We start from the raw sequence: 144,179 nt of genomic DNA, 5'->3' as shown, positions 1-144,179 counted from the left end.
GTAATAACATTTTTTGAATCCCACCACTGGCAGGGTAAAAATACGAAAAAGGGAGGAAATACAGGTCGCCTTCAAGTTACGACCACATTAGAGCCCCAAATTTAAGTTGCTAAGTGAAACATTTGTTAGTGAATTTTGCCCCATTTTAGGACCTTTCTTGCCATGGTTCTTAACTGAATCACTGCAGCGCTTACATTAGTAACACAGTTAACACAGTTATTAAGTGACTCGGACTTCTCCATTGGCTTCGCTTGCAGGAGGTCACACGGCCCCAGGGCACTGCAACCATCATAAATAGGAGCCAGTCGCCAAGCCTCTGAATTTTGATCCTGGGACCATGAGGATGCTGCAACAGTCGCAAGTGTGAAAAATGGCCATAAATCACCTTTTTTTCAACGCCGTTGTAACTTTGAACGGTCACTAAATGAACAGTTGCAAATCAAGTACTACCTATATAACTTGCAGTGGTGTCGGGCACTCTAATGCTCACAAAAAACTATCTGCATTTTATCAAAACTGGCTGAAAGTTAAAGTAAGGCATGAAACAAATATGCTAAAGCCGGACTGGATTATTTTGCTGCCTGAAACGAGGAATCCAATGTTGCCGTTTGATACCCTGTTGAAAAGCTGCACGAGAGCTGAATCTTTCCTTGAAACAGAGGACAGATAACAGATAACAGATAATCAGAGTGGGAAGCGACCTTGTAGGTCATCTAGTCCAACCCCCCGCCCAAGCGGGAGACCCTACACCATTTGTGACAGATGGGAGTCCAATCTCTTCTTGAAGGTCTCAAGTGATGAAGCTCCCACAACTTCTGAGGGCAAAGCTGTTCAATGGGTTGATTGTTCTCACTGTCAGAAAGTTTCTCCTTATTTCCAGGTTAAATCTCTCCTTGTTCAGTTTCCCCTCCTCTCTGTGGCAGCCCCTCAAATATTGGAAGACTGCTATCATGTCTCCCCTGGTCCTTCTCTTCACTAGACTAGCCAAGCCCAGCTCCTGCAACCATTCGTTGTATGTTTTACCCAGTCTCCTCATCATCCTGGTTGCTCTTCTCTGTATTTTTTCTAGAGTCTCCACATCTAGTCCAACTCCAGCAGGAGACATCTCAGCAGTGCCATTGGGGCTGGGTCTCCCTCCTTACCCCCCACCCCCCACCCCAAAAGGCAGTACAGATCTGACTGACCAGCACATAGTTCCCTTCCCTCCTCCAGCACCTGTGAAGGGGACAGGCTTGCCAAACACTTTCCATAAATTCTCTAGAGTAATATGGTGCAACATGATCCCTGTATATTTCTGAATCGCCAAGGCGCCATAGATAGTTTTCTGCCCTTCCTACATGCTCACAAAGTGGCTGGGGGAGATATTTGTGAAGAAGGCAGGGCCCAAGCATGACGTCAAAATATCATTTTTTGTTTTGTTTTACATGAACAGCTGCCTTCTCTAGGGTGGAAAATACCAGGTACTGTCCCTGGAGTTTGAAAATCTAAGTTGACAGAAGAGGGCATTGGAGGGAGAGAACCAAGAAAATCAATGGGGGTACTTGGGGGAAAAAAAGTCAGTCCATCTGATTTGCAAATTACTAAGTAAAAAAACTCCATTGAAAATGCACAAGTAATCCTCGATTTAACAACTGTTCGTTTAGTGACCATTCCAAGTTACAATGGCCTTGGGGGAAAAAAAAAGTGACATAGGAGGAAGTTATTATGAAAATAATGGAATGGGCTGAAATTAGTAAATTGACATTTGAAATTAGAGAACAAAAAGATAAACAATATTATAAGATATGGGATTTATTTTAGCAGTGATTAGACAAAAAAAATATGGAAATGAAATATTTTTGAGAATTTTACAATATAAGGATAATAAAATATAGAGAATATAACATAGAGATGTCTTATGGATTTATGATGATGTAATGAAAGTTATAACATAATTTAACTTAAAATGTTGAATATCTCGCTTAAAATGATGGAATAATAGTTACAGTCAAATAAATGATTAACAATGATAATAACACACACACGCACATACATTAGATGGATAATATGAGAAGTTATATAAACTATAAGTAAGGACTATGGAGATGATGCACAAAAGACTTGTAACCAACCGACACACAGTGTGTAACTGGAAGATGGTTTTATGTTTTGTCTGTGTATGTTCGTTCAAAAAATAAAAAATTCTTTAAAAAAAATAAATGCAATTGTTGGGCACATAAAAAGAAAGAAAAAAAGTGACATGACTGGGTTTTTTTTTCCCCCACACTTATGTCTGTTGCATCATCCCTGTGGTCACATGACCAGAATTTGGATGCTTGGCAACTGGCTTCTATTCATGACCCTCGCAGGATCCTGAAAATGTGGGATCCCCTCCTGACAAGCAAAATCAAGGCAAAAGCCAGAAACATTTTACAGCCATGTTACTAACATAACAACTGAATTGGTTTCACTTAACGACTGCGGCAAGAAAGGTCGTAAAGTGGGGGCGAAATTCACTTAACTGTCTCACTTAGCAACAGGAACATTGGGCTCAACTGTGCTCATAAGTTGAGGACTACCCGTATTGTTTGCTCTTCCTCCTTCATATTTCTCTGTCCTTGGGAGGTTTCCCAAGGACTGGACACGGCCCAACATAGAAGGTAATGGCACACAATGCTTTATTGCAGCGCACACACTTTTCCTGTTGCCCTGGGTTAAACTCCACCCTCCTAGGTTTCGCAAATTGATGTATCCAACCCTATTTGATGGTTAGTCCACAGGACAAGTAGAAAGCTTAAAGGCTTGCCATTAACATTTTTATTGAGTTATAAAGTAATACAAAATACAAAGTAAATAATGTCAATAATTTTCTATCTACCTAACTCATTCGGACAGTTTCAAAACTCTCTGTTACCTTGAATGTTGGAAATATGAATTCTCCATATCTTAGTTCCAGGTTACTTATTTAATCAAATATTTCCAAGCAATCCTATATCATGCATCGCAGGGTCAAAAGTAAATTTGGGGGGTTGTTTCAGATAGCAGCCTAACATCATACATTCTGCACAAGCTGTGGCCCTCATACCACTCTTAAAGGTATAGAGTGAATTGCAAAATGATCTAGATGAGATACTCTCAGAACATGAAGTACTATCACTGTCCAGGAAGATTCATAGCTGTTAGTTATCCAAAGTCAGCCAAAATTATTTAGGGCCACCAAACTTACTTTGCTCAGGTAATAAAGACGAATCAGACCATTCTCATGCTACATATTGGCTCCTTCAATGAGGGTGCGCTACAGTTCTATTCAGAATAAATTTCACCTACTATTTGGAGCTGGGAGCTGCCAATCTTTGGGCTTTGAGGGAATCTGCTTCTATTCTTTGGGGCAAATCTTGGCAAGTAGGATACCACAGCACCGATGGCAGGTAGAAATAGGGCTAAGCTTCATCTGTATATTGTATATTGATGATTTCTGAAGGCTTTTGCAGTTTCAAATAGATAAAAAGCAGAAATGGGATGGAATGGGACTTAACCCTAACCCTAAAATGAATGGTAGCTAGTGTGTCTTAGAAGACACTGATGATCTTGGTGAGCCCACAATCTGGTGGGCTTAACAATTTAATGGGGGTGGAAATTAAGCCAATGATCCCATAGGATTTTTCCATCATTCCTCCATGATGTCTTCAGAACATCTAATTTCTAATATTACGAGTTGCAAATTGGAGTTGTAGGACAGAGATATCTGTACTTAGATAGCTCTAGAAGATGACATCTGTTCAGTTTAAGAACTATTAAGAATTGCCAGGCATTGCTGACTTTTCCAGAGTATTCCAAAAGAAACATCGCCATAATAATAATAATTTACAAAAATAAAAACCTTGTATTTACCTCACTAAACATTGAAACCTGAATAACTAGAGTATTACTAACATGATGAAGGAGAAAGATGATACCCTGAAGACTTTTGTAGGGAGTGCCAGAAAGTAAAGCACTTATGGGACAAGGGGAAAGTTTAGCAGAACAAATATAACCAAATGACTCTTAACCAAGGAGTCAAGGGACATGCTGACAAGGAGGCAAAATTATAGGACAACCTAGGACATGGTGAAATTCCTTTATAAAAATAATCTATAGAGAAGGATCGGTCTTGCTAAAAAAAATATCATGCCCTCTTACATAGTTCCTATCCCACATTCTAGACTTTTTTTAAAAATCTCTATTTTAATATAGAGCAATAAATAGAAATATATAGTTGACTTATCCTAACAAGGAAACAACTAGAGAGAATGAGAGTTTTTCATTTTGTGCTCTAAGGCATGTAGGAAGTGCCAACAGATCATTGTTCTTTCTTAACTATGCACATAAAACTTAAGAAAACTCAAGAATGAGGGAGTTTTTTCTTAAGTGTTATTTAGGTAGTTTTGTCCAGATCATTCTTTTAAAAGCATTTTTAAATATGGTAAGCCACCCAGAGTCTTTCTGATTTCAAAATCTAATTGATAAATAAAGAAGCCAGACAGACAGATAGCGGAATGGGACAACTTGGCACTGCCAATTCGCCATGGCCAACTCACCGTGGGACAACTCAACAATTCAATTGAAGTATTTAAAATTGTTTTAAAAGTATTTTAATTTTTGTCATTCACATTTCCTTTTGCCCCTCCTTTTGCTTCCCTTCTTTAATTATTCTATCCCACTGTTTCTTCGATATTAGTGTAACTCTTGTCCTGTGGTGGGTTGTCCAACAGCAAATTGGCTGTGGCAAATAGTCTCACAGTGAGTTGGCTGCACCGAGTTGTTCTAGACCCAGCCACCCAGCCAGCACACAAACAAATAATACTCGCTGTGAGATCAGAAGTGATTAAAATCCTGCTTTTCTTTTCCTCTACTCTAATAGTTATCTGAATCTCTTAGCATTCATGCCCAACTGAATGTCTTAGTGATTATTTGAGAAATCACGTATGTATTGGATCAGGAATAACCAAATGTCTCATTCAGAGACTGATTCAGCCTCATGGGAAACATAGAAGCAAAATGGGCTAAAATTGAACCTTGGAGTGTATAATGGATCATCTTTTGCAAAACTTATGCTCTGTGAGACAGCGGGTTTTGGGGTTGTTTTTGTTTTTTGACAGTAGGACTATCTTAAGTTAGGAATATTCTGACTCAGCATAGCATTCAAGAGTGCTTCAAAGGTTTTAAGTTATAATTGCCATTCCTCTCAGCCAGCAAGGAACAGGGGATGGTCAGTTCGAAGCTTATTCATCTTTTAATGTTTTAGTGTTGTCATGGGATTACTTAGAGAGTGAATATTATAGAGTGAATATTTTTCAAAGAGGAAGGGTAAATCAGAGCAGGATGCTACAAATGGGAACTGGAACATTGACCCAATGATTGCTGTTATAAATCAGCCTACGAACATCATTACAACTCCCAGTTGGTCCTTGTTATTCCAGTCTTCTCCATGGCTCAGAAGTGTGGCATACTCCCTGGGAATTCTGGGAATTGCATTTTCAACTCCCTCTCCGTGGTGGTGACAAACACAATCATGTAAGCCACTTAATCAGCTGCAAATCAACCTGGGATCCCCAGGTCCCCTGGCAGAACTACAGTTTGTCCTTGACTTATGACCACAATGGCTCAATGTTTCCATTGCTAAGTGAGACAGTTGTTAAGTGAGTTTCACCCCATTTGTTAAAAGAAAGGAAAAAGTGTTAGTGATTGGGGACAAACCCCCAAACAGAATGTGCAGCAGCAGTCAAGCCAGGCAGCCAAATGAGAGAGGAAGGGCCCTAGAGTTTACACACACTGATGACAAACACTGTTTTTGTAGTTTAAATAGTTGTTTAATCCAATTAGAGTTTAAACATTGTCAATCAGTCCATATGTCATTCACAAATATATCCATTCAGTAACTTAGTCCATTCACTAGTCAGTTCTATATCCTTATCTGCTTGTAAAGATATCTTCTCCTCTGATACCTTTCCTTTTGAAGACAACGCTGAGTATTCACAGGATATCAGCACATCAATGAAATAGTCCTTTCGTTCAGGTATTCAAACAGTTGTAGCAAACAGTAGCAAACAAACAGTAGCAATCAGACAAAACAAGCAGAGAGAGGTTACGTTTCTCTTACTGCCTTTTATTGCCGTTTGTAACCGCACCCTTAATTAGTTAATTACAAGCAGTTTGGTGCTTAAAGCTACAAGTTACAAACACCCAAACCTTGGTTTTATATATTTATTCACCCAAACTTAGTTGGTGTATCAATGTTATACCCAACAAAAAGGCTGTATACATCTGCTCCATTTTGTTAAATGGACGTAGGAGTTGGGCAGCTCAGGAAAAACATAAAAGTTGAAATAATTAGGAAGGAGGGAACTAAATCTGTGGTAAAACCAGAATGTAGATGAAGACTGTAAGATTGCAGAATGAATGAGGGAAGCACAGATCTTCACAACCACTAGATGGCAGCCTAGAGATGCAAAAAAATTTAACTCATTATTGCCACCCAGTGGGGAATAGATCAATCAGTCAGTTGGCCAACAGGCTCATAAACAATTAATAGAAATTATGTGGAAAGAGTGGAGCTGGCGTCACAGCAGTACAGCATAAGATCTTTAAGCTCTAAAATCACTGCTGATATCTCCATTGCAGGACGGTCCCAACGGATCTAAACCGTCCCATAGAGACGGTGACAGAGGACGGCACATCTTGTCGATCCCAGGAACATCACAAAGTCCCTGGTAAATCTAGGAGAAGCCCTTTTTTCCCCACAGTGGAGGCAGCCATTAAAGCTGCTGAAGCTGGGACAGCAAGAAAGCTGGAAAGAAAGTGTGTCAGTTTGGTGAGATAATTTTCTACTTATTTTTTTCTGAACACCCTAAAAGACTAAAAATTAAATTTAAAAGTGAAGATAAAAGTGCTTAAGTGGCGAGATTAAGCACAAATTAAACCTGAAAGTTTTTTCTTTCTTTTTATTGGAACTTTGGATTTTGTTAATAACTTTTCAACTTTTCAACTGGACTGGTCTTTCCTTTTTAATTTTAATTTTTTCCTTTCAAAATAACTCTTTGGAAAAGCTTTTTTTTCTCTTGTTTTTTCTTTTTAATAATTTTAGATTTTTTTTTATTTATTATTCCTGGTTTTAATATTAGAGGAGAAGGGAAAGGAAAGGGAAATAAGTAGCGCTGCCACCTGGAGGCTTGGATACATTGTTTTCCTTTCTTTCTTTCTTGTTGATACATTTGGTGTTACATTTCAAGAACTCTGTGCTTTTCATTGAAAAGATAGTGGGAAGAGCATGTAGATTGTTTGCAGGTGCTCTTCTGTGGAACTACTGATAGCTGGAGTCTGGATTTGAAATTGAAGAAAGAAGATTGAAGTGACCTTGAAAAGAGAACTGGACATTTTGTTTTTTGATTTAGTAAAGAGCCTCAAACATATAGTGGCAGTACTTTGCTTATTGACAGAATTGCATTTTCTCTTTCCTTTTTTTTCTATTCTCCCCCCATTTGGATTTTTATATTTGGACTTGAGTCCTTTGATGCAAGAATAAGACTACTTTTTTTCCCCCTCCCTCCTCCCTTTGTTTTACCTTTTTAGCAAGGGGAATATACAGGTTTCTGTCTTTTTAAATTTTTTCCTATTTTTTTTATTTTTCATCCTTTTTCCATTTTATATTTTTTTCTTTTTTTCCCCTTTTTCCTTCATAATTGGAACCAATTGGATTAAGGTATTCAAGTGCCTGAAGATTTTTTCTCTTCCCTTTTTTATTTTTATCTTTTGCTTTTTTTTTTTTTTTTACTGGAGTGGCAATTGGCTGCTCTTGCTTTTTCTTTTAAATTTTTCTATTAAGTACTCTAAGATGAGCAGAAAAATACCAGCCTCAGCTTCTTCAATCCTGACTTCTTCCTCACCATCTGGAGGACAACAATCAATACAGGTGATGTTACAACAAGAGAAGGACAAAGAAGTGACACTGCAGATGATTATGCAAGGAATTCAGAAAGATACGAGTAAAAACAGATAATATTGAAAAGAGAACAGAGAATATTGAGCAAAGAACGGAAAAGACAGATGAAAAAATTGAAAATATTCAACAGATGATGATCCAATATGAGGACAGAATTAAAAAAATTGAAGAACAAGATGTACAGAGATAAGAAGATTGAAGATATGGATACCCGATTGAGTGAAGTGGAAAGAGATAAGGGCAGATCTCTGCAATCACTGGGGTGGGAAATTGATAGATCAGAATTCTATCTTAGATTTCAAAATGTAGAAGAAGAAAAGGGTGAAAACCTTGCTGAAATGATGACAGAAATCCTGGCAGAAACATTAAAGGTAACTAAAGAGAAGATGATGGATGGAATGGATGAGATTTCTTGTGTCTATACAAGATATGCGATGAGAAATAAACTGCCAAGAGAAGTTCATATCAGATTTACTAAGAAAATAATTAAATCGCAAATACTGCAGGCAGCAAGAGAAAAAACACTGAAGTACAAAGATAAAGAAATAGTGGTACTGAAACAGGTACTGAGAAGAGTGAGAGAGATAAGAAGAGAATATTTATTCTTGACCAAAGAGTTACTTAAGAGAGGAATAAATTACAGATGGCTGATACCCGAAGGTCTCATGTTTACCTGGCAGGAACAAAGACACAGAATTGATACAGTTGAAAAAGCTGAGTTATTCTATCTGGAATATCTTAGAGGAAGGGAGGAAGATACAAGAAAAGAAGAGTCATTAATTGAATTTCAAGAGGAATGTACAGCAGTAATTGAAAAAGAAGAAGGAGCCATAGGCGGTATACCCAGAGAACAACGAGAATCAAGATCTACTAGAGCAATAAATCCTTTTTATAAAGTCTAAAATGGATGAAAAAAAACTGATTACAATTAATATAAATGGGCTTAATTCAACTATTAAAAGAAGAAAAGTATTTCATAAGTTAGAGAAATTAAAATTTGATATAATCTGCCTACAATACGTACATATTAAAAAACAACATGATTATATATTGAAACAACAAAAATTAGGGAAATTATTTACAGCATTTACACACTGTAAAAAGAGAGGAGTGGTGTTATACATTAGAGATACAATCCCTGTGGAACAAATATACACAGATGATGATGGAAGGATTTTGATGGTGGAGATAACAAACAATAATCTAAAGACACTTTTAATAGCAATGTATGCCCCAAATAATAATCAAGAAGATTTTTACAGGAAATTACATAAGAAAATAATTGAACTGGACTATGCTAATATCTGTCTGATGGGAGATTTTAATGGAATAATAAATGACAAATTGGATTATAAAACACAAAAAACAGCAAAGAAAACTAGAAAAACATTGCCAAAATCCTTCTTTCGAACGGTAGATGAGATAAACTTAAAAGATGCATGGAGAGAGAGAAATACTGAAAATAAACAATATACCTTTTATTCAAATAGACATGCATCATGGTCTAGAATAGATATGATATGGATGTCAACAGAATTGCTTTCTAACATACAAGACATTGAAATAGAAGCAAGCACCTGGGCAGATCACAATCCAATAACACTTGTATGGAAAGGACAAAAAAGGAGATCTAGATGGACTTTAAATAATACGATATTAAAGGAAAAAGACTTTAAACAGAAAATTGAGAGAGAATTGACTTTTTTCTTTAAAGAAAATGCAAAAGAGGATACATCATTACAGAACCTCTGGGACATGATGAAGGCTTATACAAGAGGTTTGATAATGGACTATACAAGGAAAAGAAACAAAAAACAGAAAATTTTTTGCCCTAGATACCCAAAGATATTGAAATAATGTTAGAAAGTAATATAACAATGATGGAATTAACAAAAGCTTTAAAAAAGCAAAACATTGGGAAAGCACCAGGTCTGGATGGTTTGCCAGTGGAATTTTATAAGACATTCCAGGAAACATTGAATCTTCACTTATTAGAAATTATGAATGAAGTTATGACAAAGAAGAGAATACCCAAAACATGGTCAGAAGCATATATCACACTTGTACCCAAGGAGGACACAGATCCACAGCAAGTTAAAAATTACAGACCTATATAGCTATTAAATTCAGATTATAAAATTTTTGCTTCAATTCTGGCAGAAAGACTGAAAAACAATTAAACAGACTTAAACAATTTTATTCATTCTGATCAAAATGGATTTCTGCCAAAGAGACAGATTAAAGATAATATGAGAATAATTTTAGATACAATGGAATACTATGAGGCACATCCTGAAAAACAAATGGCTCTGATGTTTATAGATGCACAAAAAGCCTTTGATAATGTGAATTGGTATTTTATGCTGTTAAAATTGGACCAAATGGGCTTTGGTAAAAATTTACTCAAGCCATAGAAATGATATATCATAAACAAACTGCACAGGTTATGATAAATGGAGAGTTAACAGACTTTATAGATGTAAGAAAAGGGACCAGACAAGGCTGTCCACTGTCGCCTCTGTTGTTTGTGTTAACACTGGAAGTGCTGAATAGGAACATCAGAGAAGAAAAAGAAATAAAAGGAATGAAAATTTAAAAAGAAGTGTATAAATTACAAGCTTTTGCAGATGACCTGGTATTTATATTAGAGGATCCATTGGAGTCTGCACCTAAACTGATAGAAAAGATAGAAGAATATGGGAAAGTAGCAGGTTTGAAAATAAATAAAGATAAAACAAAGATTTTAGCAAAGAACATGTTAGTAAGATGAAAGAAAAAAATTAGAGGAAGTTTTGGGGATCCAGGTCACAAACAAGGTTAAGTATTTAGGGATACATATAACACCAAGACGTAGTACACTTAAGGAGGACAATTATCTCAAACTTAAACAACAGATTGCGACAGACTTGATAAAATGGGAAAATTTACAATTATTACTGATCGGGAGAATATCTACAATTAAGATGAATGTATTGCCTAGAATCTTATACCTATTCCAGACAATTCCAATCAGATTAGGGAAAGAATTTTTTGAAGATTTAAACAAAATAGTGCTAAAATACATTTGGCAGGGAAGAAAGCGAGAATAAAACTTACACTGCTACAAGACGCAAGAATAAGAGGAGGATTTGCTTTGCCCAATTGGGAATTATACTACCAAGTGACGAGTCTGATGTGGGTAAAGGAGGAATGCCAGACTTCTGAATTTAGAAGGACATGACCTGCTGTTAGGGTGGCATGCCTTCCTCTGGTATAAGGGAACTAAAACCCAGGCGTATTTTAGAAGAAGGAGAAGCATTCGAGAAGCATTGTTTCTAAACTGGGAGAAGATAAAAAAGCAATATTATTTAAAATTTCCGCTATGGTTATTTACTATTGAAGCTTTTTCCTATCCAATAATATATAAAAAGGAACAAACAGTTAGATATGGTGAGAGATTGAATGAAAAGGGTGAACTTAAATCTATGCAAGCGTGGAAGAACAAGGTGTAAAAATGAATTGGTTTTCATATTTGCAAATACAATCTAGATTTGATAAAGATGTTAAAACAGAAGGTATCTATGATAAGTTGACTGATTTAGATAAAATTTTGACAGGTACTGATGAAAAAGTAACAAAAAAACTTTATGGACATTTGCTAGAGTTTAAATTACAGGAAGAACAAGTAAAAGAAACAATGATTGCATGGGGGGAAAATTTCAGATATGGGATTGATTTAGATAAATGGCAAAAATTGTGGTCTCAAAATTATAAAATGACAATGTCAACTGCATGTAAAGAAAATTTGTATTAGATGTTTTACAGGTGGCATTTACCCCCGACGAAAATTGCAAGGATGTTCAAGAATAAATCGGATAAATGTTGGAAATGTCATCAGATACCTGGTTCATATTACCACATGTGGTGGACATGCTCAGATGCAAAAAGATATTGGACTATAATCCACACATGGTTAGAAAAAATGACAAAACAACACATAGACTTTAAACCTGAGATATTTTTATTGGGAATTATACCAGAAATATATTATAAAGAATTGAAATATTTGATTGTAAATATTTTAACAGCAGCTAGAATTGTATTTGCTAAGAATTGGAAAAATGAAAAAATACCTATGCAGAAGGAAATTATTAAGAAAATCATGGACTGTGCCGAAATGAGTAAATTGACATTTGAAATTAGAGAACAAGAGGATAAACAATTTTATATGATATGGGATTTATTTTATCAATGGTTAGATAAAAAGACATGGTAAAGAAATAGATTAGTAAGCCTTACAATAAAAGTTAATAGACTGATAAAGAATACAATATAAAATATATAACCATTGGATGAATGTATAAGATTAAATCATGATGAAAATTAGAATATCTCGTATAAAATGATGGAAAAATAGTTAAATGAATGTTTAATAATTGATATTATATAAGCACATGCTAGACCGATAAGGTGAGAATTTATATAACTTGTGAGTAATGGTAAAAAAAGGATAGTACAAAAGATTGTAACCAACTGACACACTGTATGTATATAATTGAAAGAGGTTTTTATGTTTTTATGTTTTGTTCGTATGTTTGTTGTAAAAAATAAAAACTTTGGGAAAAAAAAGAAATTATGTGGCTATCCCTTTGGAGAAAGGGTTGAGCCCAGTAGTGGTATTCAGCCAGTTTGCACCGGATCGGGCGAAAAAGTAGCAAGGATTTGGCGTGGGTCGCTGAACCGGTAGTAAGTTCTGGCTGGCCAAGCTCCCAACCCAGTTGCCTGGTCACCGTTTGTCCCGCCTGCCCGATGCTCACTCACCCCACCCACCTGACGCTCGCCCCTTAAGGTATTTCTTTCTTTTTTCCCCTCCCGACAATCAGCTGTTCATATGATCAGCTGTGCTGGGATTCTCCTTGCTGAGGCCCAGGAAGGCAAAAAAATGGAAGGAGGGGCTCATCCCCCCTCCATTTTTTGCTTTCCTGATCCCCAGAGGAGCTGATACTGTGCTGCTGTAATTTAACAGGTGTGTAATGTTCAAGTGTAATGGGAGAAAAGATGGAAGTGAACTTTGGTGGAAACCCCTATCAGATTTAAATGAACAAGAGGAAACAAAGGTGTAATAAACCTACATTAAGAAGTACCTTGGTATCTATCCTCTTCTATGACAGAATTTGGAAAAGTATTCACGAAAGCAGGCAAATGGAATTTCAGGTGTGGCCAGTTTGATCCTGGCCAGAAACCAGGACACCGTGACTTCTAGTCCCACCTTAGCCATGAAAGCCAGCTGGGTGACTTTGGATCGGTCATGCTCTCTCAGCCCAGTTCACTCACAGGGTAATTGTTGCGGGGAAAACAGGAGAAGGAAGGAGTATTAGGGATGTTCGCTGCCTTGAGTTATGTATAAAGTGGTACAGTGATAAATAAAAGTCTGATACATAAATAAAAATAAATAAAAGAAATGCAACTGAGACTAATCTTTCCCTTCTGGGTGAGGATAGTCAAGTTCTGTCAATAAGGAATAAAAGAAGAGCTAGGAAAGTAAACTTCATCTTAATATTCTTGATATGACATACTGAAATTAGATTTGTTCCGGACAGTCCTGCTGGCTGGAACAGATCAGATAACGGTGAAGGTTATTATAGAGTAAAAATCAATTTCTTACAGGATCCTGTAAAAACTTGAAAGAGGGAAAACTATTAGCACTGCTGATGGCAAAAAAAACCCGGTATAGCATTATTCAGATTTATGGAATGCCACGTCTTTAGCATTGCTGATTAGATAAACATGCATCCAAACATACATTTTGAATTTTTTTTATTTTTTGATTATACAGAGAAACCAGAAGCACATTTAAAACACAGAGACTTGGAGAAGAGAAGAATGAACCCTTCGCCATAATGCAGATACTGTAGTCCTCAATTTACAATCACAATCGGAGCTGGGACTGTCATCACAAGTCAATGCAGTTGTAAAGCAAGAGGCCACCCCGACTGCACCAATTTATTGCAGCAATCTTAACATTCCCCACTGCAGGATTTAACTAAGATTTGTGGGACATTCTCAATTACTGAATGTACAGAGAAGGAAATTTTGACACTGCCCACTCAGGAGCAATGGCTGGAGAAGTTGACAAATTTTGCTGAAATTGATAAATTGACTTCTTTGATTAGAGAAAAGATATTACTGTAATATTTATTGGTGACTGGAAACCTCTTATGGGCTTTTTGTGTAAAAAAAAAATGAACTTGTGATTTAAGGTTTTGATTATTGGACAGATTATTGAAAGAAGAGCAATATGATATCGCTTTAGAAAAAGAGAGAGAGATTAAATGGATTTGTAATTATAACTGCTGTGAAGAATACCAGAAGCTACTTCTTTATATTTTCTTTTCTATTTTTTTCTATTATTTTCTATTTTACTTTTCTTGCACTTTTTGCCTTTCAAAAGTTTCTTTTTTCCTTCCTTCCTTTCTATTAGTTTGTGTTAGTTTTCATCTTCTTGTTTAAAAGTTTTGAAATAGGAATAAACTTAAACTTAAAATCCACATAATGCAAATGTAATACATTTAAGATGATCAAAGTACATGATGCTCATCCAATCCCCATTTCAATCTCACAAATCTATGAGGTTGGTGAGATTTCAGAAATAGTGACCCATCCATACATAATCCTATGAGTTGTAGGGCTGGAGATTTTATTTATTTATTTATTTATATTTATTTTTATTTGTCAATTGCTTACAAGATAATAGGTATAAGTAAAAACATAGTTATGAATACATGGATACATATATATAAAAAAAGAAACAATAGGACAGGGAAGGTAGGCATGTTGGTGCGCTTATGCACGCCCCCTACAGACCTCTTAGGAAAGGGGTGAGGTCAATAGTAAACAGTCTAAGGTTAAAGTTTTTGGGGTTTTGGGAAAAAAACACAGAGTCAGGTAGAGTATTCCAGACACTGACTACTCTGTTGCTGAAGTCGTATTTCCTGCAATCAAGTTTGGTGCGATTAACCTTGAGTTTGTATCTATTGTTTGCTCTGGTTGAAGCTGAAGTATTAATTGACAGGTAGGACATTGCAATGTATGATTTTATATACTATACTTCGATTGGACCAAAGGCAGCATAGTTCTAGGTTTTCTAGGTCTAGAATTTCAAGTGTGGTGGCATAAGGTATTCTGCAACAAGTAGAAGAGTGGAGAATTCTTCTCATGAAATATTTCTGGACTTTCTCACCTGTGTTAATTTCAGATACATAATGTGGGTTCCAGACTGATGAGCTGTATTTGATTATTGGTCTAGCAAATGTTTTGTATGCTCTAGTTATTAGTGTAATATTACCAGAGAAAAAGCTACGTAAGATTAGGTTAACAACTCTTAATGCATTTTTGGCTATGTAGTTACAGTGGGGGCACTTAGGTCATTTGAGATGAGTACTCCAAGATCTATGACAGAGTTTGGATCATCAATAAGGTCTTGACTATTCAGCTTGTATTTTATTTTCTGATTTTTTTTGCCAATATGTAGGACAGAGCATTTATTTGTTGAGATTTGAAGTTGCCATTTGTTTGACCATTCCGATACATAGTCAAGGTCTTTTTGAAGGGTTGCAGTATTGTCTGTGGTGTTGAATAGCTTTACATCACCATTGAAGAGAACGCAGTTGCTCTTAATATGATCACAGAGGTCATTTATGTAGAGTATGACGAGAGTTGGTCCTAGAACACTGCCTTGGGGGACACCACTGTTGACAGGTACAGAATTTGATAGGACGCTCTCAATTTTGACCATTTGTTGTCTGTTTGACAGGAATGCTTCTATCCAGTTATGCAGGTGTCCAGAGATACCATAAGATTTTAGTTTTAGGAGTAGTTTGTTGTGTACCACTGAATCAAAGGCTTTACAGAAGTCTATGTAGATTGCGTCTATTGCTTTGCCCTGATTGAGTTGTGTAGTCCATATGTTTTTGCAGTGCAAGAGTTGCAGATTACATGATAGTTTTTTCCTAAAACCAAATTGTTTATCAGAGAGTAGGTTGTTTGTTTCTAAGTGGAGGATGATGGATTGGTTAATAATTGATTCCATGACTTTACAGGTGACACAGCATAAAGAGATTGGTCTGTAATTTTCAACTAGGCTGGGGTCTCCCTCTTTGAAGATGGGGATGACCGTGGCTTGTGACCATAGTTTTGGCAAGGAGCTGGTCCTGAAAGATTTTTCAAAGATTATGCTTAGAGGTTCAGCTATGGCAGTGGATAGCTTTTTTAAGAAGTAGGCACATATTCTGTCCGGTCCAATAGATAGAGATGGTTTTAGATTGTGCAGTGCTTTTGCAACAATGTCTTCTGTAAAATCGATATGTATTAGATCATTGTAGTTGTCTGTGGTTTGACTAGGAAATACTGGGCATGATCCATTGCTGTTTACAAATACTGAGCCAAAGAGTGTGTTAAAGAGATTGGCTTTAATAGTGTCATCGTTGCAGTCTTTACCATTAGATCCTTTCAGGGGTGGGATGGACCTTGAGTCTTTTAGTTTGTTGTTTATAAAATTGTAGAAAGCACGGGTGGAGTTGGTGTATAGAACGTTTTCTTCTTGTTTAATGTGATAATTGGTGCATTCAGTTTTTATCTGGCAGCATACATTTTTGTATCGGCTTTTGAAGTTGGCAACATGACCAGATTTGTTTTTCTGCCAAAGTGATTTCTTTTTGGATTGAAGCTTCCTTATTGTTTTGGGTAATTTGTTTTTTTCTGGTTTTGGGAGTTGTTAATGGTACATATAGTTTGATGACTCTTTTGACTTCAAGTAAAAATATGTTGTAATGGTCTTCTATAGTATTGCATCCAGAGAATAGAAATTGCCAATCAATGGATGAGAGATCGTTGTTTATAAGATCATAGTTGCCTTTTTTGAAGGTATAATTTGGGATTCCGCCATTATGATGATTTTTGTGTGCACGTATGTTGAGACAAAAGTCAATCACTGTTGGAAAAGTGTTCCTTAATTTGTATTCCATAAACTGAATTCAAACTATTGCAGAAGATGAGATCGAGGCAGTTGTTAAGTTTAGTGTTGTTGGTTACTAGTTGTTCTAGTCCCAGATTTGTTACTGCATTGTAGAAGGTTGCATGTGTGGGTTCAGTTGTTCATTCATTAAGGGTCCAGTTAATATGAGGTAGATTGTAGTCACCAAGAAAGATAAAAGTGTGTGGGCAGGATGCTGCCCATGTTAGTAGTGTATTTAGCTTGTTTGCATGTTCAATGTCATAATCAGGGGCTCTGTAACATAGTAAGAACCGAAATGTGATATTTAAGGACAGTTCACAGACGATGGTCTCAGGAATAGCAAGCTCTTGGGTAACTTGGATGTTTTTTAGATGTAGGGACTTTTTATAGAAGATAGCAACACCCCCTCCACTACAGATTTCACAATCTGATCGGTAAACATGATAGTCTCTTACTGTGGTAATGGAGTCAGGGAGAGATGCATTGAGCCATGTTTTACAAAAAAATATAATGTTGAATTTAGCCGTATTTAGTAAGAGGAGAAATTCAGGTATTTTATTTACAAGGCTTCTTGCATTGAGTAGCTTGCATTTAAGGCCAGTTGTGGTTGGAATAGAGGTAGTTAGGGACATGCATGCCTAGTTTTGAATGATGTTGGATTGGATAGGGTGGGGTTGGATGCGAAGTTGTGGGTTGTGTGACTTTCTTTTGATACAATCAGCTCTGTAGTCAATGTATAGGTCCTTTTCTCCATTGTCATTATCCAACTCCTATTTAGCTTTTAGAATCACCCTTCCTCAACTGCATGCTTTCTAAATGCATTGGAGAACTGGATACATCCTGCCAACATATCTTCACTGAAGAAGACTGTGCTAACCATCACAATTGCAAACATATATAACTATGATTAACTTACTAGAACCAAGACAAACATGTGAAATATTTTTCTTTCATATTCTGATTAGCTAGACAGAGAGTAGGTGACTGAGTCCTAAACTTATAACCCTGAATACATATACTGTACATTATAGCCGATATTAAAATTGTCACCATGATTAACAATAATTAACAATTATTTCTAAAGCACATAAAGTGTGCCGGACGTTTTACGTAGCATTTTTCATCCCCCCAAATTCAACACTCATTCTATCTGTGCCTTAAATGCACAAAATTAAAACAAAAACTACACCAATTAGTAATATTACAAACAATTGCAAAGTTTTAGCCTCCAATCCTAAATGTGGACTAAATATAGCTATTATAGCCCCAAGGAGTATATCAGTACATTTCTAACGTACTTTTTAATAGTAATTTTATTAAATATTACAATTTAAAACTACCACAATAGAAAGTATTACAATAGAAACTACTACAAACTAAGAAAAATGAATAGAAAGTGCAAAAAAGAGAAGAAAATAGACAAATAAGAATAAAGAAAGAAAAAGCATATAATGACAAGGAAAAAACAATTGTAATAATTTATTATCTTAAAATAAAACAATTATGTATTCATCCCATATCTCATCCCTTTTATAAACAAATCCTTAAAACCTCATTATTGTGTCCTGATCATCAAAAGTTTATAGAGATAATACCATTTCTATTTTAATGTTGATAAATTAAACCAACTTTATACTCTTTCCTTTTACTTCTAACAATCTTGATCTTTAATCTCTTCAAATAGTGCCCTAGAATTTGATTTGTTTTCATTTTTTTCTTTGTCCCTTCCCACAAAATTCTTCAAAACGTTAACAAGCCTTTAACATATTTATTTATTTATAAAATTTATTGGCTGCCCATCTTACCACAGGGTAACCCTGGAAAATAGGAAAATAATCTAAATCATTCTTTTGGTTCATTATCTATATATCCCTTTTAGTTATTAAGATATCTGCCAGTTTCATTTGTTTTTCCATATAAAATTCTAGTAGGCTGTCATTTATAAACCCACTTCAATACTCAATCAAAGTATTGTCTGGTAAAACTTGTTCTTTTTTCATAACATCTTTTAAAAACAATATACCTCTAATGGCAGACATTCCTAATGTCTGGGTCCATTGTTCACAAATATCCCTCAACAAGTCTAGTGTTAAAATATTTTGCTGCATTCTATATTAGTAAGTCAAATTTAAGTCTTTTTCTCCTTAATTGAAACTTTTAGGTTCTTCTGGTTCACTCTGGTGTTTAATCTTCAAAATCCCATCCTATCATTTAAAAAAATTAGGAATTGAAAGCAATAGCATTTTCCATAGGAAAGATTCTTATAATTAATTTCAAAATCTTATTTCAAATCTATCTGGACCCCTAGTCCATTTGTAACTTTCCAAAATCAATGTTCTAGCCACCTTTTTACATTGTAAAGGTCCTTAAGCTTGCATTTAAAACTTCTTTAGCTAATGATTGAGGGAAACCCACCTGGTGTGAAATGTTATCATTTCGAAGGTTCCTAATATCTGAAAAGTAGTTAACAGGCATTGACAGGGAAGAAATGGCAAACTGAAGACAGCTTCGGGGGACTTCTCTCTGGACAATGTGAGGGCTTGAGATTGCCCACAAGGGCTCCAGACAATTGCTCATCATGAGGAGACAAGATAGTGCTTGTTTAAAGCACAAGTTCAAACCACTGGGAATTGAGGGAACGTCATTCGTGTTTCTTTAACACTCTTGAAATCATATGGCTATATCGTCTTTTCATGAAATGGATAGGAACCGGGATCAACTTTTCAGTGTAGAGTTAAGCGGGGGGAGGGACACAGACTCATTATTATGAAATGGGCTGAAACATTGTTCACCCACTGAAGAGAAGTTGTCATTACACGTAGTAGTTCTCATATAGTTTTCTTTCACTTTAAAGCTTATACATACATGCATACAATAGAAGAGAAGTCATACATCTGAACATACTTGGAACTGCTCACCAAATTCCCTTTCTTTACAAGCTCTTAGAATATGAGAAAAGTTTTGAATTTATTTTATTTCTCCCCACATTCCCTAACAGAAATGTGAAAAGGATATTGCAATATACTTATACAGGTAATCCTTAAAACCGTTTGTCAGTGACTGTCAAAAGTTAAAATGGCAATGGAAAAAGTGACTTATGACTATTTTTCACAAAACTGTTGCAGCATCCCTATATGATCAGGTGATCAAAATTCAAACACTTGGCATGTAGTCATGACAGTTGCAGCATCCCAGGGTCACATGACCCCCTTTTGTGACTTTCTCGAAAAAGGCAATGTGGAAGTCAGATTCCCTTAACAACCATGGTACTAACTCAACCACTGCAGTGATTCACTTAACAATTCTGGCAAGAAAGATCATATGATATAATGGGGACAAAATTCACTTAACAACTGTCTTGCTCAGCAATGGAAATGTTGGGCTCCATTGTGGTTGTAAGACGAGGATTACTTGTAAAACCGCTTTATGGAATTGTTAAATTTCGTCTACCAGGCAGCCTTCTGTTTCTCTTCTTGTATACATATCTGGTGGTTCTTTTTCTTTCATAAAAAAAAAGTATTACACAACATATGAAGTGAGGAAAAGGGAATCACTCCGAAAAGATGATCAGTTATACATTTAAGCTCAAAGAGATTTCACTGAAGAGAAACAGTGCTTCCTGCATGTTTAAAGAGGAAAAATAGCAGTTTCAGATATGCATAATATTATACAGGAAAAGAGAAAAAATACTGCACAGTATTTTTTCCCAAAAACCAAGTGTAACATCATTAATCTTCTTTCGAGTGTCATAATAATCTCAGTAGCTAAAATGTCTGGTGCTGCTGAAGAGTTACAATATTCAGTGGATGATCGGTCATCAGACCAAAGCCTTCAGGAGCAACACCCTTATTCCTTGAGAATTATTTCCTGGCATGGGCAGCTTCCAAACAGAGCAACAGGCCAAAATATATTCCAAGGGCTTACAATTTTCAGTTACTTGATCACAATTAGAGATTCCATCAAATAGATACATATAAATGATGCAACTGGAAATTCTACAGTTGGGCTTCAGGGCACATCTGCAGGCATGTCTATCCAAATTAGGGAAGCAATCGATCCAAGTTAAACTAAGATTTCAATTTTCTTCTTTCACCCTTGGTTAATTGTTCCTGGCCTCACACTGAGAGAATCCTGGAGTTCTTCAACAATACACCATTTAAACTGTTTTGTACAAGGTAATCATGTATACCAATTTATCTTGTCAATTGAAGTTTGCCCCGTTTTACATGCTGTGACATTCCCTGGAAGGAAAAATTAATAACCAGGAAGCTTCTTTAGAATAGAAAAGGGCCTGGCTGCTTTCAGGTTGGTAAATTGAATTAGGACTTCAACTTGCTCACAAGTTAAGTAGCAATCTCCTTTTCTTTCTGACTATTTTAGGACTTAGTTGATTAGCAGAGACATTTTTCTCTGTAAAATTTTGACTCGTGATGTCTCTCACCTAAATTTATGATATGTTCAAAGCTAAGAAGCAAAAGAAAACAGGAATTTCTCTTCGTTTCTGGAACAGCTATTAAACAGAGTTTCTGCTTTCAAAGCCTTGATAGGCTTTTAACTTAATTTTATGCAGATTAAAAAAAAACTTATACAGGTAGTCCTCAACTTACCACTGTTCATTCAGTGACCATGCAAAATTACGCTGGTGCTGAAAAAAAAATGGACTTACAACCTGTGCATGAAGTAATGACTGTTGCAGTGCGCCCTTGATCACACGATCAAAATTTGGGCATACACTTATAACCACAGGAGTGCTGCCAGCCTCCTCACCTGCCTATCTATCCCTTCTCAATCTTTAACCTTTTAGCTGACCTGCACAGCAGCACTGAGCAGTAGCACCAGGGCTGGGCTGAAGGAGAGGCCCAGAACATTCAGTAATCTCAACCAGCTGCCACTTCCTCCAGACCTCTTCTGTATCTGTCACTGAGAAATGCCACCTCAAGTTCCACCCTGCACTATGCTGGCACAATTCAGCATAGCCTCAATTGCTCCTGCCCCCTGGTCTCCACAGGATCTACAAAGCTTCCAGTTAGTTTTGCTGTTTTTTTTTCCAGCTGCTGACTGGTATGTCCAGCTTATGTGAGGCAGTTGCTGGATTCACCAAGCTTTCTTACTGAGGCTTCCTCACAATATTGCCCAAGCAGGCATCACTGTTGTGACTCCGGGATTTGAATCTGGTCTGTCAGCAGATGTGAGCTCGAGTGAAGAGGATCTGGCACTGAGATTTGAGCCTGCATTGTTGAGTTATTTTGAAGGTAGCCAGTATGAGGAAGTGGACTTAGCTATGAGAGATGAACCTAATTTATTGAAGGGGTCAGAGTCCTCCCCTGGAGATCCCTCTTTGATTACACAGCAGCCGGGAACAGATAATCAGGAAAACGTGCGAGAGGTTTCAAGTCAGGAAGAGGGCTTTGAGGGATCTTGGCTTGACGTGAGAAATAGACAGAGATTGAGACGTCAATCTCAATTGGGAAAGAAGCGTCAAGCCAGTGATTAATGAGACTAACACGCCCTCTTTAGGGGATAAAAGGAAACGGATTGGCTTGAGAAATTTGCCAGAAGCAAAGTGTATTGTTGGAGCAAAAATACTGTGAAGATTCTTTGAGGCTTTGTGATTTATAGGCACTTCAGGATTGCCAAACAGATTTTGGAATTACTGCTGAGGACTGGAAAAACCTCAGCAGTTATCTTTGTTGGGGTTTGCTTTCGGCTGCTTGTATTCTTGGAACACTGGAGTTTTGATTGCTCACCTGTAGATACACGTGAGACATAACACATCACATTCTCTTGATCCTTCCAAAGCTTCATTTCACAAATAATGTGATATTTTTGCACCATTTCCCCAAATCACATGGTTTGGGAAATGAAGCTTCCGGATGTTCTGACCCAGCTCCCCAAACACGACAAACCCTCTCAAGTTAAATCAATGAGTCCTTTATTAGGAGGGCCAGCAGCCCTGGCAAAATGTTTCTCTCTCACCTCAGGCTAACAAGTCTATCTGACAGGGAGATGAATCGTTGTCTGCCATATCTATTCATCTCCGCCCACTGCCTTTTATCCCCAGAGCTAGGGTGGGGTTTTGTTAGCAGCAGTGGCTCTTCCTTCCCTAGGATCAGCCCACAAATTTCCACTGCTCTCCTCTCCTCTGCCTTCTGCACATCCTCGCGTCAGGCATTGAACCCAGCTACTACTCCTCTCCTTCATCAACCACCTCCAGACCTGGGAGCTGTTGACTCTCCATCTGAGGGCTGACAGACGGCCCAGGCTCCACCTCTCTCTCTCTGCCAGCTCCATTCCCTTTTCTCCCTCAGAGTTCTCAAGTTGCCTTGATGCTGACCCTGATTCCCGTGCCTCCTCGTCATCTGATTCAGCTGCTGACAGGCCACAACACCAGTTTCATGAGAATGAAGCCTACTGTTGTAGTGCTTCAGAAGCCTCATCCCCCAAATCACCCTTATAGATCAGGAGGGATAGGGGTGTGTGTGTGTGTGTGTGTGTGTGGTAGTGGGGGAGTTATAGCCCCCCTGCATTTTTAAGTGCTGCTGGCCTGGACTAAAGCTTCTAGAAGTGGCTGCAGCTTTGCGTTGCATTGCATCCCCCCAAATCTTTTGTGGCCTGCAGCGGGCCTTCCCCATCCCACAAAGGCACCCTTGTACTCCTGACCTGTGATGCTATCTGCTTTACAACCCGTGATTCTCCTTTTAACGACTGCAACCTGGACTATTGGGATTGTGGTTGTAGAGCAAACTGGCCATGTGAAATCTCAGTTTACTGCTTTGCTTAACAACTGAGATTCCCAACTGTGATCATAATATGAGGAGTGTCTAAAACTGGACAGAGTGGAATACGAACTATTGCATGCCAATGCTATCTTATTGATGGTCAAATATTTTATACACCAAAATGTGTTGATATTGCGCATTAAATTATTCACAATTTAATGGGTCATTCAGTTTATTGGAGAAAATCTCATATTTCCTATAGATTCCTATGTTTCCTTAGTAATTTGTCAAAATAGAGGTTTACTTGTCTCCTCAGTTCTTTTAAAAATAACTTCTCACTTACTAATAATTATTTGAAAGAAACTTTCTTTCATTTGCGGACATAAATATATCATTTTTTTAAAAAATTCAGTTAAAATCTACATAATTAAATGTTTCAAAATCCCATTGTGTATATGGGAAAACCATGGTTAGAAAAGTTAATATTGCCTCAAGACTGATGTATTTATTTAAAGGCACTCTTATGCTAATACCTTTAATTTACTTTAAGCAGATTAATATGAATACATTTTCTATGGAAAAGATAATCTTTTGGATTCTTTTTAGCTAAATCTCACCTGTCATATGAACATAGGTCACATATTTTATAAAAATATAATTTCAGGATGGAATACAAAGGATCCATTCCAAAAACTAATGTGGTGCAGTAAGAAAGATGTGACTCACCCCAACATCATGGAGGCATACCTTTTTAGCCATCTCTCTCTTGCAATGTTTCTCAACTTTGGCAAGTAAGGGTATTTAGTTGAGTTTCCTGCAATCAGGTTTTTAAGCCGTTTGAGGTTTTTTTTTCCCCTGAGGAATTTGAATTGGCTTCAAATGAAATGTTACCTTTTACATCAGATTTTGGTCCATATGCATTAACAGAAAGTAAAGTTCCCATCAGTTTTGCTGGATTTTCCCAAGCTTGAAATAATCTTTAAAAAAAAAGAAAGAGTATTCCTAAGACAGCATTGGTTATTTGCAAGAATTTTGAAATAAAAAGTTGGCACGTCCCATATGAACAAATCAACAGCTGAGACTCCTAGAGAACATCATGTGTGCTGCTTATATTCTGAACATCACTCCGGATGCAATTCAAGGTGCTGGTTGTCACCTTTAAAGCCCTTCATGGCTTGGGACCAGATTAGCTGAGGGACTGTCTCTTGCCGGTCACATCTACCCAACCCACCAGAACGGGGAGGCAAGGAATGTGGTGGGTCCCATCCCCTAGGGAGACACACCTGGTGAGACCCAGAAGGTGGCTTCTCTGTGGTGGCTCCCTCTCTCTGGAACATCATTCCTCCCGAGATTAAAATGGCCTCCACTCTAACACTCATCCGGAAGGTGCTGAAAACCTGGTTCTGCTAGTGGGCCTGGGGAACCCGGAGTGAGATGGAGCTCATTAAATGGCTTATGTGATGTGTTGTTACCGGGGTGGTGAGTCGGGGGTTATTTTAATAAATTATTTTATTAAATTATTATATGATTCTCTCATTTTTATATTCTTGCAAGCCGCCTTAAGTCACCATGTGCAAATAGGCAGCAATAAAAATTTCTTAAATAAATAAATACATTTAAAGAAATATATTGCTGCCTCCTCCTTCAATTACTGGGTAATTTAAAAATTCTGTTTAAACAGGGCTGGCTGTCCATCTCACTATATTGGAAATTTAAGGACAAAGAGTTATGGCTATGTCATTCTATTGTTGTTTTGATATAATGTGCATGTGTTTATATGGAGTTACAAAAATCAATATAACCTAAAGGTGTGAATGTATTCTTGAATTATAGACCAAAAGCTTTGATCATATAAAATTATGAATTTATGAAATATTAGGAGCTTCAAAAGAAATTATTCTTCCGTTAGAAAATTGTTCTGTCCTAGGCCTCCCCAAAAAGCACGAAGTCAATTCTGAAGCCTGGCCAAAAAAAACCTCTTTTAGTACATTAATGGAATTTATTTCATTCACAGTCAGCCAACTGCTTGGCAAACAGTCTTGTGAAGGTATACTAATGAGTTCAGACCTTTATCAATCCTCAAACGCTGCCTGATAAATAGTTCCACACTCATTGCTGGCAAGGAAGGGCTGGGTTATACAGAGAAATCTCCATAAGGCTGGAACAAATGATCGAATTAGAGAGTTGTTTCCTGAAGAAGCCCCCTCCCATTTTGCTTCTCTTTTAATCCTGATGGGAGGGGCCATTCATCATCCACCTGTGGACTTACTCCCACATCTACCCTGAGTTATTTGTGCCTTCCTTTTGGCAGCTCTGCACATGCACAGGCTAGGAACCAGTTCCAGAAGCTCCCCCATTTCACTGCTGTCCGAGCCCAAAGGCAGCTGATGACTGCCAACCTGCCCTGGCCCCATCTCTGCCTCTGATGCAGAGCCCTCATCCGAGCCTTCTTCAGCCTCCAGGAATGGCCCAGGTTCCTCCCCAACCTCCTCACTACTGTCCGATTGGTTCCGTCAGTTGCTGGTGGGCCACAACAGAAAATTGTGAATCCAGATTTACCTAATAAATGCTTTATAAATAGGAAGTTTATTGGCTGTCTATCCCAAAAAAGAGTGATTAGTATTATTCCATGTAATCAAGGTTTAATGGTTTATTTAAAAATTGAACTAAATCATATCCTGTACAGTATAACAAAAGAAAAAGAAAGCAGAAAGGGCCATTAACTAAAAGAAAGTAGAAAGTTCCATAAGCCTCCCTTATAACATATGATTATCCTCAGTCCCTTATAAGTAACTATTCATGTATAATTTTCCCACTTTTAAAATGCTAGTAATTCTTTCTTTCATTTTATAATAACCTTGATGGAGTGTTTTTAAATACAGTCTTTTTTAAAATCACTATTACTGTTTGCATGCAACTTTCAATAATTCTTTCTTCTGGAAGATGATTGCACATTTTTGATTGAAAAGGTTTTCTTCAGTAATAACATCTACCCCACTGTGAAGTCAGATAGAATGACCAACTTCATTTCCTAAGGAATTTATACAGTAGTCTTTCATATCCCTACGTGAGGCAATTTTATACTAGTTATTTCTCTGATTTATGGCAACCCAATGAACATATTTTTAAAAAGTAGATCGTTGACCGAACTGGTTTGTCCTCAATAATTTTTATTTTATGGACCAAATTAGAATTAACTGTTGCTAATATCTCTTAAAGAGTTAAGACTGTTCATTTTCCTCTTGGGCAGATATGTTGCACACATAACTTCAATGTCTTTGAATTTTTCAAAAGAATACTGTATGGAGAAAAATGTGTGTTCTTTGCAAACCTCTGGGGACTTTCCCTTCCTCCTCTCCTCTTCCCAGTTTTTGAGCTAGGAAATCGTGCTTTGTAGTCAAAGATTAAGAACTAAGCACTTGAGCTCAAGCTTGTAAAATTTTCAGAATAATCAATGAACACTGCATTTAATTAAGTTTGTAATAAGCTATTTTGAAGGCTTGCTTTTAGCTGACAATCCAGGGCCAAATATTACAGATTGGAAAAACTGCCATTTTACACTCAATTATCTAAGAGTAAGTCCAGCTGAATTCAAAACAGCGTAGTTCTGGACAGACACACATCAATTTGTATTGGAAGAGAGGAAATAGCCCATATATTTAAAAAAAAGATGTATGGCAGTATTCCTTGTTTTGCTGGCTAAGTTTGTATGACATTTAAGTAATTCTGGGGATTAATTTTTTAAAAAAAATTAGCAATAAGATAAACAAACATTCGGGTTTTTTTTACTTCCCATGTATAATACAAAGTAGCATAGTACCAGGTAATATCAGTGCACAAAACATGATACAAATATCTATCTATCTATCATCTATCTATCTATCTATCTATCTATCTATCTATCTATCTATCTATCTATCTATCTATCTATCTATCATCTATCTATCTGTGTGTGTGTGTGTGTGTGTGTAATGGTGCAGGAGCTAGTCAACTATCAACAAAAACATAGCCACTGAAAGAATATAGTCAATTTTACAATGCAACAAATACCTAATCTTAATGCAGAAAATTCTTAGACAGTGCCATCCCACAATCTTCAAAGTGTGTGTGTGTGATAATTTTGTTGGATATCTAATTAGAGCAAATACACATGAGGAATAAATTCTACCTGTTAGTTTATTAACACAATAGGAAAACATAATTGAGAGAAATCACACTTGAATATACAGCAATGAAAGAGATATAAGCACTTAATAATGACACAGACACAAACTGCTTCTTTATGTACTCTTATCATAGCTTTATACTACTCCTATCAACACTTTAAGACATCTCAAAGAAATAACTTATCATTTGTAAGAACATGAACAGGTATACAGACACAAGTAACCTCTCTATCGTTTTAAAGTAAATCTTGAAACAAATGTAACCTTCGTGCAGACTCTTTTGTCACATAAAAGGGGTTAATGGGACATTAGCATCAATCTTACATAAAATGTAGTTGCATCTAGTTGTTTAGGTGGTTTTGCAAAAGGCCTACAAAGGTAGGCTCATGTGTGGCCTGCCAGGTGTTGCTGAACTGCATTCCCCTTGTGCCTTACATCATTAAGTGTGTTGGAAAGGCCTTTGATATTTGGTTGGCATTCATTGCTGATCCCTGAACTTGTCAGAATCATGGTGGATTCATCAATGGCCATTAAAATCTAAATGAAGCCTTAGTTGCTTTAAAGTAAGGAGGCCATTGGTTTGCTAGGCTTTGGTCTTGGCCAGTGTTGGTTGAAGACTGAATGCTGGAAACAGTGGAGTTTGATTGATTTGGAAAAGATGCTTTACAGTCTTAAAATACACCACCTTCCAGCCTTCATTTCAGTTGCTTTTTTCCTCTCTTTTAAAAAGATCTTTTTGAACTATCAAAGTAGCTTTTCCTATAAAAAAGTTTTATCTCTACAAATATCTCTAAAATTGGCTCACATCAGCTCAGCTTGTATTATGAAGTAGGTAAAAACTGAATGCAATGCAAAAGGATTCTGCGGTGATATTAAGAAAACTTAAGGCTTTGCAAGAGAACAGATAAATTTGAATTGGCATTAAATATAAACCTAGGAAATCTGAGGTGGGGAATCTCCAATTAGAGGGTGAGAGAGGTAGATCTTCCATTTAATTCCATTCCTTCCCTCTATTAGTAATTTTGGGAAGTTCCTTTGCCCCTTAGACATTTCCAGCAACCTCTTGCATGTCTTTCCAAGAATAGGAGAGATTTTTCCCTACTAAAAGCAGCAAGGGTGCACATGCTTGATTCTGCAATCGCCCTCTCAAGCAAGAGTTGTAGTATTCAACAAATGCCCCAGCAGTCTTTTTCTAGGCATTAGATAATTATATTTTTCAAATGCTGCTCTTTGTTAAAAAAAAAAAAGTAAGAATCTATAATGCAATTAATTTGTATTCAAACATGAAACTACATTAATAGCTTGTTGTTCCTGTTTGGAATCAATAGCCCTTCATAGAAAAAAATATATATCTGCAATTCCTGCCATTAATACAGTCAAACTGCTACTTCCTAACTTTGTTCTAAGCCTCTGGTCAATATTTAAAACATGTAAGAAGGGATGGAACTACACTTTTAACATGCTAGAACAAGTGTCATGTGTATTTCATAGCAGCTCAAGTTAAGGATTACTTTCTGACGAAGTGCCTAGAAAATTATGGCTGCAAATAATTGGTTTAGTAAAGGCCCCAATCGCTAACACAGGTCTATTCAAGTTATGAGTTCTGGATTTATTTATTTTTATTTTTTGATACAAATATTTGAAATCTAGAATGTGGGGTTAGCTAAACTTACCTCTGACACCTGTTTGGGAAACTTGCTTTACAGGTATATAGCATCAGTTCATATCATCTCATCCCCAAATTGTTGCATTTGACTTTGCAAATTCACATTTTTCCAATCCTTTGGGGATGGTTATTCATTTATATACAGTAATAAAGGATGGGCAGGTTTCGAAGGAACTGATATTCTTCATCCAATCACAGTCTTTACTTAAGAGTGCACAGAATAAAAAAGGCAAAAGCAAATGACTACTGGACAATCCAGTAAACAAGGAAGAGAGGGCATTTGGAGTCTTACATCTACATTCTTATAGTGTGTTTAAAGTCAGAAACCATTTTTTTTTCCCAAGGATGCCTAAGGCTCAGAGTAGAACTCTGGTTTCAATGGTTCCCCTTCACTAGTCTTCAAAAGTTTGAACCAACCACACGCTTCCTCCCCACACCCATTTTTTGACTTTTGCTCTAAAAGTGGGGTGTCCAACCTTGGCCCTCGGTGGACTTCAACTCCCAGAATTCCCTAGCCCGCCATTCTCATTCATGCCTTTTTCTTCTGCTCTAAAGAAACATAAACATTAGGCAGCACTGATGATGAATTTCAGATTGTACCAAAGGGCCGGGTTATACAAAAAAGTCCACATTGAAAATTTAAAAATCTATTTCCACTAAAATATTTTCCAGGACATGAGTTACACAATACATACTACAAAAGTGCAGGGATTGGAACGGCTGATTTTAATTTCTGTATGTATTTCTTAAACATTATTTTCTTAATCAAATTTTGAAAGAGCTTATAAAAATCAGCTAAAAAGGTATTGTTCCATCTCTCCAGGTCGTTGTGTTATGCTAATGTCTCTGTCTGCAACTTCATTCTGGGATTTTTATTCCTGAAGTATGCAAGAGCATTTTCAAAAGACATGCTTTTCACCTACAATATAAAGGATCTGGATTTTGCTTCCTTTGCTTTGTTTCAGAAAAAAAAAGACACCACCAACAAATCCCTTCAAACAGGTGTTGTTCTCCTGTTGACCATATTGATATGAAGTCCCTCTTTAAATTCCTTTTGAAGGAAATTGTGGACTTGAAGAAAGCCAGCATCTTGTTCTATATTGTAACTTGCTGCTGTGGTGACCTTGAGAGGTTCCCTGGAGAGCGTGTACATGGAGATTTCATTCATCGGAAGAGAACCTGCCATCTTCAATCCAACTGGAGAAATGTCCCTGGATGGAGAAGGTTCTGTGGATCGAGAACTGGATCTGGACCTTCTTCTTCTATATCTGTAGCTTGGCATCCTCGCGTAAGGGGAAGCAGAAGTCTTAAGGAACTGCTTCTTGGTCTTAAACCTCAGCTCTTTGTTTTTATCAATATAAATGTTCACAGCCAGCACACCAACTGTTTCTGCCACAATGAAAGACAAGGCTCCAAAATAAAAAGACCAGCCGTAACTGTACTGGTTCTTCTTATCCTCATCCCGCTTGTCACTAGGATCACCTGCGTTGCTGGAGATGTAGACAATAATTCCTATTATGTTACTTAATCCTGGAAAGAAAATAGCGGGGAGAAACCTGGTTAGGAGAAAAGCTCCAGGAGACAATTATCACGATAACTTTCTTGCCACATCAACTTGCACCTTACTCTTAATTAGTCCATGGGCTAATATATTTTCAGGCAGTTCTGAGCATGATTTTATCTGCTTTACATTGTTGGGCCATAACCTTAATTATACAGCATGTATAAAATGAATAGTTGTCTAGACTTGAAGTACAAAACACTTGGAGGGCATCAAGAGCTTTTAATTCTGCTTATGTTATCTATGTGGTTTAAGGCAACACTTTCCAATGAACTCTAGCAATGTTCAAGAATAAAATCAATAGTGTAAGTCACAGATAACAACAGTTACTCAAGTATGTTCAGTATGTTCGAAGGCTTGTCTTAATTAAGGTAGATAAAAAAGGTGAAGCCATTGGAAGTGCCTCAGGGGAGTCATGGGAAGTGCCTCGTGTTATTTTAATTGTTTTTGGATCCAGTAGAATATACTGTAGCTTACACTGTATAGGATACGGTGTACCATCTGCTTAGTTTGGAAAGAATATTGTGGCAAATCTCAAGAGAAGAACAAAATAGGGTACACCTACTTTATGATGATGAGGGATAGCATTCTTTTTTACGTGTCAATAACTGCTATGAAGGAGCTGGGTATCCTGTGACCCCCAGGGAGGTTTCACAAGACCCTGGCAGCTGGAGGAGAGGCTACACAGTGTGCTCGCGGTGCGCACGCACACACACAAAAATCTCTGCCTAAAAAAGTCCGTTATAAGTTTGAGCCTGAATAAGGTAAGATTTAATTTTCAGGCTTTCACTTGTTACAACAAAAGCTTATTGCTCTGAGATTCAAATGTAAAATCTCAGGTCTCTTTGGGATTCACATTATAATAGCAGTAATAATGGAGGTTGTCTTCATATTTATTATTGGTCTACTCCCTAGTTCTCCATCCCTGTTGATTAAAAAAACAACAACAACCCTGTAATATTTTTGCCCTTCCTTTTGAATGAGAGATGACTGAAAACAGTCCATGGAAGAGGCTGAGTTAACACTTGGAAGAGTTACAGGATTGGGGTTATCTAATAAAATTTCATTAACTTCTGAACAGGAGGCTAGTTAGAAAGATAAGAACAACAAATGACACCATAAAGGTACTAACTCTGTTCTGTTTATCTCCAGTTTTGCAAGCTTTAGCTTCCACACAGAGTCAATATCATCCAGATACTTCTGGAACTGGGGAATCACTGCATGCTCAATCACCTTTCCTAAAGTGGAATATTTGTGACTGGACGGTCTGTAATTTTAAAAAGTTTTCTAGAAGAAAGGAGGATTCCTCTCAGTAGAGGTTCTTAGCATTGCCTTTTCGACAGTGGGAAATGAAATCCTGCCACAAGACAGAACTGATAACTTGAATCATGGCCTGCATGTTCCCACGCTGGCCAATTTAATTAACTACAGGGCCTACTGAGATAGTAGTTCTCATTTCTCCATACGTACAATCTATATTTTTGAGATCTTCAAATAGAAAAGATTCCTCTATGTGTAAAGTAAGTGATGGCCAAACCTATATCCCTATGATGTGCACTAACATTTCTGGTCTGTAAAAACAGAACTAGTTGAATTTAACCATAAAGAATAATGTAAGCTGCTCTAAGCAAATCTAACTATTTTGTATTGTTTCCCCTGCAAATCCTGGATTCAGAGTAAGATACAAGTAAGTTTGGTCTATTCTCTGTGAATGTAATGAAAATAGATTTACCTGCTATAGTTGCTTGTAATGCTCTGGGTTCCTCTAGAGCAGGGGTGTCAAACTCAAGGCCCACTAGCTGGATCCACCCCGTGGGATGCTTAAATCTGGCTAGAGAGGCCCGTCTGGATATAGCAAAGGACCGGCCTGTGGTGCCTCTGGCAGCCAATGCCCCCCCTCCCGTGCCCCATTTTCAGCCTGGATGGCCTCCTGCAGCACTCTTCTGACCAAAATGGGGTATGGGGGGAGCGCCCCCCCACCCTGATTTGGCCTGCAGGGTGCTGCAGGAGGCATCCATCCCATCTCCCCGCCCCGCGGCTGCCTGCAGAGAAATACAATGCTGATCCAGCCCTCAAAGAAATCCAGTTTGAAACCCCTGCTCTAGAGTTATCCTTTCAGTGAAGACCTACCAGCATTCCTGTAAAAATGCAGTCCCAAGAAACAACATAATCCTGAATAGCTCCTCTTTCTTGGCAGTGCTCAAATAGTTGTTCTCTATGTAGCTATAAGGTGGAACACACCTTACTTCTGACACCTTTGATTTATATCCTGTTTTTCTACCCAGAAGACAAAGTATCTCCCAGTGAAACTAAGAGCCTTAGAAGCCTCATTGTTAATCATTATTTGATTTCAATATAACCTTAGTATTACTAATTCTAGTCTAATTCTGCTACATTTAAATGGAACATTCCAAATGTCCAGTGCAAACTAGATAGAATCCACAATTACATCCTAAGAGTGGATAAGAAGTGGAAATATGAGGCATTTACTGTGTGAGATGTCAGAATTAAACTAAGGGAATATAACAACCATGTCAAGGATTAGCAATCTGGTACCAAATGGACTTCAGTTCCCATCAGCTGTAGCCAGTTGATGCCAAGGGCTTTTTAGGAGCCAAAAGATATCAGACTATCTACCACTGAACCATCGATATACTGCAAAACTGATCATTTGCCATCTTACTTTTCAAAAGGTGTCTTTTTAGAAGGTGTTGATAGAGAAAAATAGCAGCAGAGAGAAGTAACTGACTGTGATTAGTTCTTGAGTTTTTAGAGGAAGACCATGATAGAAATATTACTGAGGAAACAAACTTCTAATTTGTCTCTAGAAACCTAAGGCCTCCTCCCATTTCATTCAAAAAGCTGTGTCAAAATTTGGAGGAGTGGTTTCCATCAAGGTGTTTAGAAAGTGTGCAGAAACCTACTTTGGTTGTCTCCAGGCTGTTTGAATTTTTTTTAAATTTTTTATGTAAAGTGAAGTATCAATTATATATATCATTGCCTTCATTTTCAAGGATGATTCTTGATATCCTGATTTGCTCCATGAGCCAGATGGATGGTTTAACCTAAGGGTGGTTTGGAAATGTGTCCACCTGCTTCCCAGGAAGGGTAAAAGCAACCAGGGCTCCTAAAAAGTGCTTGGGGAATGGGGACTCAGCATGGCGATAGGTAGTATTCTGTTAAATCCATGCTTTGTAATTCATTCCATTACTCCAACACTCCTATTTACAGCCATGTTGGAAAAGAAAGAGGTTTGCAAAGCATGAATTGTGCCTCCCAGCCTGAAGTCTGCTGACTTTATATGGTGGCAGTTGGAGCTGTGGAAGGGGAAGGGCTGAAGAAATAACATTTTTATTCTCTTTCAAATCCAGCAGAATTGGCTCAGTGAAGGTCTGATCTCAACCAGTAAATCGTAAGATCCCTTTGCTGATATTATTTGGAGGACGTGACCTTTTCCATTCCCAATGCCCACTGAAAAATTAAAGAAGAAGCCTATAAAAGAAAGATGAAGTTACCTGCTGCTACAAAAAGAATTCCAGCACTAAGAATAATGTTGTTTTTGCTGCTGTAAATCCTCCCAGCTCCAATGCAGAGCCCTCCCAGTAATAGCAAGATTGTGCTTAGGATGGGGAACACGCTGGAGGCACGTACTATACCTGAGAAAGAAAGGGGACAGGAGAGAGAGAGGGGGGGGGGGACCATAACAGAGCAAGATTGTTTTGCTATCATTTTTAAAAAATAAATATAGCAATTAAAAACCATATTCATATGTTCAGTGACAGTTTATTAATCAAATGGTATTTACACTCAGCACTTTGAGCATTATGTTACTGAAGCTGCTTCCAAATAACTACATTATTGTCATCAACATCAGGCATTCGTAGACACTGTAAAATCAGCAATATTTTACAGTTGCTCCCTAGTCACTTCCTGTCTTGACTATTGCAACGCGCTCTACATGGGCTGCCCTTGAAGAGCATCCAGAAGCTCCAGTTGGTGCAAAATGCAGTGGCCCTCATGGTTTTGCACAGATCCCGGTATGCACATGTTTCACCTCTCCTGCGGGAGCTGCATTGGTTTCCGATTTGCTTCCAGGTGCAATTCAAGATGCTGGTTGTCACCTTTAAAGCCCTTCATGGCTTGGGACCAGATTATCTGAGGGACATCTCTTGCCGGTCACATCTATCTGACCCATCAGAGCGGAGAGGCAGGGAATGTTGAATGTTCCATTCCTGAGGGAGATATACCTGGTGGGACCCAGAAGGAGGGCCTTCTCTGTGGTGGCTCCCTCTCTCTGGAACATCATTCCCCCAGAGATTAGAATGGCCCTTGCTCTGATACTCTCCCAGAGGCGTTAAAGAAATGATTCTGCCAGCAGGCCCAGGGAACCTAGAGCGGGATGGAGCCCATTAAATGGCTCGTGTGATCTGCTGTCGTCAGGGTACGGGGCTGATTTTGTTACATTGTACTTTATTAATTTATTTGATTCTTTTCGTTAGTTTTTATTGTTTAAAATGTGGTTTTATATTCTGTAAGCTGCTCGAGTTGCCATGGCCGAACAGGCAGCAATATAAATTCAATAAATAAATAAATATAAAAGTGACATCAACAGAATATCAGAAAATTGCAGGAAACACTCTCAAGAAAGGTGAAAGAAAGCCAAATAGTTATCAACATCTTTGAATCTGCAGTGAACCAGGTAATTTATCCAGCAGTGGCAGAATCGCCCTACCCAATATAATGATAGGGAGTGATGGGAGCAGTAATGCAATTGGACTACCAGTTATCAGAACAAGGAATGTTTTGTATTTGGGAAAAATGTTTGCCTCTGGAATGGGAAGCCTCCCCCAAAACACTGTAAATTTATGAGGTTATTACCATAATCAGCTTTCTAGAGTCACAATATGGGGAAACATCTTCTGACAAGCTACCAGCTAAAGGGGTTATAAAGAATAACCCAGAAATTAATGCATGGAAGAGTAATGAAAAATGCATGAGCAGATGATGGCATAATGCCAGAGAGACAATATTATGAACAGCCACTTGTAGGCATGTGGATTTGGATAATTAAGACTGTACGGGAGCTGTCTTGACGCATCCAGCCTTCTCTGGGGCTGAAGCAGAAAAGAAGAAACGCATATACTTTAAGGGGGAGTTTGCTTAGAAGAGGGCAGAAGGGGCATTGGACGGTCACTGCCTTCTGAGTCTAAGCAATAATCAGCCTTCTTTGTTACCCATTCAAGATCTGGGTTGACTGATCAACTTGCATGGTGTTGGCTTTTTTCTTTGGTTCTACAGTTCCTTTACTTCATGTTTGCTGATTTATTTATTTATTGCTTTGAAAGTCAGCCTCTTTTCTGCCTCAGCAAATTCTCCAACAGCACTGGGTGAAAGGGGCACAAACCATAAAAGTAAAAAGAATCAGAGAAGCTAGGGAAGAAAAAAGGGAAGGGAAGAAGGGTAGTGCTGAGGAAGATTGACAGAGAGGCTTTAGAAGTAGAGGAAAAATTAGGTTTCCAGCATGTTGGAAATTGGCTCTGTCAGGAAAGATCAATACATGAGCTTGTTTCACAATGTCTCTTTTGCAGATTTTACCATTAAGTAATCACCACTTTTTTATTCTACACTAAGGGTAAATTGCAATCACAGTGAGGTGCTTACTGATTTGCAAGAGAATTACCTCAGGCAAGAGCTTCAGAACAGGCTCACAATTACCTAGAGACAGAGAAAGAAGAACAGTGGTGCTCATAACTTGGTTTGGCATCCTAGGACAGAATGGATTGAGGACACAAGGGCTGGGTTTATTTAGTATGATAGAACTTGACCTGGGCTTGTTTGTCAAAGGAAGTATTTTAGTATGATCTTATAGTATGATCCAGTTTAGTGAAGGGGGGAAAGTCATGATATGTTACATGACGCCGCCATGACAACACGAGTTTGACACCTCTGTGCTAGGAGAATGAGTGTTCTGGATTAAACATATTCAGATGCAAAGAATCAGGGAAGCTGCAGACTAGTAGAATCTAGAGGACAATATATTATTTATTCTTGTTGCAACACCAAACAATCCAGTGTTATTCTTTCACATTACATTGGATTGCTGACCAAACCTGACAAAAAGCTAAGTACGGTACATTCCTGTGATTCTTGCCACTTACATAAATATTCTCAATAATAGAGATTCTGTCAATTGAAATAAGAACAAAGGCAGGGGTGGGATTCAAATATCTTAACAACGGGTTCTGTGGGTGTGGCTTGGTGGTCACGTGACTGGCTGGGCGTGGCTTGTATGTAAATATTGTAAATATTTATGTAAATATTGAATTTTTTTATTAAAAAAGAGCAACTTTTACTCAAAATCAGGCAAAGCAGGCAGGCAGATTGAGTTGCTCACAGAATCACAGATTCACTCAGCGATCTACCTTTCTGCAATCTATTGCCTGAGTCTGCACTGAAAAATAGAAGCTAGGAAGGTTCAGTTCTGCTTTTAGATTAGCTAGAAAGCAAGAAACCCAACGATTTCCTGCTTTCTAGCTAATCTAATATCCCATCACAGCTGATAGTTGAACAGCTGATGGTTGGAGAAAAAGGAAAAATAGGAATTTACCCAAAATCAGATGAAGGCACAAGGCAGGCAAGTTGGATGGTGTGCATGCCAGATAAGGAGTGAATGGGTGGGGAGGGGAGGGGTGGGGCCAGCCAGTGGCGCGCAATTTGCCGGTTTTCCGAACTGCGCAGAATCATAACAACGAGTTCTATAGAACTGATCTGACCAGGTAAAATCCCACCCCTGAATAAAGGAAATTTAAGTTCTGTCATCAACAGCATTGTCATGAAAATCTTAATAATATTGTGTTAGCCTCTAAGGCCAGCAAATGATGGTTAGGCCTCTATGATTACAAACTTGATCTCTCATCTGAGAGCCAGGGAATGTTTGTAGAGCTATATAATTCCTCCTGCTTTAATGTAAAAGTTTATAAATGAGGTAGGTAGGTAGGTACTAGTACTGTTCTGGCTACACTGTTTACTCGTATTGATAAACCTGGCAATGTTTTTAAGAATTAAGGCATAACAATTTCAGTCATCATCTTCAAAAAGTAGAAGAGATGTCCCAGCCTGCCAGGCATCTCCAAGAGAAATTAAGGGGAATTGGGTGAATGAAGAAAATTTGATAATTTAGGTGCAGGCTGGTTTTACAAAGAGTTGGTCTACTATGATACTCCAGCATCTTATTGAGAAATACCAAATAGCCTTCACAGACTTGTACTTGATTCTAGTTCCAAAACAGAACATGGATAATCCATTGGAAATGTATTAGATTGATCCCCATTCATTATATCTTATTTGGGCTCTTTATAACAGCACCTCTCTGAAGATGAAAGGGGATCATTAGAGATATTTATCAAATGCTGTTCCAACATATAAGGCTGTTTAAATAAGGCTGCATGATTGCTCCACTTTTGTTTAATAATATCTATGCCATGATGAGCCTTTAGGCAACCCAAATGTTCATCTCCTAAACTGGCAGATGGGTTTATCTCCATCTTACTCTATATGGATAATGTAGTGATGCTATCAAGCTCCCAAGAGGCTTTAGAAGAGTCTTGTGTGTGCTGGTTCAGTATTGCCAAGAAGATGAAGTCACAATCAATTATAACTATGTTTTTGCAAAGACATAGTCCCTAAGTGCTGTATGTTGTCATATTTCCAGCTATAAATTTATAGTGTTATAAACTGAATATCAAAATAGTTTTTTATTTGGAATTTCTCCTTTTATATATTGAAGTATACTTCACTGTAACTTAAATTGTATTTTTTATGGCAGAGGTGATAACCTTATATCCAGGCCAAAGACCATAACAATACGTTCTTGTAGATATTTTCGTCATCATCATTTGATAAAGTTATTTCAGGAAATAGTGCCTCCCTTTTAATAACAAGGACTTGTTTTTTCTTCCTTCCCTGCAAATGAATGTTAATTTTCTAGAATTGCAGACTCAATTCTGATTATCTTGAACAGACTAGTAAGAATGTAGCTTCCTCTTGAAAACTGTCACAGAATATAGGTTTTGCTCTACATGTCTAGAAATGAAGCAATGAGAGCAGATGATGCTCCAATAAAAGTCCCCATGAAGCATTGCAATTCATTATGCAAGGGTGGTAGAATGTGGCAGCTGTTCATTCCACTTGGTTTCCTTCCAGGCTGTAGGATAAAGGGAAGATTAGAGACCAAGACTTGCTATCAACTCAGTCACGCAAGCTAAGACATTTTTTTGTGCTAAGTATAGCCTCTTGATGCCTGAATATTTTCAGACAACATCATACATGAATGAAGATTGGTTTCAGGGAAGTTGCACCTGCTGTAGTGAAAAGGGTAAATTGGCCCTCACGCTTCTGGATGTCCAGCATCTGTTCAACTTCTCAGGCAACCTCAGAAACCATATTACAGTCAAATGGATATTTCAGCATGACAACAAGTGGCTTTCATGTTAGCTGAAGTTCTGGGCAGACCAAGACATGGAGTATCTTGCATTCTTACTGATGCTACTGTACAGAAAATTCTTAGTCAGAAAGCAGAATACGTCACATTTATGCTCCTGTGCACATTTCTACTACTTTCTTTCCTGAGGTCCAAGAAAGCTCTTAAAAACCTGGTCTTCCTCTTAGAGGTCTGGATATAGTGTAGTTTGAGAGCATTGTATTTTGATTTCTTGTTGCTGTTACGATTGTTTTAGACTGGGCTATCTGTTTGGTTTTATTATTATTTTTAATTGTTTTTTTTACTTTTTTCAGTTCTTTATGCTAGTCAGATTCCATCTGAGTTGGATGGCTATAACAAAGAAAAAATATGAAAAACAGTTCTTTAGCTGGCCTTCATATGCATTGAATTCTTCTCAAGAACCTAGAATATTGTAATGTATTGACATAGTATATGTCTAGATCTAAGGCACCCAATGAGCTAATGCCCACTGGGGCCATTTTCAATTTTAATTTTCAGATTTTGATATTCTGTGATCTTCTCCAGTTCTTCATCTTTTATTCCACTATCTCCTGGTATTGCCACACCAATTATCCACACTTTATTATTATGAATCATTGCACAATCAGCCAGATGTTCAGAGTGGATTTAGTATTTTTGTCTAGCTATTGAGTCCTTACCAAGTACCTGGGATAGGCAGATGTCGATGTTTGATAATGTTAGAGATATTGTCCAGGATGTAAACTGTTCCGAATAAAGCTGCCCTTTGCAATTGACTGATAATGAATTTGTCAATGCCAATGTTGTTCAAATGGTTTTCCAGTTGTACCCAAGGTGCCAATTACTATTGGTATTACTTTTGCTTTATTTTGCCACAGTCATTCTATTTCCATTTGCAGGTCTTTGTAAGTTGTCATTTTTCTCCAGTTCTTTAATTTCTATTCTGTTGTCTTCAGGTACTAGCATATCCATTATCCAGACTTTTTTTGCAGGGGTGGGTTTCTACCTGTTCTGTCCACCTCTGTAGAACCAGTAGCTCTGAAGAGCAGCAGACACAGTAACCGGTTCTATGTCTGCTGATGTTTTGCCTACCCGCCCACCGGGCTCTTTCCTGATCTTTATTTACTGATTGCTGAGGCACAGCTGCAGTTTAAAAAGCAGGAAAAGAGGGCTGTTTCAAAGGCTGCTTCTCTGCACAGCAGGTGCTGATGACGATTTACAGGTGCGCGGCTCACAGCGTGCAGGGAAGCTCATAAAATCTGAACCGGTAGTTAACCCTGTTGTATCCCACCCCTACTTTTTTGTCTTTCTTATCTACAATTGCCAAATCTGGGGTGTTATGTGGCAGGTGCTTCTCTGTCTGAATTCCAAAATCCAAGAACACTTTAGCTTCTGGCAGCTGCGATCTCACATTGTTGTGTGTATCATAATATTAATACCTGACACTTTTTTCTTTTATAGAAACTTCATTAAGTAAAAGAATGATAGAGAAATGGACAAAAGGAAAGAAGGAACTAAAGCCTCCTTTTCAAAATAAGTGTGGAATGACTAGCACTAACAACCAGCTGTGTATGGGCACTATAAAAATAATAAATTCCAATAATTTTGATTGTTTAATACTTAAGGAGAGAGAGAAAAATATTTCTCATGAAAAAGGTAACTAAAGACTTTATTACTATTGTTGTCTATTTCAGCCATTCAGGAAAGTCTTATAAGGTTAAATAGACTCATGCTTATTATAATTCCTTGGTGTCATTCCCTAGAACAGCATACCACAACTAGGCAATTTCTGGATATTTCATTATTAAATTTATATGCTGCTACAACTGGGATACTAATTTCCATAACTTTTACCCACTGGCCATACTAGCTGGAAGTTTTGTGAGTTTTGTAGCCATAACCCTGGATGGGAACTAAGTTGAGGAAGGTTGTTCGGTTAATATGTAAGTATTTTTGAACTTTCAGAGAATTAAAAAAAAAATATTCACCAAGCTGACAATTTTTTAATCTCATGCAAGACTAATTAAATCTTGGACTTCAAGTCTTTGCATCTTAAAAAATGAAGAAACTAATCCACTCTGGTCTTTTCACGAAGAATAATACCAAAACATTTCATTATTTAAATTTTTCTTCTTTTTACTGAGGAAACAAACTTCTAATTTGTCTTAGCTTAAAAATGAGAACCAATTATCCTACCATTGCCTAACAGGTATGTTTTACTATGAGGATTCCTGCTAAATAATTTGATATAGGACAAACCAAAAGAGCTAGTTGCACATAGCAAACCACTTCAGATTCATGCTTCCTTTACTGGTTGGGTGGCATAGAAGTTTATTTTAATTTGTCTGCAAGAAGGGATTCTGTTTTTGTTTTAATTTTGAATGACAATTCCCTCAATTTCCTTAAACCTGAATCCTGAAAACTGCTGGATAATTTGAAAATAAAGGCAGCATGTTGCTATCACCCCGTCTATAGTTAACTGTATTAGATCAGTGGCCTAAGGCTGAACTGATTACTGATCCGCGTCATGTGCTTTTTACCTTAGTACCTTATTGTTCCCTAATACTGTGACAGAATATATTATTTTCATGTCACTGCCTGTACATTTAATTTTTTGTCTAGTTGCTTTATTTAAAATTGCTTTAATGCTACATCAGACTTTTTCACTACACTGCTAATGGCAAAAAACTAAAAAAAAAAAAGATACCTCCCTCCTATAATATATATAAAAATAACATCCTTGGTACGATGATTGATAACATCCCTAATTTAAAACAATCTATGAGAATACTCACTAAATTTCAGCTATTCTGATAGTGCTACCATTATCACCATCAGATAATCTGTTCCTTAATTCTACCCTCCCAAAGGATCTTTCAAAAAGACAATTTTTAATAACTTTGTAAGAATCACAAATAGGAATATAGTTCTAGCGCTAGAGCTCCTGAAAACAAGTCCTCTCCTGCTGAGTCTGAGAAGACATGGAGGATCACAGCAAGGATCTCCTGCAGATATGCCTTTGGATTAGTGGTGGTATTCAGCCAGTTCGCACTGGTTCACGCAAACCAGTAGCAAGGATTTGGTGTGGGTTGCCGAAACAGTAGTAACTTCTGGCTGGCCACGTCCCCCCCCCCAACCCGGGGTTCTGTTTTTTTCCTTCCTAGGCCCCAGGGAAGTTTTCTGCAAGCAAAAATGCCTCCCGGACGTTTGTCTGAGGCCCAGAAAGCCCCCCAAATGGAGAGGGTGCTGCAAAAAACCCACATGCTCACCCAATCACATGGCCACGCTCACCTAGCCATGCCTACCTAGCCACACCCACAGAACCAGTAGTAAAATTTTTTGAATCCCACCACTGCTTAGGATGGGTGGGTAGATTTGTGTCTACCCACCCATCCTAAGCAGTGGTGGGATTCAAAACCACCCTTATGGTAGACCAAACTAAGCAACTTAATGCCATATCAGCCAAGAATACTTTTTATTGTCACATCTGTAGTAACAGAATCTTGCAAGTCCAAAAGTGCTATCCCCCTTCATCACTTATCTTTGTGTAAATTAGGGAAGGGCCTAGATCTCTCTAATTAGTTGTTTGGAATGGGTTCAAGATCACCTTATCTGATTGTTGCCTTTGTAGCAGCTCTTCCTTCTCTCTTTCTAGACCAGGCCTGTCAAACTGGCAGCCCACAAGCCAAATGTGTCATGTGCAGGCTACGATCACCCTGGCTCTGCCAAGGCAAAAAATGTTGCGATACATCAATCAAGTTTGACACCCGTGTTCTAGACGATTCCCAATACCCTCTACAGTTTGGAGAAAACCAGACTCTAAGCCTTGTAACTCTTTTTAAACTATTATCAGCATCCTGCACTGTGGTAAAAATAGTTGGGAAGACAATGCAGCTCCCACAGTACCAATGTTATAGGGCTATAGCTAGTAGACCCAGTCAGCATGTAAGCAGCTACTTCTGCACCAATTGAGGTTTCCAAATGCTCTTCAAGGGCAGGCCCATGTGGAATGCATTACAACTGCCCACACATGAGGGGAAAAGGACATTGCCAAAACCTCCTGCCCCAGGAATGCTAGTAGTTGGCAACCCAGCGGTCATTATTTGGCATTTTATTATTACAAGTTAGTGTTAAAAGACAAACTTGATTTCTAAGAGTTTATAATGTAGGTATTTTCAGCAGCATTAATGCATGCAGCTTTTCAAGTAGCTGTAATGCTTCCAATATGAAAAAGCTAAAAAGATAGGTTTAGCTATCAGCAATTTCGATCTCTTCTTCCCTAGGCATTTTTTTTTTATTTTCTAATTTTTCTGACAGATTGGCCAGTGTTTAGAAAACTGAACTGAAAAATCAGCTGGCTAACAAGAGAGGCCTTTAAGCAGAGAGTGAAAGCATTCAGGAGAAGCAATATAGACCATGGTTGAGAAACAGATCTCACAGAGAAGAATAATTAGGTGTTAACACAGGAGAGGAAAACAGTAAATGAAAGCATGCAAATGTGCATAAATCAGGGAGAAAAGAAGGAGGCTCACTGAGATAACATAAAATTGATGCCATGCACATCTTTCTGAGGGAAAATCAGAATATAAATGAAAAATAAATAAGTAGCAGAAGCAATAAAAGATTACTTGGGGGGAGGAGAAATGTGTACAAGTAGCAAAGATAAGAACAAACTGACTGATGTTCAAGGAATAAGTGGTGGTGGGTCTCGCTGACCTGGATCAGTGAGAAATACTGTATGATTTAGATATATGTCATCATGACCTGTTTGCTCAAAGCTATTGATCAAATTCATTTATCACCCTCTCCACCTCTGTTGAGTAAGGCTCATCCTCTCTTTAAATCAGCTTTCATGAGTTCTTAGCTTCATATCCTGTCTTCGAAAACTGAAGTTGGATCTACCTGTCACACAATGCCTGGGAATAATCTCTTTTGGATGCCCTGCAAACTTTTTCGGATGGAAGAAAGCTGGAAGAAGGTTGTGTAACTTTTCTTCGGATCTTTGACAAGTGGGACAATTCTTTAATGAGTGGGAAGTCATTTAATAACATGGACTGTTACTTTATTCTCAGGATCTTGGAATGTAAACAATTAGGAACTTAAAATGTACAGTGGAATTCAGCAGCAGAAACCTGATAGCAACTGTATAAAGTCTATTGCAAAACAAAGGAAGAAAATGGAAACCACAGTGGCGTTAAATAGCCATACTTATCCCCTCTCTTATTTTGCAGACTGTTACACTGAGGCACTGCCGGTTACTTCTTTTATGGTACTTCATAGGAGATTCTGCCAAAACCAGAACAAATGGACCCAGCCACAGAAATTTGGCAGCCAAACAGGTGGAGACTCCAGGAGCCGCACAAAAGCCTTCACAAGCTGCTTATATTTTATGGAATATTTGCCTTTGGTACAGATATACCAGTGGAATTTCAACAATGTAAAATTGAAATCTTGTAAATTAAAATGACAAAATGATTGATTTAAAATTTCTGGGGGTGTTAATACAATGGTATCACATTCATGCTTGCAAATCCAAGCATTATATTCAGATTGTTTTTCTAAAAAGAAACAAATCACACAGATATCCTCTTCTAAGCACCAATACCTATTTAGATATATTTTGGCTTTCTTTTTTTCTTTTTTCTTTACTTACGGAGAAGATATTCAGAGCTATCGTGATCATAGTCATTGTCTTCGGGAAAATGGTTGATTCGAAAACAGTGTCCCTTGTATATCCCTGCAAAAAAAGAAAACATCCAAAGACATCAATGAAGGAGGGCGATTTCCTGGAGATTTACTCAGCCAAAAGAACCAAGATTTCTGAAGTATTTGAATTCTTCCCTGAATTCAACAAGTGATTTATAATATTATTTTGGGACACCTATTAAAGAAGCAGAAAGAACTCTGTTAATGCAAACATGCCTCATCTTGTCTGTCCAAGAGCAAGACTAGAATTCATGGCCACAGAGTTTCTAGCTCTGTGCCTTTAATACCAATATCACTTTCAATTTCATTGTATAATGTTTGAATTTTACTATTTTTTGAATTGATGGTGTACTTGGCCCATAAACTCTTCATAATGTTCCTTTCCTTCCAATATATGAACATTTAGGAGTCTTAAAGTACATTTTTTCATTTCCTGTCTCTTTTAATTGTTTTTAGTGTTATCTGTACAGTATTAAACTTTTAGACTTGTGCCATGGTCCAGGGCCCATGTGACTGACATACTTGTTTTTATTAACAGAACAACACCCACACAAGATCTTTTCATTCCTTTCCTAATAATGCTTTTTACAACCACCTCACATCGAGTTGATTCAGTGGAAACAAGTGGCCAATCATATTGTGTGTCAATGAGATTCTGCCATCTAGGAACACCTACCTAGTGAAGAGTAATATAAATAGAGAATCCCCAAGCACAATTTTATTTGTCCCAGTAATAAGAACGTAGGGTTTTGCACCTACATTTTTCATGAAGAGAGCCAACTTGCCTTTTCATTCTTTAAAACTAGTTGATAGGATCTCCACACATATTCACTTTAGATTAGAACAGAGGCAGAATTGGTTTATATTAGCAAGCAATCCTGCATCTGTCTTTTCAGAAGAAAATCCTCTTTACCATCAAGGTAATTTGCACAGGATTGAATTATTGGTGTACTTAACAGCTGTGCCATAAACAATTAAATTGTGTGTTGTGTCAACTCTCAAGTCCACATGACTCACTTAACTAAAAGGGGATTGGATAAAGTAAAATGTTTTGTCAAGAGCAGTATGTCATTATCTACCTGGAGATTAGTGGCCACACATGGGGTGAGAAAAGGGTCAGAGATGCATAAGAATAAACAAACGTTTTGGTTGTAGAGACAATCTTTATTGCACCATACAGGTATTGGGAGTAGTAATTCCTGGTCTCCTTAGCACTTGCCAAGCAAGCTAAAATAAACAGGCAAATTCATAATACAACCAGCCAGACTTTTGAAGTGAATAACAATAAATGTAGCAATAATAATTATAGCAACTCCTGGTTTGGGTGCCCAATACATATTGCGCAGAGTCCAATTTTCTCAAATCCTTGTTTCCAATCTTTCTCAGGTAATCTGCTGTTATAATTTGCACATTTTCAGCTCATAAACAACGGGTCTCTTTTGATCTGAGATTCTCCTTCTTGATCTCTGACAGAAGTAGACCATCCTTTTTCCCCTTGCTCCTTCAAGGAGGCTGTAATTTAAATGTCTAGATGAAATGTCATTTTTGTGGGATTCTGTAAGGAGGTGTTGAAGGTTGTCATATGCCTGTTATGCCCACCGAGGTAATTGATCGGATGTGCTTTGTGGAGATTGATGCATTACAGATTTGCTTTATGGAGAAATAAAGGGAAAACGGTGCTGGAGGGAGAAGAAATCTGAAAGAAAAAAAAAACTACCTGGAGGAGATTGCACATCTGGTTTTGAGACACTGAAAAGAGGAAGTTGCTCTGTGAGTTAGAAAATAATATTTCCAGGAGAAAAAATGCACAGAAAGAAAGAAATTGCATCAACCAATAACTGTTTGACATTCTGCAAATTAGAATACTTATCCAGATGCCTGACCACATGTTGCTACTTGGCATATGCTCTGTCTTAAAGTCTTAGCCGTACCTGAGACAGGGTTTTTATTGGAAAGAGACTCTAACTGCATCTGTGTGCAATGACAAATGTTGCTTTAAGTTTTATGAAAATGCTTTGGAGCATGTGCTCTCTTACCCCTCCTGCTCCTGCAAGGCTAAGAGGAAAAGATAATCAACTTTCTTTTCTATTTTCAGTTAAATATAATACATCCGAATCCTAAAATGTGTATTGAAACAAAGCAGCTCTGTAAGTCATTGAAATGGGCTTGCTTCTTGTCCTACACTACGCACTTTCCTGTGAGCCCATTCAGAGAACTTAACGGCTGATCAATGCATTCTGCAAATGCTGGTAACATAATTATGAAAATTTGTTAGTAAGTAGATGTCAGGGAAGATAATTGCAAGCATTTGGAGTTATATCAATCAGCTTCCATTCTTGCTGTGTTAATAACTCGACTGCATTTCAAATAAGCTCTTTTCTTGTGGCTGCTATTCCCAAGTGTGATGGTGTCATTGTGCTTATTAAAAAAAGGAAAATCACATCCCAATCCTTTACCTTGTTATGAATCCCCTTTCCACAGATGAATGTGATGGAAAAGCTTGGTCTAATTACAAATGTTCTCAGTTGGGGAATAGGAATGACATCAAAATACAGAATCAGTTGCAAGTGACCTGTTATCTGATCAAAACAACGTGATGATGATCGTACACCTGATTCAGAACCAAAAAGGCAGCTGGTAAAACTAGAGCAATTTCAAAAGAACTACAGGAAAAATAGAAAATGCTGTAGGCTGGAGTAAAGGAGAACAAAAAAAAATCCCAATCTTACATATTCCCCAGTCGATTGAAGGATGGTGCTCATCATAATAATTGATTTGAAGATTTCTCCTGTTGAATTTTATTGTTTTCTGTAGTTACACATTATCCAGAATTCACCAAGAAAGGGGAAGATTATACATACTGCAAACAAATAAAGAGGCTTTTTTTTAAAGTTTCAATGGGCCTCTCTTATTATTTTCAACTGCAAAGTTCCTGATATCTTCTTTAAACTAGTGGTGCTTATATTTACAGAGTCCTCCTCCTCTTTCTACCTCTACCCTTATTTCTTCCTACAATCCTGTCTACTCCTTAAATTCATCGGAATAGAGCTTTATTTTGGTTTCTCATTCCAGGTTGCTGTTATCCAAGATTTTAGCCTTTAGAATCTGGCCCTATTGTTCTGGAAACCACCACTTTAATGTCAGGCCCAAAGAACCAAGCAAAACACATGCAGTTACCATGCTACTGAGTACTTCCCTGTATTGTTGTTCACTTATAGACAGAATCTTGTCAGACTAAAGCAATTAGCTGCACAACTATAGACATCCTCTTTGAATTGTAAGGGAGGGTCTGTCCTTGCCTTCTTCCTGCCTACCAGACATTCCAAGTTCTGTTGTCTCGTTGCCTTCCAGGAAAGAGCCCCTTCTTCCAGGGACTCCAGACTACATTCTACCACCCCTCTCTCTGTAGAAATATGATGATCTTTAAAAGGGAGTGAAATACATTTTATTTCATTAATGTGTTAGTGAAAAAGATCTGGTTGTTCCATATCCCTTTTACTTATCTGATGTTCTAGGTAATAGCTGTTTACACTAGAGATACATTCATTCAATTCTATCCTCAGGATGTTGTTTAGAGAGGGCTGTAAAGCACTATGAAGCAGTATGTAAGTCTAAGTGCTATTGCTATTATTACAGTTAATCGCATAGTCAGTCAGATGTTTAGACTGTATTTGGTACTTTCATATACCTATTGATGAATGAAATCTGGGATAGGCAAACATTGTCGTTTGATTATGTTAAAGGTATCATTGCAAGACATAAGCTGTTCCAAGTAAATATGCCTTTTGCAATTGATTGAAAGTGATTTTGTCAACGCCAATGATATTTAAGTAATGTTCAAGTTGCTTTGGGATTACATCCAAGGTGCCATCACTGTTCATACTACCTTAGCTTTCTTTTTCCATAGTTGTTTTATTTTTACTTGCAGGTCTTTGCATTGTGATCCTCCCCTCCCAGTTCTTTCTTTTCTGTTCTGCTGTCTTTAAGTTCGGCCATATCCACTATCCAGACTTTTTTTTAATCTTTCTTATTGGCAATTGTTATCCCTGAGGTGTTATGCTACAAGTGCTTATCTATTATTATTACTATCATCATTATTTTATTCATACAATACATAGGCCTGATTTTTCTTTAGTTCCACCTGAGATTGAATTTTGATCTGAATAGGATTCTGGGTTCCACTGCAGATAGTCTGTTAGTGATATTCTGACAACTTTGAGCTAGACTGAATCCAGTCTTCCTCAAACTGGTACCTTCCATTTCCACTTAGATTACTATTCCCATTAACTTCAAGATGTCATGGAAACAGCCAACACAACAAACATTTATTTTATCTGTTCTTTGATATTGCTCTCAAGGCTGGCATTACAATAAACCAAACAAACTGGCAACACTATAAAGTAACTACTGCTCTGTGTATCAAAATCTTCTTTATACCATTTCCTCAAATCAACACAATCTAAAATTTTTGCAATTTGAATGCAATTCTGGTCAAATACTATGATACTGCATATGATACAAACATAAAGCAATTCTTGCCCTGTACTAGGGGTTTATATAATAACGTTCTCTAAAAGCTGTTATAAATCAATGTAACTCAATGATATATTCTTTTTGTGGGTTATAACAGTTGGAGCATTTTCAAAAATTCTTTTCATTAGTCTTTTCATAAGCCAAGCACAAAAATCTTCAGTAAGTATTCTACTACTGAGCAATGCCTTTCATAACATTGACAATCGAATACAACTATGTCAATTTTCAGACAGGCAAACAGATAGACCTTTGCTCCATCACTTTCTTTATAGAGGCATGAATTTTTCTATCAAAATTGGCTTCTGCAGGAAACATTCATCCCCCGAAATCAAAGTCTTTGAAAAATAAAATACTATTTTTTTCTCATGACAGAAAAATATCAGTGTCCCAAAATACTTAAACTCATCAACATTTCAAATGTTCTCCAAATAGAGCAATGTTGCTGTTAGTAACATAACTATAACTGCATTATATTCACCACTATTGCAACACTATTCTGTTCCCACTTCTCCTAGGTATTTTTCTTCTACATCTACTCAGCATGTTGTGTGCTTATTGGACAACTAGGGTCCTGCCCATTTGCTTCAATATCATGGTTGTCCAACCTTTTGGGTTGCCTTGGCTACATTGAATAAAGAGGAATTATCCTGGGCCACATGTAAAATATATAATATAGTTAATGTACAGTATATAACTAACAAATTTCCTTTATATTTTTTATTTTTTATTATCTTGTGGGGCTGCATTACTAGCTGTCCAGGGCTGCATGTAGCCCATGGGCCATGGGGTGGACATGCCTGATATATATGTTTAAATCTTCTAACCATTATTAACTTCCTTGATAGCTAATTAGTCATCGTATTAATCTAAAAAGTTCAAGTCCTGTACTGCAAATAAATCATTTTATGAATGAAAGTTACAGGGTGAATTAATGTCATTACTAAGCATCTGCTGTCCACCAAGGTTCTAGTAAAATAAATAGACACTCTGGACTATGCTGCAGAAATGGTTTCCTTGAATTAGAGAGACCTAGTTCATCTGCTAGTGACAAACTAGTAATGTGCTTTTACAAATTATATTATTTACTTATACAGAATACAATATTGCAGACTAACTGAGCTCACTGCCAGGAATTCAATCTCCCTGGTTGAAGGTTGACTTGGTCTTCCATCCTTCCGAGGTCGGTAAAATGAGGACCCAGATTGTTGGGGACAATCTACAGACTCTGTAAACTGCTTAGAGAGGGCTGTAAAGCACTATGAAGCTGTATATCAGTCTTAAGTGCTATTGCTATTTGTATCTCCCTCCCTTTCACACATAATTCATTTTGCATCGGAAAAGTATAATTGCACTCATCTAACATTTGCCTGTCCTAAAATTCTGAAACAAAACAATCTGTTTCATTTGAAATAATCACAGTTCCTGGCTAACTCTTGTCAATATGCAAATCAGGGTATTTTGGAAAGCTGCTTTATCTTGAGAAGTGTATCAACATGCAGTGAAATTTATTCATGATGTTTGCTGCAAACACTTCATTCCATGCTTAACAATTTCAGTTTACTGAATGCTTATTGTGAAATTGTTGATCCTGTTCAGAAACTAGTTATAGCTCACTGTATATAATGGGATTACTGACTTTATTTAAAAATAAGCATGCCTACATCTTTCCTTTTAACTTTTCTAATGATTTAAAAACTTTCCTTAGGTCCATTTTTTTCAATTAAAAAAGAAATTTGAGGCATGCATGGAAAAGAGTGGCAGAGTAGACAACCTGAGGCCCATTGTAATATTTGCTTCTTAGTAATATTATCCAGTGATCTATAAACAGTCATATTTTGAAATCTTCTTTCCTCCCTCTTCTTATTGAGTCAAAAGGAAGTAACTCACTGGATACATCCATTATGCTAAGTCCTATTTTATTTAACTATGCGTCACTGAATAGACTGCAACTGGCAGGATTCATGCAGAATACTTGGCCTTAAATCTTTGATTACATACCATAGTTTATCAAACTCAGTTCTCCATACTGTAATTTAATGTATTGGGAAAGCCTAGTCATTCACTTATTCACACTTACTTACAGCAAGATAGAACCTTGCTTTTCATCCCAAGTCCAGCTAGATCAGGGGTGGGCAAACTTTTTGGCTCGGGGGCCTCATTGACTTTTAAAATTTGACAGACGGGCCGCCACCTGGTGTCGAAATGCCTGTCATTACAAGTCAAAATCAAATGAATGCAATCATTCAATCATTCACATCAAACCTTAATTCTGTACCAATCTTCGGCGGGCCGGATTAAAAAGACCAATGGGCCGGATGTGGCCCCCGGGCCGTAGTTTGCCCACCCCTGAGCTAGATGGAGTTAGGAGATTTTAACCCCATTGTAACCAGAAATTCCTGTTGAAAATTAAGCAATAGGGTATCTATAAGACCGAATTAGTCATGGTGGCAATTATCTCTTTTTCCCCCCTGTCTGATGTCTTATTCAAAGCCAAATTATGAACTCAGCCAAATCTTGAGCAAATTCAGAGGACCCAGTACTAATTAGCCTAAACCTATCTAACTTTCCATACTATTAAGCCTGGTTAATAAGTGATCAGCAGTTTGATATTTCCATTTATTATCAAAGCTAGCAGTCTTCTCAAATTGCTTGTTTGATAAAAGAATCCCAACACGCAGCTGCTTCTTGTATTTTCTAGTCTCCTATACCTTACAGAACATATACCTTTGCTTTTTAACTATGAGAATTGTGACCCCAAAATGCCTGAGTTGTCCTGCAGAACTACTTCATTTCCTTCCTTCTGCTTCTTCTTTGTAGTTTTGCAAAAGGAGGGGGAAAGAAAGTCTTCTCTCATTGCTGGATTGAATTCTCCCGATGAACTTTTTCTGCTGCTGAGCCTGCTTGACAGAAGCTGTTTTATCTTCATTCCTGTTTTTTTCACTTCACTTTTTCTCTTCCTCTTTTTTTTTTTTTTAACAATTCATAGACTTCAAGCACTCTTTAGCATCTCACATTGACTTTGCCTGAGCCAGCTGGATTGCACCAGGATGAAATAATACTTCAAGACTTTTCTTCCCCTGCATACAGGCAACCACCACCTGTCATTTTTGCTTTTGGCTTACAGTTTGTATGATGGCCGATTTTACCAGTGGCAATCTCTCTCTCTCTCTGAACAAATTTCCTTCTTTACTAGGGATTCTGTTACTTTTCCTTCCTGCAAATTTGATGTAGCCACATCAGACCCCAAATATGTCATCCATGGGTAAATGGAAGGAAGATAGGTCTCAACAATATCCATCCAACAGTATCCATCCATCAAGAAGCAATGGGTGGAAACTAATCAAGGAGAGATCCAATTTAGAACTAAGAAGAAATTTCCTGACAGAAACAATTATTCAGTGGAACGACTTGCCTCCAGAGGTTGTGGATGCTCCAACATTGGAGGTTTTTTAAGACGAGATTGGAAAACCATTTGGATTACTGAAGTTTTATTTCTTCAACTAGCGTTGGCACTAAATCTGAGCAAAAGCTGACATCCCCAAGGGGATTGGTGGTAAGGGAAAGAAAATACTTTAAAAGCATTGCCCTAAAACAACTCCACCTTCTCCAATACCTGCATATGAAAGCTTTTCCCTTTAATGTAAGGCTAGAGAGCCTGTTTGTTGTACTGAAGATGTCTGATTAGGAGCAGGGCAATCAAATTTTAGTCCAGTCCCAGACACATAAACTTGCTTGCGACTTTTGAGGCAGGGCAAGACCATATTCTTTCCAGATTATTCTCCTTTATTCGAGTTCAGAAAGATAAGTAAATTCAAAAAGCAAAAGCAAAGCCAGCCATTAACTAAGCCTTATCAAAACAGACAAATGCTTTCACTTATAATCAGCTTCAACATTAATTGTTTGCATTATTTAGTACACAGTTTCTTGCCTGCCAAGTGATGTTTTGATAGTCTAAAAGTACCAAACGAGTATAAAACTGTTTGCTCTTAAAAGCATTTTAGGTAAGCATATCTCCCTGTAATATGATGCGTATTTAATAGATGGTTGTTCCTAACATTTGTTCACCCCGCACAAGATGTAATTAATGCTTCTCTCCTATTTACCATTCTAGTTCTAAGAAAAAGTGTAATTAATTGCATGGTATCATTGGCTTGCAGACTATAGAGATGATGGTGGCTAGTTATTTTGATACGTAAACATTTGATCTTATTTTCTATCATCTTCAAGCCTGCCCTTAGGTTCATAACGCTCATATCCCCAAGACAGAATGTAGTCTTGAACTCTTTAGCATCCTAGTCTCATCCATGTTCTAATTCCTAATTAAAGTGCTCAGTTTAATCCAGGTTTAGATATATTAGCCAATGTTACTCTGGATAAAAAGCAATTGACCAGTATTCTATTTTCAACAGCTAGTAGTGTTGCCTAATCCATTTCAGCTATGGTAGGACTCCACCAGCAAATCCATTATTGCTTCTTTCCAGAATACTCTGATGGTAGTATAATATCTTTGACGTTTGCAAACTCTCTATCTTCCTCTCCTCCTTTCTATGAAAATATAAACTTGTCAGGGTAATGACTTACGAGCTGACCAGCTGATGTCAGCAAGGTTTTTGGCTGTTATCTCTTTAAGAGCTTGTATAATAAGAAGAGGCCCTGTTAGGGCATCTCCTTCTTGCTGTGTGTTCTTCCCTGCTGTAATTGCTACTTGTTTGGTCTCTTCCTATAGTAAGTGTATGTATATATTCTTTTGTAGATAAAACGACTATTTATTACAAACCTGTTTGCTGTTATTGTTCCTGGGATGTCTCATGTAGTAAAGCTGTGCACACTCTGACAAAACTAAGGTTTTTTTTCCTATTCTCAGGAAGCAAAACACAGAATAAAAAGAAAGAATCTGGTGCAATTTCCTTCCTACTAACACAGCTGCAAAAAAACTGCAAAAAATCACAGCACCAAAGTGTGGATAATCGTCGGCTTCTAACACTTAGTTTTAGGTGTACGTGCACATCAAGTTTTATTCTAGACGTTTGCTTGGGTTTTTTTCTTTTATATTTGTATGTTGATTTTTGAACCACAGAACATTCTGATGCTGCAAACTAAAAAGAAATACAGTAATAAAACCCACTTCCCAGCCTTTTAAAAAAAATGGTTCTAGTTAGGTTACTTATTGTTCAGAGACATTAGGAGTAGGTGAAGCTGTGGCACTAACTGTCCAAGGTACAGTATGTAAATTCTATCATACATCAAACAGGGCCTGAAGAAGAGGCATTAAGAGAGAGCAATCTCTAACTACAGAGGAAGAGAGGTTTAAACAAAGCCTTTCATCTTTGGTTTCCTTTTAGTATGGTATTTTTGTGATGATCATGAGTATGGAAATGTGTGCAAGGATCTTTGGGCACTACTCTCTGCCTTGATAATGTCTTGCTGTGTTCTCATGAATCACTAGATAGAGCTGCATGTGCTTTGTTCCTGCACATATTAATTAACAGTCTGCAATTCCAGTCTTCAGTTCCCTAAACCTGACAGTGAAATTAAACCATTAAAACTAACAAGGGAAACAACAGCTGACTGCATATTACCAACAAGGCCTCTTTTAAAAGGACTCCATTTTACTGGAATCCTTGGTCCAAAACGTGCTGTTTTAACGCAAGCTTTGATGCTGAAAACATGAACAAATGGCAGCAAAAAAGCAGCATGTGCCCTTTTAGTTTTAATTATTCATCAGACAAGCTTTCTTTTTTGTGCAAAGCTTCAGAGCAGAGCTTTTAAGCATGCTATTTGCTCATTGGTCCCCATGTTAGAAGCAGCATATAGTTATTTGTTTTCAAAAACACTTCCGATTTTGGTTAATGCCTCTAAAATGATTTCATCCATCTGATTGCCAGTAAACTATACAAGAACAAACTAAGTTTAATATGTTGTATGGTAGATACAAAATGCTGCACTTTTTTTTTAAAGTCTTCCCCCACCTTACTAACTTACATGGTGCTGGAACCGTTTCAACTATCAAATGCTTTCAAACTGAGGAGAGAAAAGTAAGTGGGCGATACATTATTGATGAATTTTTGAACTAAAATGACAGCACAGGAGCTCTGATCTTTAACAGCTTCTTCATGCTTCAGATAAAGTACCTATCTATCCAAACCCCTTAATCAAAAGAAATGAAGGAACAGCTCTGTAACTATCAATGAGCAGCGTCATTGTTTTCAACACTGTGATGCACTAGAAATTATACTAATTCAGTATTTAACACTCCCTAAATCAGACTATTGATCTATTTTGATACTTTTATTGCATGTCCTGATTAACACTGGTCTTAAGAAATAATCTTTGATATTAAACTTGTGATGTGATATTTCTCCTTCATTTGCCATGACAGAAAGTGACCCTTTAATTGACGCAGAGTAGCATTGATTCCAACGCAGTGATGCCTTTTAAAAGATAGGTCATCAATAATATTTTAAAGTAATTTGGGAAAGAGGTTGATTTTTTGCATCCCACTTTTTCCCAGGTGATTAAAGCAGCAGATACAGTTCTACCCCCTTTACTTTCTCAGTAAGTAATACTGTCAGGTATCTTATCTTCAAAGTGGCTGTCCTAAGACACCTAGAGAAGTTCATGGCTTCTCTAGGTGTCTTTGTCACTTTGTTTAATCAGAAAGGAAAAAGGAAAACACATGGGAAGAAAATCTAGGAAAGCACATCCCAATAAAATAATATTAGTCTCCTCTGAAAATAGTTTGTCATTCAGTACAGAATCCTATGTTTAAATCAATGAATAGTTTTTTTCTTCCATAACTTCCTCACTAGTATTTCCCCCAGATAATTGTTGCTGAATTGGGGTCTAGTTTGTATACGGTTTGACTGATAAGAGGACAGATAGAAAAGAAGCTACATGGAGGATGGTGAGAGCATAATTCCTTTTTCAAATTATTCACCATATTTGCCTTTCTGCTACAAATACCAGAAATAAAATGTGTACGTGCTGAAGCAGGAATGCAGTCATCAACAGATACATAGAGATACACAACATGGCTGACATATTTTTAATGTTGACCCTTCTCACAAGGTAGCCAAGGAGTATTCATGATATTTTCTCAAAATTCCAAGTGTACCCAACAGCTCAAATACAAAAACTTCTGATATACTGCAGTATTTTACTGGGACAAATACAAGATCTATAACTTTCAAAAAGACGATGGAAGTTTGAATGGATTTGCCTAGTTTCTAAATGTGCTCATAACAAAGCACATATAACACACAGGCCAAAACAGCCTTTCATGGTGAAAACCAAGTTAATTGAGTCCAATGTTCTTTTCTAATAACAGGCAGTAACCTTTAAATAATTCAGAACACAAATCTGGTGGATGTATGGCAACTTTCTCCAAGTTAATGCCTTCCAGTTGTGTAAGGAATTCTGAAAGCCAACCTGAAAAAGGAATATGATAGGAATAGGGAATCTGTATCTCTCCAATCACTACGGAATTACGCTGTTTTTCTTCACTATTGGGCATGCTGAAAGGGGCTGTTGAAATTTTTACTTGTTTAGCAACTGAAAGACTTGAGTTCTATTCTAGTTTTTAATTAGCAGGCAAATCCATACATAGCTACTAGGAAGATATGAAGGCAGCATCTTCAGTAATTAGACTGCTACACCTACAAAAGTTTGTCACAGCAACTACCAAGGCTGAGGAACTACAGTATTTACTCAAAATGAAAACAGTCTAAATTTAAGAACATCCACCACCACCTCTTGAAAGGAGACAAAATCAAACAGAAGCAACCTTCAATTCCCTCCAATATCACAAATAAATCTAAGATGATTCTACAATTTTAAAGATAAATTACTTAGAGAAAAAGACTAGCTTTCTTTCCTAGTATAGTCAGCCATGTGTTTCATTGATTATTCTTTTTATAGAAACCAAGAATCTACTGTTTCCATGGCCAAAGAGTAGTATGCTGTCTCATTGTTATTTTGGAATTATAGCACAGAACAACGTGAAAATAATTAAGAGAAGACAGAATCACACAATGTATTTTGCTCCTTTACAGTTAAACCTTGACTTAGCAACCGTTCAAAGTTATGACAGACCCATCTTGGGTCTATTTATGACCTAGATCCAAAGTTTTAACTGTTGTTCCCCCTTCCATGGTCATGTGATCAAATTTTAGGCACTTGGAAACACCGCTGCATTTGCAGCCATTTGCAGCATCCTGTGGTCATATAACTTTTTGAGGATTGTGCCAAAAACCAGCCCTTCCTTCCAGCTTTTGGAAAAACTGAGCCCATAGTGAACTACCAGTGTTCACTGAATGTCCACTTTGATTGGCTTAACGATCGTATTAGATTAATGGAAGAGATGCACATATATTCAGGGAACAGTGTCATACTGAATCATGCAATAATTTAGTAATTGTCATTGAGATTGCTATAAAATATAGATAAATTGCAGTACTGACCTATTGTTTTCTCTGTGAATTGATCCAACACACAAACACACACACACACAATCCCTCATAAGAATGGAGATGAAAAGGTAGTATTCAGGAAACCTGACATAGGAAATATGTCCTCTACATTTCAGGGACCTTCTCTGTTACACAGTGTACACCTGTCCTTCTCACTTTTTTTGTATAGATACTTCTTGTCTTTGGGTAGGAAGTCATCAGATGATAGAACAAAGATTAGAGAATTCCATCCGAGTATGACATAGTTCTGGGAGAGATACTATTCAATTTGGTTTAAGTAAATTAGGAAAATGACAAGATAAAAAACCAGAAAGCATGACTTCCATAACTATCCATGCAAACCAACTGGTGAATAAGAAAACAAATGCATCTCAACTTGAAAATATATAACTCTTTCAAAAATACTGTGATGATAGATATTCAAGATTCTTTTACTAAATCATCTGCTTAATAGTTCAGAAAAGTGTCTTGATTTCACTTATGTGAACAAGCAGCTTAGAGATTGTGGGCATCTCTTTGAATTAATATATAGAAACAATGTAAACAATGTAAAAACATAGGGGTGGACTAAGGTAAATGTCACCTATAGCACCATGCATTAATTTCTAGCACAGGAAGCAGTACAGAGGAAGCCTTAATTTTTCATGCATGATGTATATTTGACCACCAGTAAAAGTCATTACTGATGGTGCCTGGATACAATTCCGTCAGGCATATGCTGGGAAGCGGATTGCTTGCTAGTGGGAAAAAAAGCAATTTAGAAAAGTAAAATAAGAGATGTGATAATTGTTAACATTTTGAACTTCAAGGTACATCTCTCTGAGCATTGGTGTTGACAGGGAAGGAAAAGAATTCAGATCCACTGCCTTAAAGAAATACCTGTTCTTTTTGTCCAAATGCAGGACATCTTGTAGAAAAACATGAAGATTGCAGAAGTGCTTTATATTTCTCTATAGGTGGCCAAGTTCAAATGATTCATCTTTTGGAACTGTTTACCAATGGAAAAGACAAGGAGCTTGTAAGAATGCTTTGTTTATTTAAATCTACTTAAAAATTCAGAATTTAAATCAAGAGCATTACAACTGCTTTATCGTATTCAAACTTTCCCTCTGTGATATATACGAAAGAAGATTCAGTGCTCAATACTGACAGGCTGACTCCTCTGAATATGTGCACTATAACTATGAAATTCTTGCTGGCAAACAGATGCAATTTACTTTGGAAATTGATCATTCTGTGAAACTAGTTGGGTGGAGAAAACACATTTGTTATTTCCATCACTACCTAGAAAATACAATCCTGCTCCCATCCAGAACATGGCAATTTAAAAACAGCAATTAAAAATATTCTGAAAATTATAGTAAAATACATCTGTGCTTAAAGAGCAGAAAGTCAGAGATAACAAGAAACAGTCCAATAGCTCAAGCACATGTCCATGTTAATATTTCTCAACACTGCAACCAATGAACAAAGCTGCATATTTACTCTGCTCGCCAGTACAGTTCGCAATCTGTATTGCTCCTAATAGTCCTTATAGTACTACAGTATTATTATTATAACCTGATTTACCTTACAGAAAGAAACTAGAGTTTCTGTCACAAACATTTTGCTGACAATGTGATGTATCAGCAAGCCTTAATTTATTTTCCTATCCAGAAGCCATCAGGAAAGATGTTCCCAGGGGATTCGAACAACCTGGGTGCATTATTTCCCTTCCAAACCCCTCCGCTGAGTCCTTTTCTCTAATCTTTTTCCAGCACACACATTTCCTTCTCTTTATCAAGCAGCTCTCTGTAACATATCTTCTCTCTCTCTCTTTATTTTAATTACTTTGAATGCAATTAGGATGAGAGAGGGGGAGGAGGGGGAGAGGGGGAGAGAGAGAGAGACCGACTGACTGAGTGACTGTGGGTCTTGGAACTACACCCAGAAGTATGGCTCCAGCAGCATCTTTGAAAATGCTTTATATCTTTCTTCTTTTTTCCTTCAATACATTTTTAACCAGATTGCAATATTATATGAGAATGGGGGATGGGAGTACACAAATACAGATTCAATGATCAGCAACAAGTTTTTAAAAAAATCTACAGCATAGATTGGCTTTAAAAACACTGAAGTATTGTTTTTTCCCCAGGCTGTACTGCAGATTTTTTTTTTTCAAATTGTGTTTCAGAGGCATCTGATATAAATTTGATGTTGCTACCTTCTTTTATTTTTAAAAATGTAGTTGAATATTCACTAGTCATATATCGTTATGAATATACCTCAAAGTTAACCAGAGAACTGAATACATTATATCCTTCACTCTCACAGGACTAAGTAATTCTTATTTGGGGAATAAATATATCCTGATGTCATATTTAGCCCTGTCAAAACATATAAATAACTGGAACTGTGTGGCATTTTGTTCATCCACATCTGGAAAAGACACCGCTCAGGTGCCAGGAAGTCACTACAAAAGAGTTCAGTAGCTTCCTTTTGGGGAAAGGAAGAAGTGCATCATAATCTTTGAAACCTGTCAGGTCATATGGCTACAAAGATTGACTTCAAAATCCAGCATCAATCTGTGGAACATGGTACCTTTAAACGTACAGGCTGAAAAGGTGTTGTTGTTGTTGATGCTTAGGCTAGAATACCAAGTACAGGATTCACATAACCTGCCAGCTATGGTTTACTTAATTAATGGGTGTGAGAGGTTGCATCAATCTTGATTCCAAAACTACAGGAGGCAATAGGTTTTTTCCTGGCACAATATAATAAAAATGATTTCAGAAGTTTAAAAGTTGGTTCAAGGATTCAAAGAAACACACACAGTCAGTCGGTGAAGTAAGAGAAATGCCTTTTCAATTCTATTGTCCTTTTGTTTGCACAAATTGAATTGTAAGAAAAGAAAATCTGATTTAAAAGGGAAGAGACGTCACAAGGCTTTGCAATACAGAATAAGCAGAAACAGAAACTTCTGAAATGATAAATGGATGACTGTATTCAAAGTCACTGTTTGTGCTTAGCATTCACTTGTTGTTGTTTTCTTATACTTCTAACAAATCTTTGCAGCTAATTCTTTCCAGGTGCCTGAGAAAAGGAAACAGACTTGTGTGCTACCTCAATAAGGTACACCAGTGTAGGATAGAATGACTTCTCAGAATTTCAGACAGGTAATTTGGGTTTGCACCAGAAAAGAAAATTGGATTTGTTCTCACAACCATACTCTATCCCCTTTTCAGTATTAAGCTAAACAAAGCACACTGGATAACATAATAAAACAACAGGAAGAGGCAGCCTGGGTATGTAAAAATAATGTTGAATGCAAAGAGAATGGGACATTCAAGAAGTGAATAAAGACACAGAATCAAACGCAAAAATTAATACCCAATGAATGTGGACTGAATACAAAAATGATCAATAGGAATGAAGTATGGGAATCTGGTGTGGTCATTCTGGGATAATGAATTAGGATTGAATTGCAAAACCAGTATCAGTGAATGGGTTAAGAAACAGGCCATGGAAGCGGACACTTAATGATAGAATACAGAATATCAAAGTTGGAAAGGACCTTGGAGGTCTTCTAGTCCAACTCCCTGCTCAAGCAGGAGACCCTTTACCATACTGAAGAAATGACTGTCCGATCTCTTCTTGAAAACTCCTGGTGAGGGAGCCCCTACAACGTCTGAAGGCAAGCCATTCCACTGATTGTTTTCACTGCCAAGAAATTTCTCCTCAGTTCTAAGTTGATTCTCTCCTTGATAAGTTTCCATCCATTGCTTCTTGTTCTGCCTTCGGGTACTTTCAAGAATAGATTGATCCCATCTTCTCTGTAATAATCCTCAAACATTGGAAGCCTACTATCATGACACCCCTAGTCCTTCTCTTTATTAGACAGACATATCCAGCTTCTGCGACCGTTCATTGTGTGTTTTAGCCTCCAGACCCCTAATCATCTTTGTTGCTCTTCTCTGAACACTTTCTAGAGTCCCAATATTTTTTTTGTATTGTAATGACCAAAACTGGATTCAGTATTTCACCTGTGGTCTTACAAAGCAGTACTAACACTTCATGTGATCTTGATACTCTTGATGCAGCCTAGGACTGCATTGGCTTTTTGGCAACTGCAGCACATTGCTGGCTCATACTTAAATGGTTGTCCACCAGGACTCCTAGATTCCTCTCAGTTACTACTGTTGAGCCACATAGCGCCTAATTTTATACTTGTGCATTTGGTTGCTCTTGCCTAAGTGTAAAATCTTACTTTTCTCACCAGTGAATTTCATTTTGTTGAATAGAGTCCAGTGTTCAATCTGTCTCAATCCTTCTGGATCTTGAGTCTATCTTCTAAAGCAGGGGTGTCAAACTCACATCGCCATGGTATCATCACATGACATATCATGACTTTTTCCCCCTTCAATAAATCAGGCAAGGGAATGGCCAGCACGTGACGCATCCAGCCCGCAGGCTACAACTTTGACATCCCTGTTCTTAAGTGTTGGCTATTCCCCCCCATCAGCTCCCCTTCTATTCACTCATCTAAATAATTTGTAAAGATGTTGAAGAATACTGGGCTTAAGACAGAACTTTGGGAGAGGGAGTATCGCACTTCATGGTTTTCTCCAAGTAGATGTACTTCCATTGAGGTACGTTGAGTGTGATTGGTCAGCCAATTACAAATCCATCTTGTGGTAATGCTGCCTATCTCATACAGTTTATCTTACCAAGAAGTAGGTTGCAGTGTACTTTGTCAAATGCCTTACCGAAGTGAAAGTATACAATTTTCATAATATTTCACTAGAGCATTAATTTAGTCAATTTGTTAAAAATGCTGTTAGGTTTGACTGGCATGATCTGTTTTTGACAAAACCATGATGGCTCTTAGTAACCTTGCTTGTTTCTAGGTATTCACAGATCTGTTGCTTATCTCTTCTACAATCTTCCCATGCATTGAGAATGATAAGTCTGTGATTTCCTGGATCCTTTTGGTTTCCTTTTTTGACGATGGGAATTATTATAGTGGATGGTTGACCATTTTTAAAAAATCTCAGGCAATGTATAAAGTGTTGCATACTTATGGTGTAAGCTAAGATTTTGGGAACTTCCTCACTGGAAGCTTTCAAGAAGAAACTGGATTGCTATTTGTCAGAAATGGTGTAGGGTCTCTTGCTTGGGGGGGAGTTGGACTAGAAGACCTACAAGATCCCTTCCAACTCTGTTAATCTGTTAAGATAATTTCCAATTCTATGTTTCTATGGCTTTCTAAGCTATTAAGAAGAAAAACATATTTCAAAAAATAATCTTTAAAAAGACTTGCATCATGATTATGTCATATTAACTTTGAGGAATGAAAGGCCAGAAACACTACAAAAGACCAGCTGCAATGATCTCTGATAAAACATTATCTTCAGAATATCTATTCTGTTAAAATATCATGTGCCAAGTAACTGGAATGCCTGACTGTCTAAGGAAACTATATTCATTGCTTAGTCTGCTTAAGAGTTAATATTCCAAACAGGATAACAGAGTCTAGGAAAAATGATTTCTGATTTCTAATACAACAAAAAAGTATTGTAAATTGGAGCTATTACAGTGTGAATTTTAATGACATTTCTAATCTAAATGTCAATTTTAAAAAACCCTCAAACTAACTTGGAATGGAAAAAATTGCCAGCTAATGTTTTTGAAACTTTAAGAATGGTTCAAAACAGAATGTAACTATGAAACTTAGTTTAGAAAAATAGTATTTTACATTGGGAGTGTTCCCTCCTATTTTTCTCCCCAACAATCCCATGAGGCAGGTCAAACAAAGAAAGACAGACTAGTTCAATGTCACCCAATTAACATTTGCAGCTAAAGTTCAATGGTGAAACTTCTTTTTAGGTGTAAAGAGAAGCCCATGACTCCAATATTCCTGAGTCTCAATTCTTCAACTCCAGCCCAAAACTAAGAAATTTTTGGAGTTAAGAATTCATTCAAAATTTGGAGGGCCAGAGACTCCTTATTCTATTTTAGGTCTTCTCAACAAGGCTTCCAATTGCAGTAGTCAAATTTGAACATTGAACAATGGCATGCTTCTTTAGGAACTGAAACTACTATGGAAAAAAGTTGGAAAGAAGTAATTTAGTCTTCAGCTGTGTGTTCAATTAATTTCATCTTTGACAACACTGGTCTGCAACTATATCGTTTTTATTTATTTTATGATTAACTGCTTTGAACCTTGTATTTTTAATAGAAGGACAAGTCCTTAAAAGCATGATTTCTTGTAGAACCATAAGCAACCATAAATAGGACCATAGGAGCCTAGAAGTGACTGTAAGTGATGTTATGGCTTCAGCATGGAAAGATTTCTGTACTTGCTGGGCCCTTGTATAAACAGGGCTTCTGGGGAAATTGGCAGCAGCAGAAAGAGGCAGGGACAGGCCAAATGTAACATCTGAATTAGGCCAAATCTACAATCTTGTGGCACCCTTTTTAGCAATTTATGGAGACTAGTTTCATATAGTTTAATTTAGACTCAAAAAAAGAGAAAGAAAAGAAATTGATACAAAAGCTACAAGATGAGACAGGTACAATCCAATATAAAAATGAAGACAAGAAAAAAATAATAAAAGAATTTTATGAAAAATTATATAGTAAAGAAAACATACCAGAAGACAGAATTAAACAATATATAGAAGAAGTTAACCTACCAAAAGTACTGGACGATGTAAAAACAATGTTAAATGAAGGAATTACAATGATGAAATTAACGCAAGCAATCAAGAGGCAAAAAAATAACAAGACACCAGAACCGGATGGGCTACCAGCAGAATTTTATAAACAGGAGAGATCTTAGGCCCATTCATGCTGGACATCTACAATGAAGCATTGTCGGAAGCAAGGATCCCTAAAACATGGACAGAGGCAATAATAACATTGATACCTAAAGGAGATTCCGATTTACTACAAACAAATTCTCTACACCCTCATTTTCTAGAAAAGGACAGTTTGGCTACAACTGGCATGTCTTTTAATCAGGAACTAGGCTTCAGTTCAACTCTCTCAAGAACTGCCAAGCGATTGCTCTTTTTTTGCAAGATGGCATAGGGATTTACCAATCATTTGCCTTCTAGGAAGGAAATTGTAGGGATAAGAGGATCAAGAGAAGGGATAGATTTATATACCAGAAAAAAGGTTGAAAAAAGAGCAGTGGGTGACACCTTGCACTTTTGTCAAGAGACACAACTGTTTTCAGCTACAAGTTTCTGGTTGATAGCAGACAAGGTTGGTCAACAACAACAACAACAACAACGGACTGTGACCCTACTTGCATAGATTTTCCTATAGTCTCTAAGCTTTTTTCTTACAAAATATGATTATTCAGACTGTGCAAAAGATACTCGCCAAATGGGGAAAAAATGCAATGATTAAGCATTCACTTTCCATTATAAACATTAACTGAGAAAACAAAACTCTGTATACTTGCTATCAGTCAATATGAATAACATGAGCCAAAATTAATATCTGGGATCCAGAGGCAGTAATATTTTATTCAAACTGTTCTAAATTCAATTAAAAAATTGACTACAAACTATAATGGGGCTATGTAAACATGTAGAGCCCTTCCTTCCTTTTCTTTCTTTCTTTTTTCTATTTCAGATAGAAAGAAAGAAAGAAAGAAAGAAAGAAAGAAAGAAAGAAAGTAGCTGCTTTATACTTACAAAGTTTAGTCATAATTAGAAAACTTTTCCATCATCTATTTAAAAGCAAAAAAAAAGCAGGGATGAAGAAAGGGTAGCACAGCAGTCTCCAAATTCTCCAGAAAAAAGAAAACTTGTATAGAAAAGTTCCAAAAGATATACTAAACTAAAAATAAACTTTCAAAAACTGATTTAAAATATATATTTTTAGTAAAGATCAATGAATCTACCATTGTGTTTTCCTTCAAAGTAATAAGTACTACCTGGTAACTTCAAAACACGATGCTGAATGCCAGAACTACATAATATGTTGGAACTATAACTCCCCTGCTGGGTGATTTTTGAATGATGTTAAACCACACATCTGGGGGCCACAATGCTAAACTAGCCGCAGAAATGGTGAATGGGAATTTCAGCAAGTTTTATTAATGGAATAAATACAATTATATAAAGAACACCAGTTTTGTTACAGCAACTTCCTGTCCACTAAAGTGAAAACAAAAACAAAATAAAAACAAATTCAGGGAGATTTTGTGATGGCTCCCTGACTGTGTTTGATATCATCTTTTCTTGTTTTGTATGCCTTTTTAAAATTATTTTAAATTGTCACTCTTTTTATATGTATTTATTGTTCTTTAAATAAATGATGCGTGCCAGCAAGAATCACTTCTTGTGAGATGGGCAGCTAAATAAATGAAACAGATGCTAAATAGGTGAGAGTTTCTAGCACATTGTTACTGCCAAAAGTTAGTGACTTCTAACATTGGAAACATAACTTTTCATTCAACCCTTGAAGGTGATATTATGGAAAAGTTTGAAGGTGATTGTCTTTTAAATTTTAAGATGGAAGAGGAGGTAGTTAAGGAAACAATGGTAGTGTGGGTGAAAAACGTGGGACACAATATAGATCTGGAACATTGGGAAAGAATGTGGGGGACAAATTATAAATTAAATCTTTCTAAAGTGTATAGAGAAAACATGTACAAAATGTTTTATAGGTGGCACTTACCCGCCTCCCCGCAAGGTTAGCAAAAATGTTTGTGAATCAAAATCCAGAATGTTGGAAGTGTAAGAAAGGAAGGGGTACCTACTTTCATATGTGGTGGACCTGCCCAGAAGTCAAAAAATATTGAAATACAATTCAATTATGGTTAGAAGAAATAATAAAATAAAAGATTGAATTTCAACCAGAATTGTTTTTCTTAGGTATAATAACGGGGAAAATATAGTAGAGAATAGATATATTATGCTGCATATATTAATTGCTGCTAGGATCTCATATGCACAACTTTGGAAACAGGGAAATATGCCATCAGAGGGAGCGATCATAAAGAAAACATTAGACTGTGCAGAAATGGACAGGCTGACTCTAAAATTAAAAGATAAAGAGGAATTGACATATTATATAGTCTGGGACGCCTGGTATGCATGGTTTAAGAATAGGACAAAAAACAATGTTGTGATTAAGTAAGGAATAGGATATGTGTGTGTGTGTGTGTGTGGTATATATATATGTTTTCTGAGGTTCTCGCGGGTATTTGTATGTGGATCTTTGGTTATTCGGATTTTCTCCCGCGTAAAATTGGAAGTATCTAAGCAATGTTTCAATGAAGTCTCATTCATCATCTTCAGGCTTGTGTCTTCGGCTCTGTGCTTCTCAGAGGAGCACAGAGAAGCACAGAGCCGAAGACACAAGCCTGAAGATGATGAATGAGACTTCATCGAAAGGTTGCCCAGATACTTCCAATTTTACACGGGAGAAAACCCGAATAACCAAAGATACACACACACACACACATATATATATGTTCTTAAGTTTTCGCGGGTACTTACATGTATGGTATTCAGCTTTGTTCAGGTATTTTCTCACATCATTGTAGTTGTGCTTTTAAAGTTGTAGCAAAGTTTCGGCAGAATCTCATCTGCCATCATCAGGCTTCTGTATTGTGTTCGTGAGTCAGACTTTTACAGTGGTTTCAGTTTTAAATTTGGGGCTAGCCTATTGCTCTGCCAGAATGGCTTTTTCTTCATCCTGATTGGTTGGGAGTCTTGGTCTGTGTTTATTGTCTTGGAGTTTGCTGTGTTCTGCTTGATTGGTGTTTCTAATATCTTCTGTCTGTTTTGTGGCTCTTTTTGCATCTTGATTGGCTGGCAACATTGTGTTCCTTTATTGGAGGCCTTTAGTGCAGCTTGGCTCTGAGTAAATGGACGGCTATCATTAGTTAGAAAGCTAGGTTTCATCTGGGTGCCTGGTTGGGGTGTGTTTGAGCTGGAGGTATCAGGGGGGATCTGTTTGTGCCCAGGTATTTGCCTGGTTAGTGGTGTGGAGATTTTTTGGTTTGTGAGTGCAGGGTTCCAAATGATTGACAGTCTGGTGGAATCATCTCTTCTATTCATGATTTCAGGTCTTTTTTCAATCTCTATGGCTTCTCTGATAATTCTGTGGCTGGGGTTTCCTATAGTGGCTAGGGTTTTGGTGCCATTTTTACTGCATTTTGTGTTCATCCAGGCGGGTACTTATTCTTATATATTTATATTCTTAAGTTTTTGCGGGTACTTACATGTATGGTATTCAGCTTTGTTCGGGTATTTTCCCACATCATTATAGTTGTGCTTTTAAAGTTGTAGCAATGTTTCGGCATAATCTCATCCGCCATCATCAGGCTTCTTGTGTATCAGGTTTAGCAGACAAGATTAAAAAGAACCCAATTCACAAGCATGAGGATGACAGATGAAATTCTGCCGAAACGTTGCTACAACTTTAAAAGCACAACTATAATGACGTGGGAAAATACCCGAACAAAGCTGCAGTAAAAAAGCTGGAACACACTTCATCACTAGTCCAACACATGAAAGACACAGGTCATAGCATCAACTTCAATGGCACCAAAACCCTAGCTACTATAAAAAAAAACCCAGCCACAGAATTATCAGAGAAGCCATTATCAGAGAAATCATTGAAAAACCACCAGGGAAAATAAGGAAGTCAAGAACAGGTCATTGGAAAGAGGCTGAAACAAGTAAAGCTTTCTTAATTTTCTTTTCTTAAAATCTAGAATTCCTCACAGATGACTGTCTAATGCTGCTCACAAGTCTCCATACAGCTCTATAATTCATATTGTTAATACTACACATAGTTGCAAAAATTCTTTCCTGTTGAAATAATATTCTGGCCAACTGAATGACACACACACTAAAAACCACTCAATAATTGTCTTTAAAGCATTATTATTTTGCAATCCTCTCTAAAACAAGGGAATGTTAATACATTTTGTACTAAAGTATCTTTTTATTCATCCTAACCTGAGGAAGGAGTTTTGAGCACTTTAAATGTAAATAATGCAGCAAAAATGTTTAAAAATATATTTTAAAAAGTTAAAATGTTCTCCACGTTTTCCCCTCCCTCCACATTTCAACACACTCAAAATATTCATATGCAGAAAATACGCCCCCTCCCCGCTTTTATAACAAACCTGGATATTAGTCTAAGGAAATAAAAAGTCCTCCAGTGCTCTATTTCAGTAAATGATGGTGTTTTTATTACAAGAATGCTATAATTTTTGTGCTCTTTTCAAATCAGGACATCTACTAAATAAACACTATTATTTTAATTTGACCTGAAGCAACACCCTCCATTTTTTATAACTTTTCCCCCAAGTTAAAATCTCCAAACACCACTTTCTCTTTCAAATAACTATATCCAACATTTCCATGAAAATACAGACCATGTTAATTAAGAGCACAGGTTTTTGGGATGCCCTGAGATGGCACTGTAAGGGAGACTGGAAGTCTTTTAATCTTGTGTGTGCAAAAAGGCACAGCGTGCTATTGAGCAATTTCCTCCCTAGCAACAGCAGCACCATTTCACGAACTAGATGTCTATAAAGCCCTGGCCTGAGCATTATTTTGACCATCTTCATCATACAGAAGAGAATGTGTGTATAAATGACAATGTAGTGATGTAAAATATAAATCAATTTTAGCAATACAAAATACGATTAGAAGCAATATGGTAACTTAATATCAACCCTCATGCTGTCCAAATATTTAATAATCACCTTACACAATTCTAGCAGTCTTGCAGACTGAGTGTGAACGTATAAAATAAGCACCTTGCTATGAAATTATTATGCTTTTTAAGACAGCTTTTTTTCAACTGTTGTTTTTTAAGGCAACATGCTTGGTATATTCACAGAAAGAGCTTTGGGCTGATTTCTGTATAATTTCACCAGCAACAGTTAGATTAAACCAAGGATGAATTTGGCCTTTTCAGTAAAGTGTAATTTTCTCCATGGTTAGTTATTAAATGAAATCAAGAGAGCTGGGTTGCTGCTTGGCATGTGCTGTAGAGGTCATTCTTTTCTCCTTTGCAAATAGAACATAAATGAAATCTAGCATCTTCATTGTGCTAGCCCATTCATCACACTGTGAACTAAAAATGAGAACACAAGTCACATTCTAGGTTTAAGAACGTTTCCTCACAGCCATACTAATGTGCTTCCTTCTCAGCCTTAAATTGGGAAGACAGAATAAATTGTGCTACCTCTTCAGCCCGTCTTTAACACATTTCAGCAATATTGCTGGGCAGCACTGATCTCCCCACACAATTTAGTATTAGGTAGTTTCAAGGTAGCTGTTAGGAATTATGGTAACCTAACAGTTGGGTTGGCAATATACACTGCTCAAAATACAAAAATACAAAAATAAGACATCCTAGATTTGAATAAATGAAAATATTAAATACTTTGTTCATTACATAGTTGAATGTGCTGACAACACAATCACACAAAAATTATAAATGGAAATCACATTTAGCAACCCATGGAGGTCTGGATTTGGAGTTACACTCAAAATTAAAGTGGAAAAAACAGGCTGATCCAACTTTGATGTAATGCCCTTAAAACAAGTCAAAATGGGGCTCAGTAGTGTGTGTGGCCTCCACGTGCCTGTATGACCTCCCTACAATGCCTGGCCATACTCCTGATGAGGTGGCAGATGGTCTCCTGAGGGATCTCCTCCCACACCTGGACTAAAGCATCCCCCATCTCCTGGAAGGTCTGTGGTGCAACGTGGCATTGGCGGAATGAGCGAGACATGATGTCCCAGATGTGCTCAATTGGATTCAGGCTGGGGAACAGGCGGGCCAGTCCATAGCATCAATGCCTTCGTCTTGCAGGAACTGCTGACACACTCCAGCCACATGAGATCTAGCATTGTCTTGTATTAGGAGGAACCCAGGGCCAACTGCACCAGCATATGGTCTCACAAGGGGTCTGAGGATCTCACCTCTGTACCTAATGGCAGTCAGGCTACCTCAGGTGAGCACATGGAGGGCTGTGGGGCCCCCTAAAGAAATGCCACTCCACACCATTACTGACCCACTGCCAAACCAGTCATGCTGGAGGATGTTGCAGGCAGCAGAATGTTCTCCAGGGCGTCTGACCCTGTTACATCTGTCACATATGCTCAGTGTGAACCTGCTTTCACCTGTGAAGAGCACAGGGCACCAGTGGTGAATTTGCCAATCTTGATGTTCTCTGGCAAATGTCAAACATCCTGCAGAGTGTTGGGCTGTAAGCACACACCCCACCTGTGGACGTCGGGCCCTCATACCACCCTCATGGAATCTGTTTCTGACCATTTGAGCAACCACATGCACATTTGTGGCCTGCTGGAGGTCATTTTGCAGGGCTCTGGCAGTGCTTCTCCTGTCCCTCCTTGCACAAAGGCAGAGGTAGCAGTCCTGATGCTGGGTTGTTGCCCTCCTGCGGCCTCCTCCACATCTCCTGATGTACTGGCCTGTCTCCTGGTAGCACCTCCATGCTCTGGACACTACGCAAACCTTCTTGCCACAGCTCGCATTGATGTGCCATCCTGGATGAGCTGCACTACCTGAGCCACTTGTGTGGGTTGTAGACTCCGTCTCATGCTACCACTAGAGTGAAAGCACCGCCAGCATTCAAAAGTGACCAAACCATCAGCCAGAAAGCATAGGAACTGAGAAGTGGTCTGTGGTCATCACCTGCAGAACCACTCCTTTATTGGGGATGTCTTGCTAACTGCCTATGCTTTCCACCTGTTGTCTATTCCATTTGCACAACAGCATGTAAAATTGATTGTCAATCAGTGTTGTTACCTAAGTGGACAGTTTGATTTCACAGAAGTGTGATTGACTTGGAGTTACATTGTGTTGTTTAAGCGTTCCCTTTATTTTTTTGAGCAGTGTATAAACCAGGATAGTCATTTAATACTGTTGTATCTTTAAGAGAATGCTGTAATTGTGATTGGCTGAGGTTCCTCCAACGGCCATAAGATGGAGCCAGAAACCTGGTTTGCTCTCTTCTTGCATTTTCTGTTTTGCCATGTTGCCCGATCATCGTTCTACTTGGATTGCTGTGAGTCTTGCAACTGTTAGCAAACTCCGTTTACTTAACTCTGTTTATGATACTTGACTTTGTTTTTTGGATTATCCCTGAATTGATACTGCTTTAACCATGCATGATTTGGACTGTTTGTTGGACTTTGTTTACCTGTTTACTGGAAGTAAAACCTACATTTTACTATTCAGTGTATATGTATGCTGGTTGTGTGTTATTCAACATCACTTCACTATGTTTCCCTGAGTGCACTCATTCTCCTAACGGGGAATACATGAACAGTAGCAGTTAATGCAGGGGTATCAAACTCGATTTCATTGAGGGCCGCATCACGGTTTTATTTGACCTCAGGGGAGCCAGGGCCTAGCCAAGGTGGGCGTGGCCAGCTCAACATCATTCATGACAGGAGCACCTGTGGTGGCCTGAGCACTTTGCCAGCAAAAAGGGGCCCTTGCAGGCTCCGTTTTTGGCTGTGGCAGCCTTCTGCAACCTTCTGCCAATGAAAACAGAGCTCCCACCCAAGCCCCATTTTCACTGGCAGAGAGGCACTGCAGGCTAGTTCTTCACTATTTCCAGAGCAGACCTGTGGGCCAGATCTAAGCATCCTGCAGGCCAAATTCAACCCGCAGGCTTTAGTTTGACACTTAGTGGATGTCTTGTTGCCCTTTTTCCTACTAGCAGGAACCAGGCATCATTGTTCCCCTGAACATGTGGTGGAATAGAGTTGGGAATTCAAGCCTTAATTTGTTGCTGTTTATTTATTTAGACTTAATTTATTTTCAGACTGCTTCTTTGGCAGGTCTATCGATTTGCTCAGGAAAGTGATATTCCTGGGCAACAATTTTACAAGTATTGTAAAAATGTTGCACAAGTGCAAAATTACCTGCAGTAACAGAACTCAGAGTCGCCTGAACTGTAAAATGGGCAGCAAATAAAATTTGACAAATAAATAAAATGGGTGTAATCTTTAGGTGGCAGTATTTATAAAATCTATGATATCTACAGTATGCAAAACAACACCCACCCGATTTTTCCTGAGTGATCAGAACAGCTGATCTGAAATACAAAACAAATACAGGTAATCCTCGACTTACAACAGTTCATTTAGTGACCGTTCAAAGTTACAATAGCACTGAAAAAAAGTGACTTATGACTGCTTTTCACACTTAATGACTATTGTAGTATTCCCATGGTCATGTGATCAAAATTCAGTGGCTTGGCCACTGACTGATATTTATGATGGTCGCAGTGTGCTGGATTATGTGATCACCTCTTGCGACCTTCTGACAAGCAAAGTCAACGGGGAAGGCAGATTTACTTACCATGTTATTAATAATTGTGATTCACTTAACAACTGTGATAGGAAATATCATAAAGTGGGGGCAAATTAACTTAACAAATGTTTCACTTAGCAACAGAAATTTTGAGCTCAACTGGCCGTAAGTGGAGGACTAACTATCTATAAATCCAAATCAAAAGGTTTCAGTGCTATTGTGCCTTGGGATCCTTCTTTCCTTTCTGTCTCCTGAAGCGAATGTCCTCTACTAATTATTTTTGGTCAAACAAAATTCCAACATTAACACACACACATACACACACACCATTCCCTTTTGTGCATGGATGAATGTCTCTCGGATTCTCTATCTTCTTTACAATCTATTCTAGGACAATGAAAACCTGTGTCAAGCAAAACCAAAATGGCAAGAGAGAAACAGCACTCAGGAACTGGAGATCTGTTTGCAGCGGATCAGCAGATCTCTCTTCTGTAGGATATCATCCACCGGACCATCTACAACCCTGAATAGTTCACAAAAGAAGCTTTGTTGTCAGGCAAAGAAGCGAAACCCCACTTATAAATTTGATGCAACTGATGATGCCTCTAGGCTTTTGCAATGGGCTGGGGAAGAGAAAGAGGTAGCACCGTGAGGATGTGTATTTCATAAATGGTAACGCATTGTGTGACAACAAGCAGGTTATGACTAATCCCTCCAAACATTTGTTTTTCCTTATTAAGAGGAAACTCAGAGTCCATAAAAAGAAATAAACCTCCCCCCTCCCATTAAGAACCCTATAACATAACAACAGTACGGTAATAAAAACAGAATCCAAGTAAGCAAAAATCTGAACAATTAACCAATGGCAGACGCAAAGTTAACAACAGGCAAGGCCAGAATTGCCCAAACGTTTTTCTTCAATGGGCAGAATTTAGACTTTTCAATAAACTGGTCAAAATCTCAGCCTGCCATGTTTCATTGGGACAGGAACTCCTTCATGCTGAGGCCATAATTGAAAAGACCCTGCTCCAAGAAACAAAGAACCTCAACAATAAAGGGTTTTATGTTGAAATGAACCTCTAAGAGAGAGAGAGTGGGGAATGATGGCTCCTTTATGACTTCTGGACTTCAACTCCCAGAATTCCTGAGCCAGACAATTCTGGGAGTTGAAGTCCACAAGTCATAAAAGGGAAATCGTTCCCCACCCCTGCTCTAAGATATCCAGGAGGCAGTCATGCCAAGTTTGTACAGCGATGCATCCTAACTAGTCAGCTCCAGTCACCAACCTGGCCACTGAAGTCATTTATCAGTTGCTTTTTAAAGTAATCTACATAGATTCCATTACTGTAATAAAGTGTAATTGATGTAATTAGAGTATGAATGATTATGACAATGTGTCCTAATTCATGGTTTATCCGGTGTATTTAGGAAAAGGGTGCTGCTTTTTCTAACTTTCACTCACACTCTTAAAGCAGAATCGGTCTAAGTATTTGCAGGGGTCTTGGGGCAAGGGTATTTCTCTGGGAAGCAAAAAATAAAGGTTAGATTTCCAACCAGATTTGATTAGATTTGATCCACTGAATTTATTTATGTAACGGCTACTAATATACTTGAAGATCTGGGCTGCTTGCAAAGCTTGGGGGTTGAAGCCTTCCTTTAATGAAGCTTGTGGGCTTTGTTTGAGACCTGGAGACATATCTGAAAATAAAAATTACCCTGGAGGTTGATCGTTTGCTTTCTTACTAATCTTTTCTCCCTCCTTTTTTTTTAATTACAAGAGTTTTTTAAAAAGTTTTTTAAAGGGCAAATAATTTGATGGATGCCAATGAAGCTGCTTGCCATGATACCTGCACTTTTAGATACCATCTTGTCAGAGATCCTTGACTTAAGAGCTCCGTGAATTTTGGTTCAAAGGCTAGAAAAAGAAGAAAATGGGATTTCAACCATGGATCAATATTCCTTCTTTATAAAATTGTGGCAAGCAAGGACTTTTACAAACCACATCCCTGTATTCCAACAGTAGTATTCTTCATTTTATAGGTCTCTGTTGCTTAACAATGCAATTTGGCAAGAAAACCTGGTTATTAGGCTGTAAGTGCAATTACTGATCTGTTCAATGTTTGGGGAGCCCATGCACCTGGACGCACCAAATAAATATGCCTGTATACTAAAACAGAAATCATGTTTATGTCGGAGAGGAGGAACATTAACTAAAAATCAGAGAACTCTTTGTACTGAATGCCAAGCTGCTGAAGCAAAAAGAAGAAAAAAAAGACTTTGGTGAAAAGACTCAAACGCAATCATGTTTCAATACACAGCTCCGGGATGGCCAAAGCAGCGAAGTTGGGGGAGAGGAGGAAACCCACTCTGATCATGAATGTGAGCTTGTTATCGTTGCTTTTCAGGGGGAAGGGAAGCCGGAAGCAGGATCATGCTGGCTAATTGAAGCTTACAATGCAGTCACATCCAAGCACTACATTTTAATTATAAACTGGTGACAGCACAGTCTCACGTTGTGCTTGCCCATTTCAATTATAAGTACATATATAGGAATCTTCCTCTTCATTATCCTGTGTTATGTTAGCAGGCAGGTGCTTAATGACATATTTAATGCTAAAAACCAGTTCTGGGTTAAATTCTACAAAAACTAGCAGGGGCAGGTTAGGGGACAGCAGAAACCATATACAGTGCATCCCTGGTATTCTGGTCATATTTCTCATTAAGAAATTACTACAAATAGCCCTTGAATTATGACCACAATTGAACTAAAAATTTCTGTTGCTAAGCAAAACAGTTGAGTTTTGCCCCATTTTATGACTTTTCTCTCCACAGTGGTTAAGTGAATCACTGCATCTGTTAAGTTAGTAATGTGGTTGTTAAGTGAATCTGGCTTCCCCATTGACTTTGCTTGTCAGAAGGTCACTAAAGATGACCACATGACACCGGGAGACTGCAACTGTCATAAATATACGCCAGTTTGCCTGGCATCCAAATCTTGCTCGCATGTCCATGGGAATGCTGAAACAGTCAGAAGTGTGAAAAGTAGTCATAAGTCACTTTTTTTAGTGCGGTGGTAACTTCGAACAATCACTAAATGAATGGTTGTAATTGAAGTCAATATAACAACAGGGAGATGTACAAACATCTTAGGCAGGGCTGTCAAACTTGCGGCCTGTGAGCCAGATGCATCACGTGCTGGCCACGCCCACACCCGGTTTAGCGAAGGGGAAAAAAGTTGCAATACCTCACGTGACGACACTGTGACTTGTGCATTTGATACCCCTGATCTTAGGGGACACTGTTAAAATTCAGAGGGATTTTGATAAGTTGAAACAACAGTAGAAAGCAAAATGATGAATTTCAACAGAATTAAGATTTGTTGGGGGACCATAAGTGTCAGCCATATATGTGGAAAAAAAAAATCTGAGTATGACCCAGCAGTGTAATGTTACTGAAAAAAGAACAAACAACAGTCCTAGGATACAAGATCAAGATAAGTCACTGGAAGATCAAGAGAAGTCACTGGAAGATCAAGAGAAGTCACTGTTTTTTAAATATTGCACTCAGTTCTGAGCACCACATTTTAGGAAAGAGACAGATAAACTGGAACATGTCCAAAGAAGAGCAACCAAGATGATAAAGATCCTGAAAGGAAAAACTTGGAAGGAATTGTTAAAGGTGATGAAACATGACTGTAGTCTTCAAGCAACTGGAAGGTTGTATTGCAGAAAATGGAGTAGACTTGTTCAAGTTGTTTTGAAAATAGTAAAAATGGACTTAAATTAGAAGAATGCAGATTTGGGTTGGGAAAAAACAATTCTTCACTGGAGATGTTTTAAGTACCCAGCACAAGATTTCTCAACCTTGGCAACTTTAAGATATATGGACTTCAATTCCCAGAATTCCCCAGCCAGCATACACTGACTTTATGGATTTCTACAGTGAGCTGGGTGTTGGAATAACCAGAAGGTCCAATCCGGTCTTTACATTTTACGATTCCATGATTCTTTTAAAATCAATCTAAAGTGATTAAATAATGCAAATGAAAAAGCAGTATGTTAACCATATTCTAATCTCTGTGAAATTTTGAAATTCATTTTTTCAATAACTTAATTTGAAAACGTATTTCATCTTGATGGGACCAAATCATAATTGCAATGCTTTCAGAATTCTACAAGTGAGCTGTGCCATTTGTCCTTTGATTTTTATTCTGTAAAGTTGTGGGACATATGGGACATTGGTGTAATTACCCGTGAATGTCCTGTCTCGTTGGACTGCAAGAGAATCTAATGTGGGTAATCCTCATCTCATCACGTGACTGAGCCTGCCAAATCATTGATCTTGGCACCATTGCTATGGATACCCCAGCTTTTGGCAAAGGATTCTTGACAGATGTTTTTGTGTTCTGAAAACTATTAAAACATCCTTCTCCCCCACTACCAGACCTCCTCAGGGTGAGCCTAGACTCTCTTACAATTCAATGAGAACAGATGTTCACAGGTAATTATACCAATGTCCCTTCTCCATTAGACTGCTGCAAGAGTCTAGTGTGGGATTTACCAAAGCCAGCATGTCCCCTGGGAGGGTTAGGTCTGGTCCTCATCTGCCTGCTCCGATACAACTCACTGGAGCACTCGTCTGCCAAAAGCCGCATCCGCAGACGCAAAAGAGTCCAGATGGTAATGACGGATAAACGGGGAAGGAGATGACAGGTGGCAGCCCAGCAAATCTCCTCAATAGATGCTTGAGTAGCCCAAGGTGTTGTTGCAGCTGCACTGCTTGTGGAGTGAGCTGTTAGTCTACTGAGCACAGGGAGGCCCCGAATCTCATAAGCCGATGCTGTGCAGGATCGAATCCACCTGCCCATAGTAGAAGGGGAAATCTTTCTTCCTAATGAAGCCGGTTGAAAGGAAACAAAAAGAGATTCCGTCTTTCAGAATGAAGAAGTCCTTTTAACATAAATCTTCAATGCCCTGCGAACATCCAGAGCATGCCATTTCTTTTCCAGTTCATGAGTCAGATCAGGACAAAATCTGGTTAATACCAGTTCCTGCGCTCTGTGGAACAAAGAGTTAACTTTCAGAACAAAAGTGGAATCTAGTCGCAGAACCACATTGTTATGGTGAAAGATGCAAAGATCTGCCCTAACAGAGAGCGCTGCTAGTTCTAAAACCCTTCTAGCCGACGTGATAGCCACCAAGAAGGCTACCTTAATAATCATGAAACACAGGCCAATAGTTCTTAGTGGCTCAAAGGGAGTTCCTATAAGAGTCCACAGGACTTTGGACAGGTCCCATGTAGGGTACCTGTGGACTACCGGAGGATGTAGATTTGATGCCCCTCTGAGAAATCTGTGGACTAAAGGATGGTGAGCAATAGATTCCAATAACCCCACAGAAGAGAAAGCTGCTATCTGTCGGCAAAGAATATTAGGCGACAGCCCTTTGTCCAACCTGTCCTACAAAAATTCAAGAATGTCCCCATAGAGGCCTCCATGGCCAAATGACTAGTCTTATTGCACCAAATGCAGAAGGTCCTCCCAAGTTGCATCATAAATGCAGTTGGTAGAAGCCTTTCTAGATGCCTGTACAGTATCTATGACTCTAGCAGAGAAACTACCTTTAACGATCCCCACTCAATCTCCATACAGTTAACTGAAGCCATTGGGGCTCTGGATGCAGCAGAGCTCCCTGGCTGAGAGAAATCTTGGACAGAGGAATCCTCCATGGGGGAAGTCACCGATAGGTTCACTAGATCCACGAACCAGGGACATCTGGGCTAATGAGGAGCCAGGAGTAAAACCTCTGCCCTCTCTGCCAGTAATTTCCTGATTACAAGCAGAATGAGAGGGAAAGGCATACATTAGAACTTCTGGCCACTGGCACTGAAAAGCATTGATCCCCTCTGCCCCCATTGTGTAGAACCTGGTGAAATACCTGGGGAGTTGAGCATTGTCTGGGGAAGCAAAAAGGTCCATGACTGGGGCTCCAAAAATCCCAGTCATCTATCTGAATAAGTCCAGATGCAGACGCCATTTGGAGTGGTCTATCTTGGCCCTGCTCAGCTAATCTGACTGTACATTGTCGACCCCCGAAATGTGCTCCATTCTCAGAGATAGAAAGTATCTCTCTGCCCAAAGGCCTAGCCTCTCTGCTTCCTGCATAAGGGCCCTGGACCTGGTTCCCCCTTGATGGTTGATGTTAGATAAAAGAGACAAAGGTACAGTTTGACACTGTCTGATCTGTTCGGCCAGCAACTGCAAGCTCTGCTGATGATCTGGAGATGGGAAGACCTCACAGGCCACCATGTCTATTACTGCTCTCAAGTGTAGAAAACGGTTGGTCAGTTCCAGATGATCCTTCTTGATGTTTATTGTGAACCCATGCAACTGCAGCACCTGCAAGGTAATTCAGAGGTCTCTTCTGGCAGTGAGTTCTGAGGACGACTGAATTAAAATATCATCCAAGTAACATTGAACTCTTACTCAAGGCTTGCAATGAAGCCGCCAGAGCCACCAGTATCTTGGTGAACACCCTGGGGCCAAAGAAAGGCCAAAGGGTAAGGCCCTATATTGATAGTGCTTTCCATCATAACAAAAACAAAGAAATTGTATGATGAAATGTCCAAATTGGCACAAGCCTCTGTCAAGTCAATGGAAGTGAGGAAGTCACCCTCCCGAATGCTGTCTAAGATAGTTTGGAGTGACTGCATTTTAAAACGCCGGTAAAGGATATAGCTATTCAGAGATCTAAGACAGCCCTCCAACCCCCCGAGGCCTTGGGGATGACAAACAACCGGGAATAGAATCCCTGCCCTTGCTGATCCTCCGGAACCACCTGGATGGCATGAATATCAACTAAGTGTTGAATGCCAGATTCCATGAGGATCCTTCTAGCCTTGTCCCTAAGATGGGACAGCTAACAAAAAACCTTGGAGGGGCAGAAAGGAACTCGAGGCACAGTCCCGACCAGACAGTCTACAGAACCCAGGCATCAGATGTTGTGTTCTCCCATCGAGAGGCAAAGAGGGACAAATGGCCACCAATGGGGGAGTCAGAAATGCAGATACTTGGGATGCCGGACTGAATGACTTCCTCCTGCTTGAAAGGGCCACCTGCCCTGTGAGGGAGGAAATTGTCTACCTGACTGTTCCTAATGTTGGTCTGGCCGAGCTGGGAAGGGCTCTGTGATTGTACGAATCTGGAACCTGGGTCTTGCCTGAAGGACGATGGCCGGTAATACGGTGCTAGTCTCATTTCAGATCTCTTGAACATCGAAGGAAGCATATTTCGTTTGTCTCAAGTCTCTACTAAAAAGGGTTCCAATGCATCTCCAAATAGTTTTTCCCTTTTAAAGGGGCTGAAGCCACTTTCCATTTCCTCCAGGCATCCATCTGCAGTTGCGGAGCCATAAAAGCCTCTGCGCAGTGACAGAGGTAGCCATGGCCTTGGAGATAAACTTAGCTGAATCAAGAGTAGCATCAGCGGTGAACTCTGTGGCGGCTATAATTTTGCTCAGATCCTGATGCCTCCTGATGTCAGATGCTGGCCCTCGCTCCTGCAATTGTTTTAACCAATGGAGCAACGCCCACATGAAAAAAGATGCTGCTGTAGAGGCACAGACCACTCAGGCTGAAGCCTGGTGGGACCTCTGCAGGATGTTTTCTGAACATTTGTCCTCCCGCTTTAATGCATCTTCTGGTTCCAAGGGGGTCCCTGAGGAAGATGCGGAACTAACCACTGGTGGATCCACTAAGGGAAGCTGCAAAGTCTTGGCCAAATCTGGACCCACATTATAGAATTTTTTCTCTGAGGAGGATGGGTTAAGGCCAGTGCCTGGAGAAGCGCATTGCTTCAGCACTACATCCATAAATAGTCTAGGTGATGGTAAGACCTCTGCCTGGACAGTGGGCTGGGAGAATAAGGAATCCCCTTGGGGTTGTCCTTGAGGGCTTGGCTCTACTGAGGTCTCATCTGGGGCTAACTGGGCCTTGTGTAACAAGGATTTGAATAGGGAGTGGTCAAATAAACCTGAAAGAACAGGTATTTCAAATGAAACATCTTCATCTTCTGCGTAGTCAGAGCCCCTCACCTCACCTTCCTCAATGCAGGGGATTGACTGCGTTCCATACTTTCCCTAGAAGCAGCCTCCTGATATCCCACCCACTCACTGTGGGTTAGGGTAGGGGGCTGTCTGGCCATACTGGAAAATTCAAGCCTAGTACTGGTGGATGGAGTACCAGGTGGAATCTGGCTGGGATGGTCCTTCCACAACCCAGGGACAATCCCAGAAGGGCCTAGCCGATGGTGGATCCCTTCTGCAATACCCTACCTGATGGCTGAAGACACCACCTCTCTCACAAAATCTGACATGTCAGTCCCTGAAGGACCCCCTGGGCGAGTCCTGCAGCTGAGGGAGTAAAAGTGGATTGAGCCATAGGCAAGGGCCAGCTAAGAGGTTGACTAAAAGGCTAACTAAATTGAGGGAGGGCAGGAGCAAACCCAAGCAACAGGCCTGTTGCTGGGTCCTTTTCTGCTTAAAATCTTGAGGAAAAACAGGATTGAACTCATCAGCTCCCTCTGGTGCCTAAGACTGCGGGATCTGAATATTTAAGTTTCCAAATCTGCCCCAATAACAGTTGGCCCCTCCCCTCCCTTTGCTCCCTGCCCTTAGCAAACTGCTTTTTAAGGCCTCATGTCTTCACTTTTCCACTCGTTCCTCTGCCTTGGATTTTTTCTTTGTGGCCATAGCTTTGGCCTTAATCCTAGCTGCTGCCCCTTGGGCTGAGGAAAAAGTGAGGAATGCCTTCTGGATCTTCTGCTGTGCCTTGAAGAAGCTTGTGCCATTACAGGGGACAGGGGCTCTTCTCTGCCTGCTTCCCCTTCCATTCCTTTGATTGGGAGTTACTGTTAAGGAGTCACTTGTGCCCAGACCAAGCAGACAAGAAAGTCCTGAGGCTTCAAATCAAGCACGGGATTGATCTCTCCCACCCTGCAATACACTCAGTCAGCTGTGCAGTGGGAGCTTCAGGCAGTGTGAAAGAGGGGAATTAGCTGATTAGGGCAATGTAACCCCTATCACTGCTCTGCTCGCTCCCCACGACGACTTAGTCTGTAGTCTTGATCCGCTGGTGTCCTTAGCACCAGGATCGATCATTGGCCCTAGAATCACCTTGTGGGGGGGAAGGTCCCTTCTAGCCCCGTTGTGGCGTCTTCTTGGTGGTCCCAGGTCCCCAGGAGCTGTTGCGATCTTTGTGCCAATCAGCTGTTTGCTCCAAGATGATCGCGCTTATTTTTACTTTAATTTTGAGTTTTTTCTGAATTTGTTAGCTTTCTTTCTGAGAGAGCCTACTCAGAACACGACCGTCTCGATGAGCAGACTGAGCAGAAAGCTGGGATATCCATAGCAATGGTGGCAAGAGCAATGATTTGGCAGGCTCAGTCATGTGATGAGGAAATGAGGATTACCCACACTCTCGCAGCAGTCTAACGGAGAATATCCTGATAAAAAATTTTTTTGCTACTTATTCAGGTCACTTAGTTGCTGGCTCCTTGAGCCAGAAAACATTTTCTTCTGCTTTATATATAATAAAGGCACTCCCCCTTCTTCCAGAGAATCGTAAATTGCTAAGGCTACAAAATTGGAATTGTGGCCATTAATATTGAGCCGTTGCTTAGCAGTTAAGAAATAGAGGAAACTATTGCAGGCATGATCTAGGTTGAAGCCTCTGCTGTGTGGGAGGGTTTATGGCAGCAGTTAATTTCCCATGATGCAACTGGACTTTGATAGGTAGGTATAGGAGAGCCATAGATGAAAGCTGTGTAATCAGCAGCAGCTGCAGTTAACTGTGAGGATATCAACACAGAGACAACGGATATGCTTGTGATGACATCAACATACAAATGTCACTATTATGTACTTTCTCTCATCAGATGCTAGTCACAGACCCTGTGGTTGTGAGAGAACTAGAGATGCTATAATGCTTTAAGCCCAATTTTCTTTTTGCAAACATGAAGAAGTCAAAACCATTGTTTCTAGATGCTCATTTGTTTTTCTAGGTTTTGTTTAAAGTTTGGTGTAGTGGTTTAGGTGTTGGTGAAGAAACCGGAAGACCCTAGTCCTGCCTGAAGCACAGAAAAACAAAAAAACAACCCCAACTGGTTGACTTTGGGCCAGACACTCTCTCTCAGCCCAATCTGACCTCACAGGTTTGCTGTTGGAAAAATATAGGAGAAAAGAAAATGTGTTATATTCTCTACCTTGAGTTATTTATAAAAATAATAAAGGCAGAATATAAATAAGTAAGTAAGTAAGTAAGTAAGTAAGTAAGTAAATAAATAAATCCATCCATCCATCCATCCATCCATCCATCCTTTGGCTGACCAATCCCTGAGCAGAGATAGGAAAAACATCTTCCTCCCTCCCTCCCTCCCTCCCTTCTCTCCTGCTCTGCCATGTTTTAGTCAATTTCAAGCCAATCTTTTCACTAAGTCTGACCATGTCAAATTTCTAACCATTTTTTTCCCATACAGTACTCACTGAAAGCACTCTGGCTTGATTCCTGCTTCCTCCTCTTCGTTGAACTAAACTTCATCAAGTTAAACTTCCAGAAATAAGGTAGATTGTGCTACAATTTTTACACACACAGAAGCAACAATTGAGTTAATTAATTGTTGTGGATGGGGGAGGGGGAGAGAAGGAATCCGATGGAGAAAAAAATTAACAGTTTTGAAGGAAAATTGCATCCAAAGGAAATTGCATCTAAAGGATCAGTTGGAATGGGTGTGGTATGTTTCAGATGAGATGTAAATTCTGCATGAATACATATTTATAGGAACTATTCCAACAACACACTTAATTCAGTCACTAACCCAATCAAATCTCCTTAATGCTTCTATCTGCACAGTCACCTTAAAAAAAATCTCCATTTGGGGGGGGGGGTGATTCTTGAACTGCCTTCTTCAATCACTAATGAGCTGCCCAACGGAGCTGCTTGTGGCATCCACCCCTTGGAAGGCAAGGGAAAGGAGGCCCACAGATGTCTTCGTTTTTCCCAAATGGTTTCTGTTTTGTGGAACTGTTTTCTCCCAGAAGTTTAATTAGCCCCCCCCCCAAGTTTTCTGAGAGAGAGAGAAAAAGACCAAGCTTTCCTACAAGAAATCAAAGTGACTCTATTTTTTTTTTTTTGTCTACTGATTAGTTTGTTAATATATCAGGTTTCATCAATTTTAAAATTACTTTTTCACCATGGATGTTTTTAATGCATGTTAGTTTGGTACTAGTCTGAGATTTTTATTAGTTTTTTATTTATTGTTGATCACATTTGTCTGCTGCCAGACTTGTGTTTGTGAAATAAAATGGTTAAAAAAAACCCGCCCCCTCATGGGCAGTTATACAGTGGAAGGGTATGAGTGTGTGATGTGGGAGCAAAGTGAAAGCCATGAATTTTAATACCATCCTAAAGATCTTTGGATATGATGTATAGAGGATGATGTTAAAATTCCTTCATCCACTGCCTATCAACAAGAAGTGACAAAAGCAATTACAGCATGGACTTGCTTATTCTCCTAACATGACGCAGGAAAATTAGGGGCAAATTAAGTTACAGAAATGATGTGCAACTTCATTAACTTCAGTTAATTTCATCCAATTGCAGCCACAGCTGCCAAGAAAACAAGTCGCGGCATATTCGATAGGAACAAAACACTTCTATTCGGATTCCCCAGGTCCAGTTTAGATCAGCAAGAGTCGTTTAGTATAATTCAGAATGCCATTCTGAATGGAAACACAGATTCTAAGCCATCTGTTGGCTGTTTATTCTTTCATCGGGCAGAACAGGTGCATTCTGAGGAACAGGATAACATACAGGATAACATAGGTGGCAGTTGAACAGGTAAGAGAAATAAAGGGATTACCTAAATCACATTAGGCCAAATCAAAATGGGGATTAAAATAGCTAACCAACTATAGAAAGAAAAAGTGATCTGATGAACTAGATCAGGGATGTCAAACTGGCAGCCTGAGGGCCAGATGCATCACATGCAGCCACACCAGCTGTGAAGGGGAAAAACATTGAGATACGACATATGTGACAACAACATGATGCCACAGGTTTGATACCCATGAACTAGATAAACAGTGATTAGATGAAGTCAGCTACAGTACAGAAAGTCTTTGAGTTACAGCCATTCATCAGTGATTTCATCAATAGTACTGAAGAAAAGTGACTTATGACCATTTTTCACACTTATGGCTGTTGCAGCATCCCCGTGGTCATGGGATCCAAATTTGGATGCTTGCAGGGATGTGATTCAACCGGTGTAACGACTGGTTCGGTAAGCACAAACTTTGCACGCACAGAGGGTTTGCTACTGACCTACTCCTGCAATCCTGAAATCTTCCTGTGTGCTAAACAGCTGACACGTGGCAATCACCTGTGCCACACAAAGCAGTTAAGCTTGAAAACCACAAAATAAAGGTCAGAATAGAGACAGGACGGGTGGGTGGGCCCAACAAATGATCATTGGAGCTACCGGTTCGGCCGAACCAGGCCAAACCAGTAGAATCCAATCCATGGATTCTTGGCAACTGATTCATATTTATCATGGCTGCAGTGTCTTGGGGTCATGTGATCACCTTTTGCGACCTTCTGACAAGCAAACAAGTCAATGAGGAACAATGTTACTAACTAAACAATTGCAGTGATTCACAAAACAACTGTGGGCAGGTTGTAAAATAGAGGAAAATTTACTTAACTTGCTTAGCCACAAAAATTTTGGGCCCAGTTGTGGTTTTCAGTCGAGGACTTACCTGTACATGTGGATGCAAAAGACAGTGATGCTAGCAGAATTTTTAAAACAAACATACATACACAGAAGGAAGAAGAGGGAGAGAAATCGAATAAAGGAAGAGATGGCTGGTGCCAACAATAGGTGACAGTCTCCTAGTCCTTTGCAGCAGCAATTGGCATCTAAAGAATTGGGTCCAGCTATCTCCAAGCATTCTAATTACTAACAAGGACAAGAAATTAGTTTATCCTCCTCTCACATGGGCAAGATGTCTTTTCCTGAGAGCAGGGGGCCTCAAACGTGGCAACTTTAAGACTTGTGGACTTCAACTCCCAGAATTCCTCAACCAGCATAATCGACAAGTCTCAAAGTTGCCAAGTTTGGATACCTCTGCCTTAGAGAACGTCATGGTCCAGACTAACAATCCTTCTCAGTCAAGAAAGATAATCAGAACATTGCATCCCAATATCATTCCAGGCTTCAACAATGATGCTGAGCCAGCAACTGACCCCACTTCCTGTGCTTTCGATTTAGCAGAACGTTAAGACCATCTAAAGACAAAAAGGTGTAGGAAGGTGCTTGGTTATACCAAAGAGAGCTAAAACTTGGTGCTACTCGGGAGAAAGCAGCTGAGGGAATCCAGGCTTAATCAAGGCCATCCATATAGGGAACAACCTGGGCATGACAAATGTGGACCAGCCTTGATTCCTGGCTACAAAAACATCCCTGTATTTGATTTTAGTTTACTTCTAGACTTTCCCATTCATTTATCCCTTTGGACACTATTTCAAAGTGAGCTTGCTTTTTTTTTTGTGTTCTGACCTGAATTTATGAATATGAGATTTAGCTTAACGGAATATGTGTGGTAATAGCTTAGATAATAAACTCTCATTTCTGAGACTGGGATCCAGTACAGCTAGCTTACTAGAAAAAGTTGGAATCAGATAACTCTATGTGGGAAGGCCAAGGAAGGGCTGGGTTGCCCAATTCCCTCTTTAGAATTGAAACAACCCCAAACAAGAGAATTTGGTGGTAAATCACCCATTAAATTTAAGCTTGTACAAAGAGAGATTTCCTGCATCATTTTGTACCCTCTCCATTAGGGTTCCTGTAATGTCAACATTCAGCAGCCATTTACTAGAGAAGGAATTTGTATCTCAGAGACCATGGTTTCCATGTGGATTTGAATGTTAATACTTCTCATTTGAGTCTTGCTGGGAAGAAGGATGTTATTAGCTGGAAGGAGTGGGGACTTTTCACCTTAACATGGATAGAATGGGCGTTGGTAGAAGTTACCGTGAACGCCCTTTCTATCTATGCTGCGAGAGAGCCCAGGATGGGTTGACTCCTTCCTATGACATCATAGCTGAGTCTGTACTAAGATATAAAAGCCAGCCCCCGGGAGAGACCCCAGCTTTGGCAAAGATACTTGACAGACTGAAAGGTGTCTCTGAAAGCCCAAAATAAATACAGAAATATGTCTTACCCTCTCCGGATGAAACAAGGGAGGGGCTGGGCTCTCTCGCAGCATAGATAGAAAGGCCGTTCACGGTAACTTCTACCAATGCCCATTCTCCTCCATGCTGCATTGAGAGCCTAGGATGGGACATACCAAAGGTTGCATGTCCACGGGCAGGTCCTCGTCTGGCTCATTACACCAACTGTGGAAACACTCGTTGAAGCACCCGTCTGCCAAAGGCTGCAGTTGCCGAGGCAAAAGCATCCAGGCGGTAGTGTCTGATGAAAGGAGACGGGGATGTCCATGTGGCCGCACGACAAATCTCCTCTAAGGGTGCTTGGGTCGCCCAGGCAGCAGAAGTGGCCGTGCTTCTGGTAGAGTGTGCCGTCAGACCTCAGGGAACCAGAAGGGCCCCAGCTTTGTAGGCCTGATCAATGCAAGACCTGACCCACCTGCTAATAGTAGGAGAAGAGGCCTTGTGCCCCAAGTGAGAAGGGAAAAAGGAAACAAACATGGCTTCCGACTTTCTGAAAGAGGAAGTGCGCTTAATGTATATTCTTTTTTTAAAAAAAAAACAAATTTTATTGACTTTGCAGAACACACAGACAATCAAGGCATAATAACATAAAAGATCTTTCTGGAAAAACCAGTAGGACATACAAAATATTTCCAAATTGTAATATATATATTTACATTATCTGCTCAACTTCATATCTTATCCCAATTTCTCCTTTTCATTCTATTATCCAGATTATATTTCTTACTAATTAAAATTTTTTGCCCTTCAAGAAACAATACACAAACATACAAGACATAAAACATAAAACATCTTTTCTGAAAGCTGCTTGATCCCGGGTTAAAACTTTTCGCACAGACGCAAATTCAAAAATCATATTTACTTTATATATCATTCCATATCTTATTACCATTTTCAATTTTCTATATAGCTTCTTCCCTCTTTTATCTTTCTTAGTTTTATTTTATTTATCTTATCTCAATACAATTCATAATATTTATCATTCTTTGTCTGTTCTTTTCCAGTTATCCATTCATCTTTTCTCTTTAAATATACTTCTCCTGTACACTGATTGGAGTAACGCCTTTGACTCTTTCCCCTAACTTAATAATGCTTAACATAACACTTACATTATATTGGGATTCTGATTAGTACATTCTAAAATTACACAATAAATTTTATAAGAAAAACAAGTACACTACAATTACAAAATAAAAGCATATAACCCACCATAGATACCATTAAAAAGCTAATCATATATATTAATACACATTTTACTCTAAATACACATACAAAACACACCCTTATGTACCTTCCAGAATCCCTTTTTCAATTAAATTTACCCATTGTCTCTAAATAGGTTTTGTTTCTTTAAGTCTTGCTTCCCACCATTAAGGCTTCTCATCCCCTCTTTTCTCTCTTGCTTATTTTTCTCCTTGCCTTTTTTACCCCATTGTCTCTCTTCCTCCCTTTTCTTCTTCTGATTACCCCCTTTCTGTTGTTTTCTAACCTTGTATTCACCTTTCATCTCATTTTCCTCTTTTTGGATTGTTTTCTCAAACCTTAAAATCCCCCTTTTCTTTTCCTCTTCCTCCTCCCCCCCAAAGAAAACCCATTGTTCATCCAAGATGGCTTCTTCTTCTTCTTTATTCCAGTCATCCTGCTGCATAGTCAGTTTTTCATAAGTGCATACCGCCATTTCTAGAAATTGAAAAAGAGTGCCCAAAGTATCTTTTCCATCTTGCTCTTCTTTTTTATATTTTTTATATTGAATTTTTAGTTCATCCAGAAGCAATGCCATCATGAAGAGAAAAACTTCTTCAAAAACAACCACCCAAGTGTTTTTAATCAAGAATAATTCCAAAAAATTCCAAAGTCACTAAAAGATCCATATAAACTATTTCTTTTAATACTTTTTTTTTCCTTCTTCTATTTCTCTTTCTGGGGTTACTGATTTATCAAAAAGTTCCCATTAAAGTATATCTTTCTTTAAGGTTCTAGGCAGTCTCCTCCTTTTTCAAGCTCTGCTCCAAAGAAATTTTTTTCCTCTCCCCCCACTTACAACAGCAATTTCCCTTTAAACGCTCAGAAATCCATACCTCAAATACGGATTTTCCAATTTCTGAAGTTGTTAAATCCAAAGTCCAAAAATCCTTTATCTCATAACTTTCAAGTTGAATTACCTTCGGTGCCCAAATATATTTTCCAAGTCTCCGTCTGCTATTTCTATGGGGTGGGAGAGTGAATAAAAAAAAGCTTTCCCTTGACAGCTTTCTCCGCCGCTTTTCTCTTCTTAGGGATACAATGTATCTTTCAGGCAATTCAAACAATTCCGTTCCAGGGTTTTAAAGGTTATTTTCCCGGCTCAGCCAACACCTTCACTTCTGATTCTTCTTTCTCCTTCTTCCTCCAGCACAATCTTTTCCAGCTGCCGGCTTCTTTGTGGCGGCCATTGCTGACCGCCGCTCCACCGCCTTGAGAAAAGGAGATTAAGCTGGGTGAGGGGGAGGTCTGCGACACCCCCTAACCCCTTCCCAGATCCTCCCTATCTTCGGCTGCCTCTACAGGGCAGCCTTATCCTTCAGACCCATCAGGATCGGAGGCACCAAGACGGCTAGCGCAACAGGGATCGCACACAGTCACGAATCCCCGCCGCCGCCGAAGCCTGGCAAACTGGAAGCCTCCGCTTAATGTATATTCTAAGAGCCTTTCTTACGTCTAGCATGTGCCACTGCCACTCTAAGTCATGGTGCAGGAGAGGACAGAAGTCAGGCAAAACAATGTCCTGGGACCTGTGAAACCAGGTGTTAACCTTCAGAATAAATGAGGGGTCCAGATGAAGATCAACCCTATCATCGTGAAAGGAGCAAAGGTCCTGTTTGATGGAAAGAGCAGCAAGCTCAGAAACCCTCCTGGTAGAAGTGATGGCAACAAGGAACACTACCTTCAGAGTCAGGAAATGGAGAGACACTGTTCTAAGGGGTTCAAAGGGAGGCTTTGTAAGGGCATTAAGGACCAAATGAAGGTCCCAGGAAGGATACCTGTGAACCACCGGAGGGTGCAGGTTGGAAGCCCCTTTCAAAAACCTCCTGACTGAAAGGTGATGGGATAAAGAAGGAAGCGAACCCCATGAAAGGACTGAGGAGAGGGCTGCAACCAGCCTGCGTAAGGTGTTGCGGGCCAAACCTTTCTCCAGCCCATGCTGAAGGAAACTAAGAATTTCTGCCAACTGGGCAGAAGCAGGAGAAAGACCCTCCCTGAGCCACCATCAGGAAAAAGCCTTCCAGGTGGCATCATAGATGCACTTTGTAGAAGGTTTGCGAGAAGCCAGGATAGTGAGGATGACCCTTTCTGGAAGATCAGCCTCCTCCAGCCGCTGCCGCTCAAGTGCCACATGGTCAGCTTGAACCACTGGGGCTCTGGGTGGAGCAGGGCCCCCTGGTGAAGGGAGATTAGATGGGCAGGAATCCTCCAAGGAGAAGCCACCGATACCAAGCCAGTTGGCCTGGGAGTTGTCAACCCCAGAGATGTGGTCCACCGAGATTGATAACAGGTATTTCTCTGCCCATAACCCCAGCCATAGAGCCTCTCTCATGAGGGCTTTGGACCTTGTCCCCACTTGCTGGTTGACATGAGCCTTTGCGGCCATGTTGTCCATAAGGACTAGAACATGAGAGCTGGTCACTGATTGCCTGAAATGCTTGAGAGCCAGAAAAATGGCTCTAGCCAATTTATGGGAAGGGTCTGTTCGGATCTGGACCAAACGGCCTGAGCGATCTGGCCCTGCATATGGGAACCCCAACCCAGGAGGCTGGCATTGGTGGTTATCACTAGCCTGTCTCGGTCCCTGAACAGGAGTCCCCTCCAGATAGATGGGGAATGCCACCAATTGAGAGATCTCCAGATTTGTGGCGGGAGTGGGACCTTGATGGATGAGTGGCTGGTTCCTGCTCGTTGGTAGGGAAGCAGGAACCACTGGAGGGCTCAGGAGTGGAGCCGAGCCCATGGGACGATGCCAATACAGGAAACCATCTCCCCCAGAAGTTTGGACAGCAGTGACAGGGGGACAATTTGATGTTGCTGGATCTGGCTGATGATCTCTGCAGGGCTCTTTCCACGAGCTGGGGACAGGAAATCCTGGCACATGGTATCAATGACTGCTCCCAAGTGTTGCAATTTGGTTGTAGGAGAGAGCTGGCTCTTTTTGGTGTTGATGGAAAATCTGTGGCTCTGGAGACATGACAGGGTAATTTGCAGATCCCGATGGGTCGCAAAGTTGGAAGAGGAAAGAATCAAAATGTCATCCAAATAGCATTGGATCCTCACTGAAATAGAATGCAGAGATGCCATCAATGCTGCCAGAACCTTTGTGAAGACCCTTGGAGCCGATGAGAGGCCGAAGGGAAGTGCTCGATACTGGTAATGGGTATTCTGATAACAGAAACGGAGAAACTGGTGATGATGAGGCCAAATTGGGAGGTGGAGGTAAGCCTCAGTGAGATCAATGGAAGAGAGGAGGTCGCCTTCCCGAACGCTCTCTAAAATAGAATGCAGAGTCTGCATTTTAAATCACCTGTATTTTACAAATTGGTTGAGAAATTTTAGATCAAGGATGGCTCGCCACTCCCCTGAGGCTTTGGGAACGATGAAAAGGCGAGAGTAAAGTCCACGTCCCCGTTGAGTCGGGGGAACAGGTTGAATAGCCCTGATTTCAAGAAGGTGCTGAATGGCCTGATTCATGAGGGCTTGCCTGGAAATGTCCCGAGATGCAGGACAGAGCAAAAAAATTGGGGTGGGGTGGGGTTAGGAAGTCCAATTGTAACCCTGACCTAATAGTGCTGAATACCCAGGCGTCCATCGTTGACTCCTCCCATTTGGAGGCAAAGAAGGCTAGGCGACCTCCGATGGGTGGGAAGAACGAGGGATTAGAGCGACGGAAGGAACGACCCCCTCTCCCCTGAAAGGGCCGTTTACCAGTAGAAGGTTGTTGCCTGCCAGATGTTTCCGCCCGTTGGTCTTGGCGCTGGAAGTATGGCCTGTGAGAGCGGGGAAAGCGAGAAGAGGTCTCCGCTCGGAAGGCAGGAGGGTGATAAGGAGCAGGACGATAGTCGGCTTTCTTCCCAGAGGAAGAGAGAATTTTACGTTTATCTCTGGTTTTGATGAGATAAGGTTCCAGAGCATCTCCAAAAAGCTTATCACCTGCGAATGGAACTGAAGCCAGCTTCCATTTTCGGCATGACTCCGCCTGCCAATTTCAGAGCCATAAAAGTCTTCTTGCTGCTACAGAAGATGCCATGGCCTTGGATGCAAATTCGGTGGAATTGAGAGTGGCATCTGCAGTGAATTCCACCTCTGCAATAATCTTATTAAGGTCTTGGTGAGACCGAAGGTCAGAAGCAGGCAATCTATTCTGGAGTTGGCACAGCCACCGTATGGATGCCCTGGTGAAGAAGGATGCTGCTGTTGAAGCCCGAACAGCCCAAGCAGCAGCCTGGTAATTGCGCTTGAGGGTCTGTTCGGAATGTTTATCATCCGGTTTCAGGATATCTTCTGGCTCCGTGGGAGTGCCAGAAGATGAGAACGAGGCCAGAACCGGAATGTCAACAGAAGGCACTGCCAGGGCATTGTCCAGAGCTGCACTGACATTAAAGAAATGCTTATCTAGAGAAGATGGGCAAGGACCTGCCTAAGGAGAAGCGCACTGTTCCTTGACCATGGCCAGGAACAAAATGGGAGAAGGCAAAACCTCTGCATGCACTACAGGCTTGGAGAAGAGCAAATCCCCTTGGCTAGAGGGATTTCCTTGTGGCTCAGGACCCACTTCCTCTGGCGACAGCTTGGCAGTGACCAAGGCCTTGCTGAGTAATGGCCTGAAGAGAGTAGGTTTGAAGACCAATGCAGAGGATGTCTGCTCTGGGCGAGAATCCTCTTCCTCTGAAAGATTTTGGTCAAAAATCTCACCCTCTTCACACTCTGAATGAGAAGAGCAACTGTGTTCAGATGGTGAAGGCCTTCCTTCCTCATCAACCTCCTCCCATTCTGGTAGAGAAGAATGAGGTCCTGAGGCCTGTGTAAATCAGGATAATGAGGCAAGGAACTTATAGACTGAGAAGGGAGAAGGGCCTGAACCCTTTCCAGAGGTTGAAGAATTTGCTTGAAGCCTTCAGCCAATCCCTGCCTAATGGCTGATGAGACTACATCTTGGATACCCTTGGTCTATGCTCAAAGGTAGAGGCAGAAGGCCGAAGGCCCGCTGCTGTGGGAGTGAAGGTGGCTTCAGGCGGAGAGGTTTGAGGCCTGGAGGGAGGGGGAGGAGCATAGGGCACAGAAGCCTGTTGGAAATAAGGCCCAGATCTGCTTACATCCTAAGGATCTGACTGTACAGCAAGAGCCTCAGGAGACCAGGATGGAAAGGCTCACAGATAACTTCTCCTCCCCTGCGAGGGCATGGTTGGGGCCCATGAGTATCACCTGAAACATGCTGTAGTTCCACTCCCTTCTGTTGAATAGTTCTGTTGAACTGCCTCTCTAGAGCTGCATTTCTGTGCTTCTCTGCCCTCAATTCAGCCTGAGTTGCCCTCTTAGGGGCTAGAGCCTTAGCTCTGATTTTAGCAGCCACCTCCCTCTGGACTGATTGGGTGCGTTGCCTACATCTTTTTCTCCTATTGGGCTTAAGAGACTGTTCCACTGGGGGGAAAGCTCTGCCCGAGGCTTATCTTGCTCCATTTGTAAAATAAAGGCTCTTGCGTTGGAAAGGAGCTCTTTAGAAATTTTTCTATTAAGCCCCTTAGGGTATAAATGGCCCCCGGGTTTACAAAATGGCCACTCACCTCGTGGTGGAAGGCTTGAATCCAAGATGGCCACTGACTACAGGAAAACAGGCTCCAAGATTGAAGAATCGCTCCTTAGGCTATACAGAGCCCCAAGCAAAGTCAGCAAGGGAAAAAACACAGTAACCAGCTACACGATCAGCTGGCTTGAGCTCTTATCAATTTGCCGATCGTGTTTACGATCGCTCCAAACTGCAGGTGTGGGGGAGGTCTGCAGGCGCTGCCCAGCTTGCCTGCACAGAGCTCCGTAACACTGCTCCCAATGTTGCAGGAGAGAGAGCCCTGCTCTCCTGGAAGAGCAGCTGCCCAGATCCCTGGGAGCTGCTTGAAGAGAGGAAAAAAGTACTGAAGATCGGTGGTGATTGCTGTGTAACAGAATGCTTTCAGAGACACAGCTACTGACTGAAAGGAGCTGAGTCAAAAGCTGGGGTCTCTCCCGGGGGCTGGCTTTTATATCTTAGTACAGACTCAGCTATGACATCATAGGAAGGAGTCCATCTATCCTGGGCTCTCGATGCAGCATGGAGGAGGACTTTCTCTCTTTAAGAAGATCCTCAGGTATCTAGCTCTTTTTAAAAATATCATACCAGGACAAAACTATCACAGAGAATCAGCTGGATTTAAATTAAATTAATAAACATTCCAATTCATTTCTTACTTTGTGTTGCTTTAGGATAGTATAGGATCCCTGTCAACCTTCACTGCAATTAGAGACACTGATATAGATGGTGAAAATCAGACTTTCTAAATAACTATATTAAGCTCCCCAACCTGATACGATCTTCAGATATGTTGGAACATGTGTTCGATTGGAAATTCTGGAAGATTCAGTCCTATACATCTGGGGCCAGTTTAGGGAAAGTCAGATTATGGCCAGTATTTATCACAAAAGAAAATGCAATAGAAATTATTTTCTTTTCAGTGTTAGATTTTCCCCCACCCAAAATTTGATTTATGGTCAAATTTAAAGACATCTCTTTCAAATAGTCCTAAAAATATGCAACCAATTAATATTGCATTAAAATTTCTACCAATTAATTTGTCCTATATAGAAATACTTTTCAGTTTGTGTTTGAAAAAAAGAAACAAGCAAGATCAGTAATACCAAAGAAATCATTCCCTAGATAACCTGTCCAGCATTACTGAATGGATCTTGTTGCAATACATAAATGCAACTTTTATGGGGGGGGGGGGTATTATTATCTATGCTTGCCTCTTTCTTTCTTTTATTTATCATTTTTAAATGAAAAAAGACAAACAAGCAAAAGGAAAAAAAAGAAAAATAAGTGGTACAGAAATATAATATTCATAAGTGGGCAAAGGTATTACTAAAATTTACAGTTAGTGTATAGTATATATTTTATTAGAAATTGGATGGATGGATGGAAGGCATGTACTCCAACTAATATACAATATTTATAGACATTTGAATTCCTATTGTCTTTAATTTCAGTTCTTTAGTTAGTTCTTTTTTTCTTAAAAGCCATATTCTAGATACTTATATTTGCCTTGCTATGTAATATATTGTATTACGTAGGCATATTTTGCTTAAATTTGGTTAAACTTTTGTTGTGAATATATGCTGCCAATTTAGCCATTACTGAATACTCTCCAAGCCTAAGTTCTCTGTCTTGATATGCTCAGAAACATATCTTACTTCCAATGTTGTGTGGAATTCATTCATGGCATCATAACATGTACTTTTAATAAATTATGCTATTTTTGTTCATGTGTTCTGGGGTTGTCATAAGTAAAAATTATTTTAGCTTCATTTAAAAATTTATTTCTAAAGTTCTCAATAATAATGTTGTTTATTTCTTTCCAGTACTTTTGAGGGTTTGTTTTTTACATGTCTACTACTTATGGTAAAATGTTCCACCTTGTGGCATTGTCAATGTGTATTATTATGTGAATTATCTATTTTGACAATTACTGAAGATGTTGGGAACAGTACACAAATGAAATTTGGATGCTGGATATATTTAGGGAATACATCTTACGAAGAACAAGATCAAGGATGGATAATCCTAATCTGCCTCCTGGACCAATTTAGAATAAACCCAAGATATATTAATATTATTTTACACTAGATGCCAGAGATATATTTTTTTTTTGGGGGGGGATGGGAACAGACTGATATATCAAATTTAATACCTCGTTGCATTAAAGCATGATTTCAATTCTATCAGAGCAGCAAGACAAATAACCTCATAATTATGGAGCCTACCAGGAAGACCTTACGAAACACCTGTAGCAACACTGAAATACCAACAAATCAATGGGAGAAGGTAATAAGGGTCATGTCCATGGGAGCCATGAACAGCTCCTGGAGATTGGGAAAGAGGTGCAGGTTTGCAGATAAAATGTTTGGGAATATGTAGTGCAAATCAATCATTACAGCCTCATAGCTTTTAAAGGAAGTCTAGGTGAGGCAGGAGAAAGGATGACAAGTTGGATATTTTGCTCTTGCTCTGTGCTCAATTCTTCTATGATTTAAGATTCTAAAGACCTAGATTGGGTCTAAAAAGAGTTCTATTTAGATTAGAATGCCGATTAACATTTGCCCTATTACTATATCCTAGATTAATACAAATGGATCGATCAGCTTTAGGGAATACCAAGGAGCACTTGCTATAACTACGTACTTCTAACTGAATTACTGATTTTGTTCTTGTTCCAACAGAACTACAGCAAAAATTACACTAGAAACCAAATCCTAATGCTGTGGCTCTCAAGAGCTAACTTATCATTAAGACATCATACATTTGACTCCATGCCCCCCTAGCCTCCAATATGTTTCCATTGGTTAAATAAAAGAGTAGGGTGGCACAGGACACATCTTGACTTCTTTGGCATACCTGTTCCAATGTTTTTCTGGAACCATGTGTACAAAACACACTTTTGAGGGACAGAGCTTTATTCTACAGAAAATCATGATGTGTTGAAGTCAACACATTTTCTTGCTCCAAACAGCTCAGATACAACCTCAGATAAAGGAATGGCTATTTCAAGTACATGGCACATAGGAATTTTACCATCCTAGCCTGGACTAGACTAGATTTATGCTACCTGGTATTCCTAGTCAGGATGATAAACAAACACAGTTAATTTTTACAATAGTGAATGTAAGATCAAACTATTTTTGAAATAAAAATGGAGAGGTCTTAAAATCTATCAACTAGCAAGTCTCACATAAAACAGAATATAATTCTATCAGACAACGCAACATTTATTCTCAAAGAACTGGTATAACATAGTGGTTAGTTACTACCTTATAATCTCCATGCCTAATGTGGAATGCAGACTGGGTGGCCTTGGATTAACAATTATTTATAGTTATTTATCAGCCTTTTTCATGGGGCTTTTGTGAAAATGTAATGATGAAGGAGAAACTGCCTCGAAGATAAAATGAATATGCATGCAATTAGTTAATAATATATCTAAATAGAGATTGGGATTCTAAGGCAAAAAAGTAATTGGAATATACCTATTTGTAACTCTGTAAACTAGGTATGCCTTTTGCCAGAGCACAGAGGTGCCGTTGCAAGAAAAGATTGGGACTGCTTTAAAGAGTTTTAAACAGTTGCAACGTGCACATCCCTCCCACTCTAAAATACTTTTTTCTCCTTTGAATCCAAAGCACTGACTCCTGTTGCACAGGGAATTGACACAGCAAAATGAAAAGCAGCATAGGATTGGGGCACTTTTAATTGGGTCCAGGTCAGCAGACAAAACTTATTACTGATGCTTTGGCCATAATATCTATGTCAAATTTACATTAGATAGCCAAAAGCTATATAGCCAAAGCTTTTATTTATTGTTGCTGTTTTTATTTTGCTTTAAAAAAAAAAACAGAGTGAGTAATTTTCCAGGATTCATTTGGCTAAACAAATCTACAAACCTGCTTTGATGGCATCACCTTCACTGCTAATTCCATTTTATTAGCTTGTCACAAACATTTGTTCAGGCAATTACATTTTGTTAACTAGAACATCTGTGAAAGCAGAATGTTGTGCCAATACTACTTTACTAACTCATAGAATAACCTCTAATAAGCAAATAAGAGCTGCCATGCCACATCAAAACGGGCACACAGCTGTGCCAGTTCAGGACCTCAAACTGTGGGGTTCACCACCCCTCCTTCTCTGCTTGAGGGACAGGCCAAGGAGATTGTGGATTGTAGGCAACTTTAATACATATCCTTCCTTGCAGCTTAACACTTGGGAGATTACACCTCTCAGAATTCCTAGCTTGCAGTTGGTTGTCTATTATTTCTTATCAAGCTTGAGTAGGTAGCAAGGAATACTAGGATTAGAGTAATACAGTATCTTTTTAATACAATATACTATAGTACAATTATATTCAACATTAATAAATGGTGAGGCATTTGTGATACATATGTTTTAAATAGCTCTGTGTATCCAGTATGTGACTTATGAACACTTTCCTTCTGTTCACTCCAAATATCCAGTCAAAAATACTAACGACGTTATTTCATATAAGTACCCTTTCAAGGAGCTAATTTCAGGGTTAAATTATTGAAAGCAAGTAGTACGGATATTAACTGAAGGCGAGTTGCTAGACAGAAATATGTTTAGAAGTACTTCATAAATAAAGCCAATTCTACAAATTATGTAGCTCATAGGCAATTCCAAAAATATGTAGTCAGCAATAATGTAGGCTAGGAACGGCCAATATGATTCAGCAGCTTTCTTCAGTTTCTATACAATTGAGGATATTCTTCCAAATCTACTGGATTACAACTCCTGTTGCATCTGAAGGACATAAGATTGATAAAAATGATGCTACTAAGTAAAACAATGCAGTTATGTGAAAAAAAAGTCAATATGTAGGAGATAACCAGTAGAGCCTGAGGGCAGAATTAAAGGCATTATTGATTTGGAGTTGTTATGTTCCCACAAGAGACCTAAGACTTGAATTCCATTGACCCTTATTTGGCTCCAATTTGGCTTAAACTTTAGATCAAATTCTTGTGTATAATTAGCATGAATAAAAAGTTTTAAGAGCTTTTAACTCTACCCATTCTGGTTTCTTGTGCTTGACAAATATGCCCTAATGATTTTTCCTCCAACATAGAATACTTTATTGGCCAAGTGTGATTGGACACACAAGGAATTTGTCTTGGTGTAAATATTCTCAGTATGCATAAAGAAAAGATACGTTCATTAAGAATCAAGAATCATAACGTACAACAATTAATGATAGTCATTGGGTACAATCAGCAATCAAATCATACTAGGAAACAGTCAATATAAATTGTAAGGATACAAGCGACAAAGTTACAGTTATACAGTCACAAGCGGGAGGGGATGGATGATAAGGAGTGATGAGAAGATTGACAATAATAGTAGTGCGGACTTTATAATAGTTGAACAGTGTTGAGGGAATTATTTGTTTATCAGAGTAATGGCTTTCAGGGAAAAACTGTCCTTGTGTCTAGTTGTTCTGATATGCAGTGCTCTATAGCGTTGTTTTGAGGGAAGGAGTTGAAACAGTTTATGTCCGGGATGTGAGGGGTCTCACATATTTCAATATACTATTTGAATACAAAAATACAATATGTCATATATGTTAAAGAAGGGGGAAAAAAACCACATGGGATGTACTTACATTTTCATATGATTGTATAAAGTTGTAACTGAACAAAATAAATTACAAAAAAACATTTATTCAAACATTTTCTTCTGTGGAAGAAGTAAGTACACCTTGGCTTTAATCCCTGATATTGCCCCCTTTGGCAGAAACCACCTCAAGTAGGCATTTTCTATAACTGTCTATCAGTCTCTGACATTGGCTGGGAGGACTTTTTTCCCGGAACTTTTTTGTTGTGTGATGTTTGAGGGGTTTGTTGCAGGCACAGCCCGTTTCAAATCACTGATGGGATTTAGATCTAGGTTTTGACTTGGCCATTCCAGAACCATCCTTTTTTTTTTTTTCAGCTATTCCTTAGTGGATTTACTGGAAAGTATAAGGTCATTGTCCTGTTGCAATTTTCACTTTTGGCTGAACTTCAATCTTCTGACATATGATCTCACTGTTAGGCTCTGGGTGTTTTCCAACCTGTTTGGAGCCCGACATATCGATGGGGCACGAGGGGTTGCTGATGGCAGGCTGCAGTTGCCCGGGACTAAGCACCAATTACCTGGCGATCCAGCGCTCATCAATCTGGCATGAAATCCATTGGAGCTGCTAGGCCGGACTAATGAAGGCGAGGAATGTGGGGATTGGAATGCGCAGGGGAGCACAGAAGTGACAGGATAGCATAGGAGAGAGATAGCGTGGAATAGGTGGTTTTGGGTAGCACAGGACTATAGAAATGGGGGCGGGGTGATAAGGGAAGTGAAGTGGGGGTGTGATAAGAGAGGCAGGATGGCAGGTGTATATTAGGAGAGTGCAGCTTTAACCACTCCAGGAGGATGCTGGATAACCTAATGATGGACAACTGAAGAGGTATTTAAAGCGCTGAGAGAAGCTAGCTCTCAGCACTGGCTTTTCACGGATTGTCCGTTGTTGCTGCTGTTACTTCCGAGTTCTCAAAATAAAACAGAAACGTGACTGCATCAAAGTGTGAGTACTGTTTGCTTTGTGAGTAACTGCTCAGGAGTTACTCACAAAGCAAAGAGTATCCTCAGGCATACTTTGGTACAATGAAGAATTCATAGTGGATTTTACACTAATGAGTTGCTCAGACCGCTCCCCCTTGCAGCAAAGCAGTCCCATTTTTTAAAAACAACATGTTTGTCTTTAGTTTTTGCCAAGTTTGTTTTGCAGTGTTGTGGTCAAATAGCTATCTTTACCTTGTCTGTTAACAAACTAACAGAGCTGGAAAGGACTTTTGAGGTCTTCCAGTCCAACCACCTCCTCTGGCAGGAGACCCTATACCATTTTCAGACAAATGGTTGTCCAATCTCTTCTTAAAAACTTCGTGTTGGAGCGTCCACAACTACTGGAGGCAAAATGTTCCACTGATTAATGGTTGTAACTTCAGGAAATCTCTCCTTAATTCTAGCTGGCTTGTCTGATCAGCTTCCATCCATCGTTTCTTGTTCTGCCTTCAGGTGCTTTGGAGAATCGGTTGACTCCCTCTTGTTTGTGGCAGCCCCTTAGATATTGGAACATTGCTATCATGTCACCCATAGTCTTTCTTTTCATTAAACTAGGCAGGCTCAATTCCAGCAACCGTTCTTTATATGTTTTAGCCTCCAGTCCCCTAATCATCTTTGTTGCTCTTCTCTGCACTCTTTCTAGAGTCTCAGCATCTTTTTTTTTTACATTCTGGTGACCAAAACTGAATGCAGTATTCCAATTGTCATCTTACCAAGGTATTATAAAGTGGTATTAACACTTCATGTGATCTTGATTCTATCCCTCTGTTAATGCAGCTTAGGACTGTGTTGGCTTTTTTGGCAGTTGCAGCACACTGCTGGCTCATATTTAAGTGATTGTTCTGTCTTTGAATTAGGTATTCTTTGTCCAAATTTAGTCTTGCCCTTATGTGCATTGTGGATTACAAAGATTTCTTCCTGACATACCTTCCACATAGATTTAATTTGTATGGCTTCTTTCTAACAGTACACTCATGCACTTCAACATCAATATAGGATTTCTGCTCACAGACTGAATTAGCTTGGACAACTTGGCCTGAACAAGTTGGCAGTGTTTGAAATTTTCTCCATTTTTAGATGTTCTTCCAAGCAGATATTCCTCCAGACAGTGAGATGATTAAGGTCCAATTCTTTGGCAATCTCTTTAAATCCTTCCACCGACTCATAGGCATCTCCAACCTTCTTTCTTTCTTTTTTTTAATAAAAGTTTTATTTAAGTTTTCACAAAACGTACAAATACAAATAAAATATCTTTTTTTTGAGAAGAGCATGCCCCCGGGTTATCACTTCTCCATACAGACATAAACTCAATACATGTTTATCTTATATATTCTAATCCATATCTTATAACTATTTTCACAATTTCAATAGCTTTTCCCTTTCTTTACTTCCTATAGCCTTATTTTAAATTATCTCATTCCTTAATTCAATACATATCTTTTTCTAATTTTTAAAATCTTTCTAATCAATGTTGTTATACTTTTGTCTGTCCTGTTTACAATTTCACATTATCTTTTCGCATAAAACAAATTTCCCCTGTAATTGCTAGATTGGAGTGTAACACCTTTGTATCTTTTTTCAAATCTTGTTTAAAAATTTAAGTTACACCTTTACAGTTATAACATTCAATTTCTAACCTCTATTTTATAACACGTACCTATTTTCAATCGAATTCTGCTTGGTACATTCCCTTAAAAATACACACTACATTCTTAAAAGAAAAAAGTATATATGTATATACTGTATATCTGTGTATATATGTATAACAATAGTAAATGGAATAATTATTCTATTCAAGTACAGCTCTGCCATTAATATTAATAACAATCTTTTACATTTCTATTTCTTTTAACAAATATTACCTAGTAATATCAGTTGTCTTTCACTTTCATCTGTATTTCACATTTTACTTATTACTGTCTTTAAATAAAAAACCAAACAATAGTTATTAACAGTAGTCAATAAAATTATCCTTATTCAAGTTCATCTTGTCAACTGATAAAAATCTTCCATGTTTCTTTTCAGTTTTTTTAAAATTTTCTTTTTAAATCATTGAGAGCCTTATTATCTTTACAAATAAATATTCCACTACACATCAATATAAATTTTTTCTATCACTTTAATCATTTAACATATTTTCTAACCCTTTTCTATTTCTAATATAACAATGCTATCCCATGCACCCTTGCAGAATCCTCTCCTTAAGTTAAATTTTAACCATTATCTCTGTGTCTTTTAAATAGGTTTATACCTTTAATTCTTGTATGCTTTTCCTGTACCTCTATATCTTGTTTCTCTCCTTTGTAGCTTCTTTTCCTTTCCCTCTTCCCTCTCTTCTTCTCCCTCCCCTTTTTTAGTCCCTTTTCTATCTGATTCTCCCTTCTGTGATCCTCCCTTCTGCTTCTTCCTGATATTATGATTACTTTTCAAATTACTCTTTTTTTGATTATTGCTTCAATGCTTAAGTTTTTACTTTCCCTTTTTTGCCCCGGTTAAAATTGCTTGGTCATTAAAGATGGCTTCTTTGTTGTCTCGCCCTTCTTGTTCCGCCACCATTTCTTCTTGTTTTTCAAGATCTCCATTTCTAAAAATTGAAATACGAAGCAAAAGATCCTCTTCCCTCTTGTGCTTCTTCTTTTTGTTCTTTAAGTCTCATTTTTAACTCTTCAAGAAGTGATGCCATTTTAAAAAAAATTAAACAACCCCCAATTGATTTTATTTTGTTTCATTAGGATTCCCCACTCAAAGTTCCAGGAGTCATCCAATAATCCCAAACTGTTTCTTGCTTCTTTTCTCACTTTCTCTTTCCAGGAGCTTTGTTAGTGTTGAGGTAATTCCCCGTTAAGAGAACGAATGCACACAGGGAGACGTAGTGAGAGTAATGTTGAATAACACACGACCAGCACACAGATACACTGAATAGTAAAATATAGGGTTTTACTTCCAGTAAACGGTTAAGTAAAGTCCAACAAACAGTCCAAGTCATACACGGTTAAAGCAGTCAGTTTTCAGTCCAGGGATAATCCAAATAACAAAGTCCAGTATCATAAACAGTTCAGTAAATAGACTCACAGCAATCCAAGAAGAACGATGAGCAGCAACAGTCAATAGGAAAAATGCAGGAACCAAAAACAGTGAACATCAGAACATCTAGCAACAAGCAATTCACAGCAACAACAGAACAGAACAACCCAGGTTTCTGGCTCCATCTTATGGCTGTTTGAGGAACCACACCCAATTACAAGCATTTTAGCATTCCCTTAAAGAGAAATGTCTATCCTGGTTTATATATTTCCAACCCAACTGTTAGGTAACTATCAATTCCTAACAGTTATCTTGTAACAAAGTTTCAGCTACAATGTATCTTTTGCAAGCCTTGTTAAAATTTCACTATCGATTTTTTAAGTTCCAAGTGGTCTCCTCCATTTTCCAGATTCCACCTTCTTTTTTCCTTTTTCCCTCCACTGCCTTCTTTTTTTTAAAGAAAAATTTTAAATTATCCAAGAATCTTTATCTCTTTGACACTTTGTTTTCAGCTAGAAATAGCCTATTAAAGTCAAAGTGGATTAGTATCAATATCTTATTTGAATCTCTTCTTCTTAGCATTCCAAGTCAATTAAAACTGTCAATGTGAGAGGAAAAAAAGCCAATTCCATTTCTTTTCCCTTTCTCTTTCGCAGCTTAAAATCTTTTTGAGGAATAGTATTAGTCTTTAAAATTCAGGTTCCAGGTACCTTAAATAGATGTTCTCCATTCAACCCGGTCAGTTAAACTTTCTCCTTTAAACTTCCTCCTGCACAATCTTGTCCAGTCAAGTTCTTCTTTGAGGTGGCCATTTCTGACCATCGCTGCAACTGTCTTTGGGAAAGGAAGTAATGGCCAAACGAGGAAGAGAGATATGGCTCTCCTCAACCCCACTGACAGCTCCCCCTTCTTCACCACCTCTATGGGGTGGCTTCAGCCCTGAATCCGGGCGGCTCGGGACGCTCCAGCAGTGAGCACGGATCAAAACTGTGCACGATCGTGATTTTGGTCCAATGCCGAAGAAGCCCAAACCAGAAGTCATCTCCAACCTTCTTTCTGAAGGTCTCAGAGAGCTCTTTCGATCTAGACATACAATACCAATATATATTTCACATCTAAATCATTGGACTTGCTATCCGGGGATAGCCAGTTTATCTAAATCAGACAGAATAAAATATAGAATAGCCTTTGCCTGGATTAGAATATGTTACTCTACCAAAGGACACTTGCTGAAACACTGTACCCATCAACTTCTGGTAACACTCTGCCAATTTACTAAAACCATTTGAATTGTCAGCAACTGAAAAGTGGAAAGTAATCCTGGAAAAGTTTACTGAATACAGGGATTTGCTGTTGAAAATAAATTCAATAAGCTGAAGAAAGAAACACTTAGAATTTTGATTTCACAAACTCTTCCATGATTTGCAAACGAAAGAAACACTTAGAATTTTGATTTCACAAACTCTTCCAAGAGCTATTAAGAATGTATTGTACACGTGTCTTTCTGAAATTAGCTTATTCATTAATCCATCCATCCATCCTCAGAAGTCTCTTACCGCCCATAATAGAAATAACAAATCTTCAGTACCAAAAGGGTTTCTCTCTATTTCTTTCACCCTTTAAATAGAGGTACTGAAATAAGATTCTAGTCCATTTTTTCCTTCTCACTTCTGAATCAAGCAAACCAAGGGCAAACCCTTCTTAATTTGAATGTGACTTTAATAGGATATCCAAGCATTGGCATTCCTCCTTATCAGATAATTCCTTTTTCTACTTCTATTTATCAAAATGGACCAAAGTGAAATAACATATTTACGTAGAAGTTCTTATGCAGAGGGTATCTTGAAAGAACTCTTTCTTCAGAGTTTGACTCCTGCTTTGGAGCAAAGGTTGATCCCAGAAAAGGGAATTCCTGTGGCATGTAAAAAGTGAAATATGCTAAGCCAAAAAAACCCACCTGTTTTGTTTTTAAGGCCTTAATTGCCAAATGATATTACATATTTGACTGTCTAAGATATAGATACTTCACTTACTGAATCACTCCTAATTAGCTCTCTTTGCTGCTGTAGTCTTTTAAAAAGGCATATTGTGGAAGGAAAATACTGCCTGGGTAGCCTGCTGTTAAATTCCTTTGGGCTACATCTTTCTGATTTCACTCTGAAATCTTATGAAAAGAGTTAGCCAAGAAAGCTTTGAGAAACTGGCTAATTAAGAAGTATAGAAAATTCATTTCTCCTTAACCCAAAATGTATATATTAAGTTTAGGTTCAGGTCTAGAATTGTGTTTTGTAAATTGAAGTTACAGTGAAATGAATGCCTACTGATATAAGTTTGCTTAAGTTTGGACGTCTTTACAGCAAACACAACAGAGGTATCCAAAAGTGAAAGAACACATGGCATGATGTCATGACTCAAAACCCCAAACTTACATCCTTGTTTCAAAAACTGGCACACAAGCATATAAAGGCAGAATTTGCATTGCAACAGCACCATATGTATGATCATTTTAATATAATCTTAGTTTGCTGCTGATGCCCACGAAGTCATTAATTGTTGGAACTTGCTCCTAAAATAAATGAAAGTTTTGGAATTATTCCTGGGGTTTCCTTTGTATCACTTCTGTACTATTTGATATTGAAGATTAAACCCAAACATCCGCTTTGCCAAGTTTGTGGGCTATGTTGTGATGACAGAATTGGAGAAACGGAAGCTCCTATGCCACAAATATTGTTTTGGAAAGAAGCACACTCATACCTCTTGCTTCAAAATGAAATAAAACATGAATAGATTATTTCCCTATCCAGTTTCCACCTGTATCTCATTCTTATGGCCAGACTATTGACCAATGATGCTGCAACGAAGGCTGCTGGAAGCTGGCAACATATAAGAGCACTGCACTTAGCTTTTGTGTCAGAGGCACAGCACTCTGACCTGTGGCATTTGTTCCCTCTTTCCATGGTTTATTTTGCCAAAGTTGCTTAGCAATCCTTGCATGTTCTTGTAAGAAGCATCTAGAACCCATTCTAGCTTAGCTTGGTGAGAGCCAATTAGGACAGCCTTGAGGTTGAGATTTTAGGTAAGTCTTAAATCAAAGCTAGTGTCGCCTTGCTAACATCTCAAAAAGGCAGATTTCAGGAAGACTGATTTAGATGCAGTAATCCTTAAACTGAACCCTATTTCTGCTCTGTGCTCACTCCAAACAGAAGTGAAAGGAGCATGTATGTTAATTAGCTGGCCAGTAGGCTTACCCATGGTATGGTCATGTCTACCATGAGTAGAGGGTCAAAATCTGTCTAGCTACTCAATCTATGTAATCTATCTATCTATCTATCTATCTATCTATCTATCTATCTATCTATCTATCTATCTATCTATCTATCTATCTATCGGTATCTATCTATCATCAATCCATCCATCCATCCATCCATTCCTAGGTATCTCTGATCATCCTTATCTTTCTATCCATCTTTAGGTTTCTTTCTGTCTGTCTGTCTATCTGTCTGTCTTTCTGTCTCTATCTGTGTATTGTATATCTGTCCATTTATCATCCCCCCCTGCCCTTTTGTGGAGATTGAGTATTTCCACTAGCAGTGGCTTTGTGTTTCTACTTTCAGCCTCATTTTTGAGTTTTCAGTCAAACGACTACAATCTGGCAACTAAATTCCAGTGGCAAAACCTTAGGATGTTTTGGAGGTTGAATGCAAATGAGGATTGGTAGGCTGCATGGTGCTCTCTGATTGTCTACTCTTGCTTTAGGAGCTATTGAGATTAGGTCTGTCAAACTACACAGAAAGACACATGTAAGCAAATGATTAAAGAGAAAGTGTTCTTCCCCACTTCCTTACTATTACTGTCGTTCTGTGGAATCCAGAATGATAAGGCAAATAACTTTACTGATACTTCCTTCCATTTGCTTACCTATTGCCAAAGAAATATTTACTTATTAATTTTTACTCATTTCAAATTTGCACTCCATACAATCAGACCAACTCAGACCAACTGTGATTTACAAGCAGATAAAAAAAACCCCATAAAATTACAAAGGTTCCATGGCAAATCATCAATAAAACAGTTAACTATAGGCATACAGATCAGTATACAGATCAGCAATTCTTACATCTTGAAGACCTTATAGAAAACTTATGTTTTGACAACCTTCTGGAATGATGCCAACCTTCTGGAATGATACCTATAGCAGTGGCCCCCAACCTTTTTTGTGCAACAGCCCGGTACCGGCATCACAAAATGATCCATGGCCCAGTACCGGCATCAGCACGCATGACAAGGCAAGGCGAGCCAAGCGACCAGCCAGCCAGCCAGCCGTCCCCCACTTCTCCCCGCCACCTTCAACTCCTCCTTTGTACCTTTGTCGATGGGCTTCGCTTCGGGACGGCTTCGGGACGGTCGCTCGGCTCGCCTTGCCTTGGGTGCTGAAAGAATCCTTGCGCCTTAGTTTCGTTCAAAGCCCCCCCCCTTCGATGAAACTAAGGCACGAGGATTCCTTCAGGACCCAAATGCCACTTTCCAACCGGAAAACCTCACCCGGAAGCACTTTCTCGTCAAACAAGATGGCGGTGCCCAGCAAACTGGCGGCCCGGTAGGAAATGTTCCAAGGACTGGGACCGGTCCGTGGCCCAGTGGTTGGGGACCCCTGACCTATAGGACCTCTCCAGGAAGGGTGCTCTGCAAGGTTGGGGCTACCATAAATAAACACTTTCACATCACAAATGGGGGAACTATTAACATCCCCATTTGGGACACTTCCATATGGAGGAGGCAGACTTGAGGATACCTAGGATCCTAGGATACATAAGATTTTGCATGTTAAAACCAGTGCTTTAAATAGTACACATTTGTACCAACTGTATGTCTATGGAGATTCTCAATCATCCAAGTCATGGTTGTCCAAAAGTGCTTTCTCCAAAAAGCAACTGGTGTTTCTTACTTTTTTTTTGAGGGGGGGGGGGAGTTTTGCTTCTTCATCCAATCTAAGAGAATTGGAGAAGCTTCTTGGGTGAGAAGCAGAAGGTGTTTAAAGAAAAAAAAACCAAGAAAGTCCAGTTGCCTTTTGAAGAAAGCACCTTTGGGGTATACCAACTATAGTTTAACTTAATATTTAGGAAAGACAGCCCATATAAAAATATGCTGCAGGAGTTCAGTAAAATAATGATGAGAACATAAATTTCTGCTATCAGGGTCTCCCACTTCAGATAGGGCACCAGCCAAGCATGAGTGAAGGCTACCTTGAACTTGAACTTAACTGTTAAATCCAGCAGGACTCATGAATATAAGAAGAATTAAGACTCACTTCATTGAGACAGTAACACCCCAATCATTCATAACTAGGGCTGATAGCCAGATAATTTCTAAACAGACAGCAACTTTGTCTTAGTAGGATTCAACTTTCAGCCTTTTACAACCTTCCGAAGCCTTCAGGTCTACATTGCCACAACATCTCCAAATTGTTCAGTGCGGTGATATACAATTAGATAGCAACAGCTCCAAATGACACATAACTTCTCCCAATTGTTTCCTCTATATGTTAAAGAATTAAGGACGAAGGAGCCAAAGCATGTAACATTCCATGTGGAAGTGTTCCCTAGGCCAACCTCTCTTCTATGCCCCCCTTCCACCCTCCACCCTGCTTAGAAAAGAGTAGAACCATTGCAGAACCTCTACAATAAAGCAGGCTATCCAGAATGATACCATGATAAATGATAAAGAAAAAACACTGTCAAAAGTACTAACAAAGTTACCCAAAGTGAGTACATCGATTTCTGTCCAATGCCAAGGCTTAAACCTTGACTGATTGGGTTCTGGAGAACCCTATACTTACAAGTCCCACCACCCTTCTTACAAAGTAGTCAGCCACAATAGTTGTCCAAGATAACCTGATCCAGGGAAGCCTTCTTCAGATTAATACCACCACTCTTTTCAAAATATCCAACACAACTCACTTTGTCAAGGAGATACTGAATGTTTTCTTAACACCAGCTCCTCCTCACCTCACCCTGCTACCAGCTACCCAAGGGAGCCCATGATAAAGAGTTTTTATGAAAAGTACTCTATCCACTTCATCAGAGTCTACAGACCAAATAAACTGTATGTGATATTACAAGATACTACTCCAGTCACCACTTCAGACACTGCCTCGGAAGGGTCAAGCTTCTTGAATATGAGTGATTTTTCTTAAGCAAACATGTCACAGGGTAGCAGCATATCTTTTTATCTGCTATTTCCCACAGCGAGCAGGCTAGCTTAAATAAAGCTGCTGGACAAACAACTTGCTAATGCAATAAGTTCACAGTAGTACTGATGCTTGATGCAGACTCAAATTGTTTGGTCAAGTTCAATTTTGGTTTTTTTCTACCAGTCAACTTGTCTATTGCTTTGCCTCCCAGAGCTCTTTATAAACCAAGAGACATTCCAAATTGGTGACAGACTACTTGAAGGGCAATTACATCAAGTATGCTGGCCATCTTCGACTCCAGCTCTCAACCAAGCACTCAGCAGAATTGCCCAACGGAATCTCCCACCATTCACTGGAATCTATAAGGTACTTAGTATCAATCATCTTAATCCAGCCCATCACCCCTGCAGTGTTCTTAGAAGGCAGAAAATCTAATATGGGTCAGGAAGTGATGTGATCTTGGCAAAGGATCAAAGTAACTTCTCCCATCTTCAGATCACACATCAACTGCTCGAAACAAAGAAAACAACATACATGTGTCCTTTTGTACGTGACAGGTGAGATCTGGCCTGGGATAAGCTCACTGCTGCTCTAGAGGTCATGAACCCCTGAGCCTTCCCAGATTTCTCCTATCTCCAGCAAGAAGGTGGAAATCCTCCAGCACCAGCTCAGCCATGTGGTTCAGAAAGGGATCCTGTAAGGCAGCAGCAGGGGTGAGATTCAATTTTTTTAAACAACCGGTTCTGTGGGTGTGGCTTAGTTGGTGGGTGTGGCTTGGTGGTCATGTGACTGTGTGGGTGTGGCCAACTCAACATCACTCACATTGAGGCACGCATCTCCTCGCCTGGCCTCTCGTGACTATGGGGATGCTGCAACAGTCGTAAGTGTGAAAAATGGTCATGTCACTTTTTTCAGTGCCATTGTAACTTTGAATGGTCACTCCACTCAAGCAAAGTACCAGCAAAGGAGGGGAAAAAATATCCAGAAAAGTTCCAGAGACAGGAAGCCTAGGCCTGCCAAAAATGTAATAAGGGTTAACGGAGAGGCAGTTTCTGTAAGCAACACCAGAATGTTTCCTTCCTGCCTTCCTTACAGGATTAGGCCAGTAATTTCTTCTAACAACTGGTTCTCCGAACTTCTTAGAATGTTAACAACCGGTTCTAGCGAATAGGTGTGAACTGGTAGAATCCCACCCCTGGGCAGCAGGGCAAGCAGTACGTAAACGGGATAGTCTACCTGTCAGATTTCAAGTTCTCACTCAGCCTCTTTCACCCAAAGAACAGAAGCCAAGCTATCTTTCATGAGTCTCACTACTCATTCTTCCCAGATTTAGCATCACAATTTACACAATCATAGTTTCCAACATCCTTCACTCTACACCATGTGGCATGGCACTGCTGGGAATCATATAATTCAGTAATATCTAAAGGGACACTATCCCCATTCAGGCAGAATATGAATTCTGAATAACTCATCTTCTTTCTGCTCACTATGTTGGTTAAAACTTACAGAAGGTAATGGAAAACCATTCGGAAGCCATCCTCAAAATGAAGAAACAGAGAGCCCAGTTCCCAACAATGGCAGACAGAAAATTAAAAGATAGTATAGTAGGGAAAGGAAGAAATTGGAAAAGAAGGGAAGCAGGACAAAGGATTTTTCCAAATAGTTTCATTGTTCTCCAGAAGTCCCATTTCTACAATTCTATCAGAGGTATCTCAACGTAATAATAATTAAAAAAATCAGAAAAGATTATCTTTCGGCTACTCAGGGCAATGGAAAGACGAGCTGCAGCTTCCATTGACTCACTATTGTCCCAGAACAGCCATTCTCACTCACTTTCCTGAGTTCATCCTTTGGAAAGACCAGAGTGAGAAATGAGTTAATTAAGTCAATGTTCTCCTGGTACGTATTCTCATCCAGAAAGGGTTTAAAAAAATAAAAGTACCATCCAAAGCCTCGGGTGAAAGAGCGGGGCTACAGAGGTAAGGACCATTTTTTCTTTTTCCTTGCTTAACCTGGGTGCAGGGGAGGGTACAGCAATGAGTCTCAAGCTGGAGTTTGAAATGCGTGGTGCTGTTGTATTCCAGAAAAAGTGGGGGCAACCTCATCCTGTTCATTAGGCTACCTTGAAAGAGCATGATCTGCTTTATCAGCTCCCCCGCCGGACCTCTTTCTGGGATTTTGTCATGTTTAGGAGAAAGATCAGCAGTAAGCGGAAGGCTGACACACACACACACACCCCCATTGACATGGTGCTAAACTTACTCCATAATCGGCTCTATATTGCTGAAATGATTTGATCATGATGAGCTCCACTAATAATTTGTCATGTGTGTCGCTGAAAAATTAAATACTAGCATATTATTTTGAACAATCTCCCAAGTCTAACATGTGTCATCCTTGAAAGAAACACTCTAGCTGAACCTTTCCCAGTGTAACCCCTCAGCCTTTCCCAGAATTTCCAGTTGGAATGTTAGTTGGGGATTCTATAAACATTGTTCTATAGCTCATGTGAAGGGCACCAGGTCGGAGAATATTTTATTAACTCATACACAGACATGTATACATTCACAAAAGATGTCTTTAGTATTCTGCAGACAGTAGTAAAGCCTCTTTCTTTCTCTCTTCCGTCCCCAATTTCTTACCCCCCTTTTTTTAAAAAAATAAATAAATTCTTTTGCATTTCTTTCAATCTTTGGCTAAGCTAATGTGTCCAGGAAAAAGGGTTAAGACTCAACAAGGCTGGGTTGAGGCAAAGCAGACACCTTGGGTTAAGCATCACTCCCTCTGTCCGGTTCCCATAGCAATCAGAGAGACATCGGTTACCAAGGCAACAACGTCCTCCCTCCCAGACAGTATCAGAGCAGAAGTACCAACTCGGCTGCGGCCAGCTGTATCTGGAGAAAAGGGTGTGTGTGTGCGTGTGTGTGTAAGTGTGTGTAAGGAAGGGAGGGAGAAAGAAGGAGAGCATGAGAGAGAGAGAATGAGAATGAGAGAGAGGGAGAGAAAGATTACAGCTCCAAAGCTTTGCCAGGAAAAAGGGAGAACTGAAACTCCCAGTCCCTTGGCCAACCTCCGGTCTCTACATGAAAGCCTCGCATTGTTCCTCAGTAGCCATTCCGAGCGAGGAAGTTGGGCACTTTTCCTGAATCTTTTTCCTTCTTTCTTTGTTTCCCCTGCGATCGCTCCCGCACATCCGCGCGCAGACCGAGCCAGCCCTCGACCACATTCCCGCCTCGCCTCGCCTCGCCTCGCCCCGCGTGTCTGAAGCGCTCGCGCTCGCCCTTCCTGTCGGGGCTACTACCTTCAATACAGCAGAACCTCCAGAGGCCGGAGTGGGTGAGGTCGCCCTTCACTTTTTTCGGCTGGCTTTGCGCCGTCTCGTCCGTGGCGGTGACATTGGTCCCGTTGCAGAGGTTGGCGCTCGAGTAGAGCCAATAATCGGTGCCGATAGCGATGGTCATGAGGCTGAAGGCGGCGAAGGCACCCACCGTGGTCAGCAGCATCTGGATCCCACGGTCGCACCACACCATGGTGCTTCATGCTCCACCCGACGGGCTCAGGGGGCAGCAAGAGACAGACGCAGTCGAGCACTGCCTCCCCCCCGCCGCGCCCGAGCGCTGGCTTCCCCTCCTTCCCGCTTCTCTTTCCCCCCCTCGCCTCCCTCCTTCCATTCACCCAGGACGCGGCAAAGGAGCCGAGACATGGGCGGAGGGGAAGGGGAGGGGAGGGCGCGCCAAAAGGTTCGCGCCAAAGCCCAGCCCAAAAGAAAAAAAAAAAAAGTGGCTCTCAGAAAGGTCGCCGCCCTTTCAGGAGTAAGAGGAGCCGCGACGCTACCAGCCGGCGCCCCTACCGACTCCCGAGGCTGCTTCCCATCGGGGCGCTCCCTCGCGTCTCCAGCGCGCCACGCGCCCGGCGGCACACGCCGCGGGTTGCCTCTTCCCGCCGCCTAAATTCGGCAGAGGCAGAGGAGGCGGGCTGCCTAAAAGCCCCTCGAGGCTACTCGGGCTCCGCCCCTCCCTGAGAGAAGAAGGGGGGGGGTATGTGGAGGAAATTAAGGGGCGAGGGTCGGAGCTTGGCCGCGCACGCCCCTCCGCACAAGCCTCCCGGAGACGCGGGCGAACCGCGCGCAGGTGGAAGAGATTGTCTCTCGGCGCGGTGGGAAACGGCCGAATGGTCTGCTTGAAAGGGGCGGGGATGGATGGCGGGGCTTTTGAGGAAACTATAAGTCCATTGTAGCCTGGATTTCGAGGTAGTTTTCTCTGGAGTCCACTTTGGAGGAGCTTGGGAATAAAACCTGTTTCTCTTTGGGGTTTAAACTAACGTCTTATCCATGCTTTCCTGGCCACTGTTTCTTTCAGGCTAGAAAGTGCCCAAAAGAGGGAGTAGATTTACTCAGACTAGGGGTTCAAATATAAAGTAAAATCTGTAGTGGCAGAGGATCTCTCTCTCTCTCTCTATTTATCTAGCTTTCTAGCCATATCTAGCTATCATTTATCTATAATTTATAATTTATCTATTTAAATTTATATGCCACCCATCTCACCATCCCAGATGACTCTGGGTAGCAGTACTGAAGCTTTTCCCTAAATTGTTCAGTAGTCTATGTCAATCAAAAAGAGTATCACACTATGCACTTGGGCATAAATTAACTTTACTATGAAACTGAGCTATTTTCCCATCACTTTATTTTGACCACTTACCTGGCAACCTTTTCCATTAACCAACTTATCAGTATTTAGTTTTGTTGTTGCTGAATGACCACCTAAACTGGTTTTATCACCTCACAAAAAACAATTACGGGCAGAAAATTGATTCCAATTCTACCAATCAATTAAAAATGGAATTGATTGTTATGGAAAGAAAAAATCCAATTTTGTTTTCATATTAGAAGATTTCAACCACTGGTAAAGTGCAGCAATTTCACCAAATCCAGCTCAATTTCAGACAACTTTGAATGCAAAGTAAGCTAAAACAAATTAAAAACTCTCCCATGAAAAAAGCAATGCCCACTTTTAATTAAAAGGATAGACTGTTTTCCCGGCCCAAATTGCAAGAACTAGGATATGTTCCTGGTTCAGCCCAGGCATGGTGATATGTTGGACTCCATCTTAAGCTATGGGCATCTGTAGGAAATAGTGCTTTTATAAGTTCCTCCTGTTCCATATGTACTTGTGGATGTTGGAATACACATATGAAAGGAATGTGGCTTTCAGCACAATGCCATAACATTTTTTTCTCATTCTATCCCCCCTTGCCACTCCCCATTTTTATCACTCATGGACACTACTTTGTTTTGACTCTGTTTTGATTCAGGGTGTGGGCTCCACCAAATGACCTGAACTGGAAGGTCACAGGCAGCCCATAGACTGTGAGTTTGACATTCTGAACTCAGAAGCTGGCCTTTAACAAGGTTTGGACTAATTTAGATTGTGCTAATTTTGTTTTAATTTCAGTGATATCAGTTTCACTATTAACATATAGTTGAACAAAGAAATCCTGTTCCAGAAGGAGAGATTTTCATAGAAAAGAAGAACACTTCTATGGGAAATTTAAGAAGAAAACTAGGTTAACTAAAATTGGGGAGGATCTTCAGATAGTAGAATGTCTTAGTGGACTATTTCTTTGCTCTTCCTACTCATTGGAATATTTAGAGGTGGTGCTTGCAAGGAAGGTGCCTGGAGAATGATCTCAGCATCTCCACTTCATGTGTCAATGTATTGCCTATCCCTAGAACATTATTTGGGGAAATAAAGAAGTCTTCCCTGGTCTCATGCCTACCAGAAGTGCTGGCAATGTGTTGGCAGGGGCATCAGGAACCTAGCTGTAACCTTAATACTGCTGGCACATGCCAGGTTGCAGAAGACAGGTCTTCACCGTGAAAAGCATATCTGTTTCCTTTTTTCTGATGAACTGAATTCTTAGGTTAGATAAGCCACTTACTAGACGCTTCTCACATTTGTCCACTTTTTAAGAAGTCCAGACTTGGTGAGACAGGATGGGAAAATCCTTCCTGTACCCCCCCCCCCCTTTATCCCTGTTTCAGTGAACATGCTTTAACAAGCAGTAGACTAAGGAATCTGCAGAAATAAGTACAAATGAACGATTGGAGCAGGGTATGAAAATTTGATCAAAGGAAAAATACTTCTACCTTTTACAATTCTAGAAAAATAGAAATGAAAAAAATAAAGCATCATCTCTCGAAACATATTGTTGTTTCACTACAGAAGTGATAAAGAGTAGAAAGAAAAGTGACAGGGAAGAGGAAATCAGCCTAATAAAGTCATTCGTAAAATATGTCACAGGGAGGTTAAAATAGGAAAGAATTGCCAAATGGAGAAATTTCCTGATTGAACACATTTCTTGCCATCTCAGAAGTTCAAATGACCTTCCATTTAATTTAATATTTGCTATTTTATTACCATTCTCTACCCTTCTGTTTTTGGACAAGGTTATTTTCACTAAGTCTGTTGCTGAGGCCAATTCATGAACTTTCATCCATACCCCATATTGTGTATAAACTCAGAATCTATACAAGCGCATTTTCTCTCTTTGCTTTTCCTATCAGTGAATTCGTCTAAGGTGTCATCAAGTGTCATCCAGCCTTTGTTGGGTCAAAACAGCAGCAGCCATGAAGACAAGATTCATATACCTGGGAAAATGGGCTCGCTCTCTCCTTTTCAGAGGTGCACACACAAACATTTATTCTCCACAGCCACATCAAGCATAGCACTTTTAAAAGACATTGATAATTTATCAAGCGCAGGTGAGTGAGTGGGGAGGAGTTATTTCGAAGGGGAGTGGCATTTCTTGTTTCACATTTCTAATAGCTTTCTTTGTTTTTCAATATACCAGTAGTCCTTGACTTACGATTGGTTGCTTTGTGACCTTTCGAAGTTACAAAGGACCTCCCCAGACCTCCTATGATCTGGATTTGAAGTTCCAACAGCTGCCCCTCCCAGTCATGTGATTGCATTTTGGGAACTCTGCATTTACAGCTGTTTGCATTGACCCCCAGTCACATGACTACAATTGCAATTTGCAATTTTTTTTTGCTGAAAACCAGTATTTCCTTCAAGCTTCCAGCAAAAAAAAAAACCCACTAATTGCAAACAATGGATTTGCTTAATGACTGTGGCAAATGAGTGCCACAAAAGAGGTTGTAAAATTGGTCATATGGTGATTTGTTTAACCACCAGCATAACTTACAGCCATAATTCCAGGATCAGTTATGGACGTAGGTCAGGGCCTGCCTGTAATCCTGAAGAAAATGAAGTTGTGTACAATTGGTGCAATTATTAATAAATTATTATAATTACGATTAGCCAAATAACATTGTGTTATAATGAGAATGTAAAGGATATTTGAAAAACCCATTCTGAAAGTATATCAAACTTGTGTTCATACAGTATATTTAATTTGGTTACTGAAGTTGTTCATTTACTGGGTTCATACAATAAATTAATTAAACCAACTGGGATTATACAATACACCAGGCTTTTTACTGAAAACTCATTAAAACTATGTTTGTTTAAAAAATGAGCCCACTCACATTAGTTGTCAGAAAGTGGACGTTTTGGGAGAGCTATTAAGAATCCTACATACTTTTCGGCATCCTACCTAAGAAAAGTAACTAGGGATATAACATAAAAAAATCTAAAAACTAAACAGCCTTGGTATAAATTGAATATACTATCAGGTAATATAGCTGAGGTTTGGCTGATACTGGATAGAAGGAGTAATAGCTGAGTTCCACGCATGCAAATGCTATACTATGCTAATACTAAATACTGTAATCCACTATTTTCAGTGGGATTTTTCGCCCCCAAAAATGTTTTTAGGATTGGAAAAACTAAGCCCTGCATGCAGAAACATTGCCAGCTGATTGATTATCAACAGAACAATGATGAAAGAGGAAGGCTGACTGGTCCTAACAGAGTTTCGGTGGGGACAATGATGTCCAGCAGTCAGAGGGCCTTCACAATTCATGTTAGAGAAATAGAGAGTAATTCCCTATTTATAGAAGAGAAGCTTGGTGACAAACACTCTGTATTTGCTTTGCATATTTAAACTTGTCAAGTGAGCTAATCTTGTTTCTTCTATGTCAGTAGAGGTTTATTTGTTGTTTTGGGTCTTGATCATTTCAGAGAACAGGAGCAGAGTAAGCATGCATACTGGCTAGAACTGAAGAAAAGCAATTCAGAAGAAACAACATGGATCTGTTAATCATTTAAAAGACATTTTAGAAGGTCACTGGCAAGAATGCTTTTACTATTTGTTGTGCAATTTTTAATGGGCTGAGAGCCATTAACATGGGTCCTGGGAGGCACATTTTAAAAAGTGATATAGGATCAAGACAGAGAATGACACGAAGAGAAGACCAAAACTAATTTTGACCCGATTTAAATTTACATGAAATCAAATAAAGCAGTTAATATGTACTTATAGTTAATACATTTTTTAAAAAAATATTCTGATCCATAGAAAAGTATAAATTAAAATCCAGCTTTGAAAGAAGTCTGGGTCCTATTTATTAATTATTGAGTCCATCATCTGTACCTCTATAACTGTCTGGTTTGATTCTGCAACCCAATAGGACAGAAACAGACTTCAGAGGATAATTAGGACTGCAGAACAAACAATTACTATCCACCTGCCTTCAATCGAGGACCTGTATACCGCACGAGTCAAAAAGAGGACTGAAAATATTTACAGGCCCCCACTGACATCCCGGACATAAGCTGTTTCAACTCCTTCCCTCAAAACAACGCTATAGAGCACTGCATATCAGAACAACTAGATACAAGGACAGTTTTTTCCCAAAAGCCATCACTCTGCTAAACAAATAATTCCCTCAACACTGTTCAACTATTACAAAGTCTGCACTACTATTACTATTAACCTTCTCATCACTCCTTATCACCCATCCCCTCCCACTTGTGACTGTATGACTAACTTGGTCGCTTGTATCCTTATGATTTATATTGACTGTTTCCTAGTATGATTTGATTGCTGATTGTACCCTATGACTATCATAGTGTTGTATGTTATGATTCTTGATTCTTAACGAATGTATCTTTTCTTTTATGTATACTGAAAGTATTTACACCAAGACAAATTCCTTGTGTGTCCAATCACACTTGGCCAATAAAGAATTCTATTCTATTCTATTCTATTCTATTCTATTCTATTCTATTCTATTCTATTCTATTCTATTCTATTCTATTGGCTTGGGAGATGCATTGATTGTTTATTGCAGTCATTTTACATTTATTGAACTATGCTGCCTTGGATTGTTATATGAATTGTATATTATAAATTGATGCATATGTGCACTTGCGCACACACACACACACAACAAAAAAGTAAAAATAGAAATGAGGCATTTGAGTTTCAGTCAATGTGAATGGATTGCAGCTGTTCAATTGCTATGTCATGTTCAACTCTTCAGGAGCGCATGGACCACAGTCGCCAGGCCCCATTGTCTCCCAGAGTTTGCTCAAATTCATGTTCATTGTGTCAATGACCCTATCTACCCATTTCATCCTCTGCCGTCCCCTTCTCCTTTTGCCTTCAATTTTCCCCAACAACAGGGCCTTTTCCAATAAGTCCTCATTTCTCATGAGGTAGCCAAAGTATTTGAGCTTCCACTTCAGTATCTGTCCTTCCACAGGACAATCAGGACTGATTTCCTTTAGGATTGACTTATGGACTGCATTGCAGGTCAGAAAATGTATTGGATTGACTATGGCAATTTACCATTTTTGCGTCTGAATCAGAGAGTCAAAAGCCTTGAGCTGGAGAAAGTATGTTAGACTGTCTTATAGAAAGGCACAACAGGATGCTTTTAAAAATACAGGGATTCCAAGTTTCAGCTTGATAATGTCTTTCTTCTTGTTAAAATGGTTGACCTTTCATTAACATTTATCCAGTTTTAATGTAGAGCACTTTCAGCTCAAAACATGTTTTTGAATAGACTTCAGCCTTATTTTTCTCCCCTGGATAACTCGCAGGTTATCACAAAGAAACACAGAGAGAAACAGAGTTGGCTTTGAACAATACAATTTTTTTCACACTATTATTGAAAACTGAGTTGTTTATTATACAGAAATGTCATCTTTCTATTATTATTTGAACTTACCTTTCTGTCTGTCAGAGATAAGCCCAAGACTTATAAAAGCTAAACGAATCTTGTTTCAAAAACAGTGGCCACATTCACACAGCACGATAAGCTAGGATCTAGAGATTTAATGGCATGCTGCCCATTGACTCCCATTAGCTCTGGGAATTGTCTACATAATATATCCTTCCTTCCAATATCTGCCTACTATTGCTCAATTCTAATTTTTACCTCTTTTTAAAGATTATTTAAATTTTGCACAATTGAAGAGGAAGCTAGTTTGCTGAAAAGCAGTGCATCTGGTTCTAGAAGCCTATTTATTTTTGAGAATAACCTTAACTTCTAATACATTATTTATATAGTCTTGATATATCTACAATCCAATGGTGGGATTCAATTTTTTTTACTACCGGTTCTGTGGGCGTGGCTTGGTGGGCGTGGCAGGGGAAGGATACTGTAAAATCTCCAGTCGGAGGTGGTATTTGCTGGTTTTCTGAACTACTCAAAATTTCCACTACCGGTTCTCCAAAACTGGTCAGAACCTGCTGAATACAGCTTCTGCTACAATCCAAATTTTGTTGCTTATGGAGAGGCAAAGAGGATAACCAGAAGCAGCTTCACCAATCTGCTTTCTGGTAAAGTGAGGTTTTGTGAATAGGGCATTGCAACCATCATTTTTGCATTAGCGAAGCTTCTCAAGAGTAACCATATTCTTTGTTCTCTAAATGTCAAAAGTGCCCGATTCGAAAAGATTTTGCACTAGTGCAAAGAGTTAAACAAGATTTTCCATGTTATCCATCTTTAAGTTCTCCAAAGCACCTGAAGTTCATTCAAGAGCCAATGGATGGAAACTAATCAAGGAGAGAACCAACCTAGAACTAAGAAGAAATTTCCTGAACGGTAGAACAATTAATCAGTGGAACTGCCTGCTGTCAGAAGTTGCGGGTGCTCCAACAGTAGAGTTTTTAAGAAGAGATTGGACAGCTATTTGTTCAGAATGGTATAGGGTCTCTACTTGGGCAGGGGGTTGGAATAGAAGATCTCCAAGGTCCCTTCCAACTCTGTTATGTTGCTTCTGATATCCTTTTGATAAGCCAGGAGCAGCAATTTCAGCTTTCAGGTGGAATCAGCTGGATTCAACAGAATTTAAGCTTCAGCTGGACAAAAGATGAAATAAATACAGAAAGAGGCTCCCAAATATTTGCCGACAACAATTCAAACAGAACTGTGTATGGTTGTGTGTGAATTCTATAAGACATAGGTGAGTGGATCATTGGATATTCAAAAAATAGTCAGAAAGAGGCAAGGAAGGAAGAACCAGAAAGGCAGAAATAAGAGAAAAACAAGACTGGAGCGGCAGGGAAGGAGAAGGAAAAGCGGAAAAGTAATAGGAAGATGAGGGTTGCCGGTGCATTGGGCTGAATTCACCCTTTGGTTCGGCTGAGGTGAGAATTTGTTGAAAGAGCAGCCATGTGCCAGTCAGATAAAATTTCATTATTGATGCAGGCCTCAAGGCTCTGACTCCATGGAAGAAGTCTACTTATTATGCCAAAGCATAAGCAGTCTTCACAGACTGATAGTCTGCAGGTAAGTTGGACCAAATGTTTCCTCACCTTCAGGTAGCATTGGCAGACAGTAGCTAAGGCAGTAAGCTGGAGAACAGTCACTGAAGGTGGCGTGAGAGCTTATTTATTCCTCTCAACTTTAGGGTGCATAGTGGAAACCCTTGCAAACTCGGGATTTCTTAAGTGTTGATGGTGTTGGTCTTTTTTCCCCAATGATTCAACTCTGTTTTCCCATTGGAGGGTTTGCTTAACTCACTTCTCCTGACTCTGTTGACTACCAGGAGGCAGTATGTGGTTGGTTTCATCCTTACTGGGAATCATTAGATGATTGTGGCTGTGGGGGTTCAAACCTCCTGCCAGGGCCTGAAATCATCTACTATCTGACCTTTATTCAGGGCATTAGCTTTAAGAGCTACTCTCAATCCTGGAGCTCAGCAATGTTTCAGGAAATAATATACTGTATATTATATACATCTAACACAAAGGTATATCTAGTCCACTTCAAGATCTCAGAGAAAAAGAGGTAACAGTTCTATATCTGCATGGGAAGGCAAAATGTATATAACTTTCTGATACTTGCAACGGTGGTGAATATCTGTAGCTCAGGTGGAGGGTGGAGATTTGTTCTTTGAGTTTGTGGATTGGTTTCCAAATGTTTCATTACTGTGCTAGGCAACATCTTCAGCAGAGTTTAGGAGATGTCAGTGTCAGTGTTCCTCTGACACTGACATCGCCTAAACTCTGCTGGAGATGTTGTCTGGTAGAGAAATGTTTAGAAACCAACCCACAAGCTCAAAGAATAAACCTCCACTCCAGAGGTGGAATTCAGCAGCTTCTGACCAGTTCTGGACAACCGTTAGTGGAAATTTTGAGTAGTTTTGAGAACTGGCAAATCCCACCCCTGACTGGCCCTGCCCCCACCTATTCTCTGCCTCCCATTGAGTCCCAGCTGATTGGCTGGGTCTTCTTTTGTTGCCCTGCACAGGAGAACGGAGCTGGAAAGCAGGTTAGTGGGTTGCGGAGGGAAGGGGATTTTGCAGTAACCTTCCCCTGCCACGCCCACCAAGCCATGCCCAGAGAACTGGTAGTAAAAATTTTTGAATCCCACCCCTGCTCCACCCTCATTCTGATACTTTCTTCTGACTCCTAAACTTCAGCTTAGTGTTCGTTTAGCGACCGTTCAAAGTTACAACAGCAAAAAGTGACTTATGACAATTTTTCTCACTTAACATTGCAACATTCCCACAGTCATGTGATCAAAATTCTGACACTTGGCAACTGGCTCCTATTTATGACGGCTGCAGTATCCCAGGGTCATGGGATCACCTTTTGCAACCTTCTGACAAGCAAGGTCAATGGGGAAGCCAGGTTTATTTAACAACCATGTTATTAACTGAACAATGGCAATGTTAAGTGAAACAACTCTGGCAAGAAAGTCTGAAAAACTCACTTAGCATCTGTCTTGCTTAGCGACAGAAATGTTTGATTCATTTGTGCTTATAGGTTGAGGATTACCTGTATAGGGAATTCTACCTTGGCAGTTGAGATAAAATAGCCGAACAGGGTTATAAAGGAAGAATTTAGAAGATGGAATAAACTTGATTACTGTGGAGGAGTTGTTTTATTTGTTCTTCAGTGTTAGAAAGGGGGAGGACACTAATGAACTGAAGGTAAAGAAAGATGTAGCAAGTTGCATTGTACACACAAAAAAAGAAACAGTAGCAACCATAGCAAAAAAGGAGGAGTACAAAATAAAGTCTTTAGGAGACTTAGAAATTTTAGAAACAAGAGAAGGCTATTTAAGACTTCATAATCTGGAGGGGGCGGAAAGGAAGCTTCACCATCTTCAAGTTTGACTACAGTGGCATGTCTGATGTGACATTTTCTCTCTCCGTTCAACAACTCCCAAACATTGGCACGACCATGGGCAGCATAAGTGCCTTCACAGAAGCAGCTGCTTATATCTACTAGATTCGTTGTTCTCTATGAGGTTGACATAAGTCTCAGACAGTACCAAACAATGGAATTTTGAGATAAACATCAGAAAATACAGTGTGAAGCAATGCAACAACTTAGCTTAGACTTTAGAACAGGGTTGGGCAATAAACGATGTCCCGTGGATCTCAACTCCAAGAATTCCTGAGCCAGCATGGCAGACCCAAGACTTCTAGGAGTTGAAATCCACAGGTCGTAGAGGGTCATAGTTGCCCAGTTCTGCAGAACATAGTTGTTCTGCAGAACTGGTAGCAGAAATTTTGAGTAGTTTGGAGAACCATCAAATGCCATCCCTGACTGGCCCCGCCCTCATCTATTCTCTGCCTCCATTGAGTCCCAGCTGATCGGCTGGGTCTTCTTTTGTTGCCCTGGACAGGAGAACGGGACTGGAAAGCAGGTTAGTGGGGTGGGTTGGGAATGGGGATTTTACAGTATCCATGCCCTGCCACGCCTGCCACACCACACCCACCCAGCCACGCCCACAGAACTGGTAGTATTTTTTTTTGAATCCTACCACTGAGGTAATCCTCAATTTATGACCCAACTGAGCCCCAAATTTCTGTTGCTAAGCGAGATATTTGTTAAATGAATTTTGCCCCATTTTACAGCCTTCCTTGCCATGGCCGTTAAGCAAATCACTGCAGTTGATAAGTTAGTAATATGATGGTTAAGCAAATCTGGCTTCCCCATTGACTTTGCTTGTCAGAAGTTGCAAAAGGGGTTTGGGACACAGCAACAGTCTTAAGCATGAACCAGTTGCCAAGCATCTGAATCTTGATCATGGGGATGCTACAAAGGTCGCAACTGTGAAAAATGGTCATAAATCACTTTTTTCAGTGCCGTTGTAACTTTGACCGGTCACTAAATGAACTGTTATTAAGTCAAGAACTACCTGTAGTTTCCAGTGGACGCTTTGTGTGAAGGGGTCTTGAAGGAAAGCCTTTTTTCACAGGCCTATTGCATGTGCCTCTGACCATGCTCGTATGCTGACAGGATAGAAATTGAGATGTTGAAAGAGAAATGCACCCTGGGACCTGCTTAGGTGCACCTGGCTCAGGAATGGAGAGATCGGCAGTCAATGGCTCACATGCAGCCATCTTACCAGCTTGTTGCTTCACTGATTGCCAGCCAGAGCCTGTTGCTTCCAGGGAGCATGGGGAGAAGATAACCGATTTCCCTGTTAACTATTGGAAGGACCAGAGGAAATGTTCCTTGGAGAAAGCGGAGAAATCTCTCTACATTTTTAGTGGATGTTTCAGGATGTAGGGAATCTGCTGTATTGGGCTTGGGGAAAGTTTGTGCCTTTATATCAGGGGTGTCAAACTCACAGCTCAAGGACCAGATGCGTCACATGCTGGCCATGCCCACCCACCCCCGTTTTAGTGAAGGGAGAAAAGTCACAATACATCATGTGACGACAACGTGGTGCTGTGACTTTGACACCCCTGCTTTATATGCAAGAATTGAATGTATCTGCAGGGGAAGGTATAGCACAGTATACATATAGTATAGGATGCACGATCCATTCAGGATCAGTCAGCAGAACCGGTTTGGTCTTCCCAGCTTTTGGATTCATGTTGGAATCCATCTTCAGGGAACTTCTTCCTAGCAGTGTGTTTGTGTGTGTGGTATTTCTATGATGCCTGTGGTATGTGGCTTTTTATATGCTGATTGTGGTGTATTGATGGCTGACTTTTAAGTCATTGGCTGTAGTTTGCTTGTGCTGCCCAGCCCTTGCCTTCTAAGTACTAGGTATGCTGGCATTAATCAGCACTCCTATTGACTTACGAGGGGCCTGTTTCCCAGGCTTCAATCACTTCCCTGGCTGTTTTTGTGCCTACTCGTCCAACAATCTTAATCACTGCAAAGTTGAATGTGTGCCCTTGTTCATTGCATAGTATATGCATGGTATTGTATGTTCAGTTCCAGAGGTGGTATTCAGCAGGTTCTGACCAGTTCTGAAGAACCGGTAGCGGAAATTTTGAGTAGTTCGGAGAACTGGCAAATACCACTTCTGACTGGAGATTTTACAGTATCCTTCCCCTGTCACGCCCACCAAGCCATGCCCACAGAACCAGTAGTAACAACATTTGAATCCCACCACTGTAATCAGTTCCCAAGGGTATTGGACAGGAAATGCAGCCTTTAAAAGCTGAATATCTGCATTGTTCACTCATAGGTAGAGATGCAGAAAAATAGGAGGACAAATGAGATTGCACAGTGTGGCACCAGCTAAGACCTCTGAAGATTTGCACAGTTACAGTCAGGCAGTCTGATTGCTGAATATTACATGGAACAGCCATTCTTATTTATATGTAGGTAGTGTTACATATCCCTAGAAACCTGTTTCTTCTTATGCACTGGTGTCTGTCTTGGAAATATGCTAACTGGGTATAGATATCTCCCGCTGTTAAAAGAAATAAAAAGTAGACTAGCCCAATATTTGGAATGTGGAATATCTGAAACATGAAATACCGTTTTAATATTTTTTCGCTCAGCACAATTAGGTGTTTAAGGATAATATATTTCTGAACAACTGGTATAAAATTAGGTAGGAAAGGTAAGAAAGCCGAAGGGATGAGCGGAATTAGTTGTACCAATGTCCTTGCAGCTTTTGGTATTCTTAGCTGTTGAATTCATACATGCATACTTCAAGTACCTACACTATAAGCTTGGAAAGAGAGATTAGAATGTTAGCCTTTGATGATGATGCCAGTCTGCATCTACATTCAAAGCATCACTTTAAAAGGCAGCTATTTTGATTCCACACAGAGGAACTAAGTGCAAACTCCATTTTAATGTTATGCACAAATATCTTTTAGGGAATGTTATGGAAGTATGTGTTTTCAGCTTTGAAAGAAGAAAAGATCCAAGAAATATCTTGTCAGGAGAAAATTATCTATAGAAACGTGACAAATGCTTGAAACAGAGGTGGGTAGAAAAAGGAAAAATACTTCTGATGTTCATAAAAACAAAATTCACACCTGAATGGGGGACTTCTCACAAGACGAGGCTGCCCAAAAACCTGGGATAGAACTTATGCAGAACTACTTAGAAGTCGCACGATTCAGACACAATAAAATTGAATTTTGGGGTGCTTGGAACTGGAAAACTGGCACACTCTAGGAGGAAGGGAAAGGTTACTGCAAAATCCCCATTCCCTCCCCACCCCACTAACCTGCTTTCCAGCCCTGTTCTCCTGTGCAAGAAGACCCAGCTGATCAGTTGGGACTCGGGAGGCAGAGAATAGATGGGGGCGGGGCCAGTCAGGGGTGGTATTTGCCGGTTCTCTGAATTACTCAAAATTTCCACTACCGGTTCTCCAGAACTGGTCAGGACCTGCTGAATATCACCTCTTGTTTGGCTTCTTCAGATGCCCTCTGAAGAAGCTGGCAACATGCCTAGTAAAATGTCAGAACATTTAATGGTTTCCCAGAGCATCATTTAGAAATCACTTCACCAACTCTTTTTATTGATGGAACTGAATTTTAGGCAAGTCCTTGACTTGCAACAGTTCATTTAGTGACTGTCAAAGTTACAAAGGGATAGTTGCAACTTTTGCAGCATCCCTATAGTCACATGATCAAAATTTAGATATTTGGCAACTGGCATGAGTTTGTGACAGTTGCAGTGTCCCAGGATCCTGTGATCCCTTTTCCCTTTGCGACCTTCTGACAAGCAAAGTCAAATGTGTTGCTAACTTAACAACTGCAGTGATTCAGGCCTCTTCCAGTTTGAGCCTCTTTGGCGACAGACCAAAACCTCGTCTCTGCGAGGCTTCAATCCGTGCTCGGTGCTGGAGCGCCCTGAGCCGGTTGGTTTTGGGGCTAAGCCACCCCGTAGAGGTGGGGAAGAAGGGGGAGACTGCCTGCAGGGTTGAGGAGAGCCGCATCTCTCCTCCCCAGATGGCCATTACTCCCTTTCCCGAAGGCGGTTGTAGCAGTGGTCAGAAATGGCCACCAGAAAGAAGAACTTGACTGGAAAAGAATGTGCAGGAGGAAGATAAGAAGAGAAAGTTTTGGTTGACCAGGTCAAACAGCAAAAGCAACAAATAAGGTATCCTGGAATTGAAACTATTAAAAAAAAATAACATTGTTCCCTAAGAAGATTTTTAACCTGCGAAGGAGAGAGAAAAGGGAAAAGATTTGGTTTTTTTTCTTCCTTTTCCTATACTGACAGCTAAGAGACTTAAGGAAGAAATTGGGAAAAAAATCCACTTTGACATTAATAGGCATTCAATGCTGAAAATAAAAAGTCAAAGGGATAATAAAGATTTCTGGATAATCAAAAGCTTTTGAAAACAGGAAAGGAGAGAAAAAGAATAAAAGGGCAGGATCTGGAAGGGAGAAGACTGCCTGGAATTAAAAAGAACTTACAGCAAAATCTCAACAAGACTTCCAAAAGATACATTCTAACTGAAATATCGCAACAAAAACCCCAGGAAGAGAAAGTCGAAAAAGAAATAAGAAGAAATAACTTGGGACTATTTGGATTATTTGGTGATTTCTGGATTTTTGGTTATTGTATTTGAATGACTAAAATCAATCGGGTGGTTGTTTAAAACTGTTTAAAATGGTTCCACTTTTAGAAGAATTGAAAATGGAACTTAAAAAGTACAAAGAAGATGCACAAGAAGGGAGAGGTTCTTTTGGCTTCATATTTCAGGTTTTAGAAATGGAGATTTGGAATTATGAGAAACAACAAGAAATGCCTGAAGAACAAGAAGATTGTGACAAAGAAGAAGCCATCTTTAATGAACAAGTAATCTTAGGTGGGGGGGAAAAAAGGAAAGGAGGGAAAGAGAATGGAAAGTTTAAGATTGGGAAAAACAACCCCCCCCCCCAAATAGAGTGAAAAATAAGTATAAAATCAGAAAGCAACAGAAGAGGGAAATACAGAAGAGAGAATTAGAAGTAGAGAGACAAGAGGGTAAAAAGGGGAGGGAGAAGATCAGAGGGAAGAAAGAAAGGAAAAGAAGTTATAAAGGACAGAAACAAAATATAGAGAAACAGGTCCTATTAAGAGATAATGGGTGAAAATTTAATGGAAAAAGGGATTCTGCAAAGGTACATAAGATAGTATTGTTATATTAGAAATAGAAATAATTTTAGAAAATATGAAACAATGTATGATTAAAATGTTTGATAAAATGGCTATCGTAATTAAGTGGAATGCTTGTCAATAAATAAATGTAACAAAATGAATATTTAATGATTTACAAAACATATGTGGAGAGAAATAAGGGAAAAATTAATTATGGAGATTATATGTGCCTTTAAGGAAGTATGATATTTAATTGAAAAGAAGTGTTAAAGATGTTAAGATTTTAATGATTATTAATGATAGAACTGAATTGGAATGGAATCAGGGTTTATAATTACATATATTTATAATCTTTTTTTTTTAAAGAATATAGTGTGTATTATAAGAATGTACCAAGCAGAATTCGATTGGAAGTTATATATTATGTATGATATTGAAGGTCATAATCTTAAGGTATATATTGAAGTTTAAATAAGGGTTGAATGGGTGTAATTAAAAGATATAAAGGTGCCATACTCCAATTAGTAACTACAGGAGAAAATTTGTTTAATGAGAAAAGATAATATGAAATTGAAACAGAACAGACAAAAGTATAAATATAATGATTTGAATTGAGATGAGATAGTCAAAATAAAATTGAGAAAATTAAAAGAGGGGAAAAACTATATAGAAAATGTAGAATAGTATAAGATATGGAATACAATACAAAAAGGAGCATGAAATTGAGTTTTGTGTCTGTATAAAGAAGTTCAACCCAGGACCATGCTATTTTCAAAAAAGATGTTTTACTTGTATATTTTATATGTGAAAACCCAAATAAAACTTTATTAAAAAAAAACCCCAACTGCAGTGATTCACTTAACCACTGTGGTAAGAAAGGTCAGAAAAGGAGGCAAAACTCAATGTTTCACTTAGCAACACAAATTTTGGGCTCAATTGTGGTCGTATGTTGAGGACTATCTGTAGTCTTAAAGTTTTAACTGTCCTTTAGTTTCTCCTTTATGTTTCAATTTGAGAGTTGGATGGTTCAAAACCAGTCAAATCTACTGCATGCAGTGAAAGTAGAATGTATAGTAGCATCCTATTTACTTATATTGAACTCAATTTATTATTTTGTTGCGTGCTCCCAAACTTAACAGCTTGTCCTAGAAATTTTTTTTCCTCATCACTTCTGCTTCTTCAGTTCTTCCAGTACCCTCCAAAAGAAGTTAATAGGCTTAGGTATGTCATCTACTATGAAGATTGCTGCTAGAAATTAATTCAGCTCCTTTGTGTTCTCCCTTTGGTGAATATTTCACTCATGTGTCAATTAGCGGTTCTATAAACTTGGTTGTTTTCTTCAATTAGGTTTTATTTTATTTTTTTCATGTTCCTTGTCATATGCTCATCAAAATCCTTACTCGTTTTCCTCATTAAAATTACATTTGTTTCAGCAGAATGCAAACGTTTTCTTAGGTTTCTCATTGGAGCACATCATCGGTCTTTTTCAATTAATGTTATTGTTTTTTATAGCTGCCGTAAAAAGATCTGTTGACTGACTGGGCTCAGAAGCTAAGCAGGTTTGGGGCTGAAAATTTTTAGATAGGAATCCCTGGAGAATAGCAGGAGTATAGACTAGTCTGGAAAGAGAGAGAAAAGAAAAACATCTCAGAAGAATGTGATGACAAAGGTTCAAAGGTGAAGGGAGAGTTGTGTATGTAGTCTCCAGAAGGGAAGCACAATCTGAGATTGTATCATTTATTTTTTCATTTCTTCAATCATTCATTGATTCATTCAATCAATCAATCTTTCTTGATCTAAGGTTTACCTTTCGTTTGACACAATTTGAGCCTTACTAGTATTGGAAAATACAAAGGAATTAATATTGGACTGTTAGATCGGGTACAAAAGACACGCAAGACCAGTGCACTTCAAGCTCTTTATTTTATGTTAAGATCTGTACAAGATCTTGGAGCCGCGGCAGCCCTTCATATAGGGATTGCTTGTGGCTCGTCGGCCAATGACAGGGCTTTGAATCTCCTGCAATTGGCTCGGCCAATCGCGGTTGATTCTTAGGAAGCCAATCACGGCTGTTCAGTGGACCAATCAGGATGCGGTCTGTGTGGACCAATCAGGTTTCAGTTTTTGGAGTATGTTAATATAGAACATGGACTATCTGTATCATTTTTTTCTGCCCTGACAGGTATATTGAGAAATTTCACTCATTTCATTGAGTGGGGTATATTTGGGTGTTTGCTGATTCAAAAAAGGTGAAGCTGAGCAAGCAATGATTGTCCTTGTATTCTCTAAATCAGGGGTGTCAAACTTGTGGCCTGCGGACCAGATGCGTCACTTGCTGGCCCTGCCCATGCCCAGTTTAGCAAAGGGGGAGGGAGTCATGATACATCACTTGACAACACTGTGACAATGCAAGTTTGACACCCCTGCTTTTTTTTTTTTTACTGTTCAGAAACCATTTTACTAGAGAATGAGTAATACAACAGGAACAGGAAAATCCTATTTGACATCCCTGCTTCAAACCAATCAATCAATAGTTATTGTTGCCTCAGTATCCCTGTGTTCCAAGATTCTATTCAGGATGGTACTAACACAATGAGGATGTTCTGAGGTACGGAAAAACTTGAAGAAGAGATGGAGTGGAAAGTAAATACAATAAATATCATAGTCTACTCCAGGGATGTACAACCTTGGCAACTTGAAGGCTTGTGGACTTCATCTCCCAGAATTCCCCAGCCAGCTCTGCTTGGGAATTTTGGGAACTGAAGTTCACAAGTCTTCAAGTTGCCAAGGTGCCCATTCAATTTTCACATGTATACAGGCAGTCCTCAACTTTCAACAGTCAGTTTAATGACCATTCAAAGTTACAACGGTACTGCAAAGTGTGAGTTATTACCATTTTTCATAGTTATGACCTTTGCAGCATCCCTATGATCATGTGATCAAAATGCAGTTGCTTGGCAGCTGGTTCATATTTTTGATGGTTGCAGTTTCTGGGATCCTGGGATCTCCTTTTGCGACCTTCTGACAAATAAAGTCAATGGAGAAGCCAGACTCACTTTACAGCCTGGTTTTTAACCTATCAACTGCTGTCATTTACTCAACAACGGTAGCAAGAAAAGCCATAATATGGGGCAAAATTCACAACAAATATCTCACCGAACAACAAAAATTTTGGGCTCAATTGTGATCGTTACATTGAGGACTACCTGTATAAATGAAAGGTGCTCCAGGTAAACAAATATTTTACCCTGGTCGTCCTTCATGATCTGTGGCTTTCCTCATTCTTTTCCTCCATCATGAGAGTAACCCTACACAGTTTTAGTTGGGGAGGCAGTTTTTATACATCTGGTGCTAGTTTATCATTGCAGAGTACTGTTTTGTCTCTTTGAAGATAGTATTAGCCTTTAAAACCAAAGATGGAACCAACACTGGCCAAAAATAAACAGTGTTGTTATACTACTTCTGGGCAAATATTTCCCCATAATTTTCTTTTGGGTCAAATCTTCACTTATGCTGAATTAGAGATAATTTTCCATGCAGATGTTTCATACTCTCCTTTATTACAGATACAGTGAATTCAATCATATTTTTAAAAAAGGGATTAAAGACACACATTTCAAACAATACTATATTTATTAAAGCATTGAGGTACTTAAAAGCATCAAGTAAATCAGCAGACTGAAATTACAGAGCCTTTACAATTAAAGCCACAGAGTCTAGTGAACTAGCAGGATAGAAATCGATGCAATGAAGAAATCTGATCAGACTCAGTGGAAGCAGCATTATACAGCCTCTGCTGTGCCAATCAGAAGAACTGGATTGTGTCTGTGGAGAACAGCTTAAAAGAGGTTTTGAGCAAATGACCTCATCTTCTGGATAGAAATCTGATACCACAGGAGCTCCATTTTGCTCTGTTGAGCTCTATTCAGATTCATGGTGAACTCGATAGCACATTGAAGTACAGCCACCCAGTCAATTTCTCTGTTTATTTCCTGAGAAAATGAATAAGGTTCTTAGATTGGTTTGTACCACTTTTTATCTACAGGTAATCCTTGAATTATGACATAATGGACCCCAAAAATGTCCAATGCTAAAGCAAGACAATTGTTAAAGGAGTTGTGCCCCATTTTATGACAATTTTTGCCACAATTGTTAAGCAAATCACTGCACTTGTTAAGTGAATCATGTGGTTAAGTAAATCTGAGCTCCTCCATTGACTTTGCCTGTCAGAAGTCAATTGGGAAGGTTACACATGTTGATCACATGGCCCCAGAACAGTGCAATTATCATAAAAACATGCCAGTTGTCAAACATCCAAATTTTGATCACTGACTATGGGGATACTGCAATGGATGTGTGAAAACTGGTCATAAGTCACTTTTTTGGTGCCATTGTAACCTTGAATAGACACTAAATTAATTGTAAGACATCTGTTTGGATTCTTGGACACTGTTCTGTGGAGTCTGCAGAGCTGTGTCTTGTCTCCCATGTCATTTAGTTTTTATATTAAGCCATTGGGAAGAATTATTCACAACCTTGAAGCTAATTGCCATTAATATGCCTATGAAACTGAGTACATTTCTCTTTTCCTGTGGGCTCACTGCTGTACATCTCCACACGGTGCTTGGGTGCTACTCCAGACTGTAAAGGAGTGAATGTGTAAAAATAATCTGAAGCTAAATTCAGACAAGATGGAACCGGTACTGATTTCAGGAGGGGATTTCAAGATTCAAGGGATAACCTAGTTTCAGCAGAATTGCATACCTCCTTAAGAATCAGATTTGCAGCCCAGAGGTCCTCCTGAATCCAATACTAATGCCAGAAAATTAGTAACTGTTTATCAGCTTTGGCTAACCAACAGGCTACTTCTTTCCCTGATGGAGAACATCCATCTGCTGGTAACTTTTGGACTGAAGATGTGTTTGAAATTGCAGCTGCCCAGATTGCCAAAACATTGGTGATATATGGAGCTTTCTTGAAGATATAAAATTAACTCAGTGTTAAAACAACTTCACTGATTGCTTATTGTTTCTGAGACCGCTTCAAGTTGCTCGCCATGGTGTATAAACACTTACATGGTTTGTACCCAGGCTACATATAGGACAGCCTTCTTCCATATAACCTATTGCACAATGGCAATCTTTACAAATCCCATAAACTTCAATGATTAATTCTGATTTCCTCAAGATAGGAAAAAAAAGGACATATTATGGAACAGCTGTGCACATATTTGAACTGAGTATGTTCCTTCCATGTTACACTTTATGAGAGCGATAAAAGTATTTATTTACCCAGTGTGTCTAACATCTAATGTTTACAATCTAGCTTTCCATGTTTTAATTGTTCTTGTTTAACCATGGCTTTATGCTTATGCTTGTTTTTATAGTATTTTTATAATCTGCAAGCGCCCTTAAAGGAGTGGGCAGTATATAAATTTTCTAAATAAATCAAATTAAGAATGCATGAGGGGAGGAGAGACTTCCCCCCCTTTCACTTCCTAATTCCTCACATTTCCCCACTTTCCACAGGAGAATGGAAGCTAAAATCGCACAGATTTTTTGCTTTTGGCTTTCAGGTCACCCCTTGCCACAGAAGGAGAAAACTGACACTATCATGCCACTCTCATTCCTAGGCTACTGAGAAGACCCCAAAGCCATAATTCCCTTTTTGAGGATATGCTTCTGGGGCTCAAATTTAAGAGTCAGATAAATGGATGAGGTCAGAGTGGTATCGTGGCCTAGAGGTGGAGTTCTTGCCTCACAATCAGGAAGCTGTGAGTTTGATCCTAGGTAGAGGCAGATATTTCTTTCTCTGAGCACAATGAGAATATATCTGCCAAAACAATCTCCTCATTGGTGACAGGAAGGGCAGCCAGCCAGTAAACACTCAGCTCCATTCACTTGCCCAAGATTCTACCCTACAAGGGACTATGGGGTCTTTAAAAGATGATGATGACAAAGGGATGAGGTTAGAGTTTCATGGGAAACAGCTTATACCTGTGCACCAGAGAACTCCAGAATTTCCAGGTGAAACCAGAAGTTCTTCATGGACAATGACTGAAGTAGAAGGAAATCAACCAATGGTGGAAGGAAAGGCAGGGAGGATGGGATCACAGGTGTGGGAAGCCAACATGGCAATAATGCAAGCAGGCTCTGTAGAAATTTCCACAGGGAAAGTGTATACTAATGGTTATTCCCATGAAAGTATTTATTGTCAAATATTGCATGATTGTAGCTTGATTCATAGAATTCTTTGCAGTTCTTCTAAGAAAAAAATACAAAATATTTCTGCATATCAAACAAAGTGTTTCATTATTTTCTCACAATGCACTCAACGTACTTGTCAATTGAAAAGTGGGTGAAACTAATTTGTTTACTCTTTAATATATTGTACAAAGCATCCATGCTTAGACACTATTAAATTAGATTCATTTTACAAGTCAACAGGTTTAAGATTCTTTTCCCCCATGATTCATAATTGTTTTTCTTTCTAATTAATCAAAGTTTTAAAAACAATTTAACTATTTGAGTTTTATTGGCTGGGAAAAATAAGATTTTTTTCAAAAAAATAGTAATGTAATTTTAAAAACAGGGGAGTGAGGGAGGGGAGAGGAAAGCCCTAGGAATGTTGTGTAACATGGGCCATTTGGTACATGTTTGGATCAGAATGTCATCTTCTGGCAGAAGTGTTTGAAGCAGGAAAAAGACACTTGGGGTAGAAGCATAAGGCAAATAGGGTAAGGAAGACAGTGAGAAGATGTAGGAGGGTGATACTAGGCTGGTTATATAGCAATTATCATTGACAATTGTCATGCACAAGCAACCACTTACGGATAGCCTCAAACAGAAACTTTATTGTTAGTTGCCCATATTAAAAGAATCTTATCAGACTGACTGCATTCCCTTAACGATCAGATAATACTTTAAAAATGCTGGGGTAGGTCAGGCCTGTGCCACTTCCTGCAGTGCAAGGACTTTAAACTCAGCCCCCTCTTAACACCTCTCTCTAGTCTTGCTGGAGATTCCACCACACCAGTGTTCTTAGCCTAAACTGCAGCCCTTCCAGTTCCCCACTTACTTCCCAGTCTTTCCAGTGCCTTCAATTCCCTACATTCCCTTATGCCGTACAAAAATGTAAGGACTTTGTGTATAGCAGCTAAGGCAGGGAGATAAAGGCTCTGGGAAGGCTGAAGTTTGGTTGACAGGCTGATTGGATATATGCCACAATTAAAGCTAAACACATTGTATGTGGTATGTAGTTAAAGGCATTAAAAAAAAGAAGGTGCTGGGAAAGTAGAGTTGGACAGTCTAATTAGTTAATTACTGTCAAGGTCCTTGGCTTAAAATATTCAGGACATTTGGTGGAGGACATGTACAGCAGAGGTCTCCAAACTTGGCAACTTTAAGACTTGTGGACTTCAATTCCCAGAATTCTCCAGCCAGGTGGAGAATTCTGGGAGTTGAAGTCCACAAGTCTTAAAGTTGCCAAGTTTGGGGACCCCTGACGTAGAGGATGGGAGTGAGGGAGCCAAGCACATCAAACTTGTCCAGGTCACCATACAAGACTTTTCTAGATTTAGTTTCAGCCAATATAGTGGGTTTTGGTTCTGCCTATCTGCAACTCACCCAGAATGCATTAACAGAACTTTGGAGACTGAAAGCACCTACCATAGGTTTAAACAAAACTCATTTTTTATTTTGTACACATGACTCACAAACAAACACTAAAATGAAGTTGAAGAAGTTGAGATTTTTATACAATTTATATTTATTTCATTGTTTTGTTTTTTTATGGCCAAGTTACCAGTTGTTGGTATCTTCTCTATTGCCATGCAATATTCCAAATGCATTGTGCAACCTCAACTACACTTAGCATGATCCAATGAGGGACATCTTTGCAGAGAAATAAGCTTCCAGTAGAATCCCAATCTGCTGAGAAATTAAACAGATGAATGTGTTGTACATGCATAACTGCTATTCATATGATTGTATTTTATGGTTTATGATCTATGACTTATTACCTTGTGGCTTGTGTGTACACTGAAAGCTTATGCACGGGAGACGAATTCCTTGTGTAGCCAATCACACTTGTCCAATAAAGAATATTCTATTCTGCTCTGTTCTGTATGTATTTGTCATAGCAATTCATGCAAGACTGTGATTGGAGAATTTAAAGCGGCATTTACTGGCTCCATGGACAATGTAATTGTTCTACATATGGCTTTATTCCTGGTGTCTCCTCACAATTATCTAATTAAAGATAGTTCTGGTAATCAATAATCATAATAGTGAAATGAAATGTTCCTGTTAGAGACTCTAGAAAGAGTACAGAGAAGAGCATCAAAGATGATTAGGGGACTGGAGCCTAAAACATATAAAAAACAGTTGCTGGAATTGGGTATATCTAGTTTATTGAAAAGAAGGACTAGGGGTGACATGACAGCAGTGTTCCAATATCTCAGGGGATGCCACAAAGAAGAGGGAGTCAAGCTATTCTCCAAAGCAGGGGTCGCCAACCTTTTGGACCTCAGGGACCACCAAACTCATAATTTTAGATCCCAGGGACCACTAACCAGTTCTGTGGGTGTGGCCTAATTTGTGGGTGTGGTTTGGTGGTCATGTGACTGGCTGGGCATGGCTTGTATGTAAATATTATAAATATTTATATAAATATTGAATTTTTTTATTAAAAAAGAGCAACTTTTACCCAAAATCAGGCAAAGCAGGCAGGCAGATTGAGTTGCTCACAGAATCATTCAGTGATCTATCTATCTGCCATCGGCTAGCTCAGTCTCTCAAATTTGCTTGCTGCGAGTCTGCACTGAATTTGCTTGCAAAAAGCAAACCTTCAGTCCTAAGGGAGGTTCGGCTGTGCTGAGCTGAATATCTAAAGACTATCTAGAAAGCAAGAAATCCAACCATTTCCTACTCCCTAGCTAATCTAAATCTCCCAGCACACCAGAACAGATGATGGTTGGAAAAAGGAAAAATAGCAATTTAGCAGGCAAGTTTACCGGGTAAGGAGTGAGTGAGCGGGGAGGGTTCCCGCAGGCCATGTGGTCAGCGCAGCCTTGTGTTTCTGCGCAGCCTGGATTAATTGCTTTGTGGGGGTGCTCTGGGGGTGAGATTTCTCTGCGGCCCACCAAAATTTTCTCACGGCCCACCAGTGGACTGCAGCTGGTGACAGCGGCTCCAAAGCGCCTGAAGGCAGGACAAGAAGCAATGGGTGGAAACTAATCAAGGAGAGAAGCAACTTAGAACTAAGGAGAAATTTCCTGACAATTAGAACAATTAATCAGTGGAAGAACTTGCCTCCAGAAGTTGTGAATGCTCCAACACTGGAAGTTTTTAAGAAGAGCTTGGACAGTGGTATAGGATTTCCTGCCTAAGCAGGGAGTTGGACTAGAAGACTTCCAAGGTCCCTTCCAAGTCTGTTATTTATTCTAGTACAGATATAAATTTCAGATTCTGGAACCAAGAAATAGGGAAAGGGATTTTCACCATGTCCTGGGTGGTGTACTTCCAAGGAAAAAGGAATGATCAATATAGGAACAGGGTGTTAGATAAGTTAGGTTTTTGCCCTTTTATATTCCTGTCAGAAAAAGGTAGGAATATCCAGTTATATCAAGAAAAAATATATTATTAGTTAATCTTGTACTTTGTTTTCCACATGAGTCATCCATGTCTATAACTATTAGAGTAATATAACCAGTTGCTGCGTATGCTGGAGACTGAGACAGACAAGTGATTTTCATTGTCTCTCTGGATTTTGCTACAATTTTAGCTGCCTTGACAGAGGGAATGATTGAGGTCATCAATTTAGTTGTTTCCAGACATTATTGACCAGACTGGAGAGTTTCTTCAGTATTCTAAGAAATGAAAGCGAGGAAATATCTTGGCTAATGACCAGTGTGCCAAATTGTTAGACATAAACATTCATCTTTGATGCAGGGCTGAAGAAATGGAGATCATGATGTTTCCCATTAGGCCGCCCAACAAAGCAAAAAACATGGATCTGTGGACTGCCCATGCTTATGTAATAAAAGCCTGTGGCCATTCTGTATTAAATGTACATAGATTAAATGTGCTGTACTAATTATACATAGATGCTTTTGCCCTGCTTCAATCAAAAAGATGGATTTGTGAATTAAATTAGTTGCTCCAGAGTTTATTATATTTTTCAATACAGTCAGAAATAAATGCAAGTAGAATATCACCTAGTTCTGTTGTTCTGGTTATATGTCAGTTAATGCAACCAGAGGATCAGATGGAAGAATTAGATGTCCCATACATAACCTGGCCATCTGACTGCTAAAAATCGTCAGGCAGAATTGGAACTATACCAAAATACCACAACCCTATTATTAGGCAATGCAAAATGGCAGCCTCAAGCAGGAATGTGTGGTAACAAAGCACGATTATATATTTGTGTTATTTTCACTGTATTTTAAAAATAATTTTTACATAACCAGAACATACAAGCTTAGAATTCCAGATTAGTATTACAAAAAGTTAAGATAAATGTCATGAACTTAACTTCTGTTTCTTATTGATTGCTGGCTAGGAGTACTCTTATTTCTAAGAATTGTAGAACTTGAAAGGCAGAAATAACACCGGTCAAATAACGCAAACAAGTATTTAATGTACCGTCAAGAAGACTGTTATATGCTTCCAGTTTAAACCCAAATCAGCTATTTTTTAAACTGTGATTATCCCATTATATAAAGTATTGAACCTGAATACTGAACAGAAAATCTAATATTTATCAAGATTTTTGTGGAGACCACATAAAAGCTTTCAAGCTGAGCTCAAAGACAAGTTGAATTGCAAAGGTTTTTTTTTAAATTGCAATCAATATCTAAATGAACCAGTGAAACACTTGAAAATATGGAAAGTTAAATCTACTTTTCCAACACATAGTCATATTTTACACAGTGAAACTCTTGAGGAACACCTTTGCCTGAGGGAGCAATTTACTATCATATAAATGTGTGAAGAAAAGATATGAAAATCTGTTAAATATAAATCAATTTCTGAATAAAGTGAATCTTAATGATATGTTACTTCAAATGTTCAAAGGAATATTAAACCATCTGTCTGGAACTTTTTCCATAAGATATGAGAATTTATTCCACTCAGAGTCCTTTGGGATTGGGACAAATAATAAATAAATAAAAATCTTTTGTGTCAAAATTGGGAAAAATTTAGCAATAGAAAAAAAAACCTTATGCTAAAATAAACAAAAAAATACACCTAAAACCTTCAATCCCAATAATAGGTCAAAATAGATCAAAACTATGGTGATCTGATGAGACCATGCCTGATTGGCTCCATTTTAAGAAATAATTAACCAGGATACCAAATGTACTTATTAGTGAAATAAGATTAGGAGAAGGCTATCAAGGCCAAAATGAGCCACTCAGGGGGCCCCTGACCTCTGTTTTGGCTGGCAGGGAGCTGCAGGAGGGCATCGGTCTCATATCTTTCCCCAGCAACTGGCCCGCGGAGGACAACTACAATGCTGATCCAGGCCTCCAAGAAATCCAGTTTGATACCCCTGGTTTAAAGCAAGAGCTGAAACCCTACAAATGCTACTTTGCAGGCAAGATCTGTCTGCCTCAACTGCGCACTGAATTGGAAAATTCCTGCAGATATCTTTTGCAAATAGCGCATTTTTATTTCTAATTGAGGAGACAATGGAAAGCAGAGAGTCGTTTATTTCCAGAGCTGTAAATATTCTGCCAGCTTTGCCTCGAGTCTGATCAATTTTCTCTTGTTAATTGCAATATTAAAATCTCTAATGTACTTAAACCATTCCATTTTCTTTATTTTTCTCTCTGAAAGATTCTGTTTTGGGGGAAAAAAATTCCTTTTCCAAACTTAAAGAAAACATTATTTTTCATCTTGGCCAAAAGTTTCTTACTAGAATCATATGAAGAGTAAAACGAATTTTGGGGGGAAGGAACAGCCTCCCATCTTTAAAAAGCAGTCATAAATGAGGGGATGAGAGTGATTAAACCAAACCCATCCTAAAATGTTACTAATTATTCATCATCCAAAACTAAGTTACAAAATTTAAAAATATAGCACACTGTTAATACATTTGTAAGTAACTATATATTGTCTAGTACATACATTACATATATAAGAGGTAGAAACTTTATAAAATTAACATTTCATTGAAGAGACCAAGCCATTTTTATAAGCTAAGGCTATAAATAAAAAAGTAACTACTTAGAAATCCTGGGTATTGGTCATTTAATAAGATTAAAAGTAGTCCTCATTTAGCAACCATAATTGGGACCACAAATGCAGTGGTTAAGTGAGGCAGTCTGTAAGTGAAACCATGACTGCTTCTGATCTTATTTCAGCTTTCTATGGCTTTACAGAGCTGTGAAGGTTGTAAATGTGAAAATTGGTCACAAATTTGCTTTTTCAACACTTGTAACTGCTGTCACTAAACAAAGCAGTCTCTAAACAAGGTGTGAGGCATCCAGAAAGTATCTATGATATCAATCACTCCGAGACATTTTCTTTCCAATTGATTTAGTTAGAAACAGATCTGGCACGTCAAAGGCAATTTCCCAAAATGAAATTATTTTTGCATGTTACACAGAATCCACCTTCTCTCTTCCCTTCTCTCCTCCCACTTCTACGCTTCATAAATCACGAGAGCCAATTAACTGCAACTGGAATTTCTTAATACGACATACAGAATAACCTTGAACTTTTCAACTCCTCCCCCCCTTCCATGAAACGGCTGAATTTTAAAGCTGACACAAGGACTAAACCATCTGCCTCAACTGTATCTCAATTTCCTCATCGCAAGTGGTGTTTATTAGACTAAAGAGCAGGTACAGTATATTACCTTTCACAATCAGTACATGTACAGAGAGCAATTTAAAAGGATATGTGAAACAGACTGAACTTCTACATTTGAGGAAATACATACTCATCTTCATTATGACCTGTGTGTGCTGTACTTCAATTAGCATTTGTTTTTGAAAGGTCTCTAAAATTCATGAATTGACAGGGACTGGAAGAGCGGTTTATGGAAGATCAGTCTATCCATACAGTTCTGAAGCTTAGGCCATGTTTAATCTTTGATTAAGGAATGGTCCAAATAATTAATTTGGTTTTGGGCCAAATGATATTTGAGAGGTTATTCAGCTGCAATTTCAAAGCAAAGGTGTTTTAGGTTTAACCTTTCCTTTCCCAACAATGATAATGCCATGTTCCAATATCTAAGGGGCTGCCACAAAGAAGAGGGAGTCAAGCTATTCTCCAAAGCACCTGAGGGCAGGACAAGAAGCAATGGATGGAAACTAATGAAGGAGAGAAGGAACCTAGAACTAAGGAGAAACTTCCTGACAGTCAGAACAATTAATCAGTGCAACAACTTGCCTCCAGAAGTTGTAAATGCTCCAACACTGGAAGTTTTTAAAAAGATGTTGGATAACCATTTGTCTGAAATGACGTAAGGTCTTCTGCTTCAGCAAAGGGGTTGGACTAGAAGACCTCCAAGGTTCCCTTCCGACTCTGTTATCTGTTATTGTGAAGTCACAATCTTAAACTTTTTTCTGGAGAGTTACATCATTTCTTTAACTATTGCGTTGAAGGAATTCTTGATTATAATGAAAGAATTGTTTGCTATGCTTTTTATTTTACTAAACAGAAGATCTGGGAAGTTCATAATATGGAGATAAGTACAAACATATAAGAACACACTCCCAAAGGAGCTGTATCCACAAAGTCATTTCACAGTTATGTTGGATTTGGAATTTTGCTTCAACATTTACAATTTTTCCCTCAATGTAGTATGAAATGTAATCACGTAGTTGTAAAAATTAGCCAAATATGTTTTTCCCAAGCTTCCACCAATAAAGATTAATTACTCCAAAGTAAAAAAGAGAATAAAAATGTACTATTTTCCTAGCTGAACATTAATGGAAAACAACCAATATCTAATTATTAATACAGTCCTCCAAATGTTATTCATTTTCCTTGTAATATTTGCTATATTACTAAGAAGCAATCTCTACTGCTGCATGTGTGTTTTATGTGAGCAAAATTAACTTCCAAGGTTATTTTTATTAGTGATGGATTACTTAAATCCAGAGAGTAATTACACACAAATGTGATGCACTTAATTCCACATATACATGCAGTTTCTGAGGGTAGAATGATTTACAGTTCTATAGCATGCTGTGGGAAAAATCTATCAGATTTAAAAAGAAAATAAAAGGTTGAGTATTGACTTCTGTGCAAAAGCACTTTTGTTCCTAGCCAGGCACAGTAAAGAAAAAAGGAGAAAAATAAGATGTATTTCAGCTACTCTAAACCTTAGGACTTGCACCTTTCTGAATAACAATCCGAATGAATCCTTCATTCCATAAATAATAGGACATAGAAGGAAATCAGGCGCTATCACTGATGTGCTTAAGAATTAATGGAAGGAAACCATCCAGATGACTGCAGCTGTGAGGCTTTAATATCTCCTAAGGAAATTAAGACAGGGAAGGCAGCTCAACCCACCCCTGTTTTTTGTACATGAATAGTTTTGGAAAGAGAGAGATCATAGCTGACATGTTTGTTCAGGAATAGTTTTCCGTCTCACCATGGATTACAATTGTGGTTGTTGCTTTTTTTCAGATATAACCAATAGCCTTCAGTGAACTCTGTATTATCAGAAATCCACATACAATATACATATACATATACATATACATATACATATACATACATACATACATACATATATATATATATATATATATATATATATATATATATATATGGATCTTTGGTTGTTTGGGTTTTCTCCGCGTAAGATTCGAAGTATCTAGGCAACGTTTCGATGAAGTCTCATTCATCATCTTCAGGCTTCTGTCTTCGACTCTGTGCTTCTCAGAGTGATGTGAGATTGCAGCTGCTTCTTCCTTTTAACTGAACAACCCGAACAA

At 39.0% G+C, this 144,179-nt stretch overlaps 1 protein-coding gene across 2 annotated transcripts; it reads right to left on the bottom strand.

Annotated features, from left to right (window-relative positions):
* Nucleotides 1–30,203: 30,203 nt before the first annotated feature.
* CACNG4 (calcium voltage-gated channel auxiliary subunit gamma 4) lies at nt 30,204–114,488 on the bottom strand. 2 transcript variants are annotated; one of them, XM_026711169.2, is made up of 4 exons: nt 113,799–114,487; nt 45,194–45,277; nt 34,577–34,717; nt 30,204–31,030 (listed from the first exon to the last, which is right to left on the bottom strand). In XM_026711169.2, the coding sequence occupies exons 1-4, from the start codon at nt 114,025–114,027 to the stop codon at nt 30,495–30,497; spliced, it is 990 nt and encodes a 329-aa protein (XP_026566954.1). In that variant the 5' UTR covers nt 114,028–114,487; the 3' UTR covers nt 30,204–30,494. The 2 variants fall into 2 exon arrangements, with proteins under 2 accessions (XP_026566954.1, XP_087781189.1); XM_087925063.1 differs by lacking the exon at nt 34,577–34,717 and having other exon boundaries at nt 113,799–114,488.
* Between the last annotated feature and the right edge of the window lie 29,691 nt (nt 114,489–144,179).

This window comes from Pseudonaja textilis, chromosome 2, assembly GCF_049901715.1.
Source record: "Pseudonaja textilis isolate UNSWEBS1 chromosome 2, rPseTex1.2, whole genome shotgun sequence".
NCBI classification, from domain to species: Eukaryota; Metazoa; Chordata; class Lepidosauria; order Squamata; family Elapidae; genus Pseudonaja; species Pseudonaja textilis.
Note: the sequence above shows the minus strand (reverse complement) of the source record. Positions and strands in the feature narration are given on the sequence as shown.

Excerpts from the sequence above, each read along its gene's own strand:
- CACNG4 (XM_026711169.2), bottom strand. The coding sequence starts at position 114,027 with ATGGTGTGGTGCGACCGTGGGATCCAGATGCTGCTGACCACGGTGGGT. Across the intron at positions 45,278-113,798 it reads GAGGTTCTGCTGTATTGAAG|GGATATACAAGGGACACTGT; the intron begins GTAGTAGCCCCG and ends CTTTTTTTGCAG. Across the intron at positions 31,031-34,576 it reads AATTCTTTTTGTAGCAGCAG|GATTAAGTAACATAATAGGA; the intron begins GTAACTTCATCT and ends TTTTCTTTCCAG.